We start from the raw sequence: 114,880 nt of genomic DNA on the forward strand, positions 1-114,880 counted from the left end.
GTATCCTGCGTGTCGATTACCGTTTAGGACGTAACTGCTTCCGTCTGTGAAGCGAGTTTCCCCGTTTTCCATGGGGCCGTCTTTCAGGTCTGGGCGACTGGCGTGTTGCTTCGATGGATTCCAAACGGTCACGATGTACCGGCTCTCCTGGGTTCCCGCTGAGAAAAGAAGCTGGGTTGACAATGTTAGCGACTACAATCTCCACGTCATCCTGTTCTACCAATATAGCTTGATATCTCAGGAATCTCTGTGGAGAGAGCCAGTGTCTGCCTTTTGCTTCCGGTACTGCTGATACTGCGTGAGACACCAGAACAGTCATCTTCTGGCCCAGAGTAAACTTTCGGGCTTCCTTTGTATTTAGTATCACAGCCGCAACCGCCCGCAGGCATCCAGGCCAACCTTTTGCAGTCGTGTCTAAATGCTTAGAGAGATAGGCAACTGCCCGTCGAGACGGGCCCAGGTTTTGTGCTAATATTCCCAGGGCAATGCCCTGCTTCTCATGGGAGTAAAGAAGAAACGGCTTACTCGCATCTCGGAGTCCTAAGGCCGGGGCCGACATCAAAGCCTTTTTCAGTAGGCTCAAAGGCTCGTTCGGTCTCCTTATTCCACTCAACGTGTTTCTGCTCAGTGGCTGTCAACGCATACAGTGGTTTAACAAGCAATCCATAATTATCGATCCACGATCGGCACCACCCTGTCATTCCCAGAAAAGTCCATAACTCTTCTACTGTCTGAGGTCTCCCAGTTTGACATATTGCCTCTTTACGGGCCTGTCCCGAAGTTCTTTGTCCCGCACTAATTTCATAGCCCAAATAATTCACTTTGCCTTACATTACCTGTGCCTTTTTCTTGGATACCCGGTACCCCTGAAGTCCCAGGAAATTCAACAGACTCGCCGCCCACGTCATACAATCTTTCTCTGTTTTGGTGGTGATCGGGATATCATCCACATACTGCAACAGCTTCCCCTCCTCAGACGGGGCTTCCCAGGATTCCAAGTCTTTCGCAAACCGATTGCCAAAAACGGTAGGCCTATTCTTAAATCCTTGTGGCAAGGCCGTCCAAGTGAGCTGGGTCTTTCGACCGCTCTTGGGGTTTTCCCATTCAAATGCAAGTAAGTTTTGCCTGGCTTCATGGAGAGGGAGGCAAACGAAAGCATCCTTCAAATCTAAAACACTAAACCAAGTCAATTCAGGTGTTAGTACGCTTAACAGGGTATATGGGTTGGCCGCTACCGGGTAAAGATCTTCAGTTATCTTATTCACCACCCGTAAGTCTTGGGCCACCCGATATGACCCATCGGGCTTCCGAACAGGTAATATAGGGGGATTGAATTCAGACTCACACTCTTTTAATAGTCTCAACTACAAAAATTTTTCTATCACCGGCCGGATTCCTTCTCTGTCTTCCTTCTTTAGGAGATATTGTTTAATTCTTACCGGCTTTTGGCCTTCCTTGATCCTAACTTCAACAGGTGGAGCACTTTTTGCTCTTCCAGGTGCATCGGTAGGCCATACCCCCAGGTACACTTGCTTTAAGATGTCCTCATTAATGCTTTCTTCTAGGGGGAGACTGGTTAAGGTTAGGCTCAATATTTGAATATTTTGCTGATCTTTTACCTCCAGAGTAATTTCTCCCTTCTTGAACACAATTTTTGCTCCCAATGGTTCCAACAAGTTCCTTCCCAAAAGTGCCTTTGGGGAGTTGGGCATATATAAAAATTTATGAATGCCCCACTGTTTTCCTAATTTATATTCTAAAGGTTTACAAAATTATGCCTTTTCACTTTGGCCAGTCGCTCCTTTCGCCGTGACATAATCATTTCCCAGGGGCATCAAAGCCTGATTCAAAACAGAGTATGTTGCTCCTGTATCTACCAAAAATTCTACCTCTTGGTGTGTTTTCCCTAGCTTAATTATAACCAGTGGATCCGCTAGGGTAGATTCCCCAGGTTCTCATCAGTCTCCCTTCACAGAGGCTACCGTTCTTCCTGTTTGAGCCCTCTGATGCTCCTTGTTCCTTGGGCATTCCCTTTTCCAATGACTGAATTTCTTACACAAAGCGCATTGATCCTTGCCCAGTCGGGGCAAGTCTCGTCTAGGCCCTCTTCCTCTTTCTTCCCAAATAACAGCCATTAATTTCCTTTGCCCTTGCCTATATCCTTCTTCTCTGTTACTAAACACCCTCTGTGCTTTTGTGGTACAGAAGAGAGATGTAGCAAGAAAGGAAAGAAAGGAAGGGAGGGAGAACAAAGGGAGAGAGACACAAAGACTGGAAGAAGAACAAAGGGATGACAGAGGAAAAAAAATAATGATAGGCTACAGGAGAGAGATGGAGGAGTTCAACGAAGACACAGGGAGCATGACAGAACGAGAGTGAGAAACAAGGGACAGAACAGGACAGCACTGGAGGAAAAAACAACTGTGATTGACAGGCTGTGAGAGAGATATGGAGGAAGAGAGAAAAGAGAAGGGACAGCTAGCTGGAAAGGGGGATACAGTTAGAAAGGATGGAAGAGGGAAGGGAACAGATAGAAATACAGAAAAGATGGCAAGAGGAAGCAGGGCAGAGGGACAGCAATAGAAGAAAAGAGGGACAGGGATCTGGACAGATGGAGAAAAAAGCAAGAGGAACAGATACAACATGATACGATGGGACAGGAAATAACACAGAGCAAGAGATGATAATAATGACAAGAGATAGAGAGAGGCTATGGAAAACACAGGAGGATGGGCAGGGGGGAGAGAGAGATTAGGACCCCTGCAGAGAGAGAGAAGGCATGAATGAAAAGAGTAGGGAGCACCACAAAGGGTCAGAGAAAGGGAAGAACAGGAAGGACAATAGGGACAGTGAGATACCGAATAAACCCCACACACACATATTATAAACATCTTATCCAGTAATCAAGCCCATTTCAGAGTTATACAGTACCTCAGCCACTTTGAGAAAAGTAACACATTGACCGAGCCCTATTCGGCAGCACACAGAACCCGAGCAAATTTCAGACTTACACAATGCCCAAGCCCATTTCGGCGCCACACCGCACCCAAGCCCCTATCACAGTTATGGATCTACAGAACCAATTTCAAAGTTGTGCAATCACTAGAGCCAGGAATGCACCCCCTTTCCATTAACTCAGCAGCAACTACATTTACCTCAAGGTATCTACAACTCGCCCTTGAATGCCTAATTCCAACAGACACTTTCACTTACTTCAACAGCTAAGTTTACCTATGGGCACATGCTTCGCTCTGCACTTGCCTTTCTGATTGCCATTAGTACTGTGATTCTCACAGCGAGACCTAATTACCTTTTTTTCATTTTTGTTGTTAGTGCTTCATTTGGTCCATTACTCATTCCACATACTTTCAGCTATGTCAGTATTTAAAGTCCAATTCTACAACCTTCTTTTTCTACAATATATAGAAAAGACTTTACGGCCTCACTCGTCAAATATTTGACACTATTAGTTCTAGTCCTCTTTTAATCCTTATTTTTACAAATACATTTAAACTCCAAAAAATCTAGCATTACCTTAAGAAGAAATGCTTCTATTCAGTACCTGCAATTCTCTACGGAGTGGTCTTTTCCACATTCCTTGTTCCCATTACATCCATCGCTGCACATCCAGAAGCTTTACTCCCTGAGGTGATATTAGCTGCACGATCCCCGTTCCCGGGCAGCAAACAAGGGAGCTCTGCTCATCTTGACAGACCGTCCACTTCCACACTTCGACAGAAAACCAGAAACTGAAAAATATATTTACATCACAAGCTACAAAGAGCAACCAAATATTTTACAAACCTACCACAGACAAATACAGTTACAGTCACGCACTTCACAACCCTGGCCTACTCCATGCTGGCCATCTAGTCCAACTCCCCCCACCCTTCGCCCACAAAATCCTCAACTGTCTTCCAAACACCGTCCATCGAACAGCATATTTTCCTGTGCTGACTGGCAATTACCAGGTTCCAGGGGAGCGTTCCAGAGGAACGCCGCTCCCGGGAGCCTTGGAAAAAATCACCCTGCCTGTGAAAACCCAGACCCGAGCCGAACCCCTGTCCAAACATTGGAGATCAACATTGCCTCATGGAGCAGCTGGGACCAGGGAAAAAAAACACCCTGGGGCAGGGGAGGACACACCAAAAACCAACCCAGATCCCAGCTAGGCTTTTTTATTCTAAGTTTTGGGGTTTTTTTCCTAATTCCCTGAAAAACATCTCAGCTCTACATCCTGAAAGGAAAAAAAAACCCAAAATGTATAAGCCACAGAACCCTACAAGGTTAGTCACATTCACAACACACCACTCATTCAGACGACATGCACGCCAGCCCTCACTCTCAACTCATCCATCCTACCACCCACGGGCCTCGAGAGGCCGTCACCCCGTGCCTGCGGCAGCAGAGGCCTCAAAAATTGCCCTACCTGCAGAAACCCAGGCCCCAGCCCAACCTCCTTCCAACCTCCCCACAAACTGCCCTTCCGTTACACCAATGTTTCAACACGCACCATCATCTCCTCCATCTGCACATTTTCAACCTGATACTGAGCTTTCACAGTGCCACATGTCACAGCCCAACCTCCGTAGCAGCCATGTCACCTAAATGCAAGGTTCCTTCAAGCACCTCTCGTGCCCTGTCATCACCTGCAAAAACAACACACAAAGCTTGTCAACAGACACTTCATCCTCGAGAGAGAAGTTAAGTCCTCCACTGCTCCCCTACCCTGCTTCCCACCTATTCCAAAAACAACACATCCTCACAGCCAGTGTCCTCCATGGCACTTGAATAAAAAACAGAGCATCACAAACACAGAGCTCTCCCAAAGTTACCGATCGCTCCAAGACCCGTCACGCTGCTACTCAGACCTCAAGGCCTTGACCAGTTCTAAAGACTTGCCACAAAGCGTCCGCATAAACAAGATGAACACCATTGCCCAGTTCCTGCCTTACTCAATGCTAGTTCACAGTCCAATTGCTATCCCCTCAACTCTTTGCATGCAAAGAGCCCAAAGTCATTAAACATTCTATGCTGCCTCTACAATGCCATACAAGACACACACGAACGTAGAGCCATGTAATTCACGTGCAACTATAATGCCATACAAGGCAGTACTCTTACCTCGGTCAAGGCAAAACAACTCAGAGCACTGCCATACCACACAAAACAGAACAGGGCCAATGCAAGAGACTCTCACGTGACAGTCAATACAAGTACAGACCAAAACAATACAAAACCAATACAGAACCATAGAAGGCAAGGCAGCCTCAGGTGGCAATCCATACAGAGCACTGCAATACAAAACACAATGCAGGGCCAGGCAATGCCAGACAGTCTCACATGACAGTCAATACAAATACACAACAAAATAACACAAGGCAAAGGCAAATACAGACCAATACAATGCAAGAAAACTGCAAAACACAGCAAAGCAAAGCAGGCTCATAGAGCCACCGGACCCATCTTCCTTCAGAGTCCACTCACGGAGCCACCTCCTTACAGCGCTCTGCTGCCTTTCCCCATCGCTCGGTGGGACACATCTTGTCCCTCCACATCTGAAAAAAACACCCACACACATATTGAAAGAGTCACCTGGATGCAGAGCAAGAGCTTCACAACTCCAGAGGTCTTGATTCCATCTACAAAGTCCATCTGGAGTCCAGCTACAGCCTGTCATTTAAAAAAAACAAACAAACAAACAAACAAACAAACAAACAAACAAACCAACCAACCACCCCCCCCCTCCACTGTAGGGTTCAATTATATGGAACTTAGTTGCTGGGCCTGAAAGTAGCTCATGGTTGCAAGAGCGTTCCAGACACCTTTGCAGGCCCTGAACAGAACAAACAAGAAGATAGAAGAAGAAAGATCCCAATTAGAAAAACACAGGTGCACATTCCACGATAAAGGGAACTTGGCACAACTGACCTCAATTCAGGGGCTTATCTCGACCGATTGGACTAAGACAAGTTTTGCATGCTCTAACATCGCCAATTATATACTGTCTGTATGTGAGTGCACAGAGCGAGTATAACTAACTGTATCTTAGGTTTATACGTGTGGACAGTATCGATGTAACCAATCACCGCTTACGCTTGTGCGTGTGGACACCACATGCTTGCGTGCAGCAGCCAATCAAAGCTTCTAAACAACTTAGAGAATTGTATAAGAATGATCAGCTAAGCTCAATAAAGGAGCAACTTTAATCATCATACTGGTGTTTATCGTCCGGGCCCCGCACAGAGTAACCCTAAACCCTACACCCTACCAACCAAAAAAAAAACCAGGGCCAAACTTGGAGCCCATCACGTGCAAGTCTTAACACCTTAGAGAGTCAAATCCGCTTCACTGCCCCTCAACAGCCCCTGCCACACGGCTCCAATCGTCTCCGTGAAACACTATCAGCACGGCTGTCCACGCAGCCCGCTGATGGCTACTCGAGCCCAGATGACTGTACAACCCTCCCCTAAACGGTCTAGGCACATCAACGTTTCACCCGTAGACTCTTATTGCTGTTCCACCTACCCCTGACTCTACATCCCCGGGCAGAGCAGCTCCAAGCCAAGCACACCGTGTGCAGAACATCACCATGTGGAACGCTACCAACGAGGTGATTCAAAGAAAGAGAAAACTCTCAGCAAGAAGAATGACCCCCGGACGGGAGGCGCCGTTGGGCAAGATGACCTACAGGGCCGCAACCGCGAGGCCAGGAGGCTCCACGGCAGACCCAGAGGAGTCAAACGGAACGGCCCGTTACAAGACAGCACTGTCAAAGCCCAGACGACAGGTGCGCCAGAAGCCTGGCGTCGAGACCTAAGGATGTCAGGATGCGGGGAAGAAGTCCCAGTCCAAGAAAACGGACAGCTAGAGAGCAGAGCTGCCGATGCAGCCCGAAATAATGCTGCTGTAGAGCACCAACCGGAACCCGCCGAGACCGATCCATGCTTTAGAGCTCCGAGTACAAGAAAAGAAGCACCCGATTGGCACCGGACCGATGAGCAAGAGCATTCGAAACCCTAGGGACAGCACCCGAAGCGCATGCCTCGCTCCTCTGGCGCAAAGCACGACAAGGACATCGAGACCCGAGGAAGGTCTAAGCGCACAAGACAGACTACACCAACTACACGCCACCGTGGACACGGGCTGGAACTGCCCTGCCCGGCACACACGGGTCTCGTGCTGAAAAGCAACCCGCTCCCTTTGCCTGCGCAAAGGCGACTGCTTTGGGACAGCCCTCTCTCCTGCGCTAACTTTAAAACTCCTCCCTGCAATTCCCAGCTTTGTCCCTTCCTCCCAGCCTGGTCCCTCAACTTAGCTTTCAGAGGGCTGAGGGTCCAAATCCAGCCTCCACAAAACCACACGGGCTAACTGGGATGTTCCTCAAGGGGACACATTGCTCTTCAACATCTGCAATGAACAAACACAAACAAATCAGAAAAGGGAGTAGGCATCCCGCTGGCCAACGCCAACTACTTCCCCAACTCCCCCCTCCTCACGAGTGCCACCGTGTTCGCTTCCCCGCTCATTCCAGACTCAGACCCTGCAGCCGTCATCACTCGTGGTACCTAAGGTACCGAGAGAAACCAAGTTAGCATGGCACACATGAGAAGACATCGGCCCCATGCTCCTACTCACTAATCCACAGCTCACCTCAAACGCTCATCCAATTCAAAGATAGCCCACACAGCACCTCCACAACAGAAGATAAATGCTGAACCAAGCAGCCCATAATACCTTGCTATTCAACACCGACCCGGCCGATGACCGCCTCACCTTCTCGGACCAACATGCAGCTTTGCAGGAGACCTTATAGCGGACTTCACGGTACATAAAGGCTGCCTATAAGAAAACTGCAGAGGGACTTTTTACAAGGGAGTACAGCAATAGGACAAGGCGGTAACGGCTTTAGTCCTAAAGAGGGTACATTTCGTTTAGGCGTTAGGAAGACGTTTCTCGCTAGGGGTGGCAAGGCACTGGAACGCGTTGCCCAGAAAACCTGCAGGGGCTCCCTCCCTGGAAGCTTTCAAGGCAAGGTCAAATGGGGCTTTCAGCAACCTAGTCTCATGGAAGCTCTCCCGGGAGGGGGGGGTGACGGGGGGGGTTTGGAACTAGAGGATCTTTATGGTGCCTTCCAACCCAAACCGTTCTACGATTCTATGACATCCAAATCCAACTGCAAAACTCCTCTGAGAAGGGCTGGTGAACCCTCCTCCCTTTCCCACCAGTCTCAAAAATTTAGAAACCCCTTTTCTCCTCCTCAACTGTCAGGAAAGGAACCCCACTGCTTCCTGACACCTCCTGCCCTCAATTTGCAACCCTGAACCCCCTTCAGTGGCTACTCCTCAGGAACCGCTCTTCTGAGCCACATCCCAAATTCTGGGGGCACCTCCTAACCTACAGCTCCCCAGAGACTCCGAGCTCTGCTCCATGCCCACAAATTAAAGTCAAGTCCCAAGGCTTGTAATCTACGAGGGGCCTGCCACCAGCTGCAAAGATTCTTGGGACAACATGGCATTCCGTGGGCAATGAGGAAAGGCAACGAGGCATCCCAGAACCTGAAGGGCACTGTGCCTCACCGATCCTTCTGCTTTCTTCAGAAATACTAAAACTCCATATACTAATACATACAAGACACTCACCCTACCCCTGCTAAACAATGTCACCATCAGTCCTGTTAAGAGAGATATCATCAACTTATACAGCACACAGCAGAACTGGTGAAAAAAAACAAGGTTCCATTTTCAAAAAAGTTGGGAATTCCAGGGAAACACAACGCATGAAGAATTAAAAACAAACCAAAACAAACAATGCATACTATTAAACCATCTTTCTACCCCTGAACACTCAAAACAAAACTCCTGAACTGAAAAAAAAGAAAGGAAAAAAAAAGCAGCTTTATACAAACGTTACTTTCTACCACGCATGCTGCAGAACTTTGAGTGGTCCTGAAGCTCTTACCTCAGGCAGACACCTCTTCCCAAAGGGTTGAGCCAGCTCAAAAGCTGCAAAGCACTCAAGGAAGAGCTGAGCACCAACACCAGAGAAACCCAGGAGCACAATGAGCTCCCTCAGCAGAGGCTGTGGCTCAAATGCCCCCGAGCCCCCGCCCACCACCCTTAGCACAATCCCCTGGGAAAGGGCAAACCACCAGCAGTTATGAAGGCAGCTGGAGGGGCAGCAGCACTGTTCTCACCTGCCTTAAATTTACAGCAAATGAGACCCTGAAGAGAGAAAGTAACCCCCCCAGGAAATGACACTACTTGCTCCTGTGCTACAGCTACAACTATTGCATCGGCAATGTGACCAGCTAAAGAGTTAATCTTAATTTTTCTGAGGTGTAGACAGAAAAAGACACGTGTATCTCTAAACTAGGTGGGAAATTAGCTCATTAAATGCAATAACAATGTAGTTATTAAAATCACATCGGTCAACGGCGAGGCCAGCAGACGCAATGGTAAGTTGGTGGCTAAGCGCTAGATTGAGGCGGACCGGGAGGTTCCCGAGGCCCAGGAGCCCCGGGGAAGAGCAGAGGAACCGTGCAGAGCCGGCAGCTCTCGCAAGAGAGGCTGACGCGGAGTGGGCATTGCCAGGGGCAACCGTGGGAGAGTTAAATGGCCCCGAGGAGCGCCAGCGACCGGGAGCGTGGCAAGCAGGGCGTGGTGCATCAGAAAGGTGTGCCGTGGTGCGGCAGTTTGCGCGGCAGTTCGTACGGGCAGGGCGCAGCCCCCCCCCAATCCCAGCTCAAGCAGGCTACTGAAGCGGCGGGCATTGTCCTCAGGAGGAGACCCCGGTATCACTACCACTGAGGTGAAAGCCATCGCTAGGAAAAACGTGGTGACGCGGGCTGAGCTCCCATGTAAACGTGCAGCTCTCTGGGTATATGGCTGCGGGGAGTGCCTGAATCTATCACTGATGCCGGAGGCCAGCGGGGACACCTCTTGTGTGAGATGTGACCAGGTAGAGGATCTGCTCAGCCTGGTGGCAGAGCTGAAGGAGGAAGTGGAAAGGTTGAGGAGTATCAGGGAGTGTGAGAGGGAGATAGATTGGTGGACCCACACCCTACCATCCCTGGGGCAGAAGCAGCAGATGGAGGCTCCGCGAGAAGTGGAGGTTCCCCTGCCCCCTCGCCACCAGACAGGAGGGGACCTAAGAGATGCAGGGGAATGGATAGAGGTCCCTGCTCGGGGAGGCAGGCGAGTCCCCTCCCGGTCTCCCTCACCTTCCCAGTTGCCCATACGCAACAGGAGCATGGCTCTGGAACTTGAGGTTCTTCTGGAACAATGAAGATCAGGGTGTAGGCGAAGCCCTATCCAGGGAGGCGCCTAGGCTCAGTCGGGCAGCCCCACGCATTCCCAAAGCCTCTGAAAAAAAGAAAAAGGAGGGTAATTGTCATAGGCGACTCCCTTCTGAGGGGGACAGAGGGCCCAATATGCAGTCCTGACCCATCCCACAGGATGAGGAGGAGAGGGAAGACCGATAAGGCAGATATTGTGCTGAGAGTCTGTAATAGACCGCCTGACCGGGTTGAAGAGACGGATGAACCATTCTACAAGCAGCTGGCAGGGCACTAGGGTGATCAGTGGAAGGAGCACAGGTAGTGTTTTCCTCAATCTCTTAGTGGCAGGGAAATATACTGAAAGGAACAGGAAACCACACCTGGAGATTACGTGGCTCAGAGGCTGGTGCCATCAGTGGCGTTTGGGGTTTTTTGATCACGGGGAGGTTTACACAGCACCGGGCTTGCTAGCAACAGATGATATCCAGCTATCTCAAAGGGGTAAAAGAATCCTCGCTCGTGAGATGGCGGGGCTCATAGAGAGGGCTTTAAACTAGGGTTGAAGGGGGTAAGGGATAAGACTAGGTGCACCAGAGATGAGCCTGGGGGCAGCATGTGCCGATGTTAGGGGTGGATTCGATAGCCCAGCTTGAATGCATCTATGCCAACGCACGCAGCACGGGCGATACACGGGAGGAGCTGGAAGCCATCACGCTGCAGGATACATATGACTTACTCCCCATCACGGAAACACAGCGGGATGCCTCCCGTGAGCGGAGTGCTGCGACGGATGGCTACGAGCTCTTCAGAAGGGATCGGCAAGTTAGAAGAGGTGGCGGGGTGGCTGTCTATGTTAGGCAGGGTTTGGACCGTACAGAGCTACCCGAGTGTGATGACAAGGCGGAGTGCTTATGGGTGAGGATGAGAGGGAAGGCCGATAAGGCAGATATTGTGCTGGGAGTCTGTTACAGACCGGCCGACCGGGTCAAAGTGACGGATGAATCGTTCTACAAGCGGCTGGCAGTAGTCTTAGAATCGCGTGCCCTTGTTCTCGTGGGGGACTTCAAGTGTCCAGACGTCTGCTGGAAATATGCCACAGCAGAGAGTAAACAGTCTAGGAGGTTCCTGGAGCGTGTGGAAGATAACTTCCCGACACAGGCGGTAGGTGAGCCGACCAGGGGAGGAGCCTTGCTAGATCTATTGTTTACGAACAGGGAAGGACTGGTGGGAGGTGTGATGGTCACAGGCCGTCTTGGGCTTAGCGACCGTGAAATGACAGAATTCTCAATTCTTGGTGAGGCAAGGAAGGGGGTTAGCAAAACCAGCGCTCTGGACTTGCGGAGGGCAAACTTTGGCCTCGTTGAGGCACTGGTTGAGAGAGTCCCTTGGGAGACGGTCCTGAAGGGCAAAGGGATCCAGGAAGGATGGACGTTCTTTAAGAAGGAAATCTTAACAGCTCGGGACCAGGCTATTCCCCCGTGCCACAATGTCGAATCGCTGAGGAAAACGACAGGCCTGGCTGAACAGGAGGCTTTTGCTAGGAGTCAGGAAACAAAAGGAGAATCTATCATCTCTGGAAGAAAGGGCGGGCAACCTGGGAGGAGTGCAGGCATCTTGTTAGGTCATAGAGAAAGGAAATTAGAAAGACAAAAGCTCAGCTAGAAGGAAATCTGTCCGCTGTCATAAGAGATGACAAAAAATATTTTTACAAATACATTAATGGTCAAAAGAATCCCACGGAACATATCTATCCTTTCAGGGATACAGAAGGGAACGTTGCCACCAGAGATGAGGAAAAGGCTGAGATAGTTAGTGCCTTCTTTGCCTTAGTCTTTAAGAGGGAGACCAGTTGTCCTCAGGGTACTCTGCCTCCTGAGCTGGAAGGTAAGGATGAAGAGCAGAATATATGCACACACACACACACGCACCCCTTAATCCATTAATCTGGAAGGAAATAGTTAGTAACCTACTATGCTATCTGGATGCTCACAAATCCATGGGACCAGATGGAATCCATCCAAGAGGGCAGAGGGAACTGGCAGAGGTGCTTCGTAAGCTGCTCTCCATCATCTATTGTTGATTCTGGTCAACGGGGGAGGTCCCAGAGGACTGGAGGCTTGCCAGTGTGATGCCCATTTACGAGAAGGGTTGGAAGGAGGATCCGGGGAACTACGGGCCTGTCAGCCTGACCTCGGTACCGGGGAAGATTATGGAACGGTTTGCCTTGAGAGTGCTCACATGGCAAGTCTGGGACAAGCAGGGGATTGGGCCTGGTCAGCGTGGGTTTATGAAAGACAGGTTCTGCTTGACCAACCCGATCTCCTTCTATGACCAGGTGACCCACCTAGTGGATGAGCGAAAGGTTGTGATTGTTACCTACCTTGACTGCAGCAAGGCCTTTGATACCGTCTCTCATGGCATACTCCTCGAGAAGCTGTCATCTCCTGGCTTAGACAAGCGTAACCTTTGCTGGGTGAAAAACTGGCTGGATTTGATTCCATTGTAGGGAGCAGAACAGAGATGTAGCAAGAAAGGAAAAAAAGGAAGGGAGGGAGAACAAAGGGAGAGAGACACAAAGACTGGAAGAAGGACAAAGGGATGACAGAGGAAAAAAATAGCGATAGGCTGCAGGAGAGAGATGGAGGAGTTCAAAAAGACACAGGAAGTATGAAAGAACGAGCGTGAGAAACAAGGGACAGAACAGGACAGCACTGGAGGAAAAAACAACTGTGATTGATAGGCTGTGAGAGAGATATGGAGGAAGAGAGAAAAGAGAAGGGACAGGTAGCTCGAGAGGGGAATACAGTTAGAAAGGATGGAAGAGGGAAGGGAACAGATAGAAATACAGAAAAGATCACAAGAGGAAGCAGGGCAGAGGGACAGTAATAGAAGAAAAAAGGGACAGGGATCTGGACAGATGGAGAAAAAAGCAGGAGGAATAGATACAACGTGATAGTAAGATAGCGTGACAGATGAGAATCATGACAAGAGATAGAGAGAGACTATGAAAAGCACAGGAGATTGGAGAGAGAGAAAGAGAAGACATGAATAAAAAGAGTAGGGAGCACCACAAAGGGTCAGGGAAAGAAAAGAACAGGAAGGACAACAGGAACAGTGAAATACAGAATAAAAAAAACCCTCACATATTACAGGCATCTTATCCACTCATCAAGCCCATTTCAGAGTTACACAGTACCTCAGCCCCTTTAAGAAAAGTAACACCGCGCCCGAGCCCATTTCGGCGGCGCACCGCGCCCGAGCCCATTTCGGCGGCGCACCGCGCCCGAGCCCATTTCGGCGGCGCACCGCGCCCGAGCCCATTTCGGCGGCGCACCGCGCCCGAGCCCATTTCGGCGGCGCACCGCGCCCGAGCCCATTTCGGCGGCGCACCGCGCCCGAGCCCATTTCGGCGGCGCACCGCGCCCGAGCCCATTTCGGCGGCGCACCGCGCCCGAGCCCATTTCGGCGGCGCACCGCGCCCGAGCCCATTTCGGCGGCGCACCGCGCCCGAGCCCATTTCGGCGGCGCACCGCGCCCGAGCCCATTTCGGCGGCGCACCGCGCCCGAGCCCATTTCGGCGCCGCACCGCGCCCGAGCCCATTTCGGCGCCGCACCGCGCCCGAGCCCATTTCGGCGCCGCACCGCGCCCGAGCCCATTTCGGCGCCGCACCGCGCCCGAGCCCATTTCGGCGCCGCACCGCGCCCGAGCCCATTTCGGCGCCGCACCGCGCCCGAGCCCATTTCGGCGCCGCACCGCGCCCGAGCCCATTTCGGCGCCGCACCGCGCCCGAGCCCATTTCGGCGCCGCACCGCGCCCGAGCCCATTTCGGCGCCGCACCGCGCCCGAGCCCATTTCGGCGCCGCACCGCGCCCGAGCCCATTTCACATTTATGGAGCTACAGCTCCAATTTCAAAGTTGTGCAATCACTAGAGTCAGGAATGCACCCCCTTTCCATTAACCCAGCAGCAGCTACATTTACCTCAAGGTATCTACAACTCGCCCTTGGATGCCTAATTCCAACAGACACTTTCACTCACTTCAACAGCTAAGTTTACCTATGGGCACATGCTTCGCTCCGCACTTGCCTTTGTGATTGCCATTAGTACTGTGATTCCCACAAGGACACCTAATTACCTGTCTGTCTTTCGTTTTGTTCTTAGTGCTTCATTTGGTCCATTACTCATTCCACATACTTTCAGCTATGTCAGTATTTAAAGCCCAATTCTACAACCTTCTTTTTCTACAATATATAGAAAAGACTTTACGGCCTCACTTGTCAAATATTTGACACTATTAGTTCTAGTCCTCTTTTAATCATTACTTTTACAAATACATTTAAAATCCAAAAAATCTAGCATTACCTGAAGAAGAAATGCCACTATTTAGTACCTGCAGTGCTCTACGGAGTGGTCTTTTCCACATTCCTCGCTCCCATTACATCCGTCGCTGCACATCCAGAAGCTTTACTCCCTGAGGTGATATTAGCTGCACGATCCCCGTTCCCGGGCAGCAAACGAGTGAGCTCCGCTCATCTTGACAGACCGTCCACTTCCACACCTCGATACAAAACAAGAAATTGAAACATATCATTACATCACAAACTACAAACAGCACCCAAATATTTTTTTTTAAAAACCCACCACAAACAAATAGTTACACTCACGCACTTCACAACCCTGGCCTACTCCATGCTGGCCATCTAGTCCAACTCCCCCCACCCTTCGCCCACAAAATCCTCAACTGTCTTCCAAAGACCATCCACTGAACAACATATTTCCCTGCGCTGACTGGCAATTACCACGTTCCAGGGGAGCGCTCCACGGGAACGGCGTTCCCAGGAGCCTTGGAAAAAAAAAAAAAAATCGCCCTGCCTCTGAAAACCCGGGCCCGAGGCAGACCCCTGTCCAAACATTGGCGATCAACATTGCCTCATGGAGCAGCTGGGACCAGGGAAAAGAAAAAAATTGGGGCAGGGGAGGACACACCAAAAACCAACCCAGATCCCAGCTGGGTTTTTTTATTCTATGTTTTTGGGGTTTTTTCCTAATTCCCTGAAAAAACCATCTCAACTCTACATCCAACCAGAAAGGGAAAAAAAAAAACCAAAAAGTCTAAACCACATAACCCTAAACAAGGTTAGACACATTCACAACACACCACTCATTCAGGCGACATGCACGCCAGCCCTCACTCTCACCTCATCTATCCTACCGCCCAGAGGCCTGGAGAGGCCGTCACCCCGTGCCTGCAGCAGCAGGGGCCTCAAAAATTGCCCTACCTGCAAAAACCCGGGCCCCAGCCCAACCTCCTTCCAACCAGACTCCCCACAAACTGCCCTTCTGTTACACCAACGTTTCAATACGCACCATCATCTCCACCATCCGTGCATGTTCAACCCGATAGTGAGCTTTCACAGTGCCACGTGTCACAGTCCAACCTCCGTAGCAGCCATGTCACCTAAATGCAAGGTTCCTTCAAGCACCTCTCGTGCCCTGTCATCACCTGCAAAAACAACACACAAAGCTTGTCAACAGACACTTCATCCTTGAGAGAGAAGTCAAGTCCTCCACCGCTCCCCCCTACCCTGCTTCCCACCTATTCCAAAAACAACACATCCTCACAGCCAGTGTCCTCCATGGCACTTGAAAAAAAACAGAGCATCACAAACACAGAGCTCTCCCAAAGTTACCGATCGCTCCAAGACCCGTCACACTACTCAGACCTCAAGGCCTTGGCCAGTTCTAGAGACCTGCCACAAAGCATCCGCATAAACAAGACGAACACCATTGCCCAGTTCCTGCCTTACTCAATGCTAGTTCACAGTCCAATTGCGATCCCCTCAACTCTTTGCATGCAAAGAGCCCAAAGACATTAAGCCTTCTATGCTGCCTCTACAATGCCATACAAGACACACACGAACGTAGAGCCATGTAATTCACATGCAAATGTAATGCCATACAAGGCAGTACTCTTACCTCGGTCAAGGCAAAACAACTCAGAGCACTGCCATACCAGACAAAACAGAACAGGACCAATGCAAGAGACTCTCACGTCACAGTCAATACAAGTACAGACCAAAACAATACAAAACCAATACAGAACCATAGAAGGCAAGGCAGCCTCAGGTGGCAATCCATACAAGTACAGAGCACTGCAATACAAAACACAATGCAGGGCCAGGCAATGCGAGACAGTCTCACATGACAGTCAATACAAATACACAACAAAACAACACAAGGCAAAGGCAAATACAGACCAATACAATGCAATGAACCTGCAAAACACAGCAAAGCAAAGCAGTCTCATAGAGCCACCGGACGCATCTTCCTTCAGAGTCCACTCACGGACCCACCTCCTTACAGCGCTCTGCTGCCTTCCCCCATCACTCTGTGGGACGCATCCTGTCCCTCCACATCTGAAAAAAAACCACCCCACAAACATATTGAACGAGTCACCTGGATGCAGAGCAAGAGCTTCACAACTCCAGAGGTCTTGATTCCATCTACAAAGTCCATCTGGAGTCCAGTTACAGCCTGTCATTTAAAAAAAAAACCAAAACAAAACAAAAACAAAAACAACAACAAAAAACCACTCCCCCCCCACGCCCCCACTGTAGGGTTCAATTATATGGAACTTAGTTACTGGACCTGAAAGTAGCTCATGGTTGCAAGAGCATTCCAGACACCTTTGCAGGCCCTGAACAGAACAAACAAGAAGATAGAAGAAGAAAGATCCCAATTAGAAAAACACAGGTGCACATTCCACGATAAAGGGAACTTGGCACAACTGACCTCAATTCAGGGGCTTATCTCGACCAATTGGACTAAGACAAGTTTTGCATGCTCTAACATCGCCAATTATATCCTGTGTGTATGTGCGTGTACAGAGCGAGTATAACTAACTGTATCTTAGGTTTATACGTGTGGACAGTATCGATGTAACCAATCACCGCTTACGCTTGTGCGCGTGGACACCACATGCTTGCGTGCAGCAGCCAATCAAAGCTTTTAAACAACTTAGAGAATTGTATAAGAATGATCAGCTAAGCTCAATAAAGGAGCAACTTTAATCATCATACGGGTGTTCTATCGTCCGGGCCCCGCATGGAGTAACCCTAAACCCTACACCCCACCAACCAGAAAAAAAAAACCCAGGGCCAAACTTGGAGCCCATCACGTGCAAGTCTTAACACCTTGGAGAGTCAAATCCGCTTCACTGCCCCTCAACAGCCCCTGCCACACGGCTCCAATCGTCGCCGTGAAACACTATCGGCACGGCTGTCCACGCAGCCCGCTGATGGCTACTCGAGCCCAGATGACTGTACAACCCTCGCCTAAACGGTCTAGGCACATCAACGTTTCACCCGTAGACTCTTATCGCTGTTCCACCTACCCCTGACTCTACATCCCTGGGAAGAGCAGCTCCAAGCCAAGCACACCGTGTGCAGAACGTTACCACGCGGAACGCTACCAACGAGGTGATTCAAAGAGAAAACTCTCGGCAAGAAGAATGACCCCCAGACGGGAGGCGCCGTCAGGCAAGATGACCTACGGGGCCGCAACCGCGAGGCCAGGAGGCTCCACGGCAGACCCAGAGAAGTCAAACGGAACGGCCCGTTACAAGACAGCACTGTCAAAACCCAGACGACAGATGCGCCAGAAGCCTGGCATCGAGACCTAAGGATGTCAGGATGCGGGGAAGAAGTCCCAGTCCGAGAAAACGGACGGCTAGAGAGCAGAGCTGGCGATGCAGCCCGAAACAATGCTGCCGTAGAGCACCGACCGGAACCCACCGAGACCGATCCATGCTTTAGAGCTCCGAGTACAAGAAAAGAAGCACCCGATTGGCACCGGGCCGATGAGCAAGAGCATTCGAAACCCTAGGGACAGCACCCGAAGCACATGCCTCGCTCCTCCGGCGCAAAGCGCGACAGGGACATCGAGACCCGAGGAAGGTCTAGGCGCACAAGACAGACTACACAAACTACACGCCACCGCGGACACGGGCTGGAACTGCCCGGTCCGGCACACACGGGTCTCGTGCTGAAAAGCAACCCGCCCCCTTCGCCTGCGCAAAGGCGACTGCTTTGGGACAGCCCTCTCTCCTGCGCTAACTTGAAAACTCCTCCCTGCAAGTCCCAGCTTCGTCCCTTCCTCCCAGCCTGGTCCCTCAACTTAGCTTTCAGAGGGCCGAGGGTCCAAATCCATCCTCCACAAAACCACACGGGCTAACTGGGATGTGCCTCAAGGGGACACATTGCTCTTCAACATCTGCAATGAAAAAAACACAAACAAAACAGAAACGGGAGTAGGCATCCCGCTGGCCAACGCCAACTACTTCCCCAACTCCCCCCTCCTCACGAGTGCCACTGTGTTCGCTTCCCCGCCCATTCCAGACTCAGACCCTGCAGCCGTCGTCACTCGTGGTACCTAAGGTACTGAGAGAAACCACGTTAGCGTGGCACTCATGAGAAGCCATCGGTCCCACGCTCCTCCTCGCTAATCCACAGCTCACCTCAAACGCTCATCCAGTTCAAAGACAGCCCACACAGCACCTCCACAACAGAAGGTAAACGCTGAACCGAGCAGCCCCATAATACTTTGCTATTCAACACTGACCCGGCCGACGACCGCCTCACCTTCTCGGACCGCTCACCGGCCTGCAGCTTTTCAGGAGACCTTATAGCAGACTTCACAGTACGTAAAGGGTGCCTATAAGAAACCTGCAGAGGGACTTTTTACAAGGGTGTACAGCCATAGGACAAGGCGGTAACGACTTTAGTCCTAAAGAGGGTAAATTTAGTTTAGGCATTAGGAAGACGTTTCTCACTAGGGGTGGCGAGGCACTGGAACGCGTTGCCCAGAGAACCTGCGGATGCTCCCTCCCTGGAAGCATTCAAGGCCAAGTCAAACGGGGCTTTTAGCAACCTGGTCTCGCAGAAGGTGTCTCTGGGGGACTTGGAACTAGAGGATCTTTATGGTGCCTTCCAACCCAAACCATTCTATGATGCTATGACATTCAAATCCAACTGCAAAACTCCTCTGAGAAGGGCTGGTGAACCCTCCTCCCTTTCCCCAGCAGTCCCAAAACTTAAGAAATCCCTTTTCTTCTCCTCAACTGTCAGGAAAGGAACCCCACTGCTTCCTGACACCTCCTGCCCTCAATTTGCAACCCTGAACCCCCTTCAGTGGCTACTCCTCAGGAGCCGCTCTTCTGAGCCACATCCCAAATTCTGGGGGCACCTCCTAACCTACAGCTCCCCGGAGACTCCGAGCTCTGCTCCATGCCCACAAAATAAAGTCAAGTCCCAAGGCCTGTAATCTACGAGGGGCCTGCCACCAGCTGCAAAGATTCGAGGGACAACGTGGCATTCTGTGGGCAATGAGGAAAGGCATCCCAAACCCTGAAGGGCACTGTGCCTCACGGCCCTTCTGCTTTCTTCAGAAATACTAAAACTCCATATACAAATACATACAAGATGCTCACCCTAACCCCTGCTAAACAATATCACCATCGGTCTCGTTAAGAGAGATATCAACAACTTAGCAGAATTGGTGAAAAAAACAACGTTCCTTCTTCAATAAAGTTGGGAATTTGAGGAAAACACAATGCATGAAGAATAAAAAAAAAAAAAACACCACACCAAAAAAAAAAAACCAAAAAACCAAAACCAATGCAAACTATTAAACCATCTTTCTCCCCCTGAACTGATGCAGAGACTGACACTAGGCCTAGTAGATGTAGAAATAGAACGTATGTTTAGACTCAGTGTGTTGCTAAATAAAAGACTCAGGAATTTGTTAGAAGGTTAACAACTGCCTCCGTAAGTTGATTTACGTAGACAAGCCAAGGACATAAAGCACAGGATTCCCGTGTCTGTAATATAAGACAAAATAACATGCCCTCTTTGAGGAGGTATTCTGTTTGATAAGAAAATATGTTGTCTCTTGTGATGACTGAGCCAAAAGCTAGGTGATAAGCAGAGAAGTTGTTTGTGGGGCCCAGAAGGGGATCGTACTGCGCAAACTCATACAACAAAGTCCAAACAGCGGACAAGTGAGGAAGACTATGGAAGACCACCAGAGGACTCCAGAAGACCACCGAAGACCTTCAACACGCATGCGTAAAGGACATTTACATATGCTAATGACTTCTCCGAAAAATCAATGAATATGTATATTATTTCTCAATAATTTTATGAATATGTAAGACATGTATTTAACCTATAGAATTAGTCCCAACCAGGAAGCACGTTTGGAGGAGCGATCCCCCGTGCTTCCAGCACTACAATAAAGAATACTTAACTCCATCGCCGAATCCTCATTTCGAGAAACAGAACACTCAAAACAAAATTACTGACCTGAAAAAAAGAAAGTTGGGGGGGGGGAAAGGCTGCATACAAGTGTGTCGTGGTTTCAGCCCAGCCAGTAACAAAGGACCACGCAGCCGCTCGCTCACTCCTCCTGCCCCCCTCCGGTGGGATAGGGAGGAGACAGAGGGGAGAAAAGGGAAAAAAAAAAATGGAGCCTTGAGGGTTGAGATAAAGACAGTTTACTGGGACAACACAAAACAAAATTGCAACAACAACAACAACAACGGTACTAACGAAAGACTAAACAAAAAGAGTGATGCACAGTGCAACTGCTCACCACCCGGAACCTGACGCTCCGCCACTTCCCCCACCGAAAGTCGAGCGCTCCACCCGGCCCACTCCCCATTTCTATGCTGAGCATGATGTCACATGGTATGGAATAGCTCCTTGGCTAGTTCAGGTCAGCTGCCCCAGCTATGCCCCCCACATCCCAGGTTCCTGTAAAAATTAACTCTATCCCAGCTGAACCCAGGACAAAGTGTTACTTTCTACCACACATGCTGCTGAACCTTGACTGGTCCTGAAGCTCTTACCTCAGGCAGACACCTCTTCCCCAAAGGGCTGAGCCAGCTCAAAAGCTGCAAAGCACTCAAGGAAGAGCTGAGCACCAACACCAGAGAAACCTAGGAGCACAATGAGCTCCCTCAGCAGAGGCTGTGGCTCAAATAGCCCCGAGCCTCCGCCCACCACCCTTAGCACAATCCCCTGGGAAAGGGGAAGGGCAAACCACCAGCAGTTATAAAGTCAGCTGGAGGAGCAGCAGAGCAGCAGCACTGTCCTCACCTGCTTTAAATTTACAGCAAATAAGACCCTGAACAGAGAAAGTAACCCACCCACCCCCCCGGAAATGACACTACTTGCTCCTGTGCTACAGCTACACCTATTGCATCAGCAATGGGACCAGGTAGGGAATTCAACTTAATTTGTCTGGGGTGTAGACAGAAAATGATAGATGCCCTTCCAAACTAGGTAGGAAACTAGCTCATTAAATGCAATGACATTGTTGTTATCAAAATTGATGGGCTTCAGTTTCCTATAAAAAAGCCAAAATGCTCTGCGGTTACGCTTCATTTCTAGCAAGGCTGTGCATACCACCTTACTTCTACCAGAACTACCTTCTGGATAGGAATGAATCAAAGAGCAGAATTCGATCCCTTAAGAATTCCATCTCCAAAATATCTCTGGGTTGCAAAACAAATTCTTTACTGTGAATAAGCAATGATGCAATGTCCCCCTGAGCATGTCTCCAGCTGACTCCCTTAACAGAGGTATGTCCTGGGTTCAGCTAGGATAGAGTTAATTTTTACAGGAACCTGGGAGGTGGGGGCATAGCCAGGGCAGCTGATCTGACCTGGCCAAGGAGCTATTCCATACCATGTGACATCATGCTCAGTATATAAATGGGGAGTGGGCCAGAGGGTGCTCTCTCTTTTCGGTGGGGGAAGTGGCAGAGTGTCAGGTGCCGGGTGGTGAGCAGTTGCACTGTGCATCACTCTTTTTGTATACTTTTTCATTAGTACCGTTGTTGTTGTTGTAATTTTTTCTTTGTGTTTGTCCCAGTAAACCGCCTTTATCTCAACCCTTGAGGTTCCAGTTTCTTTTTCTTTTCTCTCCTCCGTCTCCTCCCCATCCCACCGGAGGGGGGCGGAGGAGCGAGCGAGCGGCTGCGTGGTCCTTTGTTACCGGCTGGGCTGAAACCACGACAGTCCTTTTTTGGCGCCCAACGTGGGGCACGAAGGGTTGAGATAACGACAGATCTGGCCAGAGCGTGTTGAAACAAATTTGCCAAACGCATTTCTTAGATAAATAGATGTTAGTCACAATGTTGTTTCATTTGTTTACATGGTGGCATTTTGTAAGCTCTTATATGCTCTATGTATTGCCTGTAGTTGCGTATCTCATCTCTGGGAGAGTGATTGGGATTATCATTTTGCTGTACTGGGCAATGTCGACTTATGAAATGATTACATCACTGGTCATGAGGTTAAGCTGGTATCTGTATGAGGCAGTGATATCATTTCCATACTTCGGGCACATTCTGTCGGATTTTATTGGTAATTACACCCAATCCATGGGGAAATTAGGGGGGGATACCTCCCCCCGTCCGTTCACCTCCCTTTTCTCCTTCCGACTAATTACAACAGCTTTTGAGAATTTTGAATATCCTTGGGATGTGCAAGCCAGTGTGCTGTTAGTGCTATGCCTCCTGAATATGTTTCATGTCTTCTTTAGGGCTACAAAAAGGCTCTTTAAGAGTACCACTCTGAGATCTCCCCCAAAGCTGGATACTCATGGGTGGCACGGCATGTGGGAGGATGTGGGCAGTTACCTAGAGAACTTCTCACCGCCAGTGACTTGGAAGTTCACTCCCGAACAACTACAGAACCCTCATGAAGTGATAGAATATTTGAAAGAAAAATGCTGGGGCTATCCCAGAGACGCACAACTCACTACATTGTGCTGGGCCCTGGCCAGTATCTACCAAACACTGCTTGATACTAGGCAGCACCCTCAGGGAGAAAAGATGGAAAACAGGACAACAGGCACCGTGGCTACCCCAACCCCAACAACAGGCACCACGGCTAAACCAGAGAACCAACCTGTGCCAGTATCAGTCGCCCCTGTACAGAAAAAGAAACACACAAAGACATCAGTTCGCTTAGCGAAAGATGAAGATGAACCAGGGTCATCGCAAGAACAGGAGGAAGAGGCAGAACCTGAAATAATTACCCCATCTCTATCCATGAGTGAGTTGCGTGACATGCGAAAAGATTTTAGCCGCCACCCAGGTGAGCGCATTGTTACCTGGCTGCTCCGATGCTGGGATAGTGGGGCTAGTAGTGTGGAATTAGAGGGTAAGGAAGCTAAGCAGTTGGGATCTCTGTCTAGGGAAGGAGGCATCGACAAGGCAATTGGGAGAAAAACACAAGTCCTCAGCCTCTGGAGGCGACTTCTGTTAGGTGTAAAGGAAAGATACCCCTTCAGGGATGAAGTTACATGTCACCAAGGCAAGTGGACCACCATGGAGAGAGATATCCAGTACCTGAGAGAATTAGCCGTGCTGGAGGTGATTTATAATGATCCAGAAAATGCGCAGTCACCCACAGGTCCAGATGAAGTCCAATGCACACAACCCATGTGGCAGAAGTTTCTACGAAGTGCACCACCAACCTATGCCAACTCATTGGCAGTAATGTCCTGGAAAGAAGGCTATGGACAAACGGTGGATGAATTGGCTGTCCAACTCCGGCAATACAAAGGAAGTCTCTCTTCCTCCCTACGGGCCTGTGTCTCAGCTGTAGAGGGGTTGTCCCGAGAGTTCCAGCAATTCAAAGTGGATCTGTCCTCCTCCTCACCTGTACAGGCCCACATCACAGTTATTGGGAGTAAGCATTCCTCTGCCCAAGAGAGAGGAGAGAGAAAGTACACACGACGGGCTAACCTGTGGTTTTACCTGCGTGACAATGGAGAGGACATGAGGAAGTGGGATGGAAAACCTACCTCAGTCTTGGATGCACGGGTACAGGAGTTGCGAGAAAAAGCAACCAGAAAAGAGAATTCTTCTTGGAAAACTGCTGCTCCAGTTTCCCGTGAGCAGTCCCCCAGACACAGCAGACGGGCTGATCTCATTTCTGATCCCCTTGTAGGGATTTCTGATTCACGTGTGCAGAAAGTAACAGATATTCTAACCAGGATTAGAGGGGCCCTGCCTCCAGCCAGGTGGAGGAGAGGGACAACCGAGTCTACTGGACAGTGTGGATTCGATGGCCCGGCACATCAGACCCACAGGAATATAAGGCTCTAGTGGACACTGGTGCACAATGTACCCTAATGCCATCAAGTTATAAAGGGGCAGAACCCATCTGTATCTCTGGTGTGACAGGGGGATCCCAAGAGCTAACCATATTGGAAGCTGAAACGAGTCTAACCGGGAATGAGTGGCATAAACACCCCATTGCGACTGGCCCGGAGGCCCCGTGCATCCTTGGTATAGATTATCTCAGGAGGGGGTATTTCAAGGACCCAAAAGGGTACCGTTGGGCCTTTGGTATAGCTGCCTTGGAGACGGAGAAGATTGAACAGCTGTCTACCCTGCCGGGTCTCTCCCAAGACCCTTCGGTTGTGGGGTTGCTGAAGGTTGAAGAACAACAGGTGCCAATTGCTACCACGATGGTGCACCGATGGCAATATCGCACCAACCGAGACTCCCTGATCCCCATCCATAAGCTGATTTGCCAATTGGAGATCCAAGGAGTGACCAGCAAGACTCACTCACCCTTTAGTAGTCCCATATGGCCCGTTCGGAAATCCAGTGGGGAATGGAGACTAACAGTAGATTATCGTGGGCTGAATGAAGTCACGCCACCGCTGAGCGCTGCTGTACCAGATATGTTAGAGCTTCAATATGGACTGATATGGAATCAAAGGCAGCTAAGTGGTATGCCACAATTGACATTGCTAATGCATTTTTCTCCATTCCTTTGGCAGCGGAGTGCAGGCCTCAGTTTGCTTTCACTTGGAGGGGCGTCCAGTACACCTGGAATCGACTGCCCCAGGGGTGGAAACACAGCCCCACCATTTGCCATGGACTGATCCAGGCTGCACTAGAAAAAGGTGAAGCTCCAGAGTACCTGCAATATATTGATGACATCATCGTATGGGGCAACACGGCAGAAGAAGTTTTTGAGAAAGGGAAGAAAATAATCCAAATCCTTTTGAAAGCTGGTTTTGCCATAAAAGAAAGTAAGGTCAAGGGACTTGCGCAGGAAATCCAGTTCTTAGGAGTGAAATGGCAAGATGGGCATCGTCAGATCCCTGCAGACGTGATCAACAAAATAGCAGCTATGTCCTCACCGACTAACAAAAAGTAAACACAGGCTTTCTTAGGTGTTGTGGGCTTTTGGAGAACGCATATTCCAAATTACAGTCAAATTGTAAGCCCTCTCTAACAAGTTACTCGGAAGAAGAACGATTTTAAATGGGGGCCTGAGCAACGACAAGCCTTTGAACAGATTAAGCAGGAGATTGTTCACGTGGTAGCTCTTGGGCCAGTCCGGACAGGACAAGGTATTAAAAATATGCTCTACACTGCAGCTGGTGAGAATGGCCCTACCTGGAGCCTTTGGCAGAAAGCACCTGGGGAGACCCGAGGCCGACCTCTGGGGTTTTGGAGTCAGGGATATCGAGGATCCGAGGCTCGCTATACTCCAACTGAAAAAGAGATCTTGGCAGCATATGAAGGAGTTCGAGCCGCCTCAGAAGTGGTTGGTACTGAAACACAGCTCTTCTTAGCACCCCGACTGCCAGTGCTGGGCTGGATGTTCAAAGGGAAAGTTTCCTCTACACATCACGCGACTGACGCCACGTGGAGTAAGTGGATTGCACTGATCACACAGCGGGCTCGCATAGGAAACCCCAGTCGCCCAGGAATGTTAGAAGTGATCACGGACTGGCCAGAAGGCAAAGATTTTGGAATGTCGCCAGAGGAAGAGGTGACACGGGCTGAAGAGGCCCCGCTGTATAATAAACTGCCAGAAAATGAGAGGCAATATGCCCTGTTCATTGATGGGTCTTGTCGCATTGTGGGAAAACATTGGAGGTGGAAGGCTGCTGTATGGAGTCCTACACGACTAGTCGCAGAAACTGCTGAAGGAGAAGGTGAATCGAGTCAGTCTGCAGAGGTGAAAGCCATCCAGCTAGCGTTAGACATTGCTGAAAGCAAAAAGTGGCCAGTGCTCTATCTCTATACTGACTCATGGATGGTGGCAAATGCCCTATGGGGGCGGCTACAGCAATGGAAGAAGAGCAACCGGCAGCGCAGAGGTAAACCCATCTGGGCTGCCGCACTGTGGCAAGATATTGCTGTTTGGATAGAGAAGCTAGTGGTAAAAGTACATCACGTAGATGCTCATGTACCCAAGAGTCGAGCCACTGAAGAACATCAAAACAGTCAGCAGGCAGATCAGGCTGCCAAGATTGAAGTGTCTCACGTAGACCTGGACTGGCAACGTAGGGGTGAGCTATTTATGGCTCGGTGGGCCCACGATACCTCAGGCCATCAGGGAAGAGATGCGAGATCGAGGGGTGGACTTGACCATGGACACTATCGCACAGGTCATCCGTGAATGTGAAACACGTGCTGCAATTAAGCAAGCCAAGAGGCAAAAACCCCTGGCGCGTGGAGGGCAATGGCTGAAATATAAACAGTGGGAGGCCTGGCAGACTGACTATATCACGCTCCCATGAACACGCCAAGGCAAGTGCCATGTGCTTACAATGGTGGAAGCAACCACTGGATGGCTGGAGACATACCCTGTGTCCCATGCCACTGCCCAGAACACTATCCTGGGCCTTGAAGAGAAAATTTTATGGCAACACGGCACCCCAGAAAGAATCGAGTCGGACAACGGGACTCACTTCCGAAACAACCTCGTAGACACCTGGGCCAAAGAACATGGCAGTGAGTGGGTGTATCACATCCCTTATCACGCACCGGCCTCTGGAAAAATCGAATGATACAATGGACTGCTGAAAACTACATTGAGAGCGATGGGGGGTGGAACTTTCAAGCATTGGGATACACATTTAACAAAAGCCACCTGGTTAGTTAATACTAGAGGATCCTCCAATCGGGCTGGCCCCGCCCAACCAAGAGTTCCACATACTGTAGAAGGGGATAAAGTCCCTGTAGTGCGCATGAGGAGTATGTTAGGAAAGACAGTCTGGGTTAGTCCTCCCTCAAGCAGAGGCAAACCCATTCAAGGGGTTGTTTTTGCTTAAGGACCTGGGTACACCTGGTGGGTGATGCAGAAGGATGGGGAAGTTCGATGTGTACCTCAGGGAGATTTGATTTTGGGAGAGAATAGCCAGTGAATTGGGCTGTATGATATTTAACTGCTAAATAACCTGCCAATGCATGTCATTGTATCTATAGTGTCTATATGCCATATCAAGGGTATTATTGTGAGAATTATCCAAATGACTACAGAATGGACTTTTGAAACTGAGCCAAGTACAACAGCGATAGAACTTGAACTGGCACCCAGCAATTTCCTCAAGATCAACATCTTTGACCTGCAGACCAAGGGCGTGAGTTGCACCAACTATAATAGCCACAAGTTCCAGAGACAACATACAACGACCCAACATCTCACCATCTCTCTCTTATCCTGAAGAACTGTTACAACAGACAGAGCCCCAAGATCGATGGACACATTAGAGGGATAGCCCATAGGCTAAAAGAACACCATGTCTGGGTGTGTGCAAGGTCGGAGCGGGGGGGAGTCCATATAGTTATATATAAGACAAGGAAAGGAGTAGTGGTTGATTGCGAAAAAATGTAAGATCTGGGCATGATGTAGATGGTATAGAATAAGGGGTGGATAATGTCCTGGGTTCAGCTGGGATAGAGTTAATTTTTACAGGAACCTGGGAGGTGGGGGCATAGCCGGGGCAGCTGACCTGAACTGGCCAAGGAGCTATTCCATACCATATGACATCATGCTCAGTATATAAATGGGGAGCGGGCCAGCGGGTGCTCTCTCTTTTCAGTGGGGGAAGTGGCGGAGTGTAAGGTCCCAGGTGGTGAGCAGTTGCACTGTGCATCACTCTTTTTGTATACTTTTTCATTAGTACCGTTGTTGTAATTTTTTTCTTTGTGTTTGTCCCAGTAAACTGCCTTTATCTCAACCCTCGAGGTTCCAGCTTCTTTTTCTTTTCTCTCCTCCGTCTCCTCCCCATCCCACCGGAGGGGGGCGGAGGAGTGAGCGAGCGGCTGCGTGGTCCTTTGTTACCGGCTGGGCTGAAACCACGACAAGGTACAAGAGCCCCAAAGCACAAAAGACACCACAAGACCCCCATGGAAATACATGGGGGGAACCAGGCAGCAGCCATGCCCTACAAGGACAGGGCAGGGGGGCAACGACACCCCCTGCAGTCATGCAGGAAAGGGTCAGCAGAAGCCACACCCCTGTGGGTCGGGGGGCGTCGGGGCAGCCACAAATGACACCAAGAAAACATGGAACTTCGGGGATACACGGCCAGTGGGGGGAAGGGGGTGACACCCCCACCAATCGGCATGGGAAAAGACTCACAGGGAAGGTGGGTTAGATGGATAATTTGCGGTGGTAAGCTACGTGCGCAAGAACATGCACAGGCTGAGGGGGTCATGCATAAGGTTTACCTTCACCAGGGGCTCCAACTAGGTAATCCACAGCAGGTAAACTCATCTAGGATCATCTGCAACAGCAATTCCACTCTGGGGGAACCTCCTAACCTACAGCTCCCCAGAGACTCCGAGCTCTGCTACATGCCCACAAAATAAAGTCCAGTCCCAAGGCTTGTAATCTACGAGGGGCCTGCCACAAGCTGCAAAGATTCTAGGGACAACGTGGCATTCTGTGGGCAATGAGGAAAGGCATCCCAAACCCTGAAGGGCACTGTGCCTCACGGCCCTTCTGCTTTCTTCAGAAATACTAAAACTCCATATACAATTACATACAAGATGCTCACCCTAACCCCTGCTAAACAACATCACCATCAGTCCCGTTAAGAGGTATCAGCAATGTACAGAGCATACAGCAGAACTCGTGAAGAAAACAAGGTTCCTTTTTCGATAAAGTTGGGAATTCCAAAAAAACACATTGCATGAAGAATTAAAAACAAACAAACAATGCCTACTATTAAACAATCTTTCTACCCCTGAACACTCAAAACAAAACTACGGACCTGAAGAAAAAGAAGGGGGCAGGGGGAAGCAGCTGCATACAAGTGTTACTTTCTACCACACATGCTGCTGAACCTTGACTGGTCCTGAAGCTCTTACCTCAGGCAGACACCTCTTCCCCAAAGGGCTGAGCCAGCTCAAAAGCTGCAAAGCACTCAAGGAAGAGCTGAGCACCAACACCAGAGAAACCCAGGAGCACAATGAGCTCCCTCAGCAGAGGCTGTGGCTCAAATAGCCCCAAGCCCCCGCCCACCACCCTTAGCACAATCCCCTGGGAAAGGGGAAGGGCAAACCACCAGCAGTTATAAAGTCAGCTGGAGGAGCAGCAGGAGTGTTCTCACCTGCCTTAAATTTACAGCAAATGAGACCCTGAACAGAGAAAGTAACCCCCCCAGGAAATGACACTACTTGCACCTGTACTACAGCTACAACTATTGCATCGGCAATGTGACCAGGTAAGGAGTTAATCTTAATTTTTCTGAGGCACAGACAGAAAAAGACATTTGTGTCTCTAAACTAGGTAGGAAATTAGCTCGTTAAATGCAATGACAATGTAGTTATTAAAATCACAGTGGTCACTGGCGAGGCCAGCAGACGCAATGGTAAGTTGGCGGCTAGCGCTAGATTGAGGCGGACCAGGAGGTTCCCGAGGCCCAGGAGCCCTGGGGAAGAGCAGAGGAACCGTGCAGAGCAGGCAGCTCTCGCGAGAGACGCTGACGCGGCGTGGGCATTGCCAGGGGCAACCGTGGGAGATTTAAATGGCCCTGAGGAGCGCCAGCGACCGGGAGCTTGGCAAGCAGGGCGTGGTGCGTCAGAAAGGCATGCCGTGGTGTGTCGGGGGATGCAATGAGTCTACGGAATTCCTGACAGTTCAAGAACAGCGCGACCTTGAGCAGCTTGTAGTATATCCTTGAGAAGTCTGCAAAGATCCGAGAAGACCAGTACGAAAACAAGATAGTGATAAGAAGAACCGTCCTGACAAACTCACCAATCATGAATTGTTAGTTACTAACTAAGCCAATCATATACTACCACATACTCTGAAGAAGGGGATAAAAAGGTGCGTTAGAACAATAAAGTAGCCATTTTGCGTGATCCATTACTTGTCGTGTCCGTCTCTACCGCGACAGTGGTGCGGCACTTTGCGTGGCAGTTCGTGCAGGCAGGGCGCAGCCCCCCCCCCTTCCCAGCTCAAGCAGGCTACTGAAGCGGTGGGCATCATCCTCAGAAGGGGACCCTGGTATGGCTGCCACTGAGATGAAAGCCATCGCTAGGAAAAACGTGGTGACGCGGGCTGAGCTCCCATGTAAACGTGCAGCTGTCCGGGTATCTGGCTGAGGGGAGTGCCTGAGTCTATCACTGATGCTGGAGGGCAGCAGGGACACCTCTTGTGTGAGATGTGACCAGGTAGATGATCTGCTCAGCCTGGTGGCAGAGCTGAAGGAGGAAGTGGAAAGGTTGAGGAGTATCAAGGAGCATGAGAGGGAGATAGATTGGTGGACCCACACCCTACCATCCCTGGGGCAGAGGCAGCAGATGGAGGCTCCGCGAGAAGCGGAGGTTCCCCTGCCCCCTCGCCACCAGGCAGGAGGGGACCTAAGAGATGCAGGGGAATGGATACAGGTCCCTGCTCGGGGAGGCAGGCGAGTCCCCTCCCGGTCTCCCTCACCTTCCCAGTTGCCCCTACGCAACAGGAGCGTGGCTCTGGAACTTGAGGACCAGGTCAATGAAGATCAGGGTGTAGGTGAAGCCCTATCCAGGGAGGCGCCTAGGCTCAGTAGGGCAGCCCCACGCGTTCCCAAAGCCCCCCAAAAAAAGAAAAAGGAGGGTAATTGTCATAGGCGAGTCCCTTCTGAGGGGGACAGAGGGCCCAATATGCAGTCCTGACCCATCCCACAGGATGAGGAGGAGAGGGAAGGCCGATAAGGCAGATATTGTGCTGAGAGTCTGTAATAGACTGCCTGACCGGGCTGAAGAGACGGATGAACCATTCTACAAGCGGCTGGCAGGGCACTAGGGCGATCAGTGGAAGGAGCACAGGTAGTGTTTTCCTCAATCTCTCAGTGGCAGGGAAATATACTGAAAGGAACAGGAAACCACACCTGATGATTACGTGGCTCAGAGGCTGGTGCCATCGGTGGCATTTGGGGTTTTTTGATCATGGAGAGGTTTACACGGCACCGGGCTTGCTAGCGACAGATGGTATTCAGCTATCTCAAAGGGGTAAAAGAATCCTCGCTTGTGAGATAGCGGGGCTCATAGAGAGGGCTTTAAACTAGGGTTGAAGGGGGTAAGGGATAAGACTAGGTGCACCAGAGATGAGCCTGGGGGCAGCGTGTGCCGACGTTAGGGGTGGATTCGATAGGCCAGCTCGAATGCATCTATGCCAACGCACGCAGCACGGGCGATAAACGGGAGGAGCTGGAAGCTATCATGCTGCAGGATACATATGACTTACTCCCCATCACGGAAACATGGTGGGACGCCTCCCGTGAACGGAGTGCTGCGACGGATGGCTACGAGCTCTTCAGAAGGGATAGGCAAGGTAGAAGAGGTGGTGGGGTGGCTCTCTGTTATGCAGGGTTTGGACCGTACAGAGCTACCAGAGTGCGATGACAAGGTGGAGCGCTTACGGGTGAGGATGAGAGGGAAGGCCGATAAGGCAGATATTGTGCTGGGAGACTGTTACAGACCGCCCGACCGGGTCGAAGTGACGGATGAATCGTTCTACAAGCGGCTGGCAGTAGTCTTAGAATCGCGTGCCCTTGTTCTCGTGGGGGACTTCAACCGTCCAGACACCTGCTGGAAATATGCCACAGCAGAGAGTAAACAGTCTAGGAGGTTCCTAGAGCGTGTGGTAGATAACTTCCCGACACAGGCGGTAGGTGAGCCGACCAGGGGAGGAGCCTTGCTAGAGCTATTCTTTACGAACAGGGAAGGACTGGTGGGAGGTGTGATGGTCACAGGCCGTCTGGGGCTTAGCGACCGTGAAATGACAGAATTCTCAATTCTTGGTGAGGCAAGGAAGGGGGTTAGCAAAACCAGCGCTCTGGACTTCCGGAGGGCAAACTTTGGCCTCGCTGAGGCACTGGTTGAGAGAGTCCCTTGGGAGACGGTCCTGAAGGGCAAAGGGATCCAGGAAGGACGGACGTTCTTTAAGAAGGAAATCTTAACAGCTCGGGACCAGGCTATTCCCCCGTGCCGCAAGTCCAATCGCCGAGGAAAACGACCGGCCTGGCTGAACGGGGAGCTTTTGCTAGGAGTCAGGAAACAAAAGGCGAATCTATCATCTCTGGAAGAAAGGGTGGGCAACCTGGGAGGAGTGCAGGGATCTCGTTAGGTCATAGAGAAAGGAAATTAGAAAGACAAAAGCTCAGCTAGAAGGAAATCTGTCTGCTGTCATAAGAGATGACAAAAAATGTTTTTACAAATACATTAACGGTCAAAACAATCCCAAGGAGCATATCTATCCTTTCAGGGATACAGAAGGGAACGTTGCCACCAGAGATGAGGAAAAGGCCGAGGTACTTAATGCCTTCTTTGCCTCAGTCTTTAATAGGGAGACCAGTTATCCTCAGGGTACTCTGCCTCCTGAGCTGGAAGCTGAGGATGAAGAGCAGAATATATCCCCCAGGAGGAAATAGTTAGTGACCTACTACGCCATATGGATGCTCACAAATCTATGGGACCAGATGGAATCCATCCAGGAGGGCAGAGGGAACTGGCAGAGGTACTTCCCTAGCTGCTCTCCGTCATCTATTGGCGATCCTGGTCAACGGGGGAGGTCCCAGAGGACTGGAGGCTTGCCAGTGTGACGCCCATTTACGAGAAGGGTCGGAAAGAGGATCCGGGGAACTACGGGCCTGTCAGCCTGACCTCAGTACCAGGGAAGATTATGGAACGGTTTGCCTTGAGAGCACTCATGTGGCAAGTGTGGGACAAGCAGGGGATTGGGCCTGGTCAGCGTGGGTTTATGAAAGACAGGTTCTGCTTGACCAACCCGATCTCCTTCTGTGACCAGGTGACCCACCTAGTGGATGAGGGAAAGGCTGTGGATGTCACCTACCTTGACTGCAGCAAGGCCTTTGATACCATCTCTCATGGCATACTCCTTGAGAAGCTGTCACGTCCTGTCTTAGACAAGTGTACTCTTTGCTGGGTGAAAAACTGGCAGGATGGACGAGCCCAGAGGGTTGCGGGGAATGGGGTTAAATCCGGTTGGCGGCGGGTCACTAGTGGTGTTCCCCAGGGCTCGGTGTTGGGCCCGGTTCTGCTTAACGCCTTTATCGATTATTTGGACGAGGAGATCGAGTGCCTCCTCAGCAAGTTTGCAAACGACACCAACTTGGGAGGCAGGGTCGATCTCCTTGAGGGTAGGAAGGCTCTACGCAGGTATCTGGACAGTCTGGATCGATGAGCCGAGGCCAACTGTATGAAGTTCAGCGAGGCTGAGTGCCGGGTCCTACGCTTCAGTTGTGGCGCCCCCGTGCAGCGCTATGGGCTTGGGGAAGAGTGGCTGGAAAGCTGCCCGGCAGGGAAAGACCTGGGGGTGCTGGTTGACAGCCGGTTGAATGTGAGCCAGCAGTGTGCCCAGGTGGCCAGGAAGGCCAGTGGCATCCTGGCCTGTGTCGGAAATAGTGTAGCCGGCGGGAGCAGGGAAGTAATTGTTCCCCTGTATTCGGCACTAGTGAGGCCACACCTCGAGTACTGCGTTCAGTTTTGGGCCCCTTGCTACAGGAAAGACGTTGAGTTGCTGGAACGTGTCTGGAGAAGGGCAACCGAGTTGGTGAGGGGCCTGGAGCGTAAGTCTGATGAGGAACGGCTGAGGGAACTGGGGTGGTTTAGTCTGGAGAAAAGGAGGCTGAGGGGAGACCTTATCGCTCTCTACAGCTACCTGAAAGGAGATTGTAGCGAGGTGGGTACCGGTCTCTTCTATCAAGTAACTAGAAATAGGACGAGAGAAAATGGCCTGAAGTTGCGCCAGAGAAGGTTTAGATTGGATATCAGAAAAAAAACTATTTACTGAGAGGGTTGTCAGGCATTGGAAGAGGCTGCCCAGGGTAGCGATGGAGTCACCATCCCTGGAGGTGTTCAAAACACACGTAGATGTGGCACTTTGGGACATGATTTAGCAGGCATGATGCTGTTGGGTTGATGGTTGGACTTAATGATCTTAGAGGTCCTTTCCAAATTTGACGATTTGATTCAATGCGATTTGATTCTGTTCTAGGGAGCAGAACAGAGATGTAGCAAGAAAGGAAAAAAAGGAAGGGAGGGAGAACAAAGGGAGAGAGACACAAAGACTGGAAGAAGGACAAAGGGATGGCAGAGAAAAAATAGTGATAGGCTGCAGGAGAGAGATGGAGGAGTTCAAAAAAGACACAGGGAGCATGACAGAACGAGAGTGAGAAACAAGGGACAGAGCAGGACAGCACTGGAGAAAAAAAACCTGTGAGCGAGACATGGAGGAAAAGAGAAAAGAGAAGGGACAGCTAGCTCAAGAGGGGAATACAGTTAGAAAGGATGGAAGAGGGAATGGAAAAGAGAGAAATACAGAAAAGATGGCAAGAGGAAGCAGGGCAGAGGGACAGCAATAGAAGAAAAAAGGGACAGGGATCTGAACAGACGGAGAAAAAAGCAGGAGGAACAGATACAACATGACATGATGGGACAGGAAGTAACACAGAGCAACAGATGATAATAATGACAAGAGATAGAGAGAGACTATGAAAAGCACAGGAGGTTGGAGGGAGAGAGAGAGAGAAGACATGAATAAAAAGAGTAGGGAGCACCACAAAGGGTCAGGGAAAGAGAAAAACAGGAAGGACAACAGGGACAGTGAAATACAGAATAAACACACACACACACCCCCCCCATATTATCCACTTATCAAGCCCATTTCAGAGTTACACAGTACCCCAGCCCCTTTAAGAAAAAAAACACATCGCCCGAGCCCATTTCGGCGCCGCACCACCGCGCCCGAGCCCATTTCGGCGCCGCACCACCGCGCCCGAGCCCATTTCGGCGCCGCACCACCGCGCCCGAGCCCATTTCGGCGCCGCACCACCGCGCCCGAGCCCATTTCGGCGCCGCACCACCGCGCCCGAGCCCATTTCGGCGCCGCACCACCGCGCCCGAGCCCATTTCGGCGCCGCACCACCGCGCCCGAGCCCATTTCGGCGCCGCACCACCGCGCCCGAGCCCATTTCGGCGCCGCACCACCGCGCCCGAGCCCATTTCGGCGCCGCACCACCGCGCCCGAGCCCATTTCGGCGCCGCACCACCGCGCCCGAGCCCATTTCGGCGCCGCACCACCGCGCCCGAGCCCATTTCGGCGCCGCACCACCGCGCCCGAGCCCATTTCGGCGCCGCACCACCGCGCCCGAGCCCATTTCGGCGCCGCACCACCGCGCCCGAGCCCATTTCGGCGCCGCACCACCGCGCCCGAGCCCATTTCGGCGCCGCACCACCGCGCCCGAGCCCATTTCGGCGCCGCACCACCGCGCCCGAGCCCATTTCGGCGCCGCACCACCGCGCCCGAGCCCATTTCGGCGCCGCACCACCGCGCCCGAGCCCATTTCACGGTTCTCTAGCTCCGGCTCCAATTTCAAAGTCGTGCAATTACTAGAGCCAGGAATGCACCCCCTTTCCATTAACCCAGCAGCAGCTACATTTTCCTCAAGGTATCTACAACTCGCCCTTGGATGCCTAATTCCAACAGACACTTTCACTTACTTCAACAGCTAAGTTTACCTATGGGCACTAAACGCCCATGCTTCCCTCTACGCTTCCCTTTGTGATTGCCATTAGTCCCGTGATTCCCACAAGGACACATAATTACCTGTCATTTTCATTTTATTTTTAGTGCTTCATTTGATCCATTACTCATTCCACATAGATTCAGCTATGTCAGTGTTTCAATCCAATTCTACAATGTACTTTTTCTACAATATATAGAAAAGACTTATGGCCTCACTCGTTAAATGTTTGACACTATTAGTTCTAGTCCTCTTTTAATCATTATTTTTACAAATACATGTAAACTCCAAAAATCTAGCATTACCTGAAGAAGAAATGCCACTATTCAGTACCTGCAATGCTCTACGGAGTGGTCTTTTCCACATTCCTCGCTCCCATTACATCCGTTGCTGCACATCCAGAAGTTTTACTCCCTCAGGTGACATTACCTGCACGATCCCTGTTCCCGGGCAGCAAACGAGGGAGCTCCGCTCATCTTGACAGACCGTCCACTTCCACACCTCGACACAAAACCAGAAACTGAAAAATATCATTACATCACAAGCTACAAAGAGCACCCAAATATTTTACAAACCCACCACAGACAAACAGAGTTACACTCACGCACTTCACAACCCTGGCCTACTCCATGCTGGCCATCTAGTCCAACTCCCCCCACCCTTCACCCGCAAAATCCTCAACTGTCTTCCAAAGACCATCCACTGCACAACATGTTTCCTTGTGCTGACTGGCAATTACCAGGTTCCAGGGGAGCACTCCACGGGAACACCGTTCCCGGGAGCCTTGAAAAAAAATCACCCTGCCTGTGAAAACCCAGGCCCGAGCCGAACCCCTGTCCAAACATAGGCAATAAGCATTGCCTCATGGAGCAGCTGGCACCAGGGGAAAGAAAAAAATTGGGGCAGGGGAGGACACACCAAAAACCAACCCAGATCCCAGCTGGGGTTTTTTATTCTAAGTTTTGGGGTTCTTTTTCCTAATTCCCTGAAAAAAATCTCAGCTCTACATCCAACCTGAAAGGAAAAAAAACCCAGAAAGTCTAAACCACATAACCCTACAAGGTTAGACACATTCACAACACACCACTCGTTCAGATCACATGCACGCCAGCCCTCACTCTCAACTCATCCATCCTACCGCCCACAGGCCTCGAGAGGCCGACACCCCGTGCCTGCGGCAGCAGGGGCCTCAAAAAATCACCCTACCTGCAAAAACCCAGGCCCCAGCCCAACCTCCTTCCAACCTCCCCACAAACTGCCCTTCCGTTACACCAATGTTTCAACACGCACCATCATCTCCACCATCCGCGCATTTTCAACACGATACTGAGCTTTCACAGTGCCACGTGTCACAGCCCAACCTCCGTAGCAGCCACGTCACCTAAACGCAAGGTTCCTTCAAGCACCTCTCGTGCCCTGTCATCACCTGCAAAAACAACACACAAAGCTTGTCAACAGACACTTCATCCTTGAGAGAGAAGTCAAGTCCTCCACCGCTCCCCTACCCTGCTTCCCACCTATTCCAAAAATAACACATCCTCACAGCCAGTGTCCTCCATGGCACTTGAAAAAAAAACAGAGCATCACAAACACAGAGCTCTCCCAAAGTTACCGATCGCTCCAAGACCCGTCACGCTGCTACTCAGACCTCAAGGCCTTGACCATTTCTAGAGACTTGCGACAAAGCAACCGCATAAACAAGATGAACACCATTGCCCAGTTCCTGCCTTACTCAATGCTAGTTCACAGTCCAATTGCGATCCCCTCAACTCTTTGCATGCAAAGAGCCCAAAGTCATGAAGCCTTCTACGCTGCCTCTACAATGCCATACAAGACACACACGAACATAGAGCCATGTAATTCACATGCAAATGTAATGCCATACAAGGCAGTACTCTTACCTCGGTCAAGGCAAAACAACTCAGAGCACTGCCATACCAGTCAAAACGGAACAGGGCCAATGCAAGAGACTCTCACGTGACAGTCAATACAAGTACAGACCAAAACAATACAAAACCAATACAGAACCGCAGAAGGCAAGGCAGTCTCAGGTGGCAATCGATACAAGTACAGAGCACTGCAATACAAAACACAATGCAGGGCCAGGCAATACGAGACAGTCTCACATGACAGTCGATACAAATACACAACAAAACAACACAAGGCAAAGGCAAATACAGACCAATACAATGCAAGAAAACTGCAGAACACAGCAAAGCAAAGCAGTCTCATAGAGCCACCGGCCGCATCTTCCTTCCGACCCCACTCATGGGCCCACCTCCTTACAGCGCTCTGCTGCCTTTCCCCATCGCTCTGTGGGACGCATCCTGTCCCTCCACATCTGAAAATAAACCCCACAAACATATTGAACGAGTCACCTGGATGCAGAGCAAGACCTTCACAACTCCAGAGGTCTTGATTCCATCGACAAAGCCCATCTGGAGTCCAGCTACAGCCTGTCATTTTTAAAAAAAAAAACAAAAAAACAAAAAAAACCAAAAACCAACCAAACAAAAAACAACAAAAAACCGCACCGCTGCCACCCCACCCACCCCCCCCCCCACTGTAGTGTTCAAATGTATGGAACTTAGTTACTGCGCCTGAAAGTAGCTCATGGTCGCAAGAGAGTTCCAGACACCTTTGGAAGGCCCTGAACAGAACAAACAAGAAGATAGAAGAAGAAAGATCCCAATTAGAAAAACACAGGTGCACATTCCACGATAAAGGGAACTTGGCACAACTGACCTCAATTCAGGGGCTTATCTCGACCGATTGGACTAAGACAAGTTTTGCATGCTCTAACATCGCCAATTATATCCTGTGTGTATGCGTGTGTACAGAGCGAGTATAACCGTATCTTATGTTTATACGCGTGGACAGTATCGATGTAACCAATCACCACTTATGCTTGTGCACGTGGACACCACATGCTTGCGTGCAGCAGCCAATCAAAGCTTCTAAACAACTCAGAGAATTGTATAAGAATGATCAGCTAAGCTCAATAAAGGGGCAACTTTAATCATCATACTGGTGTTCTATCATCCGGGCCCCGCACGGAGTAACCCTAAAACCTACACCCCACCAACCAAAAAAAACCAGGGCCAAACTTGGAGCCCATCACGTGCAAGTCTTAACACCTTGGAGAGTCAAATCCGCTTCACTGCCCCTCAACAACCCCTGCCACACGGCTCCAATCGTCTCCGTGAAACACTATCGGCACGGCTGTCCGCGCAGCCCGCTGATGGCTACTCGAGCCCAGATGACTGTACAACCCTCGCCTAAACGGTCTAGGCACATCAACGTTTCACCCGTAGACTCTTATCGCTGTTCCACCTACCCCTGACTCTACATCCCCGGGCAGAGCAGCTCCAAGCCAAGCACACCGTGTGCAGAGCGTCACCACGTGGAACGCTACCAATGAGGTGATTCAATGAGAGAGAAAACTCTCGGCAAGAAGAATGACCCCTGGGCGGGAGGCGCCGTCGGGCAAGATGACCTATGGGGCAGCAACCGCGAGGCCAGGAGGCTCCACGGCAGACCCAGAAGAGTCAAACGGAGCGGCCCGTTACAAGACAGCACTGTCAAAATCCAGACGAGTGATGTGCCAGAAGCCTGGCGTCAACACCTAAGGATGTCAGGATGCGGGGAAGAAGTCCCAGTCCGAGAAAACGGACGGCTAGAGAGCAGAGCTGCCGATGCAGCCCGAAAAAATGCTGCCATAGAGCACCGACCGGAACCCGCCGAGACCGATCCATGCTTTAGAGCTCCGAGCACAAGAAAAGAAGCACCCGATTGGCACCGGGCCGATGAGCAAGAGCATTCGAAACCCTAGGGACAGCACCCGAAGCACATGCCTCGCTCCTCCGGCGCAAAGCGCGACAAGGACCTCGAGACCCGAGGAAGGTCTAGGCGCACAAGACAGACTACACCAACTACACGCCACCGCGGACACGGGCTGGAACTGCCCTGCCCGGCACACACGGGTCTCGTGCTGAAAAGCAAGCCGCTCCCTTTGCCTGCGCAAAGGTGACTGCTTTGGGACAGCCCTCTATCCTGCGCTAACTTTAAAACACCTCCCTGCTATTCCCAGCTTTGTCCCTTCCTCCCAGCCTGGTCCCTCAAATTAGCTTCCAGAGGGCCGAGGGTCCAAATCCATCCTCCACAAAACCACACGGGCTAACTGGGATGTTCCTCAAGGGGACACATTGCTCTTCAACATCTGCAATGAACAAACACAAACAAATCAGAAAAGGGAGTAAGCATCGCGCTGGCCAACGCCAACTACTTCCCCAACTCCCCCCTCCTCACAAGTGCAACCGTGTTCGCTTCCCCGCTCATTCCAGAGTCAGACCCTGCAGCCGTAGTCACTCCTGGTAACTAAGGTACCAAGAAACACCAAGTTAGCATGGCACTCGTGAGAAGTCATCGGCCCCATGCTCCTCCTCACTAATCCACAGCTCACCTCAAACGCTCATCCAATTCAAAGATAGCCCACACAGGACCTCCAGGCAAAAAGGTAAATGCTGAACCGAGCAGCCCCATAATACTTTGGTATTCAACACTGACCCAGCCGACGACCGCCTCACCTTCTCGGACCGCTCACCGGCACGCATCTTTTCGGGAGACCTTAGAGCAGACTTCACGGTACGTAAAGGGTGCCTATAAGAAACCTGCAGAGGGACTTTTTACAAGGGTGTACAGCCATAGGACAAGGCGGTAACGGCTTTAGTCCTAAAGAGGGTACATTTCGTTTAGGCGTTAGGAAGACGTTTCTCACTAGGGGTGGCAAGGCACTGGAACGCGTTGCCCAGAGAACCTGCGGATGCTCCCTCCCTGGAAGCATTCAAGGCCAAGTCAGATGGGGCTTTCAGCAACCTGGTCTCGCGAACGGCGTCCCTGAGGGGGGGTTGGAACTAGAGGATCTTTATGGTGCCTCCCAACCCAAACCATTCTATGATGCTATGACATTCAAATCCAACTGCAAAACTCCTCTGAGAAGGGCTGGTGAACCCTCCTCCCTTTCCCCAGCAGTCCCAAAACTTAAGAAACCCCTTTTCTTCTCCTCAACACTCAGGAAAGGAACCCCACTGCTTCCTGACACCTCCTGCCCTCAATATGCACTCCTGAACCCCCTTCAGTGGCTACTCCTCAAGAGCCGCTCTTCTGAGCAACATCCCAAATTCTGGGGGCACCCCCTAACCTACAGCTCCCCAGAGACTCTGAGCTCTGCTACATGCCCACAAAATAAACTCAAGTCCCAAGGCTTGTAATCTATGAGGGGCCTGCCACCAGCTGCAAAGATTCTAAGGACAATGTGGCATTCTGTGGGCAATGAGGAAAGGCACCCCAAACCCTGAAGGGCACTGTGCCTCACGGCCCTTCTGCTTTCTTCAGAAATACTAAAACTCCATATACAATTACATACAAGACGCTCACCCTAACCCCTGCTAAACAATGTCACCATCAGTCCCGTTAAGAGAGATAACAACTTACACAGCAGAACTGTTAAAAACCCAACGTTCCTTCTTCAATAAAGTTGGAATTGCAGGAAAACACAATGCATGAAGAATAAAAAAAAAAAAACACAAACACCAACAAAAAAACCCACAAACACTGCATACTATTAAACCATCTTTCTACCCCTGAACACTCAAAACAAAACTACTGACCTGCAAAAAAAGAAAGGGGGGGGGGGAAAGTAGCTGCATACAAATGATACTTTCTACCACACATGCAGTTGAACCTTAACTGGTCCTGAAGCTCACACCTCAGGCAGACACCTCTTCCCCAAAGGGCTGAGCCAGCTCAAAAGCTGCAAAGCACTCAAGGAAGAGCTGAGCACCAACACCAGAGAAACCCAGGAGCACAATGAGCTCCCTCAGCAGAGGCTGTGGCTCAAATACCCCTGAGCCCCCGCCCACCACCCTTAGCACAATCACCTGGGAAAGGGGAAGGGCAAACCACCAGCAGTTATAAAGTCAGCTGGAGGAGCAGCAGGAGTGTTCTCACCTGCCTTAAATTTACAGCAAATGAGACCCTGAACAGAGAAAGTAACCCCCCCAGGAAATGACACTACTTGCTCCTGTGCTACATCTACAACTATCGCATCGGCAACGTGACCAGCTAAGGAGTTAATCTTAATTTTTCTGAGGCATAGACAGAAAAAGACACGTGCGTCTCTACACTAGGTAGGAAATTAGCTCATTAAATGCAATAACAATGTAGTTATTAAAATCACATCGGTCAACGGCGAGGCCAGCACACGCAATGGTAAGTTGGCGGCTAAGCGCTAGATTGAGGCTGACCGGGAGGTTCCCGAGGCCCAGGAGCCCCGGGGAAGTGCAGAGGGACCGTGCAGAGCCGGCAGCTCTCGCGAGAGAGGCTGACGCGGCGTGGGCAGTGCCAGGGGCAACCATGGGAGATTTAAATGGCCCCGAGGAGCGCCAGCGACCGGGAGCGTGGCAAGCAGGGCGTGGTGCGTCAGAAAGGTGTGCCGTGGTGCGGCAGTTTGCGCGGCAGTTCGTGCGGGCAGGGCGCAGCCCCCCCCTTCCCAGCTCAAGCAGGCTACTGAAGCGGTGGGCATCGTCCTCGGGAGGAGACCCCGGTATCGCTGCCACTGAGGTGAAAGCCATCGCTAGGAAAAACGTGGTGACGCAGACTGAGCTCCCATGTAAACGTGCAGCTGACCGGGTATCTGGCTGCGGGGAGTGCCCGAGTCTATCAGTGATGCCGGAGGGCAGCGGGGACACCTCCTGTGTGAGATGTGACCAGGTAGATGATCTGCTCAGCCTGGTGGCAGAGCTGAAGGAGGAAGTGGAAAGGTTGAGGAGTATCAGGGAGTGCGAGAGGGAGATAGATTGGTGGACCCACACCCTACCATCCCTGGGGCAGAGGCAGCGGATGGAGGCTCCGCGAGAAGCGGCGGTTCCCCTGCCCCCTCGCCACCGGGCAGGAGGGGACCTAAGAGATGGAGGGGAATGGATACAGGTCCCTGCTCGGGGAGGCAGGCGAGTCCCCTCCCGGTCTCCCTCACCTTCCCAGTTGCCCCTACGCAACAGGAGCGTGGCTCTGGAACTTGAGGACCAGGTCAATGAAGATCAGGGTGTAGGTGAAGCCCTATCCAGGGAGGCACCTAGGCTCAGTCGGGCAGCCCCACGCGTTCCCAAAGCCCCTGAAAAAAAGAAAAAGGAGGGTAATTGTCATAGGCGAGTCCCTTCTGAGGGGCACAGAGGGCCCAATATGCAGTCCTGACCCATCCCACAGGATGAGGAGGAGAGGGAAGGCCGATATTGTGCTGAGAGTCTGTAATAGACCGCCTGATCAGGTCGAAGAGACGTATGAATCATTCTACGAGCGGCTGGCAGGGCACTGGGGCGATTAGTGGAAGGAGCACAGGTAGTGTTTTCCTCAATCCCTTAGTGGCAGGGAAATATACTGAAAGGAACAGAAAACCACACCTGGTGATTACGTGGCTCAGAGGCTGGTGCCATCAGTGGCATTTGGGATTTTTTGATCATGGGGAGGTTTACACGGCACCTGTTGGAGCGGCAGAGGAATGCACATAAGTTGACTCAATATGAGTGATAGAAGTGATTCAACTTTATTTGCACGGATAGCTCATATTTATACAGTTTGCGATAATTATGCCTACTAGTCCTAATATGATTGGTACATTGCTAATGTTTATTCATTACTAAAACACACCCACTTGTGGTTGGCAGCTACGCGTGTTCAGTAACTTTCTCATGAGAACTTCTTCAAAAGTTACTTGTGAAGTTATGCCAAGGTCACACTGTCCCTGTCTTTCTCCTGATAACAGCGAGACCAGCTGTTGTTTTTCTCCCAATATCAGTAAAGCCAGCTATTTTCAGCCAAGGCCTAGTCTTGTTGCTCAAACTGACATTCTTTCACACAGAACTCTGCTCGCACAACTTTTCCACAGGCCCATGTCCTTTTTCAGCAAGCCACTTCCCAACAGGAGACGTGTCTGCAAGAGAGGCACACGATCCGATACAGAAACGTATCTATGTCTCGCTGAAAATTTGCACTCTAAGCATCACCAGCTTCTGCTTCAAGCGCAGTATACCACCAGCTTAACCGGATGGTAGTAATTTTACCCCATACAAGAAGTCAGAACACGCACTATACTTTAAGGAGGCAGAACAGTAACCAAAGCAGAAAAAGGCTTAGAAATTAAGGCAAGATGGCACTTGCTCAGACACACAGTGAGGAGGTGCAAGGTGGGAAAGACAGCAAAATGGAGATTGTTCCTCATTCACACAGAGTTGATTTCGACTCGAGTTGGTCGTCCTCTCCTCTTCCCACAAAATTAGGAATGCTTTTACGCAGGAAGTCCTGGCTTTGTAGCCATCTATGCCGACAAACAAAAAACTATTCTAGGTCTGCTCTTGTGGTATTTAGGAAGTTGCAGAATTCAGCTTAGGGATGCATAATCACAGTATTTAATTACTGTTGCAGTACTGACCTACATACACCAGCAGATAATAAACTAAAAGTCACAGTGCTTCTGATTTGGTATAAGCCAACAGACCTCCAGATTTTTTTCAGAGCACGTAAAGGTACAGCTCTCTGGGCATCACATGGCAATCATAACTGCCAAATGACTTGACAAGCTTGTAAACATCCAAACTGCTGCAAACACATCTATACATACAATAATGGATAAAATGTAGATGCATTCCACCTACACGCTTATGCAGGCAAACACTCGTGAGTTAAAAGCCACTGTATGAACCAGCTTACGGAGCGCTTAACAAAGCCAGTGATTCCCTTGCACACCTGAAGACCAGAAAAACATTCACCAAAATAAAGTTAGGGACATGCTTTTTTTTTTTTTTTTTTTTTTTTTTTTTTTAAACTGTAACATGTACTAAGACAGCAAGATCACTTTTCCAGCATCATTCATACACACATATGCCCCAGAAGCTACTTGAAATTACCTTGTGTAATGGAATTGTCTGGAAAGCTCAGCTTAAAGTAGTTGAGCTCAGGTACAGAAAATAAATGCATGCAGCATTTTAACAATGATGACTTACCAGTGTTATGTTATTTCCATTTAGCAAAATCTGGTCTAGCTTTGTGACTCTTCTGCCCTCAGACGGAATCTCACTGAAGCAGCGTTAAAAACAAATAAGTAAGAACACATAACCAGGGACAACAATTCCAGTTTTGATTACAGAATAAGTCTCTACATTAAGATGGCAGTTGTTGGAACTAAGAAATGAATTGGCCACGCTGCAGCCTGATCTTGATAAATTGACCGCCTGGATAAAGCAAGCTATCTGGCAACTAAAAAGATCCATTGTACTTTTCTGCTCAGTACACCTAAAGATACAGATTCACCCTCGAAATCTCGGCAATTTCTTGAATACCACCAATACTCAGAACAGGTTTCAAATAGCAACGTGGCAGGACAAAGTAATAAATGCTTATCCTTAAGTCTGCTAACTTTCTAAACCTTTGCCTAGACCTTAAGGAAATGTAAAAACAAACAAACTACTGGAAAGTTCAACACACAATCCACGCAAAGTTAAGGCTATCAAGTAGGAACCTGATTACAAGTATAAATCATGCAACAGCTACTCTATGACATGGATGTCCTGAACAGATCATCCTCTACAGTTTAAGTCCAAGGTACAAACCCTTCAGCTGGCAAGTATTCCAAAAACATAAAACCTCTTTGCTTACAGAGCTTACACAGTATTTTTCCCCAGGAAACCAAATGTTCAAGAAGAACAGGAGGCAGAAACAACACTTGCAATTCTGTAACGTCTTCTAGCACCGTATCTGAAAATCCAGTTTCAAGGAAAATAAGGCCCCGAATTTAAAAATAAAACTATTTCCAGTTATTTCCATGTCACACTGAGCTGTGATTTTACCTGTAAAATAAAAAAAATCAGAACAAGACAACTGATCCATACAAAAAAGGCTCTCCTATCCAGTGAACTCAAACCTCTCAAAAGCAGTAACATCACTGAGCTGGAGCATAAACTGGACGGCCTTAAACACCTCCATCAAAGGATACGGACAAAGTCATCAAGTCCTAGAAGCGGTCCCACAATTTCTGATCGCTCTTCATCACAACATGAACGCGTGCATGGACCTACGCATTTGTCCACAAGTTCTGTAGATTGAAAGGCAGAAGATATTGCTTTGTAGAACATACATATTTTGCAGCAAAAACCTTAACGCTGTGGCGGCAAAAAAAGTCATTGCTGCGGGCACTGGTGAAAAGCAGAGAAAGAAGGCGAAAAAAAGAGACAGGAAAAAAACCACAGTAAAAAACCCGCTTCCTCAACTGCTGCCGATAGGTACCTCCACAAGTTCCTGCGGCCGCAGGAACACGTTCCCTCCACCGAGAGCCTCTCTCCACCTCGGTGCCGCCGGGCCGCAGCACATCACCGCGGGTCTGCCGAGCGACAACGCTCGTCCCCAGCCGGCCTTTGCAAACCTCCTTTGCCCGGAGCCACACCCCCCCCCGATCGCTGCCCGCGCCGGAGACCAGGACGCCCCAGCGCCTCTCTGCCGCCGTGGGCAGGGGCCGCGCCACTGACAGGCCCGGCCGCAGCTCCCGAGCGGCGGGAAGCCCCGCGGCCTCAGGCGGACGCCTGATTGACGAGCCCGGAGGGCCGCCGCGCCTGCAGCCCCGGCCCCTCAGCCCCGGCCCAGCGAGGATTTTTCCCTCGCCGGCCAAGAACGCCAGACGCTGCGGCCAGACCCGCGCACTTCACCGCGGCTGCGAAGGCGACGGGGCTTCGCCGCCCGCCACCGCGCCGACGCGGGAGGCTGGCGCGGGGCCCCCCGGCCCGCCCCGGGCCCCCCGGCCCGGCGCGGGGCCCCCCGGCCCGGCCCCGGCCCGGCCCCGCCCCTGCCCGCCGGCCCCCCTCACCCCCTCCAGCCGCTCGCCCTCCCTCGCCTCCCGCCGCCTCCGCACACATCCGCACCCCCGCGCTGCCCGAGGAAACCCTCACCTGACGGCAGCCGCCACCTCCGCACAGCCCCGCACCCCCGGGGTGAGCTGAGCTGATGGGCTGAGCTCCAATCTCCCCAGAAACCTCTGCCCTGACACCAGAGTCTCTTAAAACAGTTTCTGACCTCTTCTGACACGTCACAGGATAGTAACCCACAAGACCATGTCTCTCCTACTTTGCTCTGTTGCAGAAGAATCTCAGCTTGCAAAGCACATCAGTTTTCTGTAACACAGATAACCAGGGTTCACACAGTCAGACTTTTCAGTTAGAAGGCCACAGAACGAATCACAAAGAGACCAAGTATCTTTTCCTTAAACATCCTGTTTACAGACAGCTATGTTACCTCCAAGTGCTATGAAAGTTACTTTCTCTAAAACTATCTTCCATTTAGTTTTCCTTTTTTTTTTTTTTCCCCCTGAAAACAATCTTATAGCCTAATCCTTATAGGATTTTTTTCAAGTTTTGTTTTTTTCTAATGAGTATCAACACATGAAAACTCTAAATAGTTTCAGGAAGGTCAGTATTTGCTACAGTTGCACTTGATCCAACATCCCACCTTTTTTTTCCAACAAGCAAACAAGTTCAACCAAGTTTCATTCAAGAGCCATACAGGAGAAAGTACAGATTCTGCTCTGTCTGCTAACAAGCAGGCGAAGGAGCTGCTACCAATCTGAAAACTATATAGGCTCTGCCGTGCCCATTTTGAACTGGGGAAGAAAAATAGCCCTTCCTGTTTCAACATTTAGGTCCACTTTTTCTCATTTGCAAAGCAGATCCGCTGCCTTGGGAGACTGACCAGAATTACCTGGAACAAACATTATTTTTGCCTACGATCTGTTTGTTAGTTGAGAAAACAGTCACTATGTCCCTGTGATAATATATTACACGATTTCATCAATACATTTCTGTCTCAAGGGGCCCAGTTGTATTTTATTTTCTAGTAACACAGTATCTATCTAATTCCTGTCTCTGACTTAAGAGATGAGCAACATGCAATTTCTTCAATGTCTACTTATCACGTGAGGAAGTCAACAAATCTCTTTTCACAGTTACAAGCACTTTTCAAAGACATGACAGTTCGCTCAGGTCATCAACTGAACCTGAACAAGCTGGAAAATATAAAAGGATCAATAAATGTGAGAAAGACCTTTGGTATGAGGGAACCCAGACAAACCGGTGCAGCAGCTTTCTTCCCTATCGATTCGATTCGAAGAGAATGCTGTTTGGCTGCTGCTTATACGGATAATCCACAGATTATTTGCTATTCTTCTTAGCCAAAGGGCTAAGGCAGTACCATCAGCAACTTCATAACATACCCTGAAACAAGAAGCAGATATTACAGCTCCAAGTCTGAGGAAACAGCATCAATGATTAAGACAGCTGTAAAATGGAAGGCATGGTAAGTGGCAGTGGTATAAGGCACTAGCAATTTATCAGGGCTCTTTCAATTGCTGGCATTTTCTGTGACTTGGATTTTGCTTATTATTATGAGATCATTACACCACCTATCACACAAGTGTACCTTTGTTAACTTTGAAATAAAAGCTGCTAGACAATATACAACACAAAGTTAGACAAGCGAGGGAAGTACACAGTGATTTCACAGGCAATCTGGAATTGGGCACCCGACTTGAATTCCTGGCTTTGAAAACCTCTCTCCAAATGACTTACCGTCTTTCACCAAGATCCAGCAGCAGTTCTCTCCTGTGCCTCATGCTCTTCTTCAGCCAGCCAAAGCCCACGGAGCTTCACTGTAAGCTTGAAGACCAGGATGCCAGCTTCGTGTCCTATTTCTGTCACCTAGTTTTTATGGACCGTTTCTTGCTAATCAAATGGCCCAGTGATTCCTCGTCACACATCACACTTGAGGTAGTACATCCAAGCATTATTTCTGCAGCGCTACATTTGCACGGATTAGCTGCTGAACCCTCCAGATGATGTACTGCTTTTCAAGAAGGGTGTAGTATAACTGGCGAGAGTCTACAGTAAGTCCAAGAGGGTGCTCAATGATGTACAGGAGTCTGACTTCAAAGTATAAATTGAAAAACAGCTGCTTAACCTGGAAAGGGCAATACTGAAGAGAAATAACAATGTTTAAACTCTAAAAGGTAGCTATAAGGAAGAACTTTTGTGTACATCCACTGCACACAGGACACGGAATCATGGGGCTTAAATTACAACCTGAAAAACTTAGGGTTTGTGGCAATCTTTGCAACAGTAGTAATGATTACAGGAAACGTTTAAGAATAAATTAGGCAAGCATTTGTCAAGAATGGTACAGAAAGTTGATCATTCACCTCTAGAATGAGAGCAACACTAGACTATCTTTAAAAGTTCTTCTTACCCCACTGCTGTCCCTCTCTGTATTTCTACCCTCAAACACAAGCATCAACCCCAGCTGTGCACTTACAATTATATCTGCATATGCACATGTCTAGATATGCACATTTATTTCTTCCTTACACACAGCTGAAGGAGAGTACTCATAGGTAAGCCAATTTACATAAACAGCTTTTGAAAGTTAAACACCTCAGCTTCTTGCAAAACGTTAGCCCAACACAACACCGGGAGCGGTATGTAAATCCTTATTCCAAAACTGCGTTCTCTTAAATCTTATGAAAACCATTTCTAACATAAAGCCTGACTTGTCCATTTTCTGACACTCCCCTTCTCTGTCATCGGGTACTTATTAGATAGTAAAACAACTGACGGGGCAAACACCGTAACTAGCACAATAGCTGACTTCCGTAGCAGTTGCATATCATGTCTGAATAAATGTGAGTTTAGTAGGTATATAGGTAGATACACATTCATAAATGCACAAGAACTGAAAGGAGTAATCTGTGACTGGTAGACTAAGAACGCTGCAATAGCATGCAATGTAAATCAACATGCACCTATAGGGAAGGGAAGTACAGAAACATTCTTCTGGATTAAAAAAAAATACGCAGCAATGGTAGGAAAAGGTACTTGGAACGTGCCACTTTCAGTCCACTGAAACAATGTCTGCAACTGCAGTAAGAACACTGGCAAACTACCTTCTCTGTTCCACAGGGCCTTGAAACCCATACGCATTGTCTGTTGCCACTTGCCCTTAGGAAACAAAGGCACTGCGATCAGCAGAAGCGTGTAGAACACCAAAAATGAAACTTTTGAATATGACACATGCAAGATCCTCATTCTCTGTACAGTCTACAAGGTTACACAATTGTAAAATACTTTGTAAGAATGAGAATCCTGAAGTTTGCCTTGGATTAAAAAAGTTTTAAAATTCCGCTTTGTTTTGAGTTTTTTTTCCAAGGGTTTTAGAAATAAAAGCATCTTGGTAAAGTGATTTTCAGACACTGCACAGACACAAGCAGTGTTTCTCCCACTGCGAGAGGAGTATAAAAATACTCTTATCTAATATCTTATAGACAAGAGTGACCAAGGTCACAGGAGAATCTGTACTTTCCCACTGATTACAAGGAACGGGCCAGCTGCTTTGTGCCCCCTATGCAGCTGGAGCATGCAGTTGCCTGGTAACTTGTTCCGAGCTATTGCATCTTAATCACATATACATGTAGGAATACCAAGCTGACCGCTTAGGTTTATCAGCCAAAACAGTTTACAGCAACACAATAGTTTATAGCAATTCAGGAAGTTTAACACTGAATTTAGGTATGCACTTATATGGTTTGATGAACAGAACTTTTATAAATGAAAGGGAAACAACAGAAGTTATTTACATGTGACTTTAGAGCATACAAAAGGTATAGTCTACAAACCAAATATGAATTATCAGCAATACTTACCTGTTCAAAGGGCATCATGTAACGTCTCAGACTCAACAAACATAAACTGACAGACTGTTATGATTTGAAAATTTTAAAAAAGTTCTAATAGTGTGCCCAAAACGGAGGTGTTTCAGTGTTCAGGCTAGACTCACTGTCTCCAGTAAATACACATCTTAATTCTACAACAGGATAAAAACTGATTTATAAATTTCCTCTTGTAAAAACGAAACTGTTCCCATTACCCTGCTCACTCCTATTTAAGATATTAAATAGTGCAAATAAGAAGTAACTTGAACCAATCCCTCCCACCCAGCTATAAACCAGGACCATATACAGCCCTTGCAGACTACACAAGATCCTGTCTCATTCCAGCCATATCATTAGCATAAGCTGTGCAAACCCATGCAAATCAACAGGTTTTTCAGGCATAAAAGCAGACTCCAACAGCAGTTAAGCCACTTCTTACAACTGACAATGTCATACTTCCATCACTGATTATAGCACAAGAACAAAAGAGAATGGGTCTTTATTGTCCTTCATGAACTTGAGGGGCTGCAAGAAACTAGTGAAGTTACAAGCCTGGATTCTGTAACGTCACTATCAGCATAATTTCCAGATCAAAGATCCGGCCTCCTGTTAAGATCATCAAACATAATTTTGAGGTCATAGGACAAGTCATCACAACACTATGTTAGGTAGAGTATAAAACCATATCAGATTCTCAGCTAGTTTAAGTTAATGTATTCTGTGTATTCCGCTGAAGTCAATGAAACTAAAGACACTATCACAGGAAAGAGATATTTCAGCACGCCTCAGGACTGGAAAACTATCTTGAAAAATGCCCGTAACTTTTAACACAAATTCTCTGCACTTCCCACGATCTCCCAACAGCGAGCAGTAGTAAGACCCTAACATTTACTTGCAACGTATTTCTTGCATAGCATTCATTTTTATTTTAATTTTAAAAGGGGCAACTAATAAATAAGATTTTTGCAGCTACTCACAAAAATCAATAAGCAAAGACATTTGTTCCAAGATTTAAATTACTTGTATAATTTAAAAAACTAGCAAAGCTCTGTAAAGTAAAAAAGATACATTTACCTACTAATGTAGGAAACTACAGACAAACTTCAGGAAATGACCAAAGGTGCAGAGGATAGGCTAATAGGCTAAGGTAGAAAAACAACAACAAAAAAACCCCCAGGAGTTCTACAGAAAAATGAGTGAGCAGCCCACAGCACTGGCAGACAACAGATTTTTTTATCCCCACTTCCTCCACCCCTTCTTCTTCTCCCACCCCCCCCCCTCCCCTTTTTTTTTTTTTAAAGGAAATAATTTTTCTCTTGTGAAACTTATTGTCAGTGATGCAGTTGAAGCCAAAAGCTTAAATGAGTTCAGGAGAGGATTAACCGAATTCTAAGACACGGGCCAACACAACTGCTACAGAAAGCATCTGCATCACGGTGAAATGCAAACAGCTACTCTGAGAACGACACATTATTATTCACTAAATTTGCCTTTTACTCTGTTGTATAGTTACTAATGTTGAAAAGAGTCACTGCTGTGCAAGAAACTAAAACTTACAGCACTTTATGCTCAGAGAGAACTGTGGCCCGTCAGCTCGTGGCTGTGAAGTCTTACAACTTAACACGTTTCAGTTGCACACCAACAAGTTCTGAGGTGGACTGCTGACTGTATTCAATAGTCACAGCTTATGTAGGAGGATATGATAAACTTTACTTATTTGCCTTTAACCGATGCTCCAAATATGTTAAAGTCATTCTTAAAGCAGGTTACTGGTTTGATTACCCTTCATACAAAACCCTCCTTCAAATGGAGGTTTCTCTTCTTTTCAGGTTTAAGGCATGAACAGAAATCACACGTGCATCATCACTGAAATCAGTGCCTATTTTTCAATAAACTTTAGCAGCATCAGAATTCGTCCTCAAGTACCGTTCATAAAGCAAATGCTTCATTCTTCAAAACTTTTTTTAGCAAACGTTAGTAATGCTGTACCACAGACTCCCACGCCCAGTCACACATGTTCTTCCCGAGACTGTTACGCAGCTTTGTATTTTAAAAATCACCATCCTCACTGTGTACCTGATACCGGTTCTCCCCTTTTTAAAGTCTGTTGTTAAGGAAAAGCTGCAAGTCCTACAAAACCAGGCAGACTTGCTTGTTCTTGCCAAAGAGAAAAAGGTTAAGCATTATTAAAAAATAAGACTATTGCCTACCTTTAAGTATCCATAAAGCTATCAACATGAACCGTATGGTGGCTTGTTAGCATCAATATTTGAACACGGGCATGCAAAATGTCCTTCAGTTAAATTCCAAACTCTATGAATTAATTGGTGGGCAATTCCCCAAGGATAAAACATCTATTAAAAGCCAACAGGAAGCCAGAAATCTCTTGCCATTTCATAGGGTTAAAAAAAAAAAAATACAGTGAATCCTGAAAAAAGAGATCGATATTAGACAGGGAACGCCTATATAGTTATAGGGCAAGTAATAAAACATTTAGTGTTTTGATTTTTTTTTTTATTTATGTCATCACAATAGTTAGACAAACATGGAAACATTTGCAACAGCAATACTTGGGTCACTTTAAAATCTTGGTAACACTGAAATACGGGTCAGCAAAAACTAATGATGTGGGGAGGGGACTTTAGGTCTTCTTATTTTCATACACATTCACACACACACACACATATATCTACATACACACGCACACTCCACAACTCCAAAGAGCTATCTTAACAATGTCTGCCAGTAAACTGAAAGAGTAGGCAGAAAGGAACCATATCCATACTAAGACAGTTAGCTGTGTCGTAAAACTGAAGATCACTGCAACCAGTGCCATCTTAAAGAAGAAGGAAAAAAAAAAAAAACAAAAAACCAACCAAAAAACCTGAAAGGAACCATCGCTGTGCATGTCATAAACATGAAGGTATTTTAACCTGGTGACTACTCTGCTCTATACTTTAAGCATCATTAAGTTTTTATGTATTTTTAAAGTCTAAGGTTATTATTTTAAATGACCTCCTTGTAGTGGCAGCCCAAGTAGCATTCTGGAGAACACCACAGTGTCCACAACTTCTACAGGTCAGTGCAGTATGATTAAGCACTACATTTCTAGGGGAGGAAAACAAAAAACCACTACCACTCATTTATTCAATTGAAAAGCTTATTACCTGCACTTCCAAAGCAACAGGCTACAGGAACACTGAATGCAAAGTAAACCAGACCCATCTGGAATAGTCTGACGTCTCAGCTCCAAGTTACACATCTTTCATTTCGTATTTTAACGGATTAACAGCATTTGGATGCACAGAAATCGTCTTTACAGTGATGTCTGCAGACCTCCGAGTCAAAAGTTAAAATGTCTTCCTAAAATATAACAGTTTTAGCACTTCCTCTGAAAGGAGTGAAAAAACCCACAACCAGGGAAGGAGGAAGTGACACAACACCAAGGGTTTTTTTCCAGAGATAACAAAATCCTGAGAGAACAAGATGTTTGTGCTATCAGAATAAAAATCCCCAAAGAAACAAAAGAGTTTACCTTTCCCTTGGAAAAGTTACCTTTGAGTCAAGATCTGCTCTTTTTCTCTCCCAACCATGAAATCTCTCTTCAGCTTAAGACTATCTTCTACTGCAGCAGAACTTTAGTGCACACGCTGGAACCTGGATAGAAACTTATTTAAAAAAAACAAACAATACAATAGTACTACAGTGGCTAGAAATCTTTTACATATTCTGATGAAAAGACTCAACTTATTTCTAGGAAATAAAGTGTTTGGGGCCAAAGCCAACGCATGATGTTCATGTAAGGTTAAAAATTTTTTTTCTTTTTTTTTTTTTTTAAATTGATATATTGAAAAAAGCTGGAGAAGGAAGTGGGGACAGAAATGAAAAACCATTCAGGGAGTCAGTGGTATAGATTGTCACCACGCAATCTAAATATTGTAATTGCAGATCACATAGTCAGAACAAGCCAGTCAAAAGTAGCACACTCCCTGGGAGAGGGGCGGGAGTCTCTTCCCCCTTGTATTCCAAGCCAAGACCCAACTAGCAGAAGGCAGCTTTTCTGTCAGATAAAGCAAGGCAAAAGGATCACGTACAGCAACTTCCTTGCAGCCTCTTGCTCCTGAGCACCCTTCTTCACCTCTTTCTTTCTTTCTTCTGGTGATGGGAAGGCAAAGCATGTTCTGTTCCTATGAGCCCATACTGCTTGTCCCTATAGTCACAGCAGGCACCTGTGATTCCTCTCCGAAGACATTTACGCATAGAAATCAGTTGAGTGGTGTGTTACGGAAGCATAAGCTGCAGTGGACGTGATTTTGAATCAGTTATTGTTTTGCCCATCATGACAAAATAAAACCGGCAATTTCTTACTTTATAGAAATCCTCCTAAAATAGTAGTTGCCCCCAATAGCTGTCAAGTTTTTGTATCACAGGAGAACAAATGCAGCCAAAAGAACATTTTCTCTAAAATGACCACTCCGAACTGCACAAGCAGGCAGGCACAGGCAACTCCCAATTTAATGAAGTATATGTACACAGCACCACTTAGTGGTGCAAGCAGAGTCACCGCTGACAGGAATGAGAAGTCTGAAAACCAACCTTCCCGCCCCGGCCCCCTGGACACTGCAGCCTGATCTTGATAAACTGACCGCCTGGATAAAGCAAGCTATCTGGCAACTAAAAAGATCCATTGTACTTTTCTGCTCAGTACACCTAAAGATACAGATTCACCCTCGAAATCTTGGCAATTTCTTGAATACCACCAATACTCAGAACAGGTTTCAAACGGCAACGTGGCAGGACAAAGTAATAAATACTTATCCTTAAGTCTGCTAACTTTCTAAACCTTTGCCTAGACCTTAAGGAAATGTAAAAACAAACAAACTACTGGAAAGTTCAACACACAATCCACGCAAAGTTAAGGCTATCAAGTAGGAACCTGATTACAAGTATAAATCATGCAACAGCTACTCTATGACATGGATGTCCTGAACAGATCATCCTCTACAGTTTAAGTCCAAGGTACAAACCCATCAGCACCTCCTTCCCTCTCTGTATCGCTGTGGTTATCTGCTGCATGCCCAGAGCCAAAAAGAATCCAGACATTGGAGTTACTGTTCCTTTTATGCCCACCCCCATACTTCTTTCCCGACGGAGAGGTGATGCACCTGATTTGAGGTGGAGTGCAGACAACCTTCTCATCTAGTGCTGGGCAGTTTATTTGTCCCATAAACAAACCCCAGGAAAGAGAATGCACGGTTGGACGGGTGCACTTGAGGTTTTGACCACGCGGTAGCACCATTAACTGCTGAAAGAGCAGGACTCTCTGCCGCTCTGTGTCCATGTCACGACTGCCCTCACGTCCCCAGTCTGCACCCAGCTCCTCCAGAGTGTGCAGAGGGGCTTCCAGCCCTGGCTCAGCAGGCGTCCACATAAGATCCCCCAGCCAAGAGGGGGGTGTATGCTCACCTGCCACATCGATACCGTGGGTACATTAAAAGCCACCCCCCAACCCTTTCCCCAGAAGTGCTTGTGGGAGGCTTTTCATTCATCTGGCTGTAAACCCCCTCCCCCTCAGGGAGACCAACATCCAGGCATGCCTTGCTCTAACTCCCCAAATCCACTGCCCTCTGAGGAATAAAAGGTGCCTGGGCCACTACCCCGGCTCTAATCTGCAGATATGCCTGGCTTCCCAGAAGTAGGCTGAGAAAGCCAGCATTAAGGCAGTCCTTCCCACTCCCAGATCCACAAAATCCTCAGAGAAAAGAAGAAAAATAGCCACTTCACTGCAGCATGAAGTAAATAAACTTGGGGGACACAGGAGGCCAGTTCTCCTGGGGTCAATGGAAAGGAAGGGTAGATGCAACATATCTGAGGATTTTGCATGTGCACAGCTGAAACAGCAATGCCTCAAGCAGGGATGCATCCCATTTATGGCAGTTCCTCCCTGCTTCTCATCCCCAAAAGACAAACTCAGGCCTCTGCCTTCTCCATGTGTAGCTCCCCACTCCCTTCAGCATGGAGCTGCGAGGCTCTGGGTTTGTGGAGAACCACAGGTGGGAAACCGAGGCTACTAAAGGTGACCACAGAGAACAGACCAGCTCGGAGGGGGCGAGGAGGGCTGATGCACAATTTCTACGTTTGAATTTGTTGGGAACTTGGTGGGAGTCACAGGCTTGCAAACTACAACCCCAGCTATTCAGGACATGGGCTTACCAACATCACAAACCTCCGGGGACGGCGCCTGCGCCGGCGAGCAAACGCCGGGCTGCCCCACGCGAAGCACGGCGCATGCGCCCGGGAAGCGCGTCCGCACGGCTGGTCGGGGAGCGGGCGCAGCGGGAAGCCCGCGGAAAACCACGTGAAACCGGCAACGGTCCCGAGTCTGACCTGGTCGGACTCCGGGGGCCGCGAGGACTACGCCGCGCCCGAGAGCCACGCTGCTGCCCGGCCGCCGACTCCGCGAAAACTACAGCTCCCGGCATGCCCCGGGAGGCAGTCTGCCCTGCTGCCTGACCCCGAGGGGACGCCGCTTCCGTTCCCCCCCACCTCCCCACGCCGGTGCAGCGGCAGTCCCCGCCGAGCCCCCAACGCCGCTCCGGGTAGCTCCGGCGCGCTCCCGCCGCCGCCGCTCCGGCACGGCGCGGCCCCGCTGCCACTCCATGCGTCCCGACAGGGACCCCGCCGTCCTCCTCGGGGCTTTCCCCGGGACCCGCCGGCCGACTGCGCAGCCCCGCCACGGGGCCCAGTGAGCCCCCCCGCGCGCCCGTTCTCTCAGCCGCCCTGTCAGCGCCCCCCCTACCCCCGCGCGCCCGTTCTCTCAGCCGCCCTGTGAGCCCCCAGGGCTCCCCCCCGGCCTCGGCACAGGCGGCCCCCACCTCCCCCGGGCCACCCCCGCCTCCGACGTTCGCGCTCCGAGGGGCGCCCGGCCCCGCTCACCTTCTCCCTCGGGGCAGCCGCAGCCCGGTCACTGCTCAGCTCCGCTCCTGCCTGGGCTCCCGGCGGCCCCTCCCCCGGCAGCCCCTCCCCTTGCCAGGGAGGGGGCGTCGCCATCAGCCTCTCACTGCCCGCACCTGCGGCTCCTCCAGCCCCGGCCCGCAGCTGTGGTACCGAAACCCGGAACCAAACTCCTCAACACCAAGGTGAAGTGAAGCAGCAGGCACTGCCTTGACTGAGTGACAGATGTCAAGAGTCATCTGATGTGGAAGAGGTGTTAACTGGGGTCAAAATACAGATTTTAATACCCATCTTATTTTAGTTCTAAGACTTGGCGATTGCCAGGTCTCATCTTTTCGGTTTCCTCAGGTCCACCAGAAAGCGAGGCCACAAGGGAGATTTCTTCCAGAGAGAGGATAGAGTTATTAAGTCTAAAGACCACGACTTACTTTTCTCCTTCATGAAAAGGTGAGTGGATCATATAGCATCACTAGTCACCCAAGCAGTTAACCCTGAACTTTTCACCTGTCCTTTAATGCAGTCAACTCCAAGCTAAATTTTTCCCATTATTAAGAGGGGACCAAAGATCATGTGAAATATTATTATACTTTCTACAAATACACACCCATCTTAGAGCTTTAGCTACTAGAGAAAGTCTTGGGAGTTTGGGGTCAGAGGAGCTGCAAGTATAAACTTTCATACAGCTCTGTTTAGGATGTGTGATGTTTCTCTGGTTGTCTAAACCAGTCTAAATTTCCACAGATGGTCCCGACTCTGGGTGGCTCTAACAAGGATCCTGGAACTCCAGTAAGTTCTATATCGTTTTATATTTTAAACATGATCCCAAGTTCCTTTTTGCACTTGTCTTTACGGTTTTGGCAGCTGACAGCCCCAAGGGGTGCTTGTACAAATTTCTCCCGAAGGGCGAGTAAATTAATTCTTTTGTCCGTGAGGTGGATGGTTTGGTAATGTTATAATTCACAACGCTATAATTCCTTCTTTCAAATTTAAAAAAAATAATTGCCTTTTAAAACCATCCAATTTAATCTGCTAAAATGATTCTCATTGTTCTACCTCTTTTCTCAAGTTTCGGTTAAATTCAATGTCAGTATTCTCCACGGAACTAGATTTTCATCTGACTTTGGAATCGGAAGGCAGGCTGTTACTGAGGTTAAATTTTGTGTCTTTACAAAACTTTGAATCAGTTACAAAACTAGATTATTTTTTTTAATCCAAATTACAAAACCGGTTAATATCAAGATTAATAGCTCAAACAATAATTGTTTCATTTTGTTTATCTCATGTTTAGAACCCCTCAAAAAAAATACATACACCCTCTAAACACACAAAAAGATTATTGCCCTCGACAATATTCCTAATAGCAACCCCAGCATTATAAACTTTACACAACTGTTTTCCCAAATAGGTAATGTGAAACTTACTTATAGATTTTCCGTTTTAAAGGGCCAGTTTCCTTAGACTTCCAGTTTCTTGTTGGGTGCTTTCTTTATTCTCGAATAATGAAGCCAAGGTTCTTCTCCCAGACCTTTACTGCTACAAGTGTTGTTAAAATGACTCGATACGGTCCTTTCCACTTCTCGGTGATTTTATATATATTCAATCTCTTGGTCGGAAGGGATGCGCTGCTACATCCAATTCTAAGGGTCCAGCTGTGGAGACATACTGACAAAGTTCTTGAAAAGAATTGCTTAAAGAAATCATAACACATTTTAAAAACATATCTCCAAAGGCACTCAAGATACTCAGAACATAGGACTCTTGATATGGTCTTTCATACAACATTTCATAAAGACTTGACTTTTCTTTCTCTTCTGGCTATACTCTGATTCTTAATAGAGCCACGGGTAACGCTTTAACCCATGTGAGGAGTGAGGTTTCCCGACAAATTTTACTCGACTGTTGCTTAAGGATATAGTTCATTCTCTCTCTCTCCCCACACACACTTGTGGTCTATGTGGGGTGTGATAGTCTCAATCCATAGATAATACTTTGCTCAACTTGTCTCATAATCTTTGCTATAAAATGAGGGCCATTGTCAGATGGCATTCTTACAGGCACCCCATATTTTGGTATTATCTCTTCGAGCAAGACTTTGACTACTTCCCTTGCTTTGTTGGTGCGACAAGGGAAAGCCTTGGGCCACCCAGTAAAGGTATCAACTAAAACTAGGATATATCCTTATTTTCAAGGCAATTCTATAAAATCAATTTGCTAATATTCTTCTAAAAAATTTCCTTATTTAATAATCCCAAAGATGATCTTATTACTGATTCGGGGATAATTTTACATATACATTTCACGTCCGCTTATAATTGTTTAAACAATCTTTGTCATATTTCACTTTCTGTTTCCCAGTATACTTTGTGATGTTCAATGGGGCAATTTCTCTTATTATTGTGGGTGGGACTATTATTCGACCTGTCGGTGTTACAGCCTATCCTGTTTCATTTTGTTAGCCTGCAATCTAATAATTAATTCTTCATCTTTTTCATTATAATTTGGAGTTTCTTTAGGCAATTTTATACCTTTCTCTGGAACTAGTGCTAAGATGCCTTTTTCTGTAGCCTCTTTAGCAGCTTTATCAGCCAGTCAGTTACCTGCATTAGGACCGGTCTTACCTAACTGGTGTGCTTTACAGTGCATTATCGTGACTGCTGTTGGGTTTTGAATGGTTTCTAACAATTTCAGTATTTGTTCTGCGTGCTGAACAGTGGTTCCTGGTGCAGATAACAGTCCTCTTTCTCCCCGTATCGCTCCATGCGCACGTACTACTCCAAAAGCATACTTTGAGTCTGTCGAAGTGTTGACTTGCTTTCCTTGACTTAGTTCCAGAGCTCGAGTAAGAGCTATCAATTCAGCCTTTTGGGCAGATATCATCGAAGGCAAACTTGGCAACGCAATTACCTCCTCAGTAGTTATTGTCTATCTCGATAAACGTTTTCCTTCACAGATGGAACCGCTTCCATCGGCATATAGTTCCCAATCTGTTTCTTCTAGTGGCACATCTCAGAGATCCAGTCAGCTGGAGTAAACTATTTCGATTGCCTGCAAGCAGTCACGTTCCAGTTCTCCTTTAATTTGGTCAGTTGTTGAAAACGCAACAGGGTTAACGGCGGTAGTAGTTTTTAGGTAAACATCATCTTGTTCCAGCAACACCACCACTTGGTATTTCAGCATTCTGCTAGGGGATAACCAGTGCCCCCCTTTCCGTTTTAGCACAACAGTTATCATATGGGAAATATACAGTAATCCTTTGTCCTCAGGTGAACTTACGAGCTTCCTGGATCAGTAGCACAGTTGCAGCGATGGCTCTCGGACGACCAGAGCATCCCAGACTCACATTATCTAATCGCTTCGAGAAGTAGGCCACAGCTCGCCCACTTGGCCCTAAATATTGGGCCAGGATACCCAGAGCTCTACCTCTTCTTTCACGAGCAAAAAGTTCAAGTGTCTCTTGTGAGATCTGGCAGACGCTAGGGCTGGCACCCCTATTACAACCTGTTTCAATTCTTGGAAAGTAGCTTTCTTGGCATCGGTCCAATCCATTGTTTGAGGTTTTGAGCTGCTCCTATAAAGGTCAGGCCAGCAAGCCACAATTTATAATCTACAGGTGACACCACTCAACCATTCCCGGAAATGCTTGTCATTAATTTTTTTAGTCTTAGGTTCGGGGAGACGACACATTGCCTCTTTTCCCTCAGGTCCCAATTGTCTCTGTCCTTTTAGGATTTTAAAACTCAAATAAGTTTCTTCTTTCTGGGTTATTTGGGCTTTTTCTTTTGACACTCGATATCCACTGATTCCCCAAAAGTTCAAAAAGTTAACAGTTAACTTTGTGCATTGTTCTTCCTTCTCAGCTACAATTAACAGATCATCCGTATATTTCAGCAAGATTTCTTGATTATTTTCTTTCTTCCAAATCTCTAATTCTCGTGCCAGTTGATTTCCAAAAATGGTAAGACTATTCTTAAATCCTTGAGGCAAGACTGTCCACGTGTATTGTGTTTTTCTCCCAGTCTCAGGATTTTCCCATTCCAAAGCAAAAACCTCTTGACTATTGGGATCCAAGGGAATACAGAAAAAGGCATCTTTTCGGTCTAACACTGTGAACCATTCTCGTTTCTCCGTTAGGGTTGTTAACAAAGTATAAGGATTTGCCACTACCGGATGAATATCTTGTACCATTTGATTTATTGCTCTGAGGAGGTCTTGAACTAATCTGTCATCTTTTTCATCAGCCTTTTAACAGGCAAGATCGGGGTGTTATATCTGGATTCACATTCTATTAACAATTTGTATCTTAAAAATTTTTGTATTACCATTACTAACCCTTTCTGACTTTCTGGTTTTGGGGGGTATTGTTTAATTCTTACCGGATTCGATCCTGGCTTTAATCAACTCTCACAGGTTCTGCTTTTTGGATTTACCAGGAACTTCCCAGTCCAGACGATTGGAATGACAGCATTATACTTGGACTGGTATAATCTTCTGCTTTCGGTAAACATCCTGTTAACAACAAAGCCACTGCTTCGATACGTTTAGTTTCTGGAATTAAAATTTTAATCTCTCCATTTTTAAATTTAATTTCTGCCTCTAAGTTCTCAAATAGATCTCTCCTTAACAGGAGTTTAGGAGAATTTGGCACATACAAAAACTGCTGAGTGACCCATTGCTTTCCTAATTTCATTGTTAAAGATTTAAAGAAGGGTCTAGTTTCTCGTTCGCTTGTTGCACCACCACCACCAATTTCTTCAAAACTTAACTCTCCCTCTAAGGTACTTAAAACTGAAAAGGTGACTCTAGTGTCAACTCAAATTCAATTTTCTGTTCTCCCAGTTCAGCTTGTTGCCGAAATCCGGAATAAAACTCTTTAACAGCAATGAGAAGTTAAGAAGCACGTACTTTAATGCAGCGCTGGGCATACAGGGGATCACTCCACCTAGTGTGTGCACCTGTCTAGTTTAATCATGCAGGTTAAATACACACCTGTTATCCATATTCACTAAATTTCTGGGAAGTGTCATACATAATCATCAATTGTCCGATAAATCATTAGCATATGTAAATGTCCTTCTACGCAGGCGTGGTGAAGCCTCTGGTGGTCTTCAGAAGCCCGCTGGTGGTCTTCCATAGTCTTCTTCACTTTGTCCGATAGTTGACCTCTCTTATGTGATTCTGCGCAGTATGATTTTTGCCATCATGTATTAGATTTACATAAAAGTACATTCAATGTTAATTCTTGAATTTAATGTTTCTAGTGATTGGCCCTCAGTCACACCACCTTTTCAATATTCTTATACTAAAACATTCATTGGTTAATCTTACTTAATTCCACTAACTGGAATCTTGATCAAAGTGGTGTTTCTAAGCAACAGAACTAAGATCCATAACGATCTCTCTTAGTTTCTTAGGACGAAACACTACAAACTAACAAATCGGTCGAAGTTTCTATGGTTAACTTATTTTAGACAATATTTATTTTCTTGTGACTGTATACAGCACATTTTGTATGTTCCTAAGTTTCGATGACTACATTGCGAGCTTCAAACCGCTATATATTCTACAGTCTTTACTTTTTCATCAAACCCAGCTTATATAAAATTTTAACTTATCAGAATATTTGTAACAAGCTGTAACCAGAGGTTCTGCTGGGAGACTTCCCACCAGTCCCCGTCAGATATGTTCACTTAAAAAGAACAAATCTACATGTGGTACTTTATTCCATTTACTCTCTCTCCTACAAAACAACAGTAATTGCAATATAGTATTATAACTCAAAGTTCTGTTTGTTTACTACTTTTCCTGCAATTCACCCCAATGTGCCAATAAACATCCCAACGGTGATGTTTCTGGTAACTTTTCATCAGCAGTTCTATTTCCTGCTTCTTATTCTTAAACAATTTTGCTAATGCCATTATACTTATATACATTCAAATACTAAATACCAAACAAATGCAAACAACAGCTGTCCCAAATAATACACAAAGTCCAACCCAGCAATAGCTTCCGCATATGACTTACGGGCAGACGCCTAGGCTTCCACTCCAGACGGGCACCCTCCAAGCCCCAACCCTGCGAAGCTTTCGCCGCGCCTCACGGGCAGGCTTTCCAAACAAATTCCAAAGAAGCAGCGCCTTACCTTTTTTCCAGGGAACACTGCGAGGAGCTTTGCGCGTCAAGGGTGACGGTTCTCCCCGAGAATACCTCGGTGCCAGCCGGAGTTCGATCGACACTCGATCTCGTCCAGTCTCACTCACAAGGTCCCATCTGGGTCGCCAAAACCATTACCGAAATCCAGAATAAAACTCCTTAACATCAACATGAAGTTAAGAAGCAGGCACTTTGTTTATCGCAGGGCTGGGGACACGGGGCATCGCTCCTCCAAAGGCGTGTCCCACTTAGTATCAAAATCCATCAGTTTTTACAGACTTTTCCCGTCAGGTCATTGTTACCTAAGCTCCTTCCATAAAAACGCATACTATGCTTGTTCTTAAATTTAACCTTTGTAATGATTGGTCCTGTGATTATATAACCTTATCAATATTCTTATTTAAAAACAATCATTGGTCAGTGACACTTGGCTCTGCTGACTGGCATCTTCGATACTCAAATCAAGATGGGAAGGGTAAGGGGGTTTCCAAGCAGCAAACTGGCGTCCACGACGGTTTCCTTAGTTTCCTGAAACAGCATGCAGAAAAAACAGTAACTTCCTGGTGAGGTCTCTAGGGTTAGCTGTTTCAAACTTTAACAATATTACAGTTCCTAGCGTCACACATAACACAGCTCCTAAAGTTTCTATGGCTACGTTTCAAACTTAACAATCCTATACGTTATGCCTCACAATTTTACTTCTTAATCAAACCTAACTCTTCTATGTGATTAAATGTTGATTTCTTTACCAGAATATTTGCAACAGCCGGAGCCCAGCAGGAACGGGGGGGGCACGGCCCGCCCCCCCCCAGCGCCTCACCTCCTCCTCCCCTGGGCTCCCTCACAGCCCCTCGCCCCGTGCAGAGGGAGCGCAAATGCAGCCCGGAGGGCAAAGGGGACGGACGGCCAGCGTCTATTCAGTCAGTCGCACGCCTATCGAGTCCTGCCAGCGAGTCTTCTCCGGGACTTGGGGCGCCCCCCGGCGCTCCCCCTGCCCCTCAGACACCTCTGATAGCATATTTCCATACATTCTGTATGGCACGTCTAAATATTTGGATGGTTTTAATACTTTGTACCAGCTGTGGTTTGCTGCTAGGTGACTGTAAAAGTGAGATTTGGTAAATAATTGTTAGAAATCTTATACTAACGCTACAACTGAAACAACAGACAAAAGTATAGCCGAGCAATTAACTAGCAGAGGTAGGTACTCCTAAGTTTTGCAGTTCTTTGCTCTTATGACTAGATGTTCCTGTACGCTAAATGGGAACAATGCTGAAGCTGACCACATGTGATTGAAACTGCGTTAAACTTCAAGATCAAAGAACAAGGACAAGAATAAAGACTTCGAGGACAGCCAGCAAGAACTTCAAATGGGTCAGTGGTCACAAAAGCACCCCTTCGTCTCAAATGGATCCTTCATTGCGCGTGATCGCATGTAGGCAGTGCTATGATAATCGGTTGCCGTCGTTTTTATGTATACGTATACTAATCTGATTAATAAGCAATTAGTTATTCTATATAACCTGTTTGTGCTAAAGCTGTGGCATGCACACTAGGTGGAACTATCCCCCGTGCATCCAGCGCTGCAATGAAGAATGCCTGCTTTCTAAAACTCCAAAACGAGTCTTAGGGAGTTTCTTCGACTGGCTTTTCAGTATCAGAGGTACAAGGGAGGAAAGAAAAAAAAAAAAAAAAAAAAAGGCAGGGGTGTGGGAAAGAGAGGGGACCAGGGGATGGAGGGGCAGGGAGGGACCAGAACGCTGAAGAGGGGAGACAGGGCCCCGAGGGCCTGGGGCTCACCGCAGCTCTTGTTCTTGGCGCTGCCAGGAGACTTTGCCAGTTCAGCTGCTTCTTTCTCCTTCTCTCCTCCCTTTCTCTTCTGTAACTCCAGTCGCTTGGCTGTCCTCCGCATAACGGAACACGCGAGCCCCTCGCAGCTCTTATGAGATTAGGCCTCCTAGACATGTAGCCTCGCTCGCTCGCTCACTACGTGTCCGTACTGCGCTGCTGGTCATGCATACAGACCCTGGCGGTCTGACCTGCGGTGGACTACGAGGAGGGATCCTCCCACACCCACAGAGGCAGGGTCTCTCTGGCCTGCAGCGGGAGGCAGCTGCCAGCCAGATGGCCTTCCGTTTCTTCTTCTTTACCTTTCTGTGGCCTCTCCAGCTTCAGCAGCTCCCCAGCCAGTAAGCGCTCCGCCTGTCCCTCTGTGCTCCTGTTACCGAAAAACTCGGAGTAAAAAACTTATCAACACCAATTTAGTGTAGATAAGCAGACACTTATTTATTAACGGCCGGGTGCGTGGGTGAGTCCTCTCAAAAGACCATGCACACCTGAACTCCAAAATCATACACCTTATATTAAACTTATTCATTCATATTCATTAGATTTCCGAGAAATGTTATGCATATTCATTGGATTTCTGGGAAGTTATTAGCATATGTTAATGTCCTTTACGCATGCACATTGAAGGTCTCTGGTGGTCTTCTAGAGTCCTCTGGTGGTCTTTCATAGTCTTCCTCACTTGTCCACTTCTTGACCTCCTTCAGGTGATTCTGCGCAGTTTGGTCTTTGGCAGGTAACTATTTCTTGGCAAATAACTACAAGTTGCTTCATTCAACTCTTATTAGTTCCCATTAATTTAAAATTCTGACATCTTCTCCATTCTTCTAGGTTGTTATAATATACTCCTACTGACAAACACTATATCAAAATCATCTTAAATCTCAAGCTTGTTACCTAAGTTCTATATGTTCTTGTTACTTATTAGCTAAGTTCTAAATGTTCTTGTTATTAGCTAAGTTCTAAATGTTCCTATTAAATGATTTTGGCCAATTCCTCTGGCCTTGGTAGCGGGTTGTACAGAAGGTTTCACAGCAGCTGTCGGTTGTGCAAATACAATAGAGATACCTTTGCTAAACTACCTCTTACCATTTTATATTCTTATAAAACATGATTTATTCTAACTACTACCAAATCAATAAAAAATCAAAGCTACTAACTAGTCAATAACAAATCAATAACATAATCAATAACCAATCAGTAACACTCCCGTGCCGCGAGGAGAGGGAGGCCGGGCAGAGACAGCCCACGCGAGCCTGAGGCTGCTGCAGTCAACGGCATCCCCAGGGACGAACGGACAACCCCGCTCAAGGCGTGGCCTCTGGCAGAGGGAAAGAGGCAGCAGCGACTGTTATTACCGCAGCTCCGCCCTGGCCGGAGCCGCCTCCTTCTGCAGGGGCTTCCGCGGACGGATGCCGCTCCTTCCCCGCGCCGCTGCTAACGGCACCCGCGTTAAGGGAGACTCGAGAACACCGGAGGGCCAGCTTGCCGCCCTCACGACAGGGCTCGGGGGCTGCCTGCGGCTGTAGCACAGGCTTCAGGAGAGGGGCTGCAGCTGGGGGCAGCCGCACGGGCCGAGCGGGGCCGGGGAGAGGCGCCGGGGGAGCTCCGGCGACTCGGGGAGGCGCCCGCTGGCCGCGCCTGGGGGGTGCCCGCCTCCGTCCCCTCTTCCCTTCTGTCGGCTCTCGGGGACCTGCCCGGCGCTGCCCTGGCCCGGCTCGCCTCCGGCGGACCGGGAGCCTGCCGCGGCGGCCGCTTCGCAGCTTCCCATACCGCCAGCCCCGGGCGGCCAGTGGGCAGGAGGCACCCACCGCCGCCACCGCCGCCGCCGGAGGGGATCGCTCGCCTCACCCGCGGTCCCGGCGCTCGCCCGCTGCCGCCGACACCCGCGCCCTGCGCGCCGCCACGCTGCTCCCGCGGACCGCGCACGCGCGCCGGCCGTACGACGGCGCGCCGGAGGGCTCAGAGCCGGCGCGCGAACGCCGGGCTGCAGTACCGCACTTTGCCCACAAGGCGGCACCAGCGGCGGCGGCGCTGCTGCTGCGCACCTGTGCGGTGCCGGCGCTGCTGTTCCGCGCTTTGCGCGCGGAGCGCCCGCCGACACCGCGCCCGCGGGCCGGTCAGCGGCGTTTCCTTACCGGGAGGAAGGAAGCAACGAGCGCGGCGGCACTTTTCCCCGGGGACGCACTGCCGGTACCGTCGGACGGCACGTGCAGGACCGGGGCAGCCCCGCGCACTCGCAGCCTCCGAGCTGCACTACCGAACATTGGTCGCGGGGTGGCAGCGGCGAGGGCTTGGCAGAACGCGCCAGCGCGCATGCGCGGCACCCCAGCTGCAGTACCGGACTTTGGTCGTTAGGTGGCGAAAGAGAGCGCTGGCGCATGGGGCCGCAACCGCGCATGCGCAGCTTCCGAGCCGCTGTACCGTGGTTTGGTAGCCAGGCAACAGCAGGACTGCCGTAAACCGCGACACCGCTCATACGCGGTTTCCGAGGCGCCGTGTCGCGCTTTGGTTGCCAGGCAACAGCGGCGAGCGCCGTACAAGACGCAGCGCGCATGCGCGGGTGCCCAGCTGCCGTAACGCGTTCTGGTTGCTAGGCGACAGCAGGAGCGCCACCACGCATGCGCAGTTACCGAGGCGTCGTGTCGTGCTTTGGTTGCCAGGCAACAGCGGCGAGCGCCGTACAAGTCGCAGCGCGCATGCGCGGATGCCCAGCTGCCGGAACGCGTTCTGGTTGCTAGGCGACAGCAGGAGCGCCGCCGCGCATGCGTAGTTACCGAGGCATCGTGTCGCGCTTTGGTTGCCAGGCAACAGCGGCAAGCGCCGGACAGGGGGCAGCGCGCATGCGCGGATGCCCAGCTGCCGTAACGCGTTCTGGTTGCTAGGCGACAGCAGGAGCGCCGCCACGCATGCGCAGTTACCGAGGCGTCGTGTCGTGCTTTGGTTGCCAGGCAACAGCGGCGACAGCCGTACAAGTCGCAGCGCGCATGCGCGGATGCCCAGCTGCCGGAACGCGTTCTGGTTGCTAGGCGACAGCAGGAGAGCCGCCGCGCATGCGTAGTTACCGAGGCGTCGTGTCGCGCTTTGGTTGCCAGGCAACAGCGGCAAGCGCCGGACAGGGGGCAGCGCGCATGCGCGGATGCCGAGCTGCCGTGACGCGTTCTGGTTGCTAGGCAACAGCAGGAGCGCCGTAAACCTCGACGCTGCGCATGCGCGGTTACCGAGGCGCCGTGTCGCGCTTTGGTTGCCAGGCAACAGCGGGGATCGCCGTACAAGGCGCAGCGCGCATTCCGAGCTGCTGTAACGCGCTCTGGTTGCCAGGCAACAGCGGCGAGCTCTGTACAAGGCGCAGCGCGCATGCGCGGATGCAGAACTGCCGTAACGCGTTCTGGTTGCTAGGCAACAGCAGCGAGCGCCGTACAGGGCGCAGCGCGCATGCGCGGCTGCCGAGCTGACGTATCTCGTTCTGGTTGCTAGGAGACAACAGGAGCGCCGTAAACCGCGACGCCGCGCATGCGCAGTTACCAAGGCGTCGTTTCGAGCTTTGGTTGCCAGGCAACAAAGGCGTGCAACGTACACGGCGCAGCGCGCATGCCGAGCTGCCATAATGTGCTTTAGTTGCCAGGCAACAGCGGCGAGCGCCGGACATGCGCCACTGCGCATGCGCGCCTGTCTAGATGCCTTACCGCGTCTCGCTTACCCGTCAACAGCAGGAGCCCACCGACACACGCCACCGCGCATGCGCGCCTCCCCAACGCCAGTTCCCAGCTTCGGCCACGGGGCAGCAGAATTGGCACCCCCGCAACGATCCTCTTCTGAGCGTCAGCTGCATGAGGGATGACTGACAGCTCAGCCCAGTAGAGACCAGCCGCAGGCGGCAACTCCTTACTGGGGGCACAGGGCTGACGTCGCCCTGCCCTTTCCCCACTCGCAGCCCGGGCACTCCTCTTCATCGCCTCCCTTCCAAAAAGCACCCGAGCGCCTGGAGTGTTTACAGCAGTCAAGTGCAAGGAACAGACAATTCGGGTGGCCACTTCTGTCCCTGCCCCCCCACCCCATTATCTAGAGAGGAGAAGCAGCACAGGGAACCTGCAAATGGGGGGGGGGGGGGGGGGGAAGGGGGGTGTCCCCTGGAGCAAGCCCCAGGGACTGCTGTATCCCTCTGCATGTGGCATCAGGGTTGCGGGAGCAACAGCAGCCAGTCAGCAGACGCTGGCGAGAGATTTACAACAAAAAATAACGCCTGTTCAGGTGGCAGCCTGAATTCAGGCAGGCCACAAGAGACCCAAAGCTGCTTCGTGCCAGAGGGGCAGCTCTGTTCGGCAGGAAAGGCCGCGGCCCAGCGCACCAGATGCGAGCGGCCCACCTGCAAGCGAGCGATACCCCGGCGACCCTGGGGCTCAGTCGGGGTGGGCACCTCCGTGCTATCAGAACGCTGCTCTCCTAATCCTGCACGCATGCACGCAAGGCTCCTTGCGCAGGGCTTGTCTCTTATTGAAGAGACGCTGCACGGTGTTACTTACCGCCCTGCCCTCCGGCGTGCAAAGTAATCAGATATTGAGGCAGGGAAAGCAAAGAGGCCTGTCGGGATACTAGATGTCCTCAGCAGAGGACCAGAGCCCTCGAGGTTCCATCTTTGCTCCCTACAGGAGCGTGGCTCCGCACTCCTTGCCGCTCCTGCCAGCAAGCGTCACAATTGCCCTTTGCCGCCTGCAACACGGCCCCAGTACTGCCACTTACAGAGCGAGAGGTGCTCACTATAAAGCGGTGATGAAGAACAAGGACGGCACGGCGAGATGGCAGGAGGAACACAGAGAGCCTCCAGCATTAGCCAGGCAGGGCTTGCAACTCACCTCGTGTCGTGGTTTAATGCCAGCCAACAACAAAGGCCCACGCGACCGCTCACTCGCTCCCCCGCCCCCAGTGGGTTGGGGAGACAATCGGAAGGGCGAAAGTGAGAAAACTCGTGGCTTGAAACGAAAACAGTTTAATCATTATTAAAAAGAAACAACAACAACAACAACTTGTAAGGAAAAGGAGGAAAAAAAATGACAGAGAACAGGGTGCAGGCAGCACACCAGGGGTCTGGAGCCTGATGGATGATGGGGGCACGGAGGGGGTGGTGTGGAATATGGAGGAGGGAAAGGAAGCAGGGGGGGAGCAGGAGATAGGAGAGCAGGGGGTACAGGGGGAAACAACTCGCGTGGGTTAAAAACTCGCATGGGTGAAGGGGGCGGGCTGGAGCAGCGGGGGGCATATGGGGGAGAAACACACGCCGGGGAGAGGGTAGATGAGGGTACAAAGGTGCATGGTGGGACACGGGTGGGGATGACCTACCCCAGGGAGTCCACCCAGGATGATCCACAGCAGGTAACTCACCTGGGATAACCCGCAACAGAGCATCCACACCAGATCATCCACTCTGGGAGGACCCCCAGCAACGCCCCTCAAACTGCCTGTGCTTCACCCCCAGTCTTCCCCAAACTGGGGAGTTTTTTGCTCTTTCAAAATACTCAGTCTGGGGTGTGTTTCAGTGCTTTACCACAACATAAAAAGGGGTGATCTTTTGGTTGCAGTTTGTGCGTGCAAATGGGGTGGGGTTTTTGCTTTCCAGCTGCGCAAATCCAGGCGGATTTGGCTTTCCCAGGAGTCCCAAATTTGTTTGGTATTTTTCCTTTGCAGACCCAGAATCAGGGGGTTTGGGGTTGTCCTGGTTTCAGCTGGAATAAAGTTAATTTTCTTCTGAGTAGCTGGTACAGGGCCATTTTGGATTTGGGATGAGAATAATGTTGACAACACACTGATGCTGTAGTTGTTGCTAAGCAGTGTTTATACTAAGTCAAGGACCTTCCAGCTTCTCATACCGCCCTGCGAGCAGAGGCTGGGGGTGCACAAGAAGAGTCGCTGAGCTAAAGGAGGATGCCAGGTAAAAAAGGTCAGCTCGAAATACACCACCTCCTCTAAAAGTTAAGAGAGATTTGAACACTTAAAATCAGCATTTAGGCTAATCGATACCATTTTGAACACCTTCTTAGCATACAAGTAAACACTCTTGCTGGAGTTGGAAAACTGTCTCCTTCCTTCCTTACAGCACTGCTGCAGGGAGATAACCCTGGGAGGCTGCAGGACGAGGTCGTACGCAATCAGAATCTACACTTACGGATCCACCACAACAGCTACAGCCCTTGCGCTGCTGCTGCTGCTTTGCATCTTGCTTGTTTGGTGAATAAAGCTGAAAGTGAAGTGGAAAACTTCAAAGAGCAAAATGAAAAATAAAGAATAAATCTCAGTAATTCACTTTACACTAAAAAGGTGTGCCCATGTTTATATACATCCAATGAAAACACTTATACTGTAAAAGTATTTGATTTCCCTTTCCTATTACCTTAACTTGCACAGCTCTGAATTCGTACCGTTAAATTATCCCTCTCCAAAGTACACAATTATAATGGGACTAGGGGGTTTTGTGTGTGTTGCGTAACATGGAGGGACACCTGGCCAGCTGAGCTGCCCAAGAGAGGCGCTACTGAACTGCCAGGGAAATGCACCATTGAAAGCCAGACAGAAAGAAAGTACTTCAGAGCACTCCGTCAAAACATCAGGGAAAAAACCCCATAACATTCAGTTGCCTCTCTTTTTAAACGTTTAGAAAAATACCTAACTGCTTACATACACCTAACACATCATATACTACAGCTATTTGGCAGTTACAGTTTAAACAATGCAAGTCAGTTTGTAAAATCCCCAGTGCTGCAATACCTCAGACTACCAAAAAGCACTGGTGGATTTCCTAATGCTTTTGGCAGTACTGAAGCAGGCAGAGTAACACGTTTTCATGTTATCTCGACTGTTACAACTGAGAAACCAAAGACCAGTGATGCCATCAACTTTAGGAAGATGGGCTGTGCTTGGGTCTTTGGACTTTTTTTTTTTTCTTTTTTTTTTTTTTAAAGAGAGTGAAAAGTCTTGTTACTGATGACTTCTACTGTCAAGTCAATCAACTCTGAAGGGAAGTTCCTAAAACAAAATTTCTTTGAGTGAGAAAGACTTCCATTTTGGAAAATCTTGTTTCCAACTGAAGTCAAAATTACACACTGTAGGTTAAAGGAAAAAATACATTCCTGAAGCAGTAACTCATCAAAAACACCTCAGGGCTCACTGTCACTAGTTACAAGGCTGCTAATGCTTCCTGGGAAAGCCTGGGAAACACACAGACGCGACGCCCATTTGTCCTGTTTTGTCCACGTCTCTTCTTTGACCTTGATTGCTTTTAGTACAGATGCTAATTATCTCCATAACATTTTTGAGTACTACTATATTTTAAAAAACTCACTGACTGTAAAAGCATAAAGCTTTTATCATGAAAACAAAGTCTGTTTCTTCTGAACACCTGAACTCTTACGAACAGTTTCTTCCCTCTTTTAGTACAAAATTATTTTCACAGTATCATTTACTAGCAAGCACACAGAAACAGAAGATTATGCTTTCAGGAAGAGAAAATAAACTGAGGGAAGTAAGCTTTGTATAGGTGTAACATGCTCCAGAACAGAACTTATTTTTAGTATTTCTGTTAAAATATTTCATGTAAAAAAAAGCAGAAGGAGAGTTGGCACACTCTCAATGTTAAAGTCCATACTGCAAGTACCTTTGCAAAAATGCAGACACACATCATAGGCGTACCTTGTACTTGCAGGCCACTACGGAATCTTTCCCTCTGTCTCGTACCATCAAGGCAGAAGAAAGGGCAACCACGGCGAAACGGTGCCAGCTGACATCCAGCTGAGAGAAGAAAAAAAACCAAAAACACATTAGCACAAAGCTGGGTAGGAAGCCAAAGCTGCCTTTTTTTTGTGAAGGTTTGTGAAGACAGTACGACTGAGCGGAGGAAAAAGTATTTTTGCGTCATCTTCGGTACAGTTGTTGACACAGGCCACTAGAGCTTTTGCATCTTTCAGACAACCGTGCCTTTTTTTTTTTTCTCCTTTCTTTTTTGACTCATTGGCAACTTTACTTTCACTAGAACTCACTTTCCTAGATACACACAGGTGACACACCCAGAGACATACATTTTCTCAAGCTTTAGTACAGCCAAGGCTCCATCAAACCTATACGTCCCAAGTTGAGTATTTTTGCTAAAGAGCACAGCAACACATCTGTCCTTGTGAACTGCCTCGTTGCAAAAAAGGAATCATTTTTTCCAGTCCGTTGCTCCAAACGGGCAAGATCTTTTAAAACCGCAGTTGTGCCACCAAACCCACTCAGGGTCCCTCCTAGCTTTTGACCGCCCTGAGATTTAACAGGCACATGCTCCATTCCACCTTCCAATAGCAAAAATACATTAACGCTCTCAGACCCAGAGAGCAACCCTATGGATGTCCACGCGCAGAGCCCGCCGTTTTGATGAGGAGCCACCGAGCATCCCTGCGAGCACAGCTGCACGCGCCAGATCAGTTTCACCTGCGCCGCGAGTTACCGGTTTCAGTGAACGTAGTTTCTGAGGCTTTACACCGAAACCGGTATCTTGACGCTTCGCCACAGCAGAAACGACCCATCGCTAGGACGCTACAAAAACACAGTAACACCAATTGCAAACCCACAGTAGCAACAGCTCCAGAAATATTTAGACCAGGAACAAGGGAGAAAAATAAAACAGCTTCATCTCACACACAGGGGAGCGGCAGGCAGAGAAAAGGGTCGGCATTCTGAGCCCTTACAGAAAATGGGCATTCTCCTTCCATTCCTCAGCCCGTCCGTTAAGGTCTAAATGCTGCAACACTACTAAGGCAAAGTCGAGAGTAGGGAACAGCAGCCCTGCCACTGGACTTGCCATCAACCCACGCTATTTACGTAGCAGGACGCGGACGCAGAGGGACACGTTTTGCCACACACAACCCTGAACTTCCTGAAAATTTACGTTTACCAAAAAAAGCCATTTGGAACGTATTGCCAAACAACATTTGGCAATAAAGCTTTGATGCGTGTGACACACGCAAATTTTTGGTCACTTGCTATTTGCTTCCTGTTGCTGCTGCTGTTCTTCCTTCAGAAATTCTACCTGTAGCCAAGTTATTCACTACTGGTTCAAGCATTTGCCTTCCTGGTATTACCAGCACATTCACAGAGGCAAGTAACTTAACTGCTCTTCTACAATTATCCAAACGACAATTACAGCCATGAAAGAGGAGGAGAGGTCAGGCAGCAGAAGAGCTCTGCAGGCTGGCACCAGTCAATATTGCACTCTCTAAAAACAAACAACAACACAACAAAACCGTGACCCTGTATCCTCCTCTTTTTTTTTTTTTTTCCTTTCAGAGCTCATCCCTGCCTCAGCATTTTGTCTTGTCAGAGCATGAAGCGCAGGTGATCCGTACCCTGACGACTTTTGCATGTGATTAACGCCTGTTCAGAAATAGTACAGATCTGCAAGACTGGTGTCATTTTTATGGTTTTAATCATCATAACTCAAATTTTATTTCCTCACGCATTTGTGAGGGAACTAATTAACTTTTAGACACTGCCTCTCCTTTTTTTGGGGGGTGGGGGTGGAAATGCGTTAGAGACTGAAAAACGTTATGATTCAGAGCTCCCAACCACGAGGGAGTGGTGGAGAAATCAATGAAAGCAAAGACCAACAGCAGCAACTTCAACTGAAAGTTGGCTTTAATTCCGATCACGTACTTAAGCGACTCTCCAAGTCTATGCCTCGGTCCTAGGAATAACTAGGCCCCTTTTTGGAAGGACAAACTTTTTCACTTAAAAGTCCTAGACTGAAGACTCCGCTGAACGGAATGGGGATTGTGCCACAGGACAACATGCCATCAACACTCTTAATGGGGAAGGGAAAAAAAAAAAAACAAAAAAACAACAAATAAAAATCAAGTTTAAGTACCAGTTCCCATCATGTTTCACTCATTACATTTCTACTGGCATCTAGGTGCTCAAAAATGAACTACAGGGACACCACATATTCCTAAAAATTCAGTTATACATAAAAAAGTAAAAGGCTATTTCCAACTTGCCCATAAAATCAGCATGAACAGAGAGAAGAGAAACACTCGACCCTGAAGAAGCTAACAGGCAGCTCTGAATTTACCAGACAGGAAATTTCATTCTTTCACCTGAAACAAAAACACATCAAGGGACCAGTTCAGGAACAGGGCACGATCTGTTAACAGCAATTTTTCCATCAGCTTTTCTGCGCTAGGAGGAAATTTGCCTTCTCTGTGGGTTTAACGTGGAGCATCTGTAGTGCCCTCGAACTCGCAAGCGTTTCTCTCCGCTCCCCCAGCCCGATACGTGCAATTACCTGAGCAGCAAGTGGAATTGACCACGCAGGATTTTCTTCGTGTGACACGGAAGGTGACACTGGGAGAAGAGGAGACAAAGAAACGAACCTGCTCGTCACACCCAGCCAACGGTGAAAAGACAGGGGAGATTCTGCCGGAAGGGCTCTGCACCCCAGGAGCTCCTGCTGGCCAGTTTCTCTCCCCTTTGCCCGGTACCGAGGGGACGATGACACCTCGCCCGGGCCCCCTCACAGGGGGGGCTGCCCCAGGAGAGCCGGGGGACCCCCACCTCGCTTCTGCCCATGGGAACGGACCGGGCGAGACTCTCCACGCAGAGAGAGGAACGTGGCGTGGATTGCATCCCCGAGGGAAGAGGCCGGGCTCCCCGCTGGCAGAAGGACAACTCACCTCCCCGCTGCTCGGAGCTGCTTGCTGCGGACAGCCCTGCCTGCGCCCGGCCGCTCTTTGGCTGTGCTGGGAGTGCAGTCCAGCCGACGGACACTCCAGTGAAAAGATGCTCCAGCTAATCGCGCCTCCTGCTCGTTACAGCCGCAGGTACTTTTGCCTCTGGCTAATGCACGCTCCAGACAGTGGACATCCCACCTCGTTCCAGCTCCTGCTTGCTGTAGTTCTGGCTCGCTGAAGCCCCAGCTCCGCACTGAAGCTCTGGTTGATTTCAGCTTCTTCTCCTTCCAAGCTCCAGCTACGTGCAACAGCCTGGGCTTCCGATAAGGTTGTAAATCAATTGCTGTCAAAACTTGAGCATTAGGATTAAAGATCATAGTTATACGCTGTATAAATATTTATTAGTTTGTGCGATTAATTACTTATTCTAAGCAGCGTAGAAAGAAAAGCTGGCCTCAAAGAGGGCATGTGGGGTCTGAAAAGTGCCTTTCCCCCCACAGACCATTGCAGAATGTTGAGTTCGGCCCGCTGCGTGCCGGCCTCCCAAACTTTGGGGTCCAACACCACCAGACCCCCATCTCCGGGGAGGGTCCACGCACCCTGCCTGCCCCCCGCTTCTCCCCGCAGCCCCCAACACCTCCCACCCGCCTGCAAAACCAGCCAAGCCGGCTCCTGCTTTTGGCCCCCACACCAGCTGACTCGGGGCCCATTTGGGAGCCAAAAAACCCGGCTGCTGAGCCTGTTCTCAAGGCCCAAACACGCAGGGCCGGACCTCTGTTTCTGGGCCCAAAGCCAGGCAGCTCGGTCTGTTTCCAAGCCCCCACATCAGCCATGCGGCCCTGTCCTCAAGCCCCAGGAACAGAAAACTTGTTCTCCATTTCTGACCCTGCAGCGCCCACGGGCGTCGCCACCCCACAGCCCTGCACCCCCGGGGCCCCACACGTAGTTTCGGGGAGCGCTCGGGACCTGCGGAGGGCCCGGCCCCACGCCTCTGCGGGGCAGCCCCAGCACAGGCAGGGCGACGCTTCTCGATTGCCGTTTCAGGCTTTATTTTCCCACCATCAGCGGCACGGCCAGGCCCCCACCCCAAACCCCCCAGCCGAAGCGCCCCGCGGTTAGCCGGGCCCAGCCACCCAGAAAACAAGAAAACCAAAGAGGGAACAAGAGAGAACCGCGCTCACGGCATGGCCTCTGGTAGAGGGAAAGAGGCAGCAGCGACCGTTATTACCGCAGCTCCGCCCTGGCCGGAGCCCCTCCGTCCGCAGGGGCTTCCGCGGACGGACGCCGCTCCTTCCCCGCGCGGCTGCTAACGGCACCCGCGTTAAGGGAGACTCGAGAACACCGGAGGGCCAGCTTGCCGCCGTCACGACAGGGCTCGGGGGCTGCCTGCGGCTGCAGCACAGGCTTCAGAGGAGGGGGTGCAGCTGGGGGCAGCCGCACGGGCCGAGCGGGGCCGGGGGAAGGCGCCGGGGGAGCTCCGGCGACTCGGGGAGGCGCTCGCTGGCCGCGCCTGGGGGGTGCCCGCCTCCGTCCCCTCTTCCCTTCTGTCGGCTCTCGGGGACCTGCCCGGCGCTGCCCTGGCCCGGCTCGCCTCCGGCGGACCGGGAGCCTGCCGCGGCGGCCGCTTCGCAGCTTCCCGTCCCGCCAGCCCCGGGCGGCCAGCGGGCAGGAGGCACCCACCGCCGCCCCCGCCGGAGGGGATCGCTCGCCTCACCCGCGATCCCGGCGCTCGCCCGCTGCCGCCGACACCCGCGCCCTGCGCGCCGCCACGCTGCTCCCGGGGACCGCGCATGCGCGCCGGCCGTACGACGGCGCGCCGGAGGGCTCAGAGCCGGCGCGCGAACGCCGGGCTGCAGTACCGCACTTTGCCCACAAGGCGGCACCAGCGGCGGCGGCGCTGCTGCTGCGCACCTGTGCGGTGCCGGCGCTGCTGTTCCGCGCTTTGCGCGCGGAGCGCCCGCCGACACCGCGCCCGCGGGGCGGCAGCGGCGTTTCCTTACCGGGAGGGAGGAAGCAACGAGCGCGGGGCCCGCAAGCACAGCGGCATCGCATTGCCGCTACCGGCGGACGGCAGCGTGGACCGCAGCGGCACCTCCAGTACCCAATTTTGGTCGCCGGGCGGCAGCATCACCCTAACGATCCTCTTCTGAGCGTCAGCTGCGTGAAGGATGACTGACAGCTCAGCCCAGTAGAGACCAGCCGCAGGCGGCAACTCCTTACTGGGGGCACAGGGCTGACGTCGCCCTGCCCTTTCCCCACTCGCAGCCCGGGCAGGCCTCTTCATCGTCTCCCTTCCAAAAAGCACCCGAGCGGCTGGAGCGTTTACAGCAGTCAAGTGCAAGGAACAGACAATTCGGGCGGCCGCTTCTGTCCCTGCCCCACCACCCCATTATCTAGAGAGGAGAAGCAGCACAGGGAACCTGCAAATGTGGGGGGGGGAGGGGGTGAGGGGGGGGTGTCCCCTGGAGCAAGCCCCAGGGACTGCTGTATTCCTCTGCATGTGGCATCAGGGTTGCGGGTGCGACAGCAGCCAGTCAGCAGATGCTGGCGAGAGATTTTACAACAAAAAATAACACCCGGTTCAGGTGGCAGCCTGAAGGCAGGCCACAAGAGACCCAAAGCTGCTTCGTGCCAGAGGGGCAGCTCTGTTCGGCAGGAAAGGCCGCGGCCCAGCGCACCAGATGCGAGCGGCCCGCCTGCAAGCGAGCGATACCCCGGCGACCCTGGGGCTCGGTCGGGGTGGGCACCTCCGTGCTATCAGAACGCTGCTCTCCTAATCCTGCAGGCACGCAAGGCTCCTTGCGCAGGGCTTGTCTCTTATCGAAGAGACGCTGCACGGTGTTACTTACCGCCCTGCCCTCTGGCGTGCAAAGTAATCAGACGTGAAGCAGGGAAAGCAAAGAGGCCTGTTGGGATATTAGATGTCCTCAGCAGAGGACCACAGAGCCCTCGAGGTTCCATCTTTGCTCCCTACAGGAGCGTGGCTCCGCACTCCTTGCCGCTCCTGCCAGCAAGCGTCACAATTGCCCTTTGCCACCTGCAACACGGCCCCAGTACTGCCGCTTACAGAGCGAGAGGCGCTCGCTATAAAGCAGCAATGAAGAACAAGGATGACCCGTCGAGATGGCAGGAGGAACACAGAGAGCCTCCAGCATTAGCCAGGCAGGGCTTGCAACTCACCTCGTGTCGTGGTTTAACGCCAGCCGGCAACGAAGGCCCACGCGACCGCTCACTCGCTCCCCCGCCCCCAGCGGAACGGGGAGACAATCGGAAGGGCAAAAGTGAGAAAACTCGTGGCTTGAAACGAAAACAGTTTAATCATCATTAAAAAGAAACAACAACAACAACTTCTAAGGAAAAGAAGAAAAAAAATGACAGAGAACAGGGTGCAGGCAGCACACCAGGGGTCTGGAGCCTGATGGATGATGGGGGGCGTGGTGTGGAATATGGAGGAGGGAAAGGAGGGAGGCAGGGCAGGAGACAGGAGAGCAGGGGGTGCAGGGGGAAATAACTCGCGTGGGTTAAAAACTCGCGTGGGTGAAGGGGGTGGGCTGGAACAGGAGATGGGGGGCATATGGGGGAGACACAGACACAGGGGGTAGGGTATGTGTCGGTACAAAGGTGCACGGGGTGTACTAAAACAAGTTGTGCTGCTTCACAAAAACATGGTCCCACCTGAATTCAGTAGGGTTTCTTCTGCTCTTAAACATTAATCAGGCACTTAAAAGCTTCAGTAGACTTGTAAGTCCAAACCTCTGACAATTTACATAGTCTTATCATTTCTGATATCCATGATATGTGAAAATAAATCTTTCAGTTTAATAGTTGTCACTGAGGAAGATACGTGTTAATCTAAACAACACAAGGGGAATAATATCATGTTCGCCATGTAGACTTTACTAAGAGGTTGAAATTAACTTCTCAGGATCTTTTGAGCTTCTAAGCATAAAATAATTAGTGTAGCTTACAGATGCGGAAGCGAAATCTTTTGGTATCATAACCAAAGTAGTCTTCTCCTCTGTGAACTGCAACACAATCTGTAATATTGCATCAACACTTCAAAACCCACTCTGTCTCTCCTCTTTTCTCATCCAATGTTTTGTTTATTTCAAGAAATTCTTTCATTATCTATCCCATAAAATGAGAAATAGATTATTATGGAAGAGCTCCTAAGATAAAAAGTTAATGCATTAGACTAGCTGTGATATAAAAATTATTTGAGATATATATTTATGTGTCATGTTCTGATGAATTACCTAGTTGTTTACAATTGCTAGGACTTCTCTCAGTGGTAAATCACTGGCAATGTGCATGAACACAAGAAACTATTCATGGGGAACATTCATCCTTTATGCAGTTAAATGAAGTTTCTAAATCACAAAAAGATTTGGCTGTTACACAGTCTGTGTAAATTACATGACAGTAACCCAAACCACAAGACCATGTCTCTCCTACTTTACTCTGTTGCAGAAGAATCTCAGCTTGCAAAGCACATCAGTTTTCTGTAACACAGATAACCAGGGTTCACACAGTCAGACTTTTCAGTTAGAAGGCCACAGAAAGAATCATAAAGAGACCAAGTATCTTTTCCTTAAACATCCTGTTTACAGACAGCTATGTTACCTCAAAGTGCTATGAAAGTTACTTTCTCTAAAACTATCTTCCATTTAGTTTTCCTTTTTTTTTTTCCCCCCTTGAAAACAATCTTATAGCTTAATCCTTATAGGATTTTTTTCAAGTTTTGTTTTTTTCTAATGAGTATCAACACATGAAAACTCTAAATAGTTTCAGGAAGGTCAGTATTTGCTACAGTTGCACTTGATCCAACATCCCACTTTTTTTCCAATGAGCAAACCAGTTCAACCAAGTTTCTTTCAAGAGCCATACAGGAGAAAGTACAGGTTCTGCTCTGTCTGCTAACAAGCAGGCGAAGGAGCTGCTACCAATTCAAAAACTATATAGGCTCTGCCGTGCCCATTTTGAACTGGGGAAGAAAAATAGCCCTTCCTGTTTCAATATTTAGGTCCACTTTTTCTCATTTGCAAAGCAGATCCACTGCCTTGGGAGACTGACCAGAATTACCTGGAACAAACATTATTTTTGCCTAGGATCTGTTTGTTAGTTGAGAAAACAGTCACTATGTCTCTGTGATAATATATTACACGATTTCATCAATACATTTCTGTCTCAAGGGGCCCAGTTGTATTTTATTTTCTAGTAACACAGTATCTATCTAATTCCTGCCTCTGACTTAAGAGATGAGCAACATGCAATTTCCCCAATGGCTACTTATCACATGAGGAAGTCAACAAACCTCTTTTCACAGGTTACAAGCACTTTTCAAAGACGTGACAGTTCGCTCAGGTCATCAACTGAACCTGAACAAGCTGGAAAATGTAAAAGGATCAATAAATGTGAGAAAGACCTTTGGTATTAGGGAACCCAGACAAACCGGTGCAGCAGCTTTCTTCCCTATTGATTCAAAGAGAATGCTGTTTGGCTGCTGCTTATACGGATAATCCACAAATTATTTGCTCTTCTTCTTAGCCAAAGGGCTAAGGCAGTACCATCAGCAACTTCGTAATATACCCTGAAACAAGAAGCAGATATTATAGCTCCAAGTCTGAGGAAACAGCATCAATGATTAAGACAGCTGTAACATGGAAGGCATGGTAAGTGGCAGTGGTATAAGGCACTAGCAATTTATCAGGGCTCTCTTCAAATGCTGGCATTTTCTGTGACTTGGATTTTGCCTATTAGTATGAGATCATTGCATCACCTATCACACAAGTGTAGCTTTGTTAACTTTGAAAGAAAAGCTGCTAGACAATATACAACACAAAGTTAGACAAGCGAGGGCAGTACACAGTGATTTCACAGGCAATCTGGAATTGGGCACCCGACTTGAATTCCTGGCTTTGAAAACCTCTCTCCAAATGACTTACCATCTTTCAATAAGATCCAGCAGCAGTTCTCTCCTGTGCCTCATGCTCTTCTTTAGTCAGCCAAAGCCCACGGAGCTGCACTGTAAGCTTGAAGACCAGGATGCCAGCTTCGTGTCCTATTTCTGTCACCTAGTTTTTATGGACCGTTTCTTGCTAATCAAAAGGCCCAGTGATTCCTCGTCACACATCACACTTGAGTTAGTACATCCAAGCATTATTGCTGTAGGGCTACATTTGCACGGATTAGCTGCTGAACCCTCCAGATGATGTACTGCTTTTCAAGAAGGGTGTAGTATAACCGGCGAGAGTCTACAGTAAGTCCAAGAGGGTGCTCAATGATGTACAGGAGTCTGACTTCAAAGCATAAATTGAAAAACAGCCGCTTAACCTGGAAAGGGCAATACTGAAGAGAAATAACAATGTTTAAACTCTAAAAGGTAGCTATAAGGAAGAACTTTTGTGTACATCCACTGCACACAGGACACGGAATCATGGGGCTTAAATTACAACCTGAAACACTTAGGGTATGTAGCAATCTTTGCAACAGTAGTAATAATTACAGGAAATGTTTAAGAATAAATTAGGCAAGCATTTGTCAAGAATGGTACAGAAAGTTGATCATTCATCTCTAGAATGAGAGCAACACTAGACTATCTTTAAAGGTTCTTCTTTCCCCACTGCTGTCCCTCTCTGTATTTCTACCCTCAAACACAAGCATCATCCCCAGCTGTGCACTTACAATTATATCTGCATATGCACATGTCTAGATACACACATTTATTTCTTCGTTACACACAGCTGAAGGAGAGTACTCATAGGTAAGCCAATTTACATAAACAGCTTTTGAAAGTTAAACACCTCAGCTTCTTGCAAAACGTTAGCCCAACACAACACCGGGAGCAGTATGTAAATCCTTATTCCAAAACTGTGTTCTCTCACATCTTATGAAAACCATCTCTAATATAAAGCCTGACTTGTTTATTTTCTGACACTCCCCATCTCTGTCATCAGGTACTTATTAGATAGTAAAACAACTGACGGGGCAAACACCATAACTAGCACAATAGCTGACTTCCGCAGCAGTTGCATATCACGTCTGAATAAATGTGAGTTTAGTAGGTATATAGGTAGATACACATTCATAAATGCACAAGAACTGAAAGGAGTAATCTGTAACTGGTAGACTAAGAACGCTGCAATAGCATGCAATGTAAATCAACATGCACCTACCCATAGGGAAGGGAAGTACAGAAACATTCTTCTGGATTAAAAAAAATATATATACGCAGGAATGGTAGGAAAAGGTACTTGGAACGTGCCACTTTCAATCCACTGAAACAATGTCTGCAACAGCAGTAAGAACACTGGCAAACCACCTTCTCTGTTCCACAGGGCCTTGAAACCCATACACATTGTCTGTTGCCAGTTGCCATTAGGAAACAAAGGCACTGCGATCAGCAAAAGCATGTAGAACACCAAAAATGAAACTTTTGAATATGTCACATGCAAGATCCTCATTCTCTGTACAGTCTACAAGGTTACACAATTGTAAAATACTTTGTAAGAATAAGAATCCTGAAGTTTGCCTTGGATTAAAAAAGTTTTAAAACTCCGTTTTGTTTTGAGTTTTTTTCAAGGGTTTTAGAAATAAAAGCATCTTGGTAAAGTGATTTCACACACTGCACAGACACAAGCAGTGTTTCTCCCACTGTGAGAGGAGTATAAAAATACTCTTATCTAATATGTTATAGACAAGAGTGACCAAGGTCACAGGAGAATCTGTACTTTCCCACTAATTACAAGGAACGGGCCAGGTGCTTTGTGCCTCCTATGCAGCTGGAGCATGCAGTTGCCTGGTAACTTGTTCCGAGCTATTGCATCTTAATCACTGACCGCTTAGGTTTATCAGCCAAAACAGTTTACAGCAACACAATAGTTTATAGCAAATCAGGAAGTTTAACACTGAATTTAGGTATGTGCTTATATGGTTTGATGAACAGAACTTTTATAAATGAAAGGGAAACAACAGAAGTTATTTATATGTGACTTTAGAGCATACAAAAGGTATAGTCTACAAACCGAATACCAATTATTAGCAATACTTACCTGTTCAAAGGGCATCATGTAATGTCTCAGACTCAACAAGCATAAACTGACAGACTGTTATGATTTGAAAATTTTAAAAAAGTTCCAATAGTGTGCCCAAAACGGAGGTGTTTCAGTGTTCAGGCTAGACTCATTGTCTCCAGTAAATACACATCTTAATTCTAACACAGGATAAAAACTGATTTATAAATTTCCTCTTGTAAAAACGAAACTGTTCCAATTACCCTGCTCACTCCTATTTAAGATATTAAATAGTGCAAATAAGAAGTAACTTGAACCAATCCCTCCCACCCAGCTATAAACCAGGACCATATACAGCCCTTGCAGACTACACAAGATCCTGTCTCATTCCAGCCGTATCATTAGCATAAGCTGTGCAAACCCATGCAAATCAACAGGTTTTTCAGGCATAAAAGCAGACTCCAACAGCAGTTAAACCACTTCTTACAACTGACAATGTAATACTTCCATCACTGATTATAGCACAAGAACAAAAGAGAATGGGTCTTTATTGTCCTTCATGAACTTGAGGGGCTGCAAGAAACCAGTGAAGTTACAAGCCTGGATTCTGTAACGTCACTATCAGCATAATTTCCAGATCAAAGATCCGGCCCCCTGTTAAGATCATTAAATATAATTTTGAATTCAGAGGACAAGTCATCACAACACTATGTTAGGTAGAGTATAAAACCTTATCATCAGATTCTCAGCTAGTTTAAGTCAATGTATTCCGTCTGTTCCGCTGAAGTCAATGAAACTAAACACACTATCACAGGAAAGAGATATTTCAGCACGCCTCAGACCTGGAAAACTATCTTGAAAAATGCCCGTAACTTTTAACACAAATTCTCTGCACTTCCCACGATCTCTCAACAGTGAGCAGTAGTAAGACCCTAACAGTTACTTGCAACACATTTCTTGCATAGCATTCATTTTTATTTTAATTTTAAAAGGGGCAACTAATAAATTAGATTTTTGCAGCTACTCACAAAAATCAATAAGCAAAGACATTTGTTCCAAGATTTAAATTACTTGTATAATTTAAGAAACTATCAAAGCTCTGTAAAGTAAAATAGATACATTTACCTACTAATGTAGGAAACTACAGACAAACTTCAGGAAATGACCAAAGGTGCAGAGGATAGGCTAATAGGCTAAGGTAGAAAAACAACAACAAAAAAAAACCCCAGGAGTTCTACAGAAAAATGAGTGAGCAGCCCACAGCACTGGCAGACAACAGATTTTTTTATCCCCACTTCCTGCACCTCTTCTTCTTCTCCCCCCCACCCCCCTTTTTTTTTAAAGGAAATCATTTTTCTCTTGTGAAACATATTGTCAGTGATGCAGTTGAAGCCAAAAGTTTAAATGAGTTCAGGAGAGGATTAACTGAATTCTAAGACATGTGCCAACACAACTGCTATAGAAAGCATCTGCATCATGGTGAAATGCAAACAGCTACTCTGAGAACGACACATTATTATTCACTAAATTTGCCTTTTACTCTGTTGTATAGTTACTAATGTTGAAAAGAGTCACTGCTGTGCAAGAAACTAAAACTTACAGCGCTTCATACTCGGAGAGAACTGTGGCCCGTCAGCTCGTGGCTGTGAAGTCTTACAACTTAACACGTTTCAGTTGCACACCAACAAGTTCTGAGGCGGACTGCTGACTGTATTCAATAGTCACAGCTTATGTAGGAGGATATGATAAACTTTACTTATTTGCCTTTAACCGATGCTCCAAATATGTTAAAGTCATTCTTAAAGCAGGTTACTGGTTTGATTACCCTTCATACAAAATCCTCCTTCAAATGGAGGTTTCTCTTCTTTTCAGGTTTAAGGCATGAACAGAAATCACACGTGCATCATCACTGAAATCAGTGCCTATTTTTCAATAAACTTTAGCAGCATCAGAATTCGTCCTCAAGTACCGTTCATAAAGCAAATGCTTCATTCTTCAAAACTTTTTTTAGCAAACGTTAGTAATGCTGTACCACAGACTCCCACGCCCAGTCACACATGTTCTTCCCGAGACTGTTACGCAGCTTCGTATTTTAAAAATCACCATCCTCACTGTGTACCTGATACCGGTTCTCCCCTTTTTAAAGTCTGTTGTTAAGGAAAAGCTGCAAGTCCTACAAAACCAGGCAGACTTGCTTGTTCTTGCCAAAGAGAAAAAGGTTAAGCATTATTAAAAAATAAGACTATTGCCTACCTTTAAGTATCCATAAAGCTATCAACATGAACCGTATGGTGGCTTGTTAGCATCAATATTTGAACACGGGCATGCAAAATGTCCTTCAGTTAAATTCCAAACTCTATGAATTAATTGGTGGGCAATTCCCCAAGGATAAAACATCTATTAAAAGCCAACAGTAAGCCAGAAATCTCTTGCCATTTCGTAGGGTAAAAAAAAAAATACAGTGAATCCTGAAAAAAGAAATCGATATTAGACAGGGAACACCTATATAGTTATTGGGCAAGTAATAAAACATTTGGTGTTTTGATTTTTTTTTATTTATGCCATCACAATAGTTAGATAAACATGGAAACATTTGCAACAGCAATACTTGAGCCACTTTAAAATCTTGGTAACACTGAAATACAGGTCAGCAAAAACTAATGATGTGGGGAGGGGACTTTAGGTCTTATTATTTTCATACACATTCACACACACACACATATATCTATATACACATGCACACTCCACAACTCCAAAGAGCTATCTTAACTATGTCTGCAAGTAAACTGAAATAGTAGGCAGAAAGGAACCATATCCATACTAAGACAGTTAGCTGTGTCGTAAAACTGAAGATCGCTGCAACCAATGCCATCTTAAAGAAGAAAAAAACAAAACAAAACAACCAAAACACCTGAAAGGAACCATCACTGTGCATGTCATAAGCATGAAGTTATTTTAACCTGATGACTACTCTGCTCTAAACTTTAAGCATCACTAAGTTTTTATGTATTTTTAAAGTCTAAGGTTATTATTTTAAATGACCTACTTGTAGTGGCAGCCCAAGTAGCATTCTGGAGAACACCACAGTGTCCACAACTTCTACAGGTCAGTGCAGTATGATTAAGCACTACATTTCTAGGGGAGGAAAACACAAAACCACTACCACTCATTTATTCAATTGAAAAGCTTATTACCTGCACTTCCAAAGCAACAGGCTACAGGAATACTGAATGTAAAGTAAACCAGACCCATCTGGAATACTCTGACATCTCAGCTCCAAGGTACACATCTTTCATTTCGTATTTTAACGGATTAACAGCATTTGGATGCACAGAAACTCTGAAAGGAGTGAAAAAAACACAACCAGGAAAGGAGGAAGTGACACAACACCAAGGGTTTTTTCCAGAGATAACAAAATCCTGAGAGAACAAGATGTTTGTGCTATCAGAATAAAAATCCCCAAAGAAACAAAAGAGTTTACCTTTCCCTTGGAAAAGTTACTTTTGAGTCAAGATCTGCTCTTTTTCTCTCCCAACCATGAAATCTCTCTTCAGCTTAAGACTGTCTTCTACTGCAGTAGAAATTTAGTGCACACGCTGGAACCTGGATAGAAACCTATTTAAAAAAACAAACAATACAATAGTACTACAATGTCTAGAAATCTTTTACATATTCTGATGAAAAGACTCAACTTATTTCTAGGAAATAAAGTGTTTGGGGCCAAAGCCAACGCATGATGTTCATGTAAGGTTAAAAATTTTTTTTTCTTTTTTTTTTTTTTTTAAATTGATATATTGAAAAAAGCTGGAGAAGGAAGTGGGGACAGAAATGAAAAACCACTCAGGGAGTCAGTGGTATAGATTGTCACCATGCAATCTAAATATTGTAACTGCAGATCACATAGTCAGAACAAGCCAGTCAAAAGTAGCACACTCCCTCCCTGGGAGAGGGGCAGGAGTCTCTTTCCCCTTGTATTTCAAGCCAAGACCCAACTAGCAGAAGGCAGCTTTTCTGTCAGATAAAGCAAGGCAAAAGGATCATGTACAGCAACTTCCTTGCAGCCTCTTGCTCCTGAGCACCCTTCTTCACCTCTTTCTTTCTTTCTTTCTTTCTTCTGGTGATGGGAAGGCAAAGCATGTTCTGCTCCTGTGAGCCCATACTGCTTGTCCCTATAGTCACAGCAGGCACCTGTGATTCCTCTCTGAAGACATTTACACATAGAAACCAGTTGAGTGGTGTGTTACGGAAGCATAAGCTGCAGTGGACGTGATTTTGAATCAGTTATTGTTTTGCCCATCATGACAAAATAAACCCGGCAATTTCTTACTTTATAGAAATCCTCCTAAAGTAGTAGTTGCCCCCAATAGCTGTCAAGTTTTTGTATCGCAGGAGAACAAATGCAGCCAAAAGAACATTTTCTCTAAAAGGACCACTCCGAACTACACAAGCAGGCAGGCACAGGCAGCTCCCAATTTAATTAAGCGTATGTACACAGCACCACTTAGTGGTGCAAGCGGAGTCACCGCTGACAGGAATGAGAAGCTTGAACACCAACCTTCCCGCCCCGGCCCCCTGGACATGAACGATGTCTGGTCTGTCTGTCCTCACTCGAGAAATACCACTACAATGCCTCTACTACAAGAGAGTACATCTGCCAAGCAAAACAAGTCCAAGAGCGCTGAACCTCAAGGCCAGCAGAACCAACGGCTGCTGAGCATCAAACAGATGCATCCACTTTGAAGAGCTTTCAGAATTCTACAGCACTCTACCATATGGTTTCTGGCGACACAGCCTGAAGCAGGGTTTAAACAAATGATCCAGCTTAGTATCTGCCTGTAGTGCAAAGAATAGCAATCTCTTGGCTCACGATTTGGGTTTTATATAGACTTGAGCCATAAACAAATGCAACAGATGTAGAAAAACTGAAGACCGACAGCAACTGGAACGTAACTATTATTTTTCCACTCCATCAACCGGTTGGAAAACTAACTCACTCGTGCACTTACGTAACAGAACACAAAGAGAACAAAAAGAAAGGCTTTTATTCAGAACAAATTAGTGTGTCTTTACAGGAAAGTAACGGTTTCAACTTACAAAACCAGCATTATCATTAGTGATGCACCTTTCCTGAAGGGGAAATCCTTCTCTTTTAGCAAATGTCAATTCCAAGAGTCTGTAAACAAAACAAACAAGCAACCCACACCATTACTCCAAAAGCTCTGTTTAGATTACATACACACACACACACACACATATATATATAAAAACCATGTCTTCACAGATGACAACTCTATCAATTTATACTTCAGGTCCTTCTCCTCCAGGAACCACCTACAAAAGACAACGACAAGTTTGTGTTTGTGCCATAGATCTGAGTTTTACAAACCCATACATGACAGTTCTTGCTTTACAACAATTTAGCAGATGGAGACTTCACTGGTAGACCACAAAAGCGGTTTTTCGATTCAATATTATCTTCCTCTCCCAACAGTGGAAGCCAGTTATTGCCAGAGAAGCACAGGACAGAATCTCCAAAACACAAAGAATGTTTAACAAAACACAGAGGAGTTCCTAGATAACAAACATTCTGTTTTTTGTCTTTGGTATTCACCTCAAGGAAATGATTCTATCTAGAAACACCACACCTCATTTTTAAAAGGACAAAGAACATCCTTCCTTTCGTGAATAATTTCTCCAATTGCTGATTCCTCCCCAGACTGTCACGGTACTGGGAAGTTGGTTTCCTCTTTCCAACTTCTATCAGTAAGCAGAGCTCAAAAACTGACAAAGAGCCTGAACCCTTCTACAGGCAGCAGGGAGTCATTTTCCAGGGAAGAAAGTAAAGAACTGAACAACAGAAAAAGAAATACAAAAGGAAAAACATGAATAAGGGAAAAAAGAAGAGGATAACCATTGCTTTTACTGATCCATTCTTAATAGTTAGCTGAGCACTTCTAAAGAGGAAGAACTTTGCTGCTTTCAGGACCAAAGTAAGAAAAAGTCTAAAGCATAGTCTTCCTGACATGGGAAGATGTGTCCGCAAGAGAGGCACAAGATCCGATACAGAAATGTATCTATGTCTCGCTGAAAATTTGCACTCTAAGCATCACCAGCTTCTGCTTCAAGCGCAGTATACCACCAGCTTAACCGGATGGTAGTAATTTTACCCCATACAAGAAGTCAGAACATGCACTATCCTTTAAGGAGGCAGAACAATAACCAAAGCAGAAAAAGGCTTAGAAATTAAGGCAAGATGGCACTTGCTCAGACACACAGTGAGGAGGTGCAAGGTGGGTAAGACAGCAAAATGGAGATTGTTCCTCGTTCACACAGAGCTGATTTCGACTCAAGTTGGTCTTCCTCTCCTCTTCCCACAAAATTAGGAATGCTTTTATGTAGGAAGTCCTGACTTTGTAGCCATCTATGCCGACAAACAAAAAACTATTCTAGGTGTGCTCTTGTGGTATTAGGAAGTTGCAGAATTCAGCTTAGGGATGCATAATCACAGTATTTAATTACTGTTTCAGTACTGACCTACATACACCAGCAGATAATAAACTAAAAATCATAGTGCTTCTGATTTGGTATAAGCCAACAGACCTCCAGATTTTTTTCAGAGCACGTAAAGGTACAGCTCTCTGGGCATCACATGGTAATCATAACTGCCGAATGACTTGACAAGCTTGTAAACAGCCGAACTGCTGCAAACGCATCTATACATACAATAATGGATAAAATGTAGATGCATTCCACCTACACGCTTATGCAGGCAAACACTCGTGAGTTAAAAGCCACTGTATGAACCAGCTTACGGAGCGCTTAACAAAGCCAGTGATTCCCTTGCACACCTGAAGACCAGAAAAACATTCACCAAAATAAAGTTAGGGACATGCTCTTTTTTTTTTTTTTTAAACTGTAACATGTACCAAGACAGCAAGACCACTTTTCCAGCATCATTCATATACACATATGCCCCAGAAGCTACTTGAAATTACCTTGTGTAATGGAATTGTCTGGAAAGCTCAGCTTAAAGTAGCTGAGCTCAGTTACTGATTGATTTACAGGTACAGAAAATAAATGCATGCAGCATTTTAACAATGATGACTTACCAGTGCTATGTTATTTCCATTTAGCAAAATCTGGTCTAGCTTTGTGACTCTTCTGCCCTCAGACGGAATCTCACTGAAGCAGCATTAAAAAAAAAAAAAAGTAAGCACACATAACCAGGGACAACAATTCCAGTTTTGATTACAGAATAAATCTCTACATTAAGATGGCAGTTGTTGGAACTAAGAAATAAATTGGCCACGCTGCAGCCCGATCTTGACAAATTGACCGCCTGGATAAAGAAAGCTATCTGGCAACTAAAAAGATCCATTGTACTTTTCTGCTCAGTACACCTAAAGATACAGATTCACCCTCTAAATCTCGGCAATTTCTTGAATACCACCAATACTCAGAACAGGTTTCAAATAGCAATGTGGCAGGACAAAGTAATAAATGCTTATCCTTAAGTCTGCTAACTTTCTAAACCTTTGCCTAGACCTTAAGAAAATGTAAAAACAAACAAACTACTGGAAAGTTCAACACACAATCCACGCAAAGTTAAGGCTATAAAGTAAGAACCCGATTACAAGTATAAGTCACGCAACAGCTACTCTATGACGTGGATGTCCTGAACAGATCATCCTCTACAGTTTAAGTCCAAGGTACAAACCCTTCAGCTGGCAAGTATTCCAAAAATATAAAACCTCTTTGCTTACAGAGCTTACACAGTATTTTTCCCCAGGAAACCAAATGTTCAATAGGAACAGGAGGCAGAAACAACACTTACAATTCTGTAACGTCTTCTACCACTGTATCTGAAAATCCAGTTTCAAAGAAAATAAGGCCCCGAATTTAAAAATAAAACTATTTCCAGTTAATTCCATGTCACACTGAGCTGTGATTTTACCTGTAAAATAAAAAAAATCAGAACAAGACAACTGATCCATACAAAAAAGGCTCTCCTATCCGGTGAACTCAAACCTCTCAAAAGCAGTAACATCATTGAGCTGGAGCATAAACTGGACGGCCTTAAACACCTCCATCAAAGGATACGGACAAAGTCATCAAGTCCTAGAAGCGGTCCCACAATTTCTGATCGCTCTTCATCACAACATGAACGTGTGCGTGGACCTACGCATTTGTCCACAAGTTCTGTAGATTGAAAGGCACAAGAGATTGCTTTGTAGAACATACATGTTTTCCAGCAAAAACCTTAACATTGTGGCGGCAAAAAAAGTCATTGCCGTGGGCACTGGTAAAAAGCATAGAAAGAAGGGGGAAAAAAGAGACAGGAAAAAAAAACACAGTAAAAAAACCGCTTCCTCAACTGCTGCCGGTAGGTACCTCCACAAGTTCCTGCGGCCGCAGGAACACGTTCCCTCCATCGAGAGCCTCCCTCCACCTCGGTGCCGCCGGGCCGTAGCACATCACCGCGGGTCTGCCGAGCGCCAACGCTCGTCCCCAGCCGGCCTTTGCAAACCTCCTTTGCCCGGAGCCACCCCCCTCCGCTCGCTGCCCGCGCCGGAGACCGGGACGCCCCAGCGCCTCTCCGCCGCCGCGGGCAGGGGCCGCGCCGCTGACAGGCCCGGCCGCGGCTCCCGAGCGGCGGGAAGCCCCGCGGCCTCAGGCGGACGCCTGACTGACGAGCCCGGAGGGCCGCCGCGTCCGCAGCCCCGGCCCGTCAGCCCCGGCCCGGCGAAGATTTTTCCCTCGCCGGCCAAGAACGCAGGACGCTGCGGCCAGATCCGCGCACTTCACCGCGGCTGCGAAGGCGACGGGGCTTCGCCGCCCGCCACCGCGCCGACGCGGGAGGGTGGCGCGGAGCCGCCCAGCCCGGCCCGGCCCCAGACTCTGCCCGCCGGCTCGGCCCGGCCCGGCCCGGCCAGGCCCGGCCCCTGCCCCTGTCCGCCGGCCCGGCCAGGCCAGGCCCGGCCCCTGCCCGCCGGCCCCCCTAGCCCCATCCAGCCGCTCGCCCTCCCTCGCCTCCCGCCGCCTCCGCACACATCCGCAGCCCCGCGCTGCCCGAGGAAACCCTCACCTGACGGCAGCCGCCACCTCCGCACAGCCCCGCACCCCCGGGGTGAGCTGAGCTGATGGGCTGAGCTCCAATCTCCCCCAAAACCTCTGTTTTAAGAGACTAGAGTCTCTTAAAACAGTTTCTGACCTCTTTTGGCACGTTTTCTGCTCGCCTCCCTGTCGTGGTTTAACCCCAGCCAGCAATTAGGCACCAGGCAGCCGCTCGCTCACTCACTCCCCCCCACCCAGTGGGATGGGGGAGAAAATCGGGAAAAGAAGTAAAACTCGTGGGTTGAGATAAGAACGGTTTCATAGAACAGAAAAGAAACTAATAATGATAATGATAACACTAATGAAATGACAACAGCAATAATAATAAAAGGATTGGAATGTACAAATTACACACAGTGCAATTGCTCACCACCCACCGATCGACACCCAGTTAGTCCCCGAGAGGCGATCCCCTACCCCCGCTGCCCCCAGTTTATACACTAGATGTGCCGTCCCATGGTACGGCATACCCCGTTGGCCAGTTTGGGTCAGCTGCCCTGGCTCTGTCCTGTGCCAACTTCTTGTGCCCCTACAGCTTTCTTGCTGGCTGGGCTCGAGAAGCTGAAAAATCCTTGACTTTAAACTAAACACTACTTAGCAACAACTTGAAAACATCAGTGTTATCAACATTCTTCCATACTGAACTCAAAACATAGCACCATACCAGCTACTAGGAAGACAATTAACTCTATCCCAGCTGAAACCAGGACACTCCCTCATTGCTGGGGAGCTGTGACATCTGCCTCCACCCGTGGAAGTCCCACCATAGCTCTATACCCTCCCCTTCCTGAAAATTGTTGCTTCCCATTTGGGGGGGGAACCTAATTTCCCCTTGAGCCAAGGGTACTGGAGGTCCTGTCCACACAGAGTCCACGGCTACTGACCCCATTGCCACTGAAGCTGTCATCATCTTTGCTGTTCTTATTGATACTGCCAGTATTCTGAAAGAAGTTTGGCCGAGTCCTTGGCTGAGTCTTCCTGAAAACCCAAACCCCACTACTTAGATGTTTGTGTGAGACAGACACCTCCGCCTCCAGTCTAAACCTCACTTGCCCTCTCCGTGTCTATTCCCAGGCACCATGGTACCTAGGGAAAAGCTCATCTTACCTGAGAAGCTGCCATGATGCATCCCAGCACCAGAAGACAGAGTCAGGAACGTAACACAAATTTGCTCCTCCGTTGCTCTTTCCTCGGATTGGGGTACCTGTGCCCTTCATGTTGGTGCTCTACTGGATGCTGAACCTGAGGCTGGATTTACAAGGAACAGCCAGATCCTGCCACCTCAGCCCTGTCTGAGCCAAGCCCTGATATATCCCCACCAGGTTTCTTGGTACCACCAGTCTCTGCCATGGCTTATCACTTATCACTCGCTTTTGCTTTTGCCTCAACTTTGTTTTCTCTTCATCCACGTTCTCCAGTTTCTCAGGGACGCAAGCTTTTGGCTCTGAGACTTCAAGGCCACGCCAATGAATTGCCACAGTCCCCAGTCAGTGGCTCATAAGTGAGGCTCTTCCTGTTGTCCTGCTATGGGTCCTCCAGGGAAGGACTTTTCTCTGTGCCCTAGTGGGATTTCCACTGTTCCAACTTGTGCACATGGGGAAACTTAAGACCAGAGTAGGATCTTCCTGAAGTAGAGGGTGTAGGGCCTTGTAGTGTTCACCATGATTCAGCTCCTGCCAGGCATGGACAGAGCTGCTGCAACCCCAGACAAAGCATGAACCACAGTGCATGAGAACATGAAGGGCTTCCTATTCCACAGGGGTGACTGCCCCATTCCAGAGCTGAACTGAAGTCCCACAGGCAGCGAGGCATGGGGCCAGGGCAAGTGTGAGAGCACTGACTCCTACCTTGTTCCATCTCCTCAGCCTCGAGTTCTGTCACTCCTCCTGAAGCTGGGGTAAGAAGTGAGGCATCGAGGTACCTAAACCCAAGTGGAGAGAGAACTCGGGCATTCTGCCCCTCCACTTGCCAGCAGTAGTGAGTGATTAGAGCCAGTCAGAAATTCACCCTGCTGGGAGGACTCCAAGAACTTTGGCTTTATTGTGATGATTGATAAGCTTTGATTCCCTTTGTGATTCCCTGTTTCCCAGTGGAGGAACTCCACTGCCCTGATTCTCAGTGGAGGGGCCATGGCTGAGCCAGAGTCACTGGGGGGTGGTGGAGTGTAGTGGTCAAATGGGGAATTGCAGTGAAGTCTTGGACACATCCCCCTTTTCACAGCAGAGCCTACAGTCCCCGCGGTGCCTCTCGCAGCAGAATCAGCAGAACCAACACCTTCTCAGCTTCCTCCAGGCTCCCTGCAGGTGAAAGAGAGACATTGGTGACCCTCCAAGGAGGGGAGAACAGAAGAAGGAGCTGGGATGAAGCTGGGAGCCAGAATGCCTGTGTTCTCACCTCTGTGCCAGGCAGGTAGTAGGAAAGGACGAGGAGGCCAGATGCCTGCCTATAGGGAGGGCCATGTACTTGATCTGCTAGGTCCATGAGCCCACAGGATGGGACACAGACTTGATCATGTTGACACTGTTATTCACAGGGGATTTCTGTGTTCCCCTACCATGCTGGGTAGATGTGCCCTCTGACCAGAGGAAGAGGAGGAGGAGAAGGAGGAAGAGGAGACACAGGGCCAAGAGTCTCCCCTCCATGTTTGGCTCTGAGCAGAGCTGATGGGAACCGGAACTTTGACCAGATGTCTGCACCGGGCTGCTCCTGTCCACCCATAGGGTGGGTGGACCTGAGCAGGGCCCTTGCCTAACGTGCTAGGCACTTCACAGAGGTCCAGCAGGCGTTGTATATGTAAGCCATGAGGTTTGTGCCTCTCTGCGTGTGCGTGCGCACGTGCGTGCACAAGGTCAGTATGTGCGACCATGGGGTTGTGTGGCTGTGTCTATGTGTGAGAAACGGTGTGCGTATAATGGTGTGTGATCACATCAGGGGGTGTGTGTACAGGGAGTGTGTTCAATGTGGTTTGTGGGTGTACACATGGAATGAGTGTGTGTGAAACTGTGAGTACATACGAGTATGTGTGTGTTTGTGCATGCCCTGGTGTGAACCCAACAGTAAGCATGTGCAGTGGTGTGTGTGTATACACATCCATGTGCGTTTGTGTCCCCATTTGTCCATGTCTCCCCTACCCCAAACATGATTACCCTGTAATTGTTTTCCTCTCGCTCGCCTGCTGCATCAGGGAGTGATTGACAATGTGTCCAGGGCCTGGGATTGAGATTCATTCAGCTGGAAACCAGGAACCCTGGAGATCTCAGGTATTGGGCAGTGGAGGGATAAGGGGAGAGAATCATCATCACAGGGAATAGTCTTACTAGGGCCAGTGTGGAGGAGAACCTCGTTAGCACTGGATGGCCACATATGATGCCCAGGGGAGAGGGAGTCTCACTCCTGTGGCTCTCTGGGGCACTATGCACATCCTACAGGCAGAGGGGGTCAAAGGGGACCAAGTGCCTGAATGCTGGGGTCCTCTTCCCTTCTATGAGGAGATTCCAGGGTTTAGTGGAATAGAAGTGAGGGAACCGGGGGAGCAGCCTGGGTGCCCAAGCTGTACTGGAGGGATTAAAGCCTCATGTGTGAGGAATTAAAGGTCTTGCTTTTGTGATAATTGTGCCTGTCTTATAAGTAGGGAGGGTGTTTTGCTGACACCCAAAGATGTCTCCTGGGGCAGAGTCCCCTGCTGTGGACATCACCCTGGTCCTACATTGTCATGCCAAAGACAATAGTGATTAACAGCCAAAAATGAAATCTCTCTGCATGAAAGCTGAGAACAGGACCCAGGTATCTGGCTTCTCAGCACCTCCTTCCCTTTCTGTATCGCTGTGGTTATCTGCTCCATGCCCAGAGCCAAAAAGAATCCAGACGTTGGAGTTACTGTTCCTTTTATACCCAGCCCCATACTTCTTTCCCGATGGAGAGGTGATGCACCTGATTTGAGGTGGAGTGCAGACAACCTTCTCATCTAGTGCTGAGCAGTTTATTTGTCCCATAAACAAACCCCAGGAAAGAGAATGCACGGTTGGACGGGTGCACTTGAGATTTTGACCACGCGGTAGCACCGTTAACTGCTGAAAGAGCAGGACTCTCTGCCGCTCTGTGTCCATGTCACGACTGCCCTCATGTCTCCAGTCTGCACCCAGCTCCACCAAAGTGTGCAGAGGGGCTTCCAGCCCTGGCTCAGCAGGCGTCCACATAAGATCCCCCAGCCAAGAGGGGGATGTATGCTCACCTGCCACATCAATACCATGGGTACATTAAAAGCCACCCCCCAACCCTTTCCCCAGAAGTGCTTGTGGGAGGCTTTTCATTCATCTGGCTGTAAACCCCCTCCCCCTCAGGGAGACCAACATCCAGGCATGCCTTGCTCTAACTCCCCAAATCCACTGCCCTCCGAGGAATAAAAGGTGTCTGGGCCACTACCCTGGCTCTAATCTGCAGATATGCCTGGCTTCCCAGAAGTAGGCTGAGAAAGCCAGCATTAAGGCAGTCCTTCCCACTCCCAGATCCACAAAATCCTCAGAGAAAAGAAGAAAAATAGCCACTTCACTGCAGCATGAAGTAAATAAACTTGGGGGACACAGGAGGCCAGTTCTCCTGGGGTCAATGGAAAGGAGGGGTAGATGCAACTTATCTGAGGATTTTCCATGTGCACAGCTGAAACAGCCATGGCTCAAGCAGGGATGCATCCCATTTATGGCAGTTCCTCCCCATTTCTCATCCCCAAAAGACAAACTCAGGCCTCTGCCTTCTCCGTGGGTAGCTCCCCACTCCCTTCAGCATGGAGCTGTGAGGCTCTGGGTTTGTGGAGAACCACAGATGGGAAACCAAGGCTACTAATGGTGACCACAGAGAACAGACCAACTTAAAGGGGGTGAGGAGGGCTGATGCACAATTTCTACATTTGAATTTGCTGGGAACTTTGTGGGAGTCACAAGCTTGCAAACCACAACCCCAGCTATCTAGGACATGGGCTTATCAAGATCACAAACCTCCAGGAGGAGGCAACCCAGGAATTACCTTGAGCCAAATGCAGGGGCAGTCTCCCCACCTGCCCTGTATTGGCAGGCATTGGGGTCTATGGTTTAAAGGGGTGATGGAGGCAACAGGAGCTAAACTGTGAGTTGTCCCCACCCACAGCAGGAGATATCCCAGGTGAGCCATGGGATGGCCCTGGTGACCAGGAGGAGGACCAGGACGAGAAATAGCTGGAGAAGTTTCAGAAGGGATTGCTGGGACCTCCACTGTTTCCTAGCATCTGGTCTGGCCTACCCACTGCATTCCCTGCTGCTTGCCTCAAGACAAGAGGGGCTGCCCTGACTTTCCTACTCTTCTTTATCTCCAGTGCTGCTGAATAGCTGGATAGTGGAAGTCCTGGGGGAAGCCGATGCTCAGGTGTATTTTCACAGGCCACCAAGGTCAGAAGCTGAGAAATCCTTCATGGATTGTGATGCATAGGCCTGGTCAGGAGTGCTCCAGTTCATGCTGTAGGTGTGGTGAGAGGGCGATGCTCTCTGGCACACAAGTGTGCAACACCAATGTCCACCTGTGGATCCAGCGTCTCCTGCTGAGTACCTGCGTAGTTTTTCTCATGCCTTTTGCTGAGCTTTCTTCCTCAGAGAAACAGCGAGTTGGGTGACACCCCGCCAGCCTTCTCCTTCCCAGCACCATGAGGCAGAAGTACCACCAGGGATCCTAGCCCATTTCCTCCTGCTTCTCCTTCCCTGTCGCCAGGTAGAGCTCCAGGCACAGAGTCTGACAGTTCCTATGAGGAGGGAAAGGCGCTGCCAGCAGGGCTCAGCATGGTGGAGACCTCTGTCATTTGTTGCCTGGGTTCCTGTCGCCCTTGCCACTCCCCCAGCTGTTCATCCCTGCGCCCACCGCGTTCCCCAGCTAGCCTGTGCTGAATTTGCCCCATTCAGGAGAGGCCATGTGGATGTCCTTCTGAGAAGAAACACCTGAGGGCGCTGCGGAGAGGAGGCCGGTGGATGCATGAGAGGATGCTCACCTGAACCTGGTGAGCCTGTGAGCAGAGCAGCAGAGAGGTGTCACTGGTAGAGCATGAAGTCGCACTGTACAGCTGCTTTCAAGACCCTGGTGGTCTCACCGGCTGCATCCCAGCGGCAACCCCTGCCTCTGGAGGACAAGCTCAGTCCTGCCAGAAAAGGAAACCATCTTGGACAGGTTGATTCCCAGGGCAAAGGGGGCAACGACACAGATGGTCTCAGTCCCTGAGCGCGCCTCCAATCTGACAGAAAAAGTGTGCTCCTGAAGCAGAGCTGCCAGAAGCCCTTGCCCCAGAGGCAGCACCAGGCTGAGACACCCAGGGCTCCCCAGCTAGGCCCCAGGTCCCAGGGAGAAGCCGTCTCTGGAAGAACCTGGGCTACTGCCTGTCAGGAAGGAAGGTGGAGGGAGAGGCCACCCTGGCCCCAGCTCTCAGCAGCTCTTCTCCCCCTTGCCTCCCGCTCTGGGCCACACTCGATTCTTTCTTCCTTGCCATGCCAGTGCATTGACTGTCCCTGGGCTCTTCACAGGTGTTTACCTTCCTCTCCTACCCCTCTCACCAGCTCTGCTGGACCAGGGCTGGAGGGACCCCTGCTCACACCCACCCACACTCACTGACCCCTTGTATACCTCCTGTCTCCATCACAGTGATTACCACACCAGCCTGGAGCTCTTCCAGTGCTCAGACATGTTCGTGACCGGCCTGGCTGGAGTGGGCAAAGGCTCGGGACACTGAGCACCTCCTGCCCCTGCAGTCCCTCTCTGGAGGACAGAGGGCTGCGGAAAGCAGCTAGGAAAGGGGCTCCTGCCCCTCCTAGTCCCAGGATGAGAGGTGTTATGGCTAGGGATAGCACGGGGTAGCCGAGACCCCCGTCCCACTCTTTTTCCTTTGTGATGTTCACAAACATTCCCAACTCTGCTGCAGAGAGTAAGAGAAACTATGCACGCTGGGAGAAACAGTTGCCTGCAGGAGAGCGGCTGGAAGCTGCAGGCACTGTTTTGCTATTCAGAGAAAGGGACGGGGGAAGAGCTTCACTGCAAAGCCCATGAGAGCCCTCAGCAGGCAGAACGCTTGGGCTGTTGTGGTGTCTTTCCCGGTCCTGCCTCCCACTGATGTTAACTGCTGTGTTCACAGTACTGCACAGAGAAAAAGAACTCTCACACAGCCAGGGGAAAAAATCCAGAGAACCAGCCATGGCTGGGGGAGAGAGGTAAAATGCACGGGAAAATGCAAGGGGCCTGGGTGTGTCCTTCATACCTCATCCCTCCAGCTCTCAAGGACTTCAGAAGAAGGGGACCTCTCAGCATTCCTCTGCCCTGCACACACTCAGACTCACATGCAACCTCAGCATAGTCCTGTCTCTGCAACCCCCTTCTCCCCTCCCGCACCTCTGCAGGGTTTATACTTTCCTGTGATTGTGTGCGTCATTCCCCAGTGTTCCCAGCCAGCCAATCCTTTCTCACATTTCATGTCCTGCCCAACCCCGATATGTCTCCTCCTCATTCAGTGCTTGCTCTTCACACATCTCTGGGCAGCTACAAAAGGCAGGTCCCTGAAAGGACAGGGCCTTTTCCCCCATGGTTCCCTGCTGGTTCTTTGTGGCCATGCTGGCCCCTGTGGGTAAGTGAACTCAGCTCACCCCTGAGCACCTACATCGATTCCACTGCTGCTGTCCCAGCTGTGTACCCAGTTGCTGACAGTGCTCCATTCCCCGAGGCTTCCTGCGCCAAGGATGGGCAATGAATGAGGTGGGCAGGAATCCCTCAATCCCCTGCAATGGCTGTCTATTTTTTCTCCTGTGCACAGCCCCCAGATGGTTCCTTTTTTGAACACAAACTGCCCAGGAATGTTTCTTGCCTATTGGAGAGAGACTGGAAACTCACCTGCTGATCTGAAGAGCTGTCCCATCCCTTCCACTGCTCCCTAGCCCGTCCTGTTCCTTATCCTCTTCTCCACCAACCCATGGTGCCTAGTTCACGTTTTTCCGTTTTTCCTCTTCCTCAATGCTCCTCCTTTTCCCTTCCAGTGTTGGCTCTGGAACAGTCCCCAGACACAGTGATACGAGAAGGCCAGTCCACGAATCTGAGCTGTTCCGAGAAGAAATCCTCCAACATAGCTATGTACTGGTACAAGCTGCCTTTGGGGAAGGACTCCAGGCTGATCCTAGTGGCTTCTGCAATAGAAGGTACTAAAGCAAACGTTGAGGAGGAATTCCGCAGCCGTTTCAGCAGCAGTGAGATACAAGGAGACAGCGTGACCCTCTTGATAGAGCGTGCCTTTCTCAATGACTCGGGCATGTATTACTGTGCTGAGAGTGAAACACAGTGGCTAGGCTGCTGAGGGAGCTGAGCGCAAACTCCTCCTGCACAAAAGGGACCTGCTTTCCTCCTTGTTGGTGCTGCACAAGGCAGGATGATCCCTTTCCACTCATTACCTCCTCTGCTTCCTAGCCTTCCCTTCCTCCTCTTCTCAGCCTCTGTGAGTTTATTTGCCCTGCTTTCTCTCCTTGCCACCCCACTCCTCCTTGCCTCCCTCTTCGTTTAACTCTCATTTCCATTATATTCACTTCTGTCAACGCTTCTTCCCCTTTCTGCCTCCCTTTCTCTCCCCACCTTCTTCTGTCTGTCTTCAATCTGCACTCCACAGGCTTCCTCTAACTCCAGCCAACCCTGCTCATCCTTCTCACTGTCAAACAGAAAGGATGTTTGTGTGAGAAGTTCTTGGTGCACCTTTAGATACAGGCAAGGCCAGGCAGGGGGAGTATTAGCCAGTACCAAGTGGGAGCTGCCCACGTGCTCCTGTGTTACAACGACCTATTTGAGGTTATTCTGCAGCCAAGGGATACGTGCAGCACAGCACAGGCCTGCGCCTACTCAGGTGAGCTGTTATGTGGACCACTAACTCCTCCATGTGCAGTGGTCTCCAGGTCAGGATCGCTACCTTCCACCCCTTGATGCACCTAGAGTTTACCTTTCCCCAAAATATCACATAAATCACAGATTGTTAACAAGCTGTGCGGCTAACTGAAAGTTTCCTGACTGGGTAGAGTGTTATCTCTGTCATAACATACCTCAGTGTGCGGCACAAGCAGGCATGGGGCAGGTTCCCACACTGCAGCTTCTCATGTTAACATGTGGGCTGCTCCAGCCCTAAGCACAAGGCCCAACAGAGCAGGCATGGCCTGTTCGAGATCACTAACTCCTCGAACACCATGTGTTCTGCAAGGCTCCCAATGCACTGCCCTGCCACCCGCCCATCCTGGGGAACCCCATGGGAAATGGAGACCCCTCCCATGGACACATCAGGCACAGCCTCCTCTCAGCTGGAGTGCTGGGAGTGTTGGGGGGGGTGTTCCTCCTGTTGCCTGCACAATTTAGCCCACCGTCTTTGTTCGTTTCTCCCTTTCCTTCTGAGGAATCCGGGGTCATGCCTGAATCTCCGGTAGGCGGTTTGTGGAAATGAATGCAACAGGACACACTTGGACTTGCAACAGAGGGCCTGGGAGCTGGAGGCGTCGCTGCACCCCCCTGCTAAAAGGACACAGAGGAACAACTTCACTGCAAAGCCCATGACACCCTCGAGCAGCTGGATCGTGCGCTCTCTGGTATGGGCCAGCCTTCCACTGCGTGCATTGCTGAGCCCACCGCTCAAACAGTGAATACCCTTCTCAGAAATCACTCTGTGGTGCAGTCTCCCAAGAGGCAGTCCCAGTGCGGAGCCAAAAGCAGCCTTTCCTCTGCTTGAGATCTCCCTTTGGAGGAAGAGGAGAACAGTTAGAGAACTCCTCTCTGTCATGCTACAACAGACACCAGGATGACAGGTCAGCAGCCTTTCCCATACCTGGGCAACATGACGAGCAGCACTGGGAGAAGCAGAGAAGATTCCACATTGCAGCTCGCAGGGTTGGGAGTCTGCGGGTGCGAGGGTGTCTAGAGAGGAGGCTCAGCTGAGGAGCACAGACACAAAGCTGCATTCCTGAGCTCTCTTTCTCTTCCCTTCATTTGGTGCCCCTTTGTGCATCCCTGTGCCGTGCACACACTCAGGCTGCCACAGGGCACCATCATGCTCCTGTGATAACATTTATCTCCCCCACACATACTCACACATGGCAGGAAGTCAGTGGAGCAGGGTACACGCACCTCACGCCTGCATGCAGGTGTCATTCCCCACTGTTCCCAGCCAGCCAACTGGCTTCTTACATCTCAGGCTCCCTCTCACTGCCCTGCCCAGCTGCAAAGAGACGTGTCTCTTCCTGTCTCAACCTTTCCTCTTCGCACATCTCTCGGGCAGGTTGCTGGAAGGAGGTGGCCTTTCTCCATGGTTCTCCACTGGCTCCTTGTGGCCATCCTGGCCCCTGTGGGTAAGTGAGCTTCCCTTCTGCTTGAACAGCTGCACTGGAGCCGCTGCTGCTGCCTCAGCTGTGTGCCCAGCTGTTGGCAGTGCCCCATTCCCCAAAGCTTCCAGTGGGAGGGTAGGCAGTGAATGAGGTGAGCTTTTCCTCAACCTCTTATCTCCAAAAACTCTACAGATCTACAAAGGGGTTTTTTCTGTCCCATTTTAGTACTTCGATTGAGAGTACTGAAGTCATTATTTTTCATAACAAATTTGCAATTGTATTTGAAGCTGCTTTGTGGGGTTTTTTTCTCCTACGTGTCTGTCAGAGAAATGGGACAGTGTCCCATAGCTTGCCCACATCCTTATGACACCCCACCCCACCCCACGTCATACTTCAAGGATGTGTTTTTGTGTCCCCTTCAGTGCGTTTCACTCCTCACATGTCTTCCCTTCTCTTTCCAGGCCAGCCCCTTCAGCAATCGCCAGACACAGTTGTCCAAGTCGGAGACTCTGTGACTCTCAACTGTTCCCAAAAGGGGAATTTATTCTACGCCATGTACTGGTACAAGCTGCCCATGGGGAAGGATGCCACTCTGCAGTTGGTTGTATACTCAGTGGAAGGTGGAGTGGCAGAGTTTGAGAAGGAATTCAGAAACCACTTCCAGAGTAATGGGACTAAGGGCAACCACTTATCTGTGAAGATAGCTCATGCCCTACTCAATGACTCAGGCACATATTTCTGTGCTGAGCAAGTCCCACAGTGATGCAAAAGCTGGAGCAGCATAGCACAAACCTTTCCATGCATACAGGGATCTGCCCCCAGCACACACACAGAGCCCTGCATTTGACAGCACCCCATTTTCTCCTCTTGCCCTCCAGCTCTGCCTAATTAAGGAAAGTGGTAGTATCATCTATCGGTCTTCTGCCTGGTCTCCAATTTCCTTCCTGTTCTTTCCCATCTCTGAATCACCTTTTGGCCCTCCTTTCTTCTTTTACTCACTGCCTTGCCTCATTTCTCTGCCATCCATAGACTGCCTCTCCCTTTCCTCCTCTACTCTCTTTCTCTCTGTCCCCTTCCCCTTTCTGCTCTGTCCTCTCTCACATCTGTCCCCCTCCTGTCCCCTTCATCCTCTTCCACTTCTCCCTTTTAGCCTGTTACACTAACTCATGGCTAAGTAGGATGTGGAATAGCTCACAGAGCCCTTTCCTTCTCCACCAGCTGGAAAGCCAAGGCCAACCTGAAGATGAATCTGGCACGGGATCCCAGAACTGAGCACTCCTGCGTGTGCTTGTGTGTCTATGAGCTCCAAGGGTCTCCTGCGATTGCTCACACTGCAGTTTCCAAGAGTACAGGTGCCTCACCGGTAACCTGGGGCTCAGCACGCTGCCAAAGGGGCTCTGAGTTCCAGAGTGCCAGCAGGACCATGCCACTGAGCACTTCTATGTGCATGCTTGTCCCACCAGACTCTGGGGAATCAAGCCACCCAGGAGAAGCGCTTGTCCTACTAAACCCAACGGGAAGTGCCCTACTAGCATCACACACCACACAGCATCACCTGGGCAAGGGTTTTATAAAGCACAATCACAGCAAAAGGGAACAGCTGGGAACTTCACTGTTCTCATGGTTTTCCACAGGTGGTCACTGAGTCAAGTGCTCCCACAGCTACCCTGTGACCTGAATGCTCTGATGTAGGCGATGTAGCCCACATCTCAATGGTATCTGGGGATGGAGCATGGCCCTGTAGGTGAGGAGCCCCAAGCCACAAGTGCTCTGTAGCAATAACCCACCATACCTTTGGCTCTGCTAGCCAGAATGGAGGTCTCAGGGCTAGGAGGGGGATCGTTCCGCCACCCTGTTCCACACTGGGGAACCACAGCTGTGGACTGGAACCATGTTGCGTCCCCAGGACAAGGCAAAGTCTATCAGGGGTCTTGGAGATGGTAAGCACTGGAGGACAGGGCAGGCAGGGAGAGGTTGAGGGTTCTGGGTTTGTCTGGCTAGAAGACAAGAAGGCAGGGGACCGTTAGTTGCAGCCTCTCATTCCCCGGAGGAAGCTGAGGACGGGTCAGAGACAGACTATTCTTGGAGGTGCCCAGGAAGGGACTGAAAGGTGATGGGCACAAGCTGGGATGGGGAAATTCTGCTGAGGCAGAGGGACAAATCCTTTGCCAGAGGAGTGAGGCAGCCCTGGGGCAGGGCCTGGTACTCGAAGGAGTGGTTTGCATCTGGGGAAGCCTTCCAAACTGCCCTGGTCCAGGCCCTGAGAGACCTGCTCCAATTCTAGAGCCAACCTTTACCTGAGCGGAGGGCAGACTGGAAACCTTTGGATACCACCCCACCAAGTACCTCTGTGAGCCTTTGTTGTATTCCCCAGTGCGGTACAGCTTTCAAGAAGAATGGGGGAATGTTGGATGAGAGGGTCTTTGTGGTACTCATATAGACTGCTGGTTCTCCATTAAAGTCCTGCCAAGAAAGACAAATGTGTGTTAACCCTGTCTGGCAACAGGAAGAAGGGGATAGAAAGTTACTCTCTGTGGAAGAAAGATGCCCTCCGTCCCTCTTCCCTATGCAGACCATTTCATGGTTCAGGTGTTACAGGTAAACACCTTTGCTGAAACCAGTTCTGGGGTTCTTAAAAAGCCTTTGTGATTTCAAAGAGATTCTGTGGCGTTCCATCACACAGGATTCCAGTCAGTGATTTCAAAGAGATTCAGTGGCGTTCCATCACACAGGATTCCAGTCTTAGATCAGGGCCCCAGGCTTTGTCCAATATGAGTGTCCTCAAGACGTGACTGAACGTCCAGTGCTCCTTACTCCATCACACAGAACTGCTCATCTCCCTTTCAGCCATTGGGACTTCCCTCCACTCTACCTGGACCTCTCTGGACCGGACCAACACAGCCTGGCTGCCCCTGCCCCCACTTCCCTTTGTCCCTTGGTCAGGGTGGGATGGATGCCCTGCCTGAGGCAGGAGGTGGAGCCAAGGCCTGGGGTTTCTCCCACATCCCACTTACATCCTGGCCATTCAAAGCATTGTTGACCACGATCCTGCTGTTGAACCTGCCTTTGCCCTGGGAAGACAAAGCAATGTCACCCTCTGCCAGTGTGAAGCGGGGGCCACTCTATGCCACTGCCCAGGGCCAATGTTCAGCTATCAATCAGCCCAAACCTCTGCCCACACAGGTCCAGCCTGGGAACTGACTGCTCTGCACTCCTGTCTCCAGGTTATAGGGCGCAGACAGCTTCCCCAGAGAAGGAGCGGTCATAATCCACTTGGGGATTAATCCCATAATCCCCTGAGGAAGTGATCCCATAGTTCTTTGGGGATTAATCCTATTACCCCAATGAAAAGAATTCTGTAATGCCGTTGAGGAGTAATACCATAACCCTCCTGAGGTTAGTCCCATAAACTCAGTGGGGATTAATCCTGTAATACCAAATGGAAAAAACTCTGAAATCCCATTTAGGATTATTCCCAAGCTACACATCGGCATTAAGCAGGTAATTGCAATGTGATTAAAACCATAATTGTAATTCTATTTCTCTCATAATACCAGTGGGAAATAATCCCATATCCCTGCCAAGAGAGAAGTCAGAAGTAATCCTGAGACAGAGACCATCCACCTTTTTCCCTGAGGGAGAATCACAGGGCTGCAAACGGCGTGGTTCAGGATGCCTAAACCTTTTTGTGCAATTTTGCATAGCAGGTATTAGGGGTTAATTTTTCTGCCCTCAGCCACAGTGGCAACACAAGACTGCCTCTCAGGGAACTCAGTCCTCAACTTTGGACCCAGCCCTGCCCTGAGAAGAGGGGAGTGAGGTCCTGGAGGAGACCTCCCTCTCCACCTCCCTGGTCCTTCTGTGTCTATGGTCCGTACCCTCCCTGCCCCCAGGTTCGTTACTCTTTGCACATTCCCCAGAGAGAGAGACTTGCCCCACTACTGCCCTGGGCTGTGTATGTTTTCGCCTGGGCTTGGCAGAGAAGCCCTAGCCCCACTTCATGACCCTATGCAGAGCTCTCAGCCTGGTGGGAGGAAGGGGAAGTTTGTTTGCTACTCATCATGATGAGGATATGAAATCTGGGTTCACGGCACACAGAAACTCTGAAGAGGAACACAGGGAGCAAAGCAGGTCTCTCACCACCACCTCCCACCCCCAAGCCAAGGAGAGGAGAGGGGCCACAGCTGCATTCTGGCTGCTCACGGTCACCTTTCTGATTCCGCCATTATTCTGAAAGCTTTCGGACTCCCCCCATGGAAGTTCTTGCATGCAATCGAAAGGGTGATGGGTGGGGATGGAGGGGTATGGGGGTGGGTGTGTGTGTGCTCCATCCTTCCTAGGATATGGAGGATGTTGACCTTTCCCCAGACCCACCCTCTGAATGATATGAACCAGATTACATAGAGCCAGTCCCCAGGGATACATGGAGCTAGGACTTGGTGTCCCTATATTGGGCATGACGGCTCCTTGGATCCCCTCTGTGGGGACTCCAGGTGTAAGCAGTAAAGCCAGACACCCTCTGTGGTGCTGTTCTCAGACACTCGGTGGCTAAACCCCTGAGTAGCACAGAAGCTACTGTTATGGGACAGGTTGTTGGCTTTGCTCTCCTAAGTGACGTCCTGGGAGCACAAGAGGTTTGACTCGAGCCCTAGGCTCCTAAGCCATGGAAGAGGCTCCTAAATTACTTTGGGCTTAGTGACATACCCTGAGGAGGAGCGCAGGGGCCACCAGCCCTCCCTGTGTCCAAGAGTAGGCACATCAGCAAAAGAAACAGACCAGGCAGTTTCTCCACCCCTACAAAGGTGGGATTTGGGACGGCTAGGCCTCCTTCTGTGGTGCCGCAAGCACAGCACACAACGTCCTAGTCAGTCTCCAGGCAAGGACCAACTCTTCCACATGGCAGATCCAAAGTGTCTGCTTCAGTGCCCTGCCTCCTTCTGACCTCCTCGCAAAACACCACCCTCTCTCTTCTTCCATTCCCCTCTGCTCCCCCTTCCATCACTCATACAATGCCATGGATCACCTGCCCTTCCAGCAGGGACAAAATGGTGAGCAGTGACACAAGTTCTTTCCTCCAGCTCACATATTTGCTTTCAGCCATCCAGGGAGCTACAGGCAAGTATGAGCACCAAAACCCACAGGAGCAGATCCTATGCATTGGCTCAGATGGCACTTTGCGCACAGGAGATGTTTCCATGCAAGGCTGGAAGTCTGTTAGCACACATAGTTTTCTCCGGCATATCTTTCACCTGTGAAGAACCCAGAAGCAACAGAGCTTTTGAACAGGTGCTTTCAAGTTCCTCCTCATCCTTTCACTCATAAACAGAACCATAGAGCACTATGCTTGTAAAACTGTGTATCACAGTACCTCCAGAGCACTGAGCCAGGCTGTTTAAATGTGAGTCTGGCAAAGAACAAGAAAGCTTCTAGGGAAAATGGACACATCGGCCCAAGGACAGAGTTGTCTTGGAAGGATGCGGATGAGTGGATGTGGCTGTGTCTTGATGAAACAAGGCTTCAGTGCTCTGAGTGTGTGTCCCAGCAAGCATTCCTCTTGCTGCTTCACTTCACTTTCATAAAGTAGACGGATATGCTGACCATGTCAAACTGTGCAGGTCTTTCCATCAGCACACTGCTTTTTATGTTACGTACCATCAAGAGCACTGGATGTTTTGAAGTGGATGCGATCTATGTGAGGGAAAGAAAGTGTCCTGTTCTACCACAAATGACCCTCAAGGAGGAGGCAGGCATTAGATTTAACCTTGTTCTGTGTCCTTGAGGGGCAATTCCTACCCAGGTTCTTCCCACTACCCTTACCCCCAAATAATCATTCTCACTCCCAGTGTAAGGCCAAGGGAATTTTTTTCTCCCTTCAGATCTCTCTTTGGAGGAGAAAGGTGCATTTCTGCAAGTCCCCTCTGTCAAGCTACAACGGACACCAGGATCATTATGTCAGCAGCCTGCTCTGTGCCAGGGGGAATGGCATGAACAGCATTGGGATGAGCAGAGATGATGCCACACTGTGGCTTGTAGGGTCAGGGCCTGTGAAGTTTCGGAGAGTCTGGAATGGAGTGGCAGATGTGGGACAGAGAAGCAAAAAACATGCCCCATATCTCTGTCTCCTTTGCATAATCCCTCTTTTCTGGACATCTCAGCTGATGCAGGAGGAAGAAAGGAAAACTCCACAGCATCCCCCCTGCACTGCCTTGAACTCAGGCTCCCGTACAGCCCCATCATGTTCCTGTGATTGCACGCACAGACATATACACATAAAGACAGCTGTGCAGGCTTAAGACGACCCACTGCTGCGTGTGAGTGTTATCTGCCACTGATCCCAGGAAACCAACTACTTGCTCACATTTCAGGCGCCCTCACACTGCCCTGCCCACCCCCAATGTCATGGACACAAGTGTGCAACACCAATGTCCACCTGTGGATCCAGCGTCTCCTGCTGAGTACCTGCGTAGTTTTTCTCATGCCTTTTGCTGAGCTTTCTTCCTCAGAGAAACAGCGAGTTGGGTGACACCCCGCCAGCCTTCTCCTTCCCAGCACCATGAGGCAGAAGTACCACCAGGGATCCTAGCCCATTTCCTCCTGCTTCTCCTTCCCTGTCGCCAGGTAGAGCTCCAGGCACAGAGTCCGACAGTTCCTATGAGGAGGGAAAGGCGCTGCCAGCAGGGCTCAGCATGGTGGAGACCTCTGTCATTTGTTGCCTGGGTTCCTGTCGCCCTTGCCACTCCCCCAGCTGTTCATCCCTGCGCCCACCGCGTTCCCCAGCTAGCCTGTGCTGAATTTGCCCCATTCAGGAGAGGCCATGTGGATGTCCTTCTGAGAAGAAACACCTGAGGGCGCTGCGGAGAGGAGGCCGGTGGATGCATGAGAGGATGCTCACCTGAACCTGGTGAGCCTGTGAGCAGAGCAGCAGAGAGGTGTCACTGGTAGAGCATGAAGTCGCACTGTACAGCTGCTTTCAAGACCCTGGTGGTCTCACCGGCTGCATCCCAGCGGCAACCCCTGCCTCTGGAGGACAAGCTCAGTCCTGCCAGAAAAGGAAACCATCTTGGACAGGTTGATTCCCAGGGCAAAGGGGGCAACGACACAGATGGTCTCAGTCCCTGAGCGCGCCTCCAATCTGACAGAAAAAGTGTGCTCCTGAAGCAGAGCTGCCAGAAGCCCTTGCCCCAGAGGCAGCACCAGGCTGAGACACCCAGGGCTCCCCAGCTAGGCCCCAGGTCCCAGGGAGAAGCCGTCTCTGGAAGAACCTGGGCTACTGCCTGTCAGGAAGGAAGGTGGAGGGAGAGGCCACCCTGGCCCCAGCTCTCAGCAGCTCTTCTCCCCCTTGCCTCCCGCTCTGGGCCACACTCGATTCTTTCTTCCTTGCCATGCCAGTGCATTGACTGTCCCTGGGCTCTTCACAGGTGTTTACCTTCCTCTCCTACCCCTCTCACCAGCTCTGCTGGACCAGGGCTGGAGGGACCCCTGCTCACACCCACCCACACTCACTGACCCCTTGTATACCTCCTGTCTCCATCACAGTGATTACCACACCAGCCTGGAGCTCTTCCAGTGCTCAGACATGTTCGTGACCGGCCTGGCTGGAGTGGGCAAAGGCTCGGGACACTGAGCACCTCCTGCCCCTGCAGTCCCTCTCTGGAGGACAGAGGGCTGCGGAAAGCAGCTAGGAAAGGGGCTCCTGCCCCTCCTAGTCCCAGGATGAGAGGTGTTATGGCTAGGGATAGCACGGGGTAGCCGAGACCCCCGTCCCACTCTTTTTCCTTTGTGATGTTCACAAACATTCCCAACTCTGCTGCAGAGAGTAAGAGAAACTATGCACGCTGGGAGAAACAGTTGCCTGCAGGAGAGCGGCTGGAAGCTGCAGGCACTGTTTTGCTATTCAGAGAAAGGGACGGGGGAAGAGCTTCACTGCAAAGCCCATGAGAGCCCTCAGCAGGCAGAACGCTTGGGCTGTTGTGGTGTCTTTCCCGGTCCTGCCTCCCACTGATGTTAACTGCTGTGTTCACAGTACTGCACAGAGAAAAAGAACTCTCACACAGCCAGGGGAAAAAATCCAGAGAACCAGCCATGGCTGGGGGAGAGAGGTAAAATGCACGGGAAAATGCAAGGGGCCTGGGTGTGTCCTTCATACCTCATCCCTCCAGCTCTCAAGGACTTCAGAAGAAGGGGACCTCTCAGCATTCCTCTGCCCTGCACACACTCAGACTCACATGCAACCTCAGCATAGTCCTGTCTCTGCAACCCCCTTCTCCCCTCCCGCACCTCTGCAGGGTTTATACTTTCCTGTGATTGTGTGCGTCATTCCCCAGTGTTCCCAGCCAGCCAATCCTTTCTCACATTTCATGTCCTGCCCAACCCCGATATGTCTCCTCCTCATTCAGTGCTTGCTCTTCACACATCTCTGGGCAGCTACAAAAGGCAGGTCCCTGAAAGGACAGGGCCTTTTCCCCCATGGTTCCCTGCTGGTTCTTTGTGGCCATGCTGGCCCCTGTGGGTAAGTGAACTCAGCTCACCCCTGAGCACCTACATCGATTCCACTGCTGCTGTCCCAGCTGTGTACCCAGTTGCTGACAGTGCTCCATTCCCCGAGGCTTCCTGCGCCAAGGATGGGCAATGAATGAGGTGGGCAGGAATCCCTCAATCCCCTGCAATGGCTGTCTATTTTTTCTCCTGTGCACAGCCCCCAGATGGTTCCTTTTTTGAACACAAACTGCCCAGGAATGTTTCTTGCCTATTGGAGAGAGACTGGAAACTCACCTGCTGATCTGAAGAGCTGTCCCATCCCTTCCACTGCTCCCTAGCCCGTCCTGTTCCTTATCCTCTTCTCCACCAACCCATGGTGCCTAGTTCACGTTTTTCCGTTTTTCCTCTTCCTCAATGCTCCTCCTTTTCCCTTCCAGTGTTGGCTCTGGAACAGTCCCCAGACACAGTGATACGAGAAGGCCAGTCCACGAATCTGAGCTGTTCCGAGAAGAAACCCTCCAACACAGTTATGTACTGGTATAAGGTGCCTTTGGGGAAGGACTCCAGGCTGATCCTAGTGGCTTCTGCAATACAAGGTACTAAAGCAAACGTTGAGGAGGAATTCCGCAGCCGTTTCAGCAGCAGTGAGATACAAGGAGACAGCGTGACCCTCTTGATAGAGCGTGCCTTTCTCAATGACTCGGGCATGTATTACTGTGCTGAGAGTGAAACACAGTGGCTAGGCTGCTGAGGGAGCTGAGCGCAAACTCCTCCTGCACAAAAGGGACCTGCTTTCCTCCTTGTTGGTGCTGCACAAGGCAGGATGATCCCTTTCCACTCATTACCTCCTCTGCTTCCTAGCCTTCCCTTCCTCCTCTTCTCAGACTCTGTGAGTTTATTTGCCCTGCTTTCTCTCCTTGCCACCCCACTCCTCCTTGCCTCCCTCTTCGTTTAACTCTCATTTCCATTATATTCACTTCTGTCAACGCTTCTTCCCCTTTCTGCCTCCCTTTCTCTCCCCACCTTCTTCTGTCTGTCTTCAATCTGCACTCCACAGGCTTCCTCTAACTCCAGCCAACCCTGCTCATCCTTCTCACTGTCAAACAGAAAGGATGTTTGTGTGAGAAGTTCTTGGTGCACCTTTAGATACAGGCAAGGCCAGGCAGGGGGAGTATTAGCCAGTACCAAGTGGGAGCTGCCCACGTGCTCCTGTGTTACAACGACCTATTTGAGGTTATTCTGCAGCCAAGGGATACGTGCAGCACAGCACAGGCCTGCGCCTACTCAGGTGAGCTGTTATGTGGACCACTAACTCCTCCATGTGCAGTGGTCTCCAGGTCAGGATCGCTACCTTCCACCCCTTGATGCACCTAGAGTTTACCTTTCCCCAAAATATCACATAAATCACAGATTGTTAACAAGCTGTGCGGCTAACTGAAAGTTTCCTGACTGGGTAGAGTGTTATCTCTGTCATAACATACCTCAGTGTGCGGCACAAGCAGGCATGGGGCAGGTTCCCACACTGCAGCTTCTCATGTTAACATGTGGGCTGCTCCAGCCCTAAGCACAAGGCCCAACAGAGCAGGCATGGCCTGTTCGAGATCACTAACTCCTCGAACACCATGTGTTCTGCAAGGCTCCCAATGCACTGCCCTGCCACCCGCCCATCCTGGGGAACCCCATGGGAAATGGAGACCCCTCCCATGGACACATCAGGCACAGCCTCCTCTCAGCTGGAGTGCTGGGAGTGTTGGGGGGGGTGTTCCTCCTGTTGCCTGCACAATTTAGCCCACCGTCTTTGTTCGTTTCTCCCTTTCCTTCTGAGGAATCCGGGGTCATGCCTGAATCTCCGGTAGGCGGTTTGTGGAAATGAATGCAACAGGACACACTTGGACTTGCAACAGAGGGCCTGGGAGCTGGAGGCGTCGCTGCACCCCCCTGCTAAAAGGACACAGAGGAACAACTTCACTGCAAAGCCCATGACACCCTCGAGCAGCTGGATCGTGCGCTCTCTGGTATGGGCCAGCCTTCCACTGCGTGCATTGCTGAGCCCACCGCTCAAACAGTGAATACCCTTCTCAGAAATCACTCTGTGGTGCAGTCTCCCAAGAGGCAGTCCCAGTGCGGAGCCAAAAGCAGCCTTTCCTCTGCTTGAGATCTCCCTTTGGAGGAAGAGGAGAACAGTTAGAGAACTCCTCTCTGTCATGCTACAACAGACACCAGGATGACAGGTCAGCAGCCTTTCCCATACCTGGGCAACATGACGAGCAGCACTGGGAGAAGCAGAGAAGATTCCACATTGCAGCTCGCAGGGTTGGGAGTCTGCGGGTGCGAGGGTGTCTAGAGAGGAGGCTCAGCTGAGGAGCA

General features: G+C 49.3%; 1 protein-coding gene, 1 long non-coding RNA gene and 2 gene segments (V, D, J or C); 2 read left to right on the forward strand and 2 right to left on the reverse strand.

Moving 5' to 3' along the window:
• Positions 1 to 46,198: 46,198 nt before the first annotated feature.
• LOC126048872 (uncharacterized) lies at positions 46,199 to 93,189 on the reverse strand. Of its 6 annotated transcripts, XR_007509009.1 has the most exons (10): positions 92,973 to 93,188; positions 92,416 to 92,780; positions 91,691 to 91,763; positions 89,676 to 91,429; positions 87,776 to 88,196; positions 86,835 to 87,049; positions 82,515 to 82,917; positions 81,193 to 82,159; positions 47,127 to 47,469; positions 46,199 to 46,279 (listed from the first exon to the last, which is right to left on the reverse strand). It is a non-coding gene; the product is annotated as an uncharacterized LOC126048872 (long non-coding RNA). The 6 variants fall into 6 exon arrangements; XR_007509008.1 differs by lacking the exons at positions 46,199 to 46,279; positions 47,127 to 47,469 and having other exon boundaries at positions 81,236 to 82,159; positions 92,416 to 92,443; positions 92,682 to 92,780; positions 92,973 to 93,189; XR_007509007.1 differs by lacking the exons at positions 46,199 to 46,279; positions 47,127 to 47,469 and having other exon boundaries at positions 81,236 to 82,159; positions 92,416 to 92,535; positions 92,610 to 92,780; positions 92,973 to 93,189.
• Positions 70,820 to 78,250, reverse strand: LOC126048870 (uncharacterized). 5 transcript variants are annotated; one of them, XM_049824364.1, is made up of 4 exons: positions 76,573 to 78,250; positions 76,185 to 76,243; positions 73,559 to 73,657; positions 70,820 to 71,787 (listed from the first exon to the last, which is right to left on the reverse strand). In XM_049824364.1, the coding sequence occupies exons 1-4, from the start codon at positions 76,944 to 76,946 to the stop codon at positions 71,708 to 71,710; spliced, it is 612 nt and encodes a 203-aa protein (XP_049680321.1). In that variant the 5' UTR covers positions 76,947 to 78,250; the 3' UTR covers positions 70,820 to 71,707. The 5 variants fall into 5 exon arrangements, 3 of the variants coding, with proteins under 3 accessions (XP_049680321.1, XP_049680320.1, XP_049680322.1); XM_049824363.1 differs by having other exon boundaries at positions 70,820 to 71,838; XM_049824365.1 differs by having other exon boundaries at positions 70,820 to 72,110.
• Positions 93,190 to 103,939: 10,750 nt separating the features above from the next.
• LOC126048826 (T cell receptor alpha variable 5-like) lies at positions 103,940 to 105,033 on the forward strand. The segment is given in 2 exon segments: positions 103,940 to 104,059; positions 104,497 to 105,033. Coding segments are annotated over 2 exon segments (345 nt in total).
• Positions 105,034 to 112,388: 7,355 nt separating this feature from the next.
• On the forward strand, positions 112,389 to 113,264 carry LOC126048825 (T cell receptor beta variable 14-like). The segment is given in 2 exon segments: positions 112,389 to 112,544; positions 112,951 to 113,264. Coding segments are annotated over 2 exon segments (357 nt in total).
• The last annotated feature ends 1,616 nt before the right edge of the window (positions 113,265 to 114,880 follow it).

The sequence above is a fragment of the Accipiter gentilis genome, chromosome 21, assembly GCF_929443795.1.
Source record: "Accipiter gentilis chromosome 21, bAccGen1.1, whole genome shotgun sequence".
Lineage (NCBI taxonomy): Eukaryota > Metazoa > Chordata > Aves > Accipitriformes > Accipitridae > Astur > Astur gentilis.

Coding starts and splice junctions, on each gene's coding strand:
- LOC126048870 (XM_049824363.1), bottom strand. CDS start 76,946: ATGATCTTTAATCCTAATGCTCAAGTTTTGACAGCAATTGATTTACAA. Junction 73,658..76,184: donor CAATTCCACTTGCTGCTCAG/GTAATTGCACGT, acceptor TTCTTCTCTCAG/CTGGATGTCAGCTGGCACCG. Junction 71,839..73,558: donor TAGTGGCCTGCAAGTACAAG/GTACGCCTATGA, acceptor CTTAACTTTTAG/AGGAGGTGGTGTATTTCGAG.